At 45.4% G+C, this 143,076-nt stretch overlaps 2 protein-coding genes and 2 long non-coding RNA genes across 21 annotated transcripts; 3 read left to right on the forward strand and 1 right to left on the reverse strand.

Annotated features, from left to right (window-relative positions):
- Nucleotides 1–683: 683 nt before the first annotated feature.
- On the forward strand, nucleotides 684–10,694 carry HNRNPH1 (heterogeneous nuclear ribonucleoprotein H1). 16 transcript variants are annotated; one of them, XM_082723624.1, is made up of 14 exons: nucleotides 684–1,002; nucleotides 2,117–2,245; nucleotides 3,509–3,664; nucleotides 3,876–4,019; nucleotides 5,541–5,679; nucleotides 6,619–6,797; nucleotides 6,880–6,951; nucleotides 7,008–7,141; nucleotides 7,299–7,434; nucleotides 7,837–7,896; nucleotides 7,989–8,078; nucleotides 8,743–8,835; nucleotides 9,303–9,352; nucleotides 9,954–10,694. In XM_082723624.1, the coding sequence occupies exons 2-13, from the start codon at nucleotides 2,149–2,151 to the stop codon at nucleotides 9,350–9,352; spliced, it is 1,350 nt and encodes a 449-aa protein (XP_082579750.1). In that variant the 5' UTR covers nucleotides 684–1,002; nucleotides 2,117–2,148; the 3' UTR covers nucleotides 9,954–10,694. The 16 variants fall into 16 exon arrangements, with proteins under 16 accessions (XP_082579750.1, XP_082579738.1, XP_082579741.1 ...); XM_082723612.1 differs by having other exon boundaries at nucleotides 7,989–8,048; XM_082723623.1 differs by lacking the exon at nucleotides 684–1,002 and adding an exon at nucleotides 1,439–1,633.
- Nucleotides 10,222–78,538, reverse strand: RUFY1 (RUN and FYVE domain containing 1). Of its 3 annotated transcripts, XM_082723566.1 has the most exons (19): nucleotides 77,902–78,538; nucleotides 67,605–67,778; nucleotides 65,026–65,143; nucleotides 61,163–61,264; nucleotides 59,190–59,313; nucleotides 50,180–50,241; nucleotides 47,667–47,732; nucleotides 45,021–45,090; nucleotides 42,563–42,664; nucleotides 41,692–41,808; nucleotides 40,477–40,644; nucleotides 23,138–23,235; nucleotides 21,411–21,530; nucleotides 20,663–20,792; nucleotides 18,532–18,626; nucleotides 16,360–16,408; nucleotides 15,211–15,288; nucleotides 11,996–12,037; nucleotides 10,222–10,852 (listed from the first exon to the last, which is right to left on the reverse strand). In XM_082723566.1, the coding sequence occupies exons 1-18, from the start codon at nucleotides 78,173–78,175 to the stop codon at nucleotides 12,014–12,016; spliced, it is 1,971 nt and encodes a 656-aa protein (XP_082579692.1). In that variant the 5' UTR covers nucleotides 78,176–78,538; the 3' UTR covers nucleotides 10,222–10,852; nucleotides 11,996–12,013. The 3 variants fall into 3 exon arrangements, with proteins under 3 accessions (XP_082579692.1, XP_082579691.1, XP_082579693.1); XM_082723565.1 differs by lacking the exons at nucleotides 10,222–10,852; nucleotides 11,996–12,037 and adding an exon at nucleotides 13,605–14,130; XM_082723567.1 differs by lacking the exons at nucleotides 10,222–10,852; nucleotides 11,996–12,037; nucleotides 40,477–40,644 and adding an exon at nucleotides 13,605–14,130.
- On the forward strand, nucleotides 72,633–74,840 carry LOC309861132. Its single transcript, XR_014309777.1, has 2 exons — nucleotides 72,633–73,827; nucleotides 74,055–74,840. It is a non-coding gene; the product is annotated as an uncharacterized lncRNA (long non-coding RNA).
- Nucleotides 76,970–88,622, forward strand: LOC309861131. Its single transcript, XR_014309776.1, has 3 exons — nucleotides 76,970–77,782; nucleotides 80,377–80,564; nucleotides 88,327–88,622. It is a non-coding gene; the product is annotated as an uncharacterized lncRNA (long non-coding RNA).
- The last annotated feature ends 54,454 nt before the right edge of the window (nucleotides 88,623–143,076 follow it).

The raw sequence follows: 143,076 nt of genomic DNA on the forward strand, positions 1-143,076 counted from the left end.
AACTCTCAACAGCTATGACCTATTAAGAAGATACTTCCGGATGTTAATTATACCTCAATTAAAACAAAAAATTAGAAGAAGAACAAACTTCTGGGAGGTGTCTTTGTGATATCCTGGAGATCTGGGAGGTGTCTTTGTGATATCCTGGAGAGACCATCCAGGAGCAAAAAGTGTTGTCCTTACTTTTGAATCACGCAGAGATCCGTGCTGGACTCTCAGTCTGCTTGGGATTCGGGAGTCCCACATCATGGTGATTTCTTCTAGCTCTGTTTTCATCCGAGGGCAGGCAGCATGATTAGCCCTGCCTGTTCCTTTACAAATAGCTCCTAGTGCTCCTTTGCATTTGGGAGTTAACACCCTTGCCCAGACCTAAATAGCCGGTGAAGAGCTTTTCAAGATCGGGCCCTTCCCTACCTCTGGGATCCTATCTTAGATCACCATCCCATTTTATTCCCCCGACATCATAACTGTTTTCGGACTCCAGACCGTTGCACTTCGGCAGGGACACGCGGCGCCTGGAAGTTTCCATGGCGGCATTCAGAGAGGCCCTCGAGAACTGTCCCACGCTACCTTATTGTTGAGTTGTTTTAGGGGCCGTGTCCATCAGGCCTGAGCGGGAGAGGACAGGCGGGTCGTTTTTCCGCAGTGCTGGTGGGACTCGCGAACCTCACTCATCTTGTGCCACATGCGCACACGAGGAGACCCGGAGTCATCCTCCCAGTGTCTCCGCCCGGGAAACGGACCGGGCGGTACCTAGTTCGACTCGGAAGAGCTGAGCGGGAACCCGCTGCGGCGAGCGGAGTCTGGCGCTCACGAGGCGCAGCGGGACGCGGCATCCGGCCACCCCTTCTCGTGCCAGCGCCCCGCGGCATTTAGGGCCCGCCTACCCCGGGGCGCCGCAGCAGGAGTCGCGGGGTACGAGTTCGTTAGGGCAAAAGCGGGGTACAGGACTGAGGCACGGGGACCCCGCGCGGGTCCGGGCCCCAGGCCCGACGGTGGCAGGTAAGGGGAGTGGGGGCATACGCGGCTCGGACGTGCTCCTGGTGTTACAGGCCCCCCCCCCAAGGAGAGGCCCAAGTGGTCAGGGGCTGGCTCTGCGGAGAAATGGGGTACAGGCGGCGCCAGGGCCGGGAGCGGCTGTCTCTTCAGGTCCGCCCAGAGCGCGGATAATGGGCTAGGGTAAGCGCAGGAACACGTCCTTCTCACCACAACCCAGAGCTGGGGACTGCCTTACATACGACCGCCCCCGGCAATTGATTGCCGCCATTCCCCTCCCCCACTCTGGCGGGTAAGGCGACAGAACGGTTTGAAAGAAGACGCATGCGCCTGAGGCTAAATCCTAAACCGCGGAGGCTCCAAGTTCAATAATCGCGGGTTGGCGCAGGCGCAAAAAGGCCCAGCGGGGTTTATGGAGGTGGGAGGGGAATGAGCCCAAAACGCATGTGCAAAATAGTGCGCTGGCTGGAGAGGCCCGGCTCCTGAAATTACGCATGCGTCTCAGCTCTGTGTGACTCAAGGGGGCGGTGCGGGCACCTAGCTGCGCGTGCGCAGAGCTTGTTCTAAGGGCCTTATTTAGGTTGCGCAGGCGCTTGCTGGCCATTTCTTCTCAGCCACGCCGAAGTCGTGTGTTCAGGTAAGTGTTTGTCGTTCTGTGTTTGCCGGCCAGGGGCCCCCAAGGGTGCCATTTTTGCAAGGATTGCCTGCCCCCAGAACTCTGTAGAGCCTGGGGGGCCCTGGCAAGGTGCGGGCTGCCGCTTGGAGCCAGGAAGAGCAGGCTGAGTAGCGGCGGGGCCGCCGAGGCCTGCAGGCCGCGTCGACTCTATTGTGTGAGATGTCGGAGGAGGCGGAGCGGAAGCGGCCGCCGCCATTTCCTTGCCTCCACGCTGGCGCTAGGCCAGGGCCCCCTCGGCTTGGGGCAGCGGCCCCTGGTGTCTAGAGTGGCCTCGGGGGCCCGGCCGCTGGCCGGAGGGGTGTTGAGTGTTAGTATCGCCGGGGTTCGGGCGTCCGCACGGGCTCGGGTCTTCGTCGGGCTCCGCGGGCGGGCGGGCGGCTGGAGGGCGGGGGCCAGTCTGTTTTGCCCCATTTCCCGGTCTGACGCTCGTCCCCCGGCTTGCAGTTTGTGTGGACGCCAGGACGCCTTAGGAGACGATGATGTTGGGCACCGAAGGCGGAGAGGGATTCGTGGTGAAGGTCCGGGGCTTGCCCTGGTCTTGCTCGGCAGATGAAGTGCAGCGTTTTTTCTCCGGTGAGTTTGAAGCGGAGGCGGGAGTTCGCTGTTGGAGCCGGCCGGCGGGCGGGAGGTAGGGCCGGGGGGGCGGGCGGGTCGGGCTCGGGGCGCCCCCTGGCGGGGCGCGGGCGGCAGACGTTCCCGCTGGGTGGCTCGCGCCTGGCGGTCCGCTGTTACGCAATGGAAATTGCGAAAGCCCCGCCCGCCCGCCCTCCGAGCCCTGTGGGGGGTGGGGGGAGTGCGGCCTCTCCGGCGGATTTTTTGTCCTCTTTGCCTACCCGTAAGCACCCGTCTTCCTACGACTGTCTTTTCTGAAGGATAAATGGGATTTTTCTCCATCTTGGGAAAATTGTCCAGTTAACTGGGCAGATAATGCTAATAACCTTTTGCGAATCCTTAAAGTACAGCAACTTTCCAGTTTCTGTATGTACCGGAAGCGGGGCTTTTGACTTAATTTGAAATGTTACTAATTTCAAAAAATTTTCCTGATCCAGATAGGGTAGTTGTGAAGAGTTCTTGCTCCACTAGTTCTTGATCTGGCTCACAGTTGAGGACACTGCAGCCCAGGGAAGTTCACTTGTCCACGTAGCTTCTTTCCAGTATGCAGGTTTCCTGAATAATTTTTACCAAAATGTCCCTTGTCCACATTGTTAGTGTGAGTTTAGAGTGATACAGCTATATTTGGTAGAAACTTACAGGTTTTGGAAGGACACTTGTAGGATTGACTTACAATCTGAATTTAGCGTTGGTAACAGAAAGCGACGTGTAAAATGAGAACCAGGTACACTGGAAGCCACCTTGCAGTGAGCAAGACTGGGTTTGGCTTCAGCTGTGCAGCTTGAAGCATTTTAGCTTGCTAACATTGATCCCCTTTTAGGTAAGTATGGGCCCTGTTATTTAGATTTGCAGGAGAGATTGTATGTTGCTGCTAGTAAGGTAAAACCATCAAGTGCCCCAGACCAAAACTTGAAACCAGACTCAGAAAATGGCATAAAATGAAATTCAGACTTGGATGTTCAATGGAGAGGACTTGGAGATAACTTTGATAAGAAATTGCGTGAAGAAAATCCAATACAATGGGAAGGTGTCCAGGGAATAAGAACGTTTGGGGGAAGATACGGTTTAAGTACTGGACAGCAGCCCTGGGAGTTGGTACTACAGTCAATCTAGGCATTGTGGTAGCTTGCTTTGTAGCAGGGAAGTAAACAGGCGTTTCATCTGTATCACCCAGAGGTGGTTTTTTAGTTTTAAATTCTGTATTAACGGTTGTTTTTTTTCCAGACTGCAAAATTCAAAATGGGGCTCAAGGTATTCGTTTCATCTACACCAGAGAAGGCAGACCGAGTGGCGAGGCTTTTGTTGAACTTGAATCAGAAGATGAAGTCAAATTGGCCCTGAAAAAAGACAGAGAAACTATGGGACACAGATATGTTGAAGGTTTGATTTATGTTGCCCTAGTAACAGTAAATAAAATATTAAACACATAGAGCTCTATCTTACCCCTTCTGAATTTTAGGTATTTGACCGCATGGAAATGGTCAGCTAAGGGAGTTTATGGCAGCTCTTCCTAGATTATCTAAAGACCCAGGAAGTCTGAACTTTGTTCTCTAACTTTCCAAAATTGACTAATTCTAAGCACCTTTTTCAGTATTCAAGTCAAACAACGTTGAAATGGATTGGGTGTTGAAGCATACTGGTCCAAATAGTCCCGACACGGCCAATGATGGCTTTGTACGGCTTAGAGGACTCCCCTTTGGATGTAGCAAGGAAGAAATTGTTCAGTTCTTCTCAGGTATGTAGTTGTGTTTGATGCTGAGCAGTGAGTTCTGGCTAGCTTCTGGCAACATGTGATTTAATAGACCTTAAAGTCCATTAGCTTAGGTACTTAAACAGGTATGAGTATATGCAGATGAATTAAATGTTTTCTTCTTCCTGGAGACCTTCAAATAATTTAAGCCCATCTTAAAGGTGGAAATTAAGTACTTCCAAAATGCTAACTTTGCTTGTATTTAGTGTTTGTAGTTCAGAGTAGATCTTTGAGGATTGTCCTCAACAGCTTAACTACTTTCCTCACAATGCTGTTCAGCAAGGTACTTCAAGGTAAAGGTAAGATCCCTTAACGTTAGATTAGTATCAGGTTGTACTTCTGGCAAGTGCCTGTGTCTTAAGACACATTGGGTCATGGGCCCAGAAATCTCTAATGGTCTGATTCTCTTTGTGGGAGAAAAAAAACTTTTAGGATTGGTTTAGATAGGGAATTATATGAACTTACTAAAAGTCAGTCTAATGTAGGAGTAGTTTGAATATAGTCTGTATGTATCTGAAATACATTAAGTGTTTTGAAATTATTCTGGGCCTAAAGTATTTGAATGTTTTTATGCTGAAGAGCTGATAAAATTGCATGTTTAGCAGAATGTTAAATCTTATTTTAAGTAACTATATTAATGTGATAAAGTGGAATTAAGAACAAATCCTTTCATGGTTCAGTGTAGTATGTGATAAAATTTTAGATATGTATCAAGTCCTAATATTTTGCCAGAATTTTTGAAATCAAGTCTGTTCTGATTGTTTTTGTCTAAATTGGTGAGAATTGAATGCTATCTGTCAACGTTAAATATGAACATAATTTCATATCTTCTAGGAAAGTGCTTTAAGCCCTTTTTGTAAGCTTGGGAATGTATCCACGGAAAGGATTTTTCATAGACGGAATTTCCAGAAGTGAATCATAACTACTGTTAGAGCATAAGAGTGCATGATTGTGCTGTGTAGATCAGTTGTTTGTTGAAAGTTTAGATTGTATGTTTGTCAATTATATGACTTAAAGCAATGTTTCAATTTGTATATAAAATGTTTAAATGTAATTTTTTTTAAAAGTTGAAGTTCCACTAACTTAAAACATTGAAATATAAAATGAGGTAAAAGGTGTGTTTTAAGTTTAGTAACTGTTGTATTTTAATGCTTGAAACTTGATTAAATTCTTGTGTAATTCTCAACATTATTTTGCATAGATTAGAGTGTTAATCGTTGAATTCTTAATGCATCCTGTGTTTCAAGTGTTTTTTGTTTGTTTTTTTTTTTTTTGTTTTGTTTTGTTTTTACATACTATGCCATGGGGTGTGTTAAGAATTGAGTTATACTTTGTAATAATGGAACTTCATATTACTGCAATGCATATGTAAAGAGTACTTGTTGAAAACATACCATTCGCCTAAAGTTAAAATTCTGGTTTATTTAAAGCTATAAGAAGAATCATTTCTGGGCTTGTGATGTTAATATTGCCCCCCTACTGGGGTTATTTGTCCTTGGGTTGAAGGGTTGGAAATCGTGCCAAATGGGATAACATTGCCGGTGGACTTCCAGGGGAGGAGTACGGGGGAGGCCTTCGTGCAGTTTGCTTCACAGGAAATAGCTGAAAAGGCTCTAAAGAAACACAAGGAAAGAATAGGGCACAGGTGGGGATGGATGGTTGGTTGGATTTGTCACTTTTCTTATGGTAAACAGTTAAATCCATATTCTCTCTGCTTAGAAGGAAGAAATCTATTTTCTAGTCCCAATTAATATTTTGCCACAATTTTCAAATTTTCTGTGTAAAGTCCCATAATGCATTGAGATTAAAGTTTAGGTTTTAAAATTGTCCCCAGTTAATTTGACCTCCCTGACAATATTGCAAGATTCCTAATTCTAAACAGTAGAGTTGAGAGACTATGGCTTTAAACAAATGTTAATGCAAACCTGGCTTTAGCTATAATAACACCCACCCAGTAAATTAATATTACCATAAGAAAATGTGATACTTTCTGATCTTGTTTTTAAAGTTGAAATGCAACAAACTTTTTCTTGCTGTATAAATATTCTGCATATGTATTAATAAGCATAGCTTTCAAGAAATTGTCACAAAAGGTTTTATTCTCTTTGCTTGTGACTATTTTTCATTGAAGCATGCGCTTACCTATGCTGATTCCTACTAAAAGCATAGGCCTGGGGTATTATTGGCGAAAGGAAATGTGTAGTGTGGGCTAGACTGTTGGTGGAGGCTGGCTTTTTAGCCCACTTGCTATACATACGGCCAATGGATTTAAGACCTGAAATGTTGAAAGTTGAGTGGAATTCTTTCCCTCCTAAGACATTTATTTCTAGTACTCCTCTCTACCCCTAAGGTTGGGCTCTCTGCCTCCGAGGAGTGAGTTTTACTCTATGAATTTTACGTTAAATCTTACAATTGAGTGAATTTCTGGTCATTGCCTATGCAAATATAAGAAATCTGGCTTTAAATATTAGTCAGTTTCATGGCTATGACTACATTGTTTTCTTGTGTAACTAAATACTTGTATGAAATGGACTAATGTTCTCTCTCCCTTCCCCTTCCCCTTCCCTCATGAACAATGCTTTAGGTATATCGAAATCTTTAAGAGCAGTCGAGCTGAAGTTAGAACTCACTATGATCCACCACGAAAGCTTATGGCCATGCAGCGGCCAGGTCCCTATGACAGACCTGGAGCTGGCAGAGGGTATAACAGCATTGGCAGGGGAGCTGGCTTTGAACGGATGAGGCGTGGTGCTTATGGTGGAGGTACGTGAGGACATGCAGGCATCATTAGATCTGTTCTCCTGTAACTGTTTTCATTTGGTTGATTGTACTTAATGTCTTTCAGGTTATGGAGGCTATGATGATTATAATGGCTATAATGATGGCTATGGATTTGGGTCGGATAGATTTGGAAGAGGTAAGGTAAGAATTAAATTTCTCAACTGAAGGATGCTTACACTCTCGTCAATCTAGACCTCAATTACTGTTTTTCAGGAATGTCTGATCACAGATATGGGGATGGTGGCTCTACTTTCCAGAGCACAACAGGACATTGTGTACACATGAGGGGATTACCTTACAGAGCTACTGAGAACGACATTTACAATGTAAGTGTAGGATAAATTTACCAGTTGTCTGGTTCAGGATAGCAGTAAAAATGTGGTTCTTAATCTAAATCTAAGTAAGTGAAACAGTAGGTTATAAATTGTGCTTTTTTGTAATGGTAGATCTTTGACTTCGTTCTCTGAAATACCTTGTGTTTAGTTTTTTTCACCGCTCAACCCTGTGAGAGTACATATTGAAATTGGTCCTGATGGCAGAGTAACTGGTGAAGCAGATGTCGAGTTTGCGACTCATGAAGATGCTGTGGCCGCGATGTCAAAAGACAAAGCAAATATGCGTAAGTGTGGTTTTAAGTATCTTGGGGTCTCTCTAACAGATGGTTGAGTGACCAAGGTTTGTGATAAATAGTAAGGATATATGAGAAAAATGCATTCTCCAACAATGGATTAGTTTTTTGGTGTGTGTTGAAAAAGCATGTGGGTTTTAGAAATTAGTGTGATAGTGAAAAGGGGTTTGTGATAACCTGGTCTTTGAAGTATATCCTTAATTGGCAAACTTAAAGCAATTTAGGTGAATGTTTCAGAAGGCTGGTTTTTGAAACCAGTGTAATCAGCTGAGAAGCAGCTAGAATTTTTTTTTTACCAAAAGTATTGAAATTCACATATTGTTTAAGAACTTTAAGTGCTTATCTTCTCTTTCACCAACAAACACTTTCAAACTTTTTTTTTTCTCATTTCAGAACACAGATATGTAGAACTCTTCTTGAATTCTACAGCAGGAGCAAGCGGTGGTGCTTACGGTAGCCAAATGCTAGGAGGCATGGGTTTGTGTAAATATCACTTTAGTGTCTTTTTTTTAAGCTAACCTTGTATGCCTTTTCTCTCATTTCAGAACACAGATATGTAGAACTCTTCTTGAATTCTACAGCAGGAGCAAGCGGTGGTGCTTATGGTAGCCAAATGATGGGAGGCATGGGCTTGTGTAAATATCGTTAGTTTTTTTAAAAACCAAAACGTTTATATCTATATAAGTCGATTATGTAAGTTAAGTTAATTTATATTTTAATGAGTTTAGCATAATTAAGTTAAGCAAAGAGGTTTCAATTTGAATTTTGTGTCTGGCTTATTTAAGTTTTTTCCAGTTAAAACTGTTTAGATAGCTAGTTTAAAGTAGTTTTGGGGGAGGGGACTGCAGAAACTAGTGAATTGTCTTAAGTATGAAGTAGAAGTTTAAAATGAATATTTAGTTAAAAGCACAAGGTCAGTAAAGTTTTGGGCATGGTTAATTGGGCATAATTAGGTATTCAGTGATAGCCTGTGTATGACCTTTCAAATTATGGGGGGAAAACCCCACTAAATCCATTTAAGCAGTATCCTAAGGTGTTCTCAAAATGCCTCTACTTAGAGAATTGTGGATTTAGTCCTGCTGATGTGCATACTGTTGGCCTTTTGGTTTATAAATGTTTGTTTAGTTCATATGGGTAGAAAGGTAGTTTGGTCGTAGGCAATAGGCAGAAGGAGGCAGAGGGTTGTAGTGATATCAGGTCAAGACTGGAAAAATCATAGACTTAGAATTAACAAGCCCGGTACCACCAGGTACCACATTACATATGGAACAAGGTCCTAATGTTCTCTTAACTTAACAGCAAACCAGTCCAGTTACGGCGGCCCAGCCAGTCAGCAGCTGAGTGGTGGTTATGGAGGCGGCTATGGTGGCCAGAGCAGCATGAGTGGATATGGTAAGTGTGTTTTTTTATGTACTTGAAATAAGTTTTAGGGAGGTTTCTTTAGTTTGGGGAATATGCAGGCACCTTTTTGGCGAAACTGGGTTAATGTTTGCTTTTCATCCAAATGTAACTTTTGTTCTTGATAGCTAAATTTTCAGCACCAATCATTGGGAGGGGGAAGTGTTCTATATATTAAAACTAGTCATTGCAACTTGGAATAATGTCGAGCCAGCAAACATCTGCCTCCATTTATTAAAAAATTAAACTGTTGATTTTTTTTTTTTTCTGTCTTTTGATTAGCATTAAATCCATTTTAGATGGAGGGAGACTTTTAAATAGTAGAATGGTGGTTGGGTTTAGGACCGTATTTACTAGTCAGTTTTATCCTAGGATTGCTTTTATTTTTATTTTTTTTTTCAATTGGTCTAAAGAATGGTGATTTTGGTATTATAGTCTTACCCTACAAAATCCTTTTGCAGACCAAGTTTTACAGGAAAACTCCAGTGATTTTCAATCAAACATTGCATAGGTAAATATTTTCTCAAAAAATATAATTTAAATTCCCAATAGCAAATACTGATATGTTGTAATAACACTATTTCTATAGCAGTCAATGGCTCTGACTTAACTCCATGGAGGCTGCCATTTTGGGCACAGTGAGTTGCCTTTAGTCCCAACTTTTGTCGTCTCACTCCCTGCCCACCATCAGTAGGAAAAGCAAGAGACTGCCCCTGTCCTCCCTATTCATATATATGCCATTCGATGGACACATTGTGAATGTTTATGGTAAATTTTTTTTTAAAATGCCTTGCTTAGCTTTAAAAACAACATGAAGTAATTTTGCAATTTTTGAAAAACACTAGTTTTCCTTTAAACTTAATTTTCTATGTTGATCCTGAAGCATCCAGTTAAATGGTAGCACAAGAGTCTGGCAAGTTGGTACTGCAGAGAAAAGGGGTTAATTGAGACTTGTTTGGAGTCGGGAGTCCCCTTTCCCAAACATGCTTCTCGCCACTTGGACAGCAGCCATTTGTACTCGTATACTTTTTAAACTTTTTCTTGGAATGCTATATTTTATTTGGCTGATGATCTGATGATTCTGCTGACTTGTCGCATTGCTCTCTCTGCAGGCAGCCAAGGAGCAGTGAACAGCAGCTACTACAGTAGCGGAAGCCGAGCATCTGTGGGCGTGAACGGAATGGGAGGGATGTCTAGCATGTCCAGTATGAGTGGTGGATGGGGAATGTAACTGATCCTGATCACTGACTCTTGGTCACTGTTTTTTTAAAAGAAACAAAGTTTAACAGTTTTGCAATACAAGCTTGTGATTGATGCTTACTCTAAGTGGAAATCAGGATTGTTTTAAAAGACTTAAGGTTCAGTATTTTTGAACACATCTAGGATGTAACAGCTGAGTAAACTATAAACTGTTAAACAATTTTCAGCTTTTTCTCTAGTTCTATTGTAGGATGTACTTAAGCAGCAAGTGTATTTAGGTTAAAGCAGTTGAATTATGTTAAATGTTGCTCTTCTACATTACATTGAACACTGTTGGGATGCATGTTGAAAGACATGCTTTTTTTTGTAAAACTCAATATAGGAGCTGTGTCTACAATTAAAAGTGAACACATTTGGCATGTTTGTTAATTCTAGTTTCATTTAATAACCTCTAAGGCACGTAAGTTGAATTTTTTTTTTTTTTAAGTTAATGGGGGACTTTGAGACGCAACACCATACGTTAGGATTTTGGTCTTGGTGTTTGTATGAAATTCTGAGGCCTTGATTTAAACCTTTCCTTGTATCGTGATTTCCTTTTAGGTGTATTGCGCTAAGTGAAACTTGTCAAATAAATCTTCCTTTTAAAAACTGCACTTTGTCTGTGCTTCAGTGTCATGTGGACTGTTTCTTGGTGCTCTCTTCCTGCCTGGGGCATAGGTGACAGTGGCCCACATCTCTGGCCGTGGCAGAGAGGCTCGGCAGCCGAGGCTGTTGTGTAGATGTCGGCCGACTCCTCTTCCCTCCGGTGCAACTGAAGGTAAACGTAGGTTTTAGGGGCCCTTGTGGAAGGGCTGTGTGTTTGGCCTGGCTGCACAGGACCTAACCCAAAGTCCTTTTGACTGCTAAGCGCTTGCACAAAACCCAGGGAGAGGTGGCACTATTCTACTGCATGATCTGCATGTCCCCAGAGGCCCGTGGCAGGCATGGCTGAGAAGGGAGTGCCAGAGGCAAGGTGGGGGGAACTCACTAGGTAGGTGATCTTCCCACACCAGTGGCGCCTCTGAAGTTTTGCTTACATGGAGCATGGGGGAGGGTTCTAGGAGCTAGCTTATAAATAGCTTTCAAATGGAGTCTTTTGGTCCTTTTTTTACTAAAAAACAGGTCTACTTCGGGCAGAATTAATTCCTTACAGTGTCTGAGGTAGACTACCAAGTTGCATTTCTGAGCCAAGGACTAGTTTTTTTTTTTTTTAAAGATTCTATTTGTTTATTTGACAGAGATCACAGTAGACAGAGAGAGGGAAGCAGGCTCCCTGCTGAGCAGAAAGCCTGATGCGGGACTCGATCCCAGGACCCTGAGATCATGACCTGAGCCGAAGGCAGTGGCTTAACCCACTGAGCCACCCAGGTGCCCCCCAAGGACTAGTTTTAATTCAGTAATTGAAATCCATTTGTTTTGGTAGACCTCTGAGTAGCTGGCATGAAGCACCTTTAAAAGGTCATCTCCAAAGTCCCTTCAGTAGATGACTAAAGACTGAAGCTTAATAAGCCAAATTAAGGATCTGAATCCGTTTTTCACTTGGATAGTACTCGAAGATTCTCCCCTTTGATCTTGGGTGAGATTTCTACGTGTCTGTACATGGCAGTGTTGCACAAGCATGTGCCACAGGGGCCCTGCAGACCCTGCCCTGCTCCATGGCCTCGGCACGCCTGGGGGCACTACTCTCCTGCGTGGTGGAGGGGAAAGGCCTGCAGTGGGGCGTGGGGTATAGGAGGGTTAGATTTGGCACGTGTCCTGGTTTAGAGCACGCTCCGTTTTGGGAGGCACATCTGAGCGTTTGGTCTTCAGCTGTGTTCTCAACCTAGAACTGCCCCTGGGATTTTGGCAGTGTTGCTCAGGGTCTGTGGAACTGACACATGTTGCATGTTGAGAAGGCCCCAGGAGGTTTCCTTACCTGGGTCCTTCAGCTTCTTTAATATCTGTGTTGAGAAAAGGCCTGTTGATGGAAGAGGAGAAGGGACTGTTAACTAGAGGCGTGGGGAGGAAGACTGAGTGAGAGCAGAACCATGCGGCTTCTGCAGAGTGAGTCTTGGGCCATTCTGGTGCATTGGAACCTCGTGCTCTGTGGACCTGAGAACCTCCTGGGTGCGCTTGCTAGCCGGGACCAGAACCTCCAGATGCTGCTGGAGTTCAGGTTCTCACGTGATCCCTGTCCCTGGGTAATGGCCCTGTGCGTGTCCACTTGAGCAGCACTGCCCCAGGCCATCTGTGGTTCCTCGGTACTCAGAAAGATTGTCAGACCACAGCCTGAGGATTCCAAAGTCCAGGGGCATGTCTGATGTGTGAGGAGAAAAGTTCTGTCTCAAGCAGCTAAATAAATACTTGGTTCCTCGTGGCAGAGGGATACCTGTTGGCCATCTGTTGCTTGTGGGTGGGGAAGGGAGGGGAAAAGAAAACTGGTTATGATACAGGGAAGAGCACTGAGTGCAGTGGTGGAAACATCCCACTTACGGAGTTGAACAGTCTAGGAGTCAGGTGTCTCCTGCTTGCTTTTCTGTGTGCAGATGAGCGCTAAGGCCCAGAGGTGAAGTGACCTGCCTAAGGCTCCCCAGCAAGCTGGAATCCAAATTGGGTGCACTGAAAACAAGGTACTGACTTCTACTGCTAGACCAGCTGGGGGCAGTGCAGCAGCACGTTTAAGCATTTTTGGAAAAGCTGGGTCCTGAATGAGATTTAAAAAGCTGCTTAGAGGGGGGCGCCTGGGTGGCTCAGTGGGTTAAGCCGCTGCCTTCGGCTCAGGTCATGATCCCAGAGTCCTGGGATCGAGTCCCACATAGGGCTCTCTGCTGAGTGGAGAGCCTGCTTTCCTCTCTCTCTCTCTCTGCCTGCCTCTCTGCCTACTTGTGATCTCTTGTCAAATAAATAAATAAAATCTTTAAAAAAAAACAAAACAAAACTGCTTAGAGGAAGTGACGGAAGGGGAGAGGGGGCCTCTGGCAGCTGCTCTTAATGCCATGTTCTTCCTGCTTCGATGGGGAAACCAGCCCAGAAGGAAGATGACTTTGGAGCTGGGCCTACAGATCCTGGGACCTAACCTTCCTGAGCCAGGCGGTGGGTCAAAGCCCACGAAGGGGTGAGGCACTCGGCAGTGAGCAAGGGGAGTTCACCAAGGCTCCACAGACGGACAGACAGACTAGTCTGGACAGCACTATGGCACTAGTTTTGGTTCCTTCACCTGAACATTCAAGACCTGGACCCATCAGGTGGGGGTGAGCATGCATGGAGTCGGTTTCCACAGCTGACCAGTGCCTGTCCCAGCACTGCTTGGAAAAATAGCTGCCTGGCAGGTAGCTTCCCACAGGTATCTCCACCTGGAGTGCGCCAGACGAAGCTCTGTCGTCCTCTGGGTCAGCTTCCTGTGGCTAAAGGAACACCTGAGCCGAGTGGAGGTAAGCTCACTTCCTCTGTGCCTACTGGTGGAGGTAATGGCCTGTCCTGACATGGGGGACATGGGGTGGGTCTGAGGCCTCCTGCAGAGACTGATATTTTCTGCACCAGAGTGAAAAATAAAGGATTTTATTGCAGATCTTGAGATGCATTCACAAGGGTGTGACATGGCCAGACTTGGAAGCAGGGAAGGCACAGTGTGGGGGTGGGGTGGGAAGAGGGGCACGGGGTGCTCACTACACTAGTGCACCTGCTGGAAAACCACTCAACTGTGTGAAAAGTGAAAAATGACAGTAGCAAAATCCTGAAGTTACATGGGAGCCAAAGCTGGTGATGCGGCCAAGGGAGAAGGAAGAGTTTCGATCCAGATGCTCTGGAAGGGTGCATGCCTCCTTGGCAGATCCTGCGAGGAGTGGAGTCCTTCCTGAGATTCCCTCTGGCAGCAGACTTGCCCAACCCTCGTCAGTCCCCGTCAGCTCCCGGGGACCCCTCCTACGCTCAGGAGCCAGTGGAGGAGCAGCGCTGCAGAAGCAGGGTGTGGCAGCTGTCGCAGACGCGCACAGGCCTGGGGTAGGAGGGCAGGGCCAGCTCATTGCTGGAACACGTGTTGCAGAAGATGTGGCCACAGTGGCGGCAGTGGTGCTGAAGGACATAAGACAGGCAGTCAGAGTGGGCCAGGTGCCTCTGTTTGCCTAACACCCTTAGAATCCTTCCCCAAGAAGCTGGGGCCCATTGGTAAGAGGTCCTTGTAGACTTTGGCTCCTCCATGTAGAGTGTGGGTAAAGGATGTGCAGTTAAGGCCCTAAAATGCGTCTTACCCAAACTGCTGCACGAAGAGCCCTGCTTCACTCCCTGTCATCCCTGCCCTTGCTGGAAACTCAAGTTTTCATGGCCAGTGCCTCCTGCTGGGCGAGGCTGGTTTTGTGCAGGCAGTGCAGAAGCCTTAGGCATGGAAGAGACCAGGTGGAGGAAAGCATCCACATAGCTTCTGCCAACTGGCCAGTAGACAACAGGCAGGACCCTGGCCAGGCCACTCAGGTGCGGGGACTGTGAGGCCCCAACCTCCAGAAGCCCTTGGGCACACGCGCCTGATCTCAAGAGGCCGCCTCAGGAGGCGGTTTCCACCTCTGGACCTTCTGTGAGGCACAGGCCAGGATCGTGGAGTCTTCCTTCTTTTCCAGAGAGGCCTGACAAGACGCAGACAGGGAGAATGCACAGCCACATGGTGCGGGGTAGGGTACTTTGTGGGCTGTACAGGTTTCCAATTTTGCTAGGTATCTGTGTCCTGCTCCTGTTCTGCCCAGCTGGTCCATCAATGCCCCAAAGCCGGGTGCAAGACCTCCTGCTCTGGAACCGGAAGGCAGAGGCTGAGGCCCTGGGGACACGGGATCTGCCCAGGTTGCCAGGGAGCTCTAGGTGCCACATGGATGCCTGTCCTGAGACCTGTCAACCACAGGTTCTCTGGATTGTTTTTGCCTAATTTAACCAGGTTTTGGTCCTGTTGCTGACAATGAACCTTCATATTCTGTACGTGAGCAGCTCCAACTCCCAAAGAAATCTGCCCATCCTTGAAAGGACGGACAAGCTGGGAAGCCATCCATGTGGGCCGGCAAACCAGCGAGTGCCATGGTCATGCAGTGGCCCTGGTCCCACGGGAAAGGGGAAGGGGGGAAGGCCTCCCCAGAGGCCGTGTGGGAGCTGGTGCAGGGCCACCCCATGTACCTTCCTCCGGGAGATGGAGAACTCTTTTTCACACTGCTTACAGTGCGTGGCTTCATCATCCTTCAGCCAGGTATGGCCCTGTGGGGGGAAGACCACAACAGAATTCCATTTTCCAGCTTGGCTCTTGACGGCCCCACAGCCATGTTCTGATTGCCCACCATCAGGGTCTTTGAAGGGGCTGGAGCTCTGGTGCTGCAGATCGCATGGGGGGGTGGGCTGGGAGGCCCTGGTCCACATGCTAAGCCCCCACCCCTCAGCACAATGTGGGGAGGTGGGGCCGGAGGCTCTGGAGAGCTTTCTAAAGGACAGGATGGGCCATTTACTCAGCAGGAGAGACTGGGCGCCCAAAGGGGCCAAAGGCCTGATAAGCTTTTCTGGCTCCTTGGCATCTGGTGGCCATGGTGACAGAATGACCTTACAAGCTGTGGCACAAAGCCCGACAGCTTATTCCTGTGGTGCTGCTGGCTGTCGCTGTCTGACACATCTGGGCAGGGCAGGGATGGAAAACATGCTGCTCACAGCAGTTCCGTTCAAGTTTTCCAGATATAAGGCAGGGGAAGTGAGTGCAGCCAAGTTCACGTCCAGGCTGCTGCAAGGGGCTAGGACAGTCCACCATCCCCGACCGGGCGGGTGCTAGGGTCTCCAATCCAGCGGAGAGCGGACTTCCCTGTTGCAGGTGGGCTGTCCCTCCTCTCTGAACTGCCCCCTCCTCTCCTGTTTGCTTCCCCAGCAGGCCAGTCTGGTGCCCGCACCGGGTGACCTAGTCCACATGTTCCTGCTTTCCCTGGGTGGCAGGCATCCTCACGAACGAGCCCCTCACCTGCAGGGAGAGGTCTCATGCTCCCTGCTTAAAAATCCCTGGGTTTCTTCAGCCACTTTTCGCTCCCTTCACTTGGGCACCTGTGACCTAGGCCTACTGTCCCAACTAGGGCCGAGAGGCCGGAATCAGCACCAAGGCTCCCGGCTGGGCCCCGCCGCCGTCAGTGTCACCCGTCCCCGGGTCCCATGGCTCTGAGCTGCATTTTCGGATGCCTCTGGGGCACACCCTTCCCTGACTCTGGAGAACCTGGGCACCCAGGGCATTAGCGTGAGCTCTCTAAGCCGGGGACAGGGGTTCTGAGGCCGACAGGGTTAATAATAGTCCAGTACCTTTAGCGCCTTGTTCACTTCTTTGATGTCTTCCATCTTGAGCTTTGACCTTATCAAAAAAAAAAAAAAAAAAAAAGATAAAGATGATTTATGGCTGTGAGAGGCTCTCGAAATCGGCAAGCCCACTGCCACTGCCTGACTAGCTGGCTTGGGGAGGGTGACCAGGAGCAGGACAGAGCAGCCCTGCACAGGAGCTGTTCCAGAACATGCTTTCTGCCTTTTACCATCCCAGAGTCACCTCATCATGTTGGCTCACGTCTGCTGTGCTCTGAGGTGGAGCCTGTGGACCAAACAGGGTCCCAAGACAGACTGTTGAGCCTGCAAGGTTTAAAAAAGACTTTGAAGTAGTTACAACCATTTAAAAATTGGAAGGGATGCCTGGGTGGCTTTGTTAGGTGTCTGCCTTCGGCTTAGGTCGTGATCCTGAGGTCCTGGGATGGAGCCCCGTGTCAGGCTCCCTGCTCCGTGGAGAGTCTGCTTCTCCCTCTCCCTCTGCTTGTGTTTCCTTCTTGCTGTCAAATAGGTAAATAAAATCTTTAAATATTAGGAGTAATTTCCTAAAAATCAGGTTCCTGGCTTCTCTGGGCCACCATTCCTGTGTGGGACATGTGCCCAAAGGGGCCGCGGGGGCTCCCCTACAGCAGGCACCCGAATCTGCAGGGCTCCCCCCACCCCTTCTGGACTGCGTGCTCCTTCTAGAACAGTCCTGCTCTGACGACAGGCTCACTTGTTCTTGCTCCATTCTTGTTAGGGGAAGAACAATTCCTTACTTGTCCACCTAGAACACAGGCCCAAGCATGGTCTACACTGGCGGAATTAAACCAGAGAAAATGAAAACTTTATGTATTTGCAGTCTGGGTGATGTCAGCCTAAACTGTCACTGGATCAACCGAAGGGTCAAAGTGGCAGGGGTCTGAGACACAGATGAGATTTCCAGGTGAGGACTGGGAAACTGAGCATGGGGGCCTTTGGTCCACCCCAAGCAGCTCAGAGACAGGCCTGCAGCCTGACAGGACTAGAAGCTGCCCGGGGGGAGACACTGGAGGACCCCAGTTGAGATGGCAGCCTGAATGTGCAGGCAGGTACCTGGAGAAGAAAACCTGGGAAGGATCTGGATGCTGCCCAAAGAGAGAAACTGGGCAGCTGCGTCTAGCTGGTGGAGGGATCTGAGGAGAGCCCTGTCCTTCTGTCACCTGGTGTTGGCTTGCAAGATGGAGAGAAGAGAGCAGGAGGCAGGGAGGGACGCACCAAGAAAGCTCACTGGGGATCCCCGCCCACGTCACAGTCCTCAACACAAGCCCAGCCCAGTCTGACTGATATGCATGCTGCTGCATTGTGTTTCTAGCCACTTCTCTGTTGGTCCCCGTGTCTGGACCTCTTCTGGTCACAGGCCCCACGGGACCCCCATCTCTCCAGTCACTGTGTTTGGGGCAGAAGCCAGAACAGACTCTGCTAGGGGCCAGCCACCAGTGAGGGAGCAGCAGACAAGACGGCAGAGGAGGAGGGAGAGACTGAGTCCTGATAGCTTTTTTTGCTTTGAGACAGTCTGAGTTGGATCTCTGTCCCTCTGCAACTACGACTCCTGACTCCTAAGGAGAATAAAGCTCTCCAGTGGCTCTGAAAACACAAGCATCAAACAAATGAGCAAATTCTACAATCTGCAGTGTGACCTATCGGACTGGCCAGAGCAACCTGGCAGGACGGGAACCCCGGGGAGGGCTATCAGGTCAAAGTCGAGACAAGGACCGAGATCTGTACTCCTTCAGCAGCACCCAGCAGGACAGACAGACAGATGCTGCTGGGCACAAATATCCAGAAGGGGAGGTGGTGACTACTTCCACTACAGCAGGTGGAAGCCCCCTCGTCTGACTGTGGGCTCAGCGAGCACCCTGCTGCCGTCCCCCCGACTCGCCTAGGTCCTAGAGGCTGATCTAGTGAACAGGAAGGCTCACTAGAAGGGACTTCCTAATTCATTAGTTCAACTGGCACTGTCTCCAAGGCCTCACTTCCCGGGGGGTGGCCCTTGAACACCTGGCCGGCCTCCTGCCTGACCACAACCCCCCACCACCCCAGAACAGCAGAACTTGGTTGGGCAGGCTGATGTGATTCTGGCCAGGGGCCAGGTCCCGTGGTCATGATGCAGGTGGCAGGGGAGGGGGGCGGGCTTCTTACTGGCTGAGGTGCAGGCCCATTTCCTGGAGGGCTTGTTCCTGCTCCTCGCAAACCTTCTGCAACTCCACCTTCTCGTCCTGGAGATCCCGCAGCTCCTAAAATCAACCAACCAGAGGCCTGACACACTCATGTAATTGCAGCAACAAGCAGGTCAGAATGTTTTTCAAGAGCAAAAAGCAGTTTTTGTTGTGTTAATCTCATTCAAGCCAGGGTTATTTCATGGATTACTTCTCACTAGCATGTTTCTCCAGAATGGGCACCTGCAGAAGGGACAGTGACATGGGACAGGAGAACAGCTACGTGCAAAGCAGTCACCTGCACAGGACGACAAAACCCCTGCCCATCTGAGTTGCTATTAAAAGGCTGTGTAAACAGAGAACAGCTTCAGAACACACACAGAAGAGCCTTATGCAGAAGTGGGGGACACCTGCACAGTGAAGGCTCATTTGAATAAACGTTTTGGAAAGGACTGGTTGAAACTTCTTGAGAATGAATGAACGAGGCTGATGAAGGCCAGGATGTGGGAGCTCATGCACTGAGACCAGGAGCGTGTGTGGGAAGTGAAGCTCGCATGCTGATAAACACTGTAATCTGGGGCCAATGACCCTTGAGAACACAAGCTGGCAAGGGCCCTGACAAAGACCCAGGACAGTGATTTGGGGTTCAGTGCGGATGACGGGTAGCAACAGGGCTTAGGCCTGAGTGGTGGGCGCCATCTCTCCCAACTGCCCCCTAAGCCTTCTGCCCCAGAGCCTGGAGACACAGGAGCACAAGGGCACCCTGACCATGTCACATGTGTCGTTTCTCGTGTGTACTTCAGGGTGGAGGCGGGGTGGGGGGTGTGTGTACAATTCAATTTGTTGACCAAAGTGGAATTTTGAAGTGGAATAAAGAAGGCAAGATGCAGAGCTTTCTAGAAGTCCTCTTCTGCCCTCCATTTTTCCTCCCCTCTCATAGACTGAGAGCTCTTGAGGAATGTCTCCCCTCCCCAGTGGTCTCCACCCCTGGGCCACTGGGCTCCCCCGGGAGGGGCTATTAGACATGTTCCCACACGTCTAATCATGTGGGATCAAAGGCTCTTTGTGCACCCATTCAGACCACACAGCAGTACCCACCACCATGTTCAACACAATGTAATCTCCAAGGAGCCTCCACAGGTGTGTGGATGGCATGCCGGTCCTACCGGGAGAAGCTGCGGAGGCCAGACACACCCAGGGCAGCCCAGGCCTTAGCTGGCTCCCACCAGCACTGTGGGCACCTCCTGCCTTCAGGGGAGACCTTGCAGCCTGCCTGGGTTCCCCGGGAGGCCTAGTTCTGTGAGCAGAAGATGCCACTCTGGGTCCCCAACCCCCTTGCACTCTCTGAAGCTTTGCCACTGGTTCCAAGCCTTGCCTTCCCCAGAGGACTGAGGTGACTCCAGGGAGAGACGAGACTCGGGTCTCGTCTAGGGTAGAGGTAGGCTTTTGGTTTACTTGGCTTCCCAGGGGTGGCCCAGGACCAGGACTGGATGGCTCTGGGGAACCAGGATACCCGACCCTGGGCAGAGTGGCCAAGCCACTCTGAGGGAAGGTGTGGACTGGCACTCGGAAAGCGCTCTTGCTTACTGCTCCCCTCTTGTGAGCCCCCCCACCCCCAGGAGCTGGTGGACTGTCCTAAAATGAACCGGCTCCGCCAGCTTCCTTCTGAGTTCCGGAGCAGATCCAAATCCCTCTGCATGTCTTCGGGGGTCCGCAATCAGTCTGCCCACCCGCCGCGGCAGCTCCCAATGCCTTCCTCCTGTGTCTGCCACGACTCAGCCTCACAGCCCTGCTCTTTGCTCCTTCACCGTGACAGACCCTCATGCTTCCTGCAGTCTGCCTGAGCCGCCCGTTGCTCGCCTCTCCGCACAGCTGGAGAGCTGGTCCCTCGACTCAGTCTCCCTGGCATGGTTCCCGGGCCACTGCCGCCACTGCGGGGTGTCTCCCTGTTTTATTCTCCCCATTGCACTGCTCCCTGAGTGGCTAGTGTGCACACACCATCTGCCTCAAGCAGAGGCCCACAGGGTGGCTTTGGCTGTGCTGAGGGGCCTCCATGTGGCCCGGGGCTCCTGGAGACGCCAGCAGCTCTTTCCCTCTCCCGACAGCTGCCTTACCTTTTTTAATCCTTCCACTTGCTGTAGTTCTGCTCGGAGTAGAGAAGAAGTGTCTTTCTCCTGCTGTAATTCTCGCTGAAGAGCCTGTCTCTGTTCTTTTTCTGATTTCAACTCTTTCTCTAGACTCGAGCTGTTTTCCCAAAATGAACTCGAGTTAGTCTTAGTGGGAGAGGTGTGTGGAAAATGCACAATGTCCAACCCAGTTCTCTGCCCGGGAAATGGGGCATTGACAGGAATCAGAAGTGCCACACATGCACCTAAACCTGTCATGGGAACAGGGAACCCACACACCCTCTTCGGCAGGGCCACCTGCCCCTCCAGAGGGAAGACCAGGACCCCATCAGGGGGAGCAGTGGGCATGCACTCGCTAGCACGTGAGCAGACAAAGGAGAAGGGTCTCAAAACACTAGTACCACAGCAGGGGGATCCTCTACCAAGGTGGAGACCTGAGGGGAGAGACTGCAAAATGTCTTCTACTTTTTCCAACGCAGGGGCGGCTCCCACTGGAGGGCCGGGAGTGGGGGCAGGAGAAAGCTCCCGCACTCCTCTCACCAGCTGAGTGGCCCTGGGACGTTCCCAAACCCCCTGAACCAGCACTCTCACTTAAAAAAGGGGGACACAGGCATTTCTCTTCACGGGGCCTGACACACCCCGATTCCAGCCTCTGTAGGGGTAAGCTCAGGAGGGACCAGGCCTGTGCCCAAAAGTGAGCTGCCCCCTCCGCTCCCCCAGGCCCGGCCCCACCTACCACTGCTCATGCAGCTGGGAGAGCTGCTGCTGCAGCGTGCACGTCCGGCCGCCCAGCTCCTGCTGCAGCTTGTGGCTCCGCTCCTCCGCCCCGCGACGCGCCCTCTCTGAGAGCTGTAACCTGCATCCCAAGAACCAGGTCTGCGTGAGAAAGGAGCTACCCTCGAGGCTGAGGACAGCACACATTCTTGTGGCTGGGGTTTGAAATACACACACAGTAAAACTGTTCCGAGTTTTTAGCGCACGGAGACTCGTGTAACCACCGCAGTGGTCAGGAGCGATCTGGGGATAACAGCGCCAACAGCGCCATTAGCAGGAAAGCTCCCTAGTGCTGCCCTCTGGAGTCACCCCTAAACCCTGGCAACCACTGTGATACTCTCTGATACCATGGCTTTGTCTGTTCAAGAACGTCCTAGTAATGGAATTATGCCTCATAAAACCTCTTGAGCCTGGCTTCTTTCGCTCAGCACGGTCTCTGAGGTCACTCCAGGTTTGTGTTGGTGGCTCATTCCTTCGGATGGCTGAGTTCTACTCCATGGTATACAGTGCCAGGTTGTTCTTCCTTCAGCGATGAAAGACATCCAATTCGCTTCTAGTTTTGGTAATTCAATGAACAGACCTGATCTAAACCTCTGTGTGAACATCAGCCTTCACTCTTCTTGGGCACACACCCAGGAGAGGGGCTGTGGGGTCCTCTGGTAAGGGGATGTCTAGCTTTAAGAGACTGTTCTCCCGGGTGGCTGTACCATTTGGTAGTCCCGTTGGTACTGCAGGGGTGTTCTGGTCACTCTGGAGTCCCATCGGCATTCAGTGCTGTTGCTGAAGAGATACTTAGCTGTTCTAATAGGTGCACAGCAGCACCCACCCTGACTGTAACACGCACGTCCCCTGGAGGGGGATACTGAACGTTTTTGTGTGCTGGTTTGCCATCCGTATGTCCTTTTTGGGGAGGTGTCTGTTCAAGCCTTTTGTCCACTTTTAAACTGGATTGTTTGTTGAGTTCTGAGAGCTCTTTATACCTTCTGGATACAAGTACTTTGTCAGATATGTCATCTGCAAAAGTTTTCTCCCAAACTGTAATAGGTCTTTTTATTCTCTTAACCGTGTCTTTCACAGAACAAAGGTTTCACATTTTGATAAAGTCCAATTTATCAAAAATTTCTCCCATGGACCCTAGGCTTTCATGTCATGTCTAAGATCTCTTTGACTAACCCAAGGCCATAAACATTTTCTCCGACATTTTCTTCTAAAAGTTCGAAATTTTAAGTTTTCCATTTAGACCTATGATGCATTTCCAGTTAATTTTTGTATAAGGCATGAGGTATAGAATGAGATTCATATTTTTTTGCTTATGAATGTCTGACTGTTCCAACATCATTTATTAAAAAGACTTTCCTTGCTCTGCTGAACTGCCTTTGCACCTTTTTAAGAAAATCAGTTGCCATGTTCATGTGAGTCTGTTTTCAGACTCTTGTGATCCACTACTGACTGATGTGGAAATGTGACTGTGATAAGGACCTCACTGTATTGGTATGATCCCACCTACAATATGATACAGGAACCCAAAATTTATTACGGGAATACACACAGCGCTGGGAATCAGCCCCTTTCAGCAAGACTAGGATCCCAAAGGACCATCACCCCAAGCTGTCTGTACTTCTGAGAGAGGTTCCAGGTCCAGAGAATATCCCTACCTTCTAGGGAATATCTGTCAGGGGGACTGATTACCTTTCTTCCATCTGTTTCATGCTGGACATAACTTGGTTGTTTTTTTCTTCGAAAGATGTGATGGCTTCATCCTTCTGCTGTAAACAGCTCTCTGCACTCTGCCAAGGTAAGGAAAAGGGGTCACACTCTGCCACTCCCTCACCGCCTTACCTGCTCAGGATTATGAGCAGGTGTGATTTCACCCTGTACTTTCACAGCACTTTTAGGAGTATTTCATTAGTTGCTGCTCTTCCCCACAGCCCTGGAAGACAAACTGGGTTAAGTGCCCAGTTTTATCAACAGAAAGAAAGGAGCAGAAGGAAGTAGTGAGCTCTCCTCTATGAAAGGTCCATGTTCCTTTTTTTTTTTTTTTAAAGATTTTATTTATTTATTTGACAGAGAGAAATCACAAGTAGATGGAGAGGCAGGCAGAGAGAGAGAGAGGGAAGCAAGCTCCCTGCTGAGCAGAGAGCCCGATGCGGGACTCGATCCCAGGACCCTCAGATCATGACCTGAGCTGAAGGCAGTGGCTTAACCCACTGAGCCACCCAGGCGCCCTTTTTTTTTTTTTTTAAAGATTTTATTTATTTGACACAGAGAGGTAGAAATCATAAGTAGGCAGAGAGACAGGCAGGGGATGGGGGAAGCAGGCTCCCTGCTGAGCAGAGTGCCCGACACAGGGCTCAATCCCAGGACCCTGGGATCATGACCTGAGCCGAAGGCAGAGGCTTAACCCACTGAGCACCCAGATGCCCCTGAGTTCCTTTTCAAAAAGGAACTTCAGAGTGGGATCTGACAGCGTCACTGAGCTGTTCACACATGCCCAGCGCACATGTGAGTTCTCCAGCCGTGGCAGGGGTCGCTAGCCCCCCTTCTCTAGGCAAAGGGAGGGTCAGAGAAAACGCCGGGTAGGGAGACTGGCGCACATGCTGGGGCAGCACGTTCACACTTGCGACAATGTGACTTCTGAATCCAGGTTTTAAGCCCTGCAGGTACTGAGGGACCAGGCAGGACAAAAAGCACCATGTTCCTGTGTGACTACAAGAGACTCTTAAAAGAAAAGGGTACGGAAAGGCTAAAGACAGAAGGAAGTCCTAATAAATTCCCACGAAAACGTATTCTTGGACAGTAACGTGATACAATTAGACATTAAAAACGAAAGAATGACTAAAAACAACTCGTATCTTGTTAACAAAACTAAATGGCATATCACTAAAGCTACTGAGCTAAAAACATAAACCAAAGGAAGGATTATGAAATACTCAGAAGTAAAAGCTAATGAAAACACTATGCAATACTGTATGGTACTGAAGACGCACGTAAGGTGTGTCTTAACTTTCTACACCACTAAGAAAGAAAAACCTGTTACCTGGAATATGTCGGGCATTGACTGTGAGGTGTACCTAGATTTTAGAGATGCGAAGATGTGAAAAATGTGCTTCTTAGATATTTTTGTTAGAATTTGAGGACGACATCTAAATTAGCATCTGTAGGTAATTTTTAACTTTAAGTAGCATTTCTGTTATTTATTTTTATTTTTTAAGTAAACTGTTCCCCCTGGCATGACCCTGAGATCAGGAGTCACATGTTCTACTGAGCCTGCCAGGCATCCCCAAATGACATTTTTTTTTTTTTTAAAGATTTTATTTATTTATTTGACAGAGAGAAATCACAAGTAGATGGAGAGCCAGGCAGAGAGAGAGAGAGAGGGAAGCAGGCTCCCTGCCGAGCAGAGAGACCGATGCGGGACTCGATCCCAGGACCCTGAGATCATGACCTGAGCCGAAGGCAGCGGCCCAACCCACTGAGCCACCCAGGCGCCCCAACCCAAATGACATTTTTTATTTTTAGGGGGGAAGCTAACACAGATGAGCTAAGCATGCATTTCAACAGCCAAAAAGGAACTAGAGAGAAAACCCAAAGAAGGCTCTCCTGGGTGGCTCAGTGGCTGAGCATCTGCCTTTGGCTCAGGTCATGATCCCGGGGTTCTGGGATGGAGTCCTGCTTTGGGCTTCTGGCTCAGCAGGGAGCCTTCTTCTCCCTCTCCCACTCCCCCTGCTTGTGTTCTTTCTCTCACTATATCTCTATCAAATAAATAAATAAAATCTTAAAAAAAAAGAAAACCCAAAGAAATCAGAAAGAATATAATAAAAGGAATGCTGGAAATCAACAGAAGACATGGATCAACAGAGCAGAGTATTAGGGGAAAAAAGGTGGTTCTCTTAATTACTAGAGAAGACACACTTCCGGCAAGAATAAAGATAACAAAATGCAAGTAAGGAAACCTTGCACGAAAGAGTTTTAAAAACATTGTAAAAGAACATTATCAACAACCATGAGCTAAAACATTTGAGAACCTAAACAAGATGCATTTTGGGAAAAATACACCAAATTCTCCTGAGAAGAGAGAATGCACAAGTAGGTCAGTGAGCATTTAATAACCAGAAATGCTCATCAAAGACCCCCTGCTCCCAAAGTCTCAGACCCCAGTGAATCCTATAACATCGGTGGGTTCTCCAAACTTTTTGAGACTAAACCCTTGCTACCTTGTATGAATTACTCCACAGAAAGAGAGCTTTGAGACAGCATGAAAGCTCACAGTGCCAGCCCACCCTTGATTCTGAAGGCAAATAAGGTTAGTAAGAGGAAAGGTAACTAGAAGTCCATCTCAAATATAAACTAATGTATTCTATAAAAATATTAGCTAATAGCATCAAGAGTATATTTAAATATGTCGTAATCAAGTAGGATTCCAGGAATGTTAATCAATATAAACTACAATACAAATATAAGGAAAAAGAAAAAAAGAATATGATTATCAAAGTAGATACAGTGGGGCACCTGGGTGGCTCAGTCAGTTAAGCATCTGCCTTCGGCTTGGGTCATGATTCCAGGGTCTTGCAATCCAGCCCTGCATCGGGCTCCCTGCTCAGTAGGAGTCTGCTTCCCTCTCCCTCTGCCATTCCCCCTGCTTGTGCTCTTTGTCTCAAATAAATAACTAAAATCTTAAAAACAACAACAAAATAGATGCAATATAGGGGAAAAAAGCATTTAATAAATTCAACACTCATTCATGATAAAATTTCTAAGCAAACAAGAAACAGAAGTTATGTTCCTTAACTCGTTGAGGATCACATAGCAAACATGGAGCAAGCACACAGCAAATGGAGAAACTTAGATGCAATTCTTTTAAGAGCAGGACCACAAGTTTGCTCACTGTTTCTGCCACTGTGTAATGTAGTCTTAGAAAGCCTGGCCAATGCGCTAAGGAACAAAAATTGAGGGTAAAGAGATTAAACTCTATTTTCCAATGATGTGATCAATTATACCTAAAGGCAGGAGGATCAAGTGAGGAATTGTCAGCCCCAGTGGTGTGCAAGGCAGCTAACAGAAGATCAGGCCTGCAAACACACAAGCTCTTTTCTATACCAGTCATACCTAACCAGATGATGAAGCCAAAATAAGGCACTGGTCACATGAGCAAGAAGGACTACTACACAGGAACTCACCTGGAGAAAATGTAAGACTCTTACCCAGTAAAAAGGACAAAAAAGAGAAAAAGGAATTATTTGACTAAACGAAGATCCGCCCCATTCTCTTGGATGGAATGACTTTATATGCTATAGAGGTAAACTTTTTCTCAAGTTAACCTATAAATCCAATGTAACCCCCATTTAGGAAATCCATTTGTGTTTTGTTTTAATAAATTTAGCCTGGGACCTCCCACCCGGATCCCAGCCTCTGCTCCTGTCTGGCCTTTCCCCGCTGCTCATATTGCCCCTGTCTGGGGCCTGATCCCAGCTTGGTCCAGCTGGGTTTTTATTTTTAATTAAAAAAAAAAAAAAGATTATTTATTTGACAGACAGAGATCACAAGCAGGCAGAGAGGCAGGTGGGGGAGAAGCAGGCTCCCTGCTGAGCAGAGAGCCCGATGGAGGGTCGATCCCAGGACCCTGGGATCATGAACTGAGCCAAAGGCAGAGGCTTTAACCTACTGAGCCACCCAGGCGCCCGTTTATTTTTAATTTTTATTAAAACTTTTATTTTAGGGGCACCTGGGTGGCTCAGTGGGTTAAAGCCTCTGCCTTCGGCTCAGGTCATGATCCTGGGGTCTGGGAATCGAGCCCCGCATCGGGCTCTCTGCTCAGCAGGGAGCCTGCTTCCTTTCCTCTCTCTCTGCCTCTCTGCCTCCCTGTGATTTCTGTCAGTCAAAATAAATAAAATCTTAAAAAAAAAAAAAACAAAAAACTTTTATTTTAGAGAGAGCAAGCAAAAGTGTGTGTGTGCCAGTGGGGGAGGGGCAGAGGGAGAGAGAGAGAATCCGAAGCAGACTCCCTGCCAAGCATGTGACTTGATCCCCGTGACCCTGAAATCACGACCTGAGCCAAAATCAAGTCAGATGCTCAACCAACTCAACCACCCAGGCTCCCCTCAGCTTGATTTCTAAAAAGAACCTTATGAATTGTTCTAAAAATTTCAACAAGAATAAAGGTTTACAAACAGATAAGTCAATCTTAAAAAGAGGGGACAAAACAGGGGGCAAGGAGGGCAGGCTTGACCTCCGTAATGGGTTGAGTTCCATCCCTCCCAAATCTGAATGTGGAAGGCCTAGTCCCGAGTATCATGCAGTGTGACTGTATTTGGGAAGTGGGCCGCTGCAGACATAATTACTTAAGATGAGGTTAGGGTGGGCCCTTAATACAGTATCACTTGTGTCCTTATGAGAAGAGGAAATGTGGACACAGTCATGCACACGGGGAGCACAGCAAGTGAAGGATTGCCAGCGGTAGCCAGCAACCACTGGGAGCTAGGAGACAGACATGCTACCATCTTCCCCACAACCCTGTGCTGACACCCAGCTGCAGTCGCCTGGCCTCCAGACTTCAAGACAATGAAGCTCTGGCAAGCCACTCAGTCTGTGGTACTTTGTTATAGCTAACTAATAGACTAGACATAAAACACACTACAAAGCTATTGTGATTAGATAACTCAAATAGACGCAGAGAACAGACCTCAGACACAGGTCCACCTTATGGACAAACGATCTAGGATCAAAATGGCACCACATATGAGAGTAAGAAGAGTGCACTAGTTTTGAAGTGGTGAACTAGATGGAGAAAGCCACACCTAGATCCATTGGTAAGGCTGTAAAATAAATTTAACTCTAAACATGGAAAACCTGTGTCAGGTTTATAAAACTAGCATAGAATGTCTTTGCCACCTAAGCTTGAGAAAGGGCTTCTTAAAATCCCCAAACCACAGCCCATAATCTGAAAAGTCAGCACATATGACTACACCAAAAATAAGGACTTAAGGATTCCAGAGAAAAGGGACACCTGGGTGGCTCAGTTGGTTAAGCATCTGCCTTTGGCTCAGGTCATGATCCCAGGGTCCTGGGACGAGTCCTGCATTGGGCTCCTTGCTCAGCAGGGATCCTGCTTCCCTTTCTGCCTGCTACTCTGCCTGCCTGTGTTCTCTTTCTGACAAATAAATAAATAAAATCTTAAAAAAAAAGGATTCCAGAGAAGAGAAGAGATCTACCATAGGTGAACCAGTAAGGGCCCAGTATTCATGGTATACATGTAATTACTGCTATCTCACAAGGACAAGGCAAGACAAAGAGAGGGTCTAAGATGGTGACATTGGAAGAACCTGAACTCTCCTCCTCCACAGACATACCAAACCCACATTTGCACCTGTAGTGACTCTCCCCTAAGAACTGAGGGCAGTCTCCACCCCAGCAGAGGGACCACGCAGAGAGGGATAGGAGAGGTAGAGAGACAGTGAGGATGGGAACCCACCGGGGCTGCTGCATGTGCACAGGATGGGATGGCACTGTGGGGCCTGTGTGCAGATGTGTCTGCCCTTGGGGCATGGGAAGAAGCTGTAGTTTAAAACGGCAACTAGACTGTGGGTGAACTAAACCAAGTGCATTTGCCAGGCGTGGGGGTAGTTGCTGGAATGTTTGCCTGGTAGGGAGGTGCTGGTGATGACCACTGTTGATGGACGCCCTCCACCTTGACAGCACAGACAGGAGCATGGTCTGGCCATTCTAGCCGGCCTGACACCTCAGTGAACCTCAGTTCCCTAGCTTTCATCAGCCCCAGGCATTCCCTTGAGGCAGCCCTCCCATCTGAGTCCACGCAAGCTCCAGCTGTCCCACCAAGGTGGACCCAGTGCAGCACACACTGGGAAACCCTGGATGGTGCCTACTATAGCTCCAGCTGTCTTGCCCACACAGCATGGGTGCAGAGCACCTTGGGACACTCCAGGCCCACACCTGCTTCAGCTCTACACAACCTGCCAGGACACCCGCTACCCACCCCAAGTCTGTGCCCACTTCAGGTATCCCACCAGGCCCTCTACCACATGTGAAGCACCTTGGGACCCCCGGCCTATACCCACATAAGTTCCAGCCATCCCACCAGGGCTTCCACTATGCAGAACACCCTGGGACTCACTAGCCTGCACCCCCTTCTCCAGCTGTTCTGCCAGGAACCCTCTGCTTTATGGAATACCTTGGGACCCCCTGGCCCCTGTCTCCCTCAGCTCCAGACTCCCATGAAGTGCCCTGGGAACCCCAGCATGTGCCTGCTACAGCTCCAGCTGAAGACACCAGGCATATGCAGACTACAGAGGGCACAGTCCTACACAGGCTACTCATTCCTTTAAGACTGGGAGAGGTAGCTGCTCTGCCTAATACACAGAAACAAGCACAGAAAGTCAAGCAAAATGAGGAAACAAAGGAATATATTCCAAATGAAAGAATAAGACAAAATTTATAGAAAGAACTAAATGAAATGAAGGTAAGTGATCCTCCTGAGAAAGAGTTCAAAGTCATGGTCATAAAGATGTTCACTGGACTTGACAAATGAGTGGATGAACTCAGTAAGAACTTCAACAAAGAGAAATTATAGAAAAGAATAAGAGTTGAAGAACATAAGAACTGAAATAAAAAATACACTAGAGAGAGGAAACAGCAGATTAAAGGATGCAGAAGGTCTGGATCAGAGATCTGGAAGACAGATGGAAAATGGAAAGCACCCAAGCTCATTAGCAAAAAGAAAAAAGAATCCCCCCCAAACAAAAAAAATTTTAAAAAAGAGGTTAGGTCAAGGAACATTTGGGACAGCATCAAGCATGCTAACATCCACAGTGTAGATATCCCAGAGGGAAAAGAGGGAGAGAAGGGGGCAGAAAACCCATCTGAAGAAGTAACAGCTGAAAACTTTCCTAACCTAACCTGGGGGAAGGAAGAGAACCCCAAACAAGCTCAAGCAATAGAGGTCCACACCATGATGCATAATAGTTAAAATGGCAAAGATGACAGAGAGCTATCTTAAAAGCAGCAAAAGAAAGGCAAATAGTTACATACAAGGGAAACCACATGAGGCCATCAGTGGATTTTTCAGCAGAAACTGCAGGCCAGAAGGGAGTGGCAGGATGCATCCAAAGCACTGAAAGGCAGAATCCTATACCAAGAGTACTCTATCTGGTGTGAGAGAGAAGGAGTTTTCCAGACAAACTGAAGTGAAAGGAGTTCATCATCCCTAAACCAGTCTCAAAAGAAACCAGTCTCACAAGAAATATTCTTTAGTGGAAAAGAAGAAGCCATAACTACACTAAGACAATTATGAAATGGAAATACTTTACTGGCAAAAGCAAACATAAAATAAAGGCAGGAGATCAATTACTTATAATGCTAGTAAAAAGAGTAAAAGACAAAACAGTACAATTATATTAAAAAGCAGTTAAGGAATACACAAAATAAAAAGATATAAAATATTACATCATATATAAAAAAAGGAGTAAAAATGTAGTACCTTTATTTATATATTTATTTTTAAGGATTTTGCTTATTTCTTTGACACAGAGAGAGAAAGAGCACAAGCAGGGAGAGAGGCAGAGGAAGAGGGAGATGCAGACTCCCCACTAAGCAGGAAGCCCAATGTGGGGCTCAATCCTAGGACCCAGGGATCATGACCTGAGCCAAAGGCAGATGCTGAGCCAACTGAGTCGTCCAGGTGCCCCAAAATGTAGTGCTTTTACAATGTGTTCAAATTTAACAGACCACCAATGTAATATAAACTGTTATATACTCAGAATGTTATACGTGAATCTCATGGTAACCACAAATCAAAAACCTACAACAGATATACATACAGAAAGTAAAAAGAAAGGAACCTAAGCACAACACTACAGAAAGCCATCAATCACAAGGGAAGAGAGCAAGAGAAGGAACAGAGAAGAACTATAAAACAACCAGACAATGAACAAAAAGGCAGTAGGTACACATACGTGTCAATAATTTTATTTTTCATTTTATTTATTTATTTATTTATGTAAGATTTTACTTATTTGAGAGAGAAACAGAGTGCACGTGCATGAGCAGAATGAGGAGTGACGGGCAGGGGGAGAAGCAGATTCCATAGTAGCAGGGATGCCTGACATGGGGCTTGATCTCAGGATCCTGGGATCATGACCTGAGCTGAGGCAGGTGCTTTACCAACTGAGCCAGCCACGCACCCCTTTATTTATTAAGTTTTATTTGTTTGAGAGAGAGGGAGCATGTGTGCATGTATGTGTGTGCAAATGTGCAAACCAGGAGAGGTGGAGGGAGAGACGGAGACTCTGCTGAGCAGGGAGAGTGACTTGGGGCTCCATCTCATGACCCTGAGAACATGGCCTGAGCAGAAATCAAGAGTTGGACACAACCAACTGAGCCACCCAAGTGCCCCATCTGTAGTAACTTTTAAATATTTTATTTGAGGGAGAGAGAACATGTGCTTGAGTGCATGCATGCAAGCAGGGGGGAGGAGTGGAGAGGGAGGGAGAGGGAAAGACTCTCCAGCAGACCCATTACAGGGACTGATCTCATGACCCTGAGATCATGACCTGAACTGAAACCAAGAGCCAGCTGCTCAACTGACTGAACCAGCCAGGCATTCTGTCAGTAGTAACTGTAAATGTTAAATGGCCTAAATGCTCCAATCAAAAGACACAGGGTAGCAGATGGATTAAAAAAACAAAATCCATTTATATGCTGCCTCCAAGAGACTCATTTCAGACCTAAAAACCTACAGACTGAAAGTGAAGGAAGTGAAGGAAGGGACAGGAAAACATTGCAGGCAAATGGAGGCAAACAAAAAACAAAACAAAACTGGGGTAGCAGTACCTATGTCAGACAAAACAGTATTATATAATGATAAAGGGATCAATCCAGCAAAAAAAAGTAACAATTGTAAATATCTGTGCAACAACACCAGAGCACCTAAATACATATGGCAGCTATTAACAGACATTAAGACAGAAACTGACAATGATACAATAGTAGGGGACTGTAACACCCCACTTACATCCAAGCATAAAATCTGTAAGGAAACAGAGGCTTTGAGTGACACAGTGGAGCAGATGGACTTAAGAGATCCACACAGAACATTCCATCCTAAAGCAGAATATGCATTCCCTCCTTGTACACATGGGACGTTTTCCAGGACAGATCACATGTTAGGCCACAAAAGGCATCTCAATAAATTTAAGAAAACTGAAATCTTATCAAGCATCTTTACTCACCACAACAGTATGTAACTTGAAGTCAATTACAAGGGAAAAGAACAACACACACAGAGAAGAAACACAAACATGTGGAAGCTAAACAACATGCTACTAAACAACAAATTGGTCAGCGAAAACGTCGAAGGAGAAATTTTAAAAAGTACCTGGAGACAAGTAAAAAGGGAAACACAATGGTCCAAAATCTCTGGGACACAGCAAGCAGTTGAAGTTTAGTGATACCTCCCTACAGAAAAGAAAAATCTCAAAGAAACAATCTAACCTTATACCTAAAGCAGCTAGAAAAAGAAAAGCAAAAGTCCAGAATCAGTTCAAGGAAGGAAGTAAGAGTAGATATAAATGAAATAGACTTAAAAAACAGTAGAAAAGAACACATGGAAACTGTTGTTTGAAAAGTTAAACAAAACTGATAAACTTTTACTCAGACTCATCAAGAAAAAGAGGACTCTTGGGGCACCTGGGTGGCTCAGTCAGGCTCCCTGCTTGGTGGGGAGGCTGCTTCTCCCTCTCCAGCTCCCCTGTGCTGGTGTTCCCTTCCTGTTATCTCTGTCATATATAAGTAAAATTAAAAAAAAAAAAAAAAAAGAGGGGCGCCTGGGTGACTCAGTAGGTTAAGTATTCTCTGCCTTCGGCTCAGGTCATGATCCTGGGGCCCTGGATGGAGCCCTGTGTCTCAGGATCTCTGCTCAGCGGGGAGCCTGCTCTGCGCCCCTGCCCCACCTACTTGTGATCTCTATCAAATAAATAAAATCTTAAAAAAAAAAAAAAAAAGAAAGAAAGGAAGAAAAAGCAAAAGAGGACTCAAATAAATCTATTCAGAAATGAGAGAGGAAAAGTAACAATCGACACCACAGAAATATGAAGGACTATAGAATATGCTATGAAAAATCATATGCTAATACACTGAACAATCTAAAAGAAAAGGGTAAATTCCCCAAATCCTATGATCTTCCAAGACTGAACCAGGAAGAAATAACCAGTTTCTAGTGGTGAAACTAAATTTGTAATAAAAAAAACTCCCAATGAACAAAAGTCCATGACCACTTGGCTCTACAGGGGAATTCTACCAAATATTTACTTATTTATTTATTTAAGATTTATAGATTTATTTATTTATTTATTTACTTGACAGAGAGAGAGAGGAAGGGAAGCAGGCTCCGTTCTGAGCAGAGAGCCCAATGTGGGACTTGATCCCAGGACTCTGAGATCATGACCTGAGCCGAAGGCAGCGGCTTAACCCACTGAGCCACCCAGGTGCCCTCTACCAAATATTTATTTAAACAGAGTTAATACTTAATCTTCTCAAACTATTCCAAAAAAACAGAAGAGGAAGGAAAACTTTCAAATTCATTCTATGAGGCCAGCAGGACCCTGATACCAAAACCAGAACAAAGGCACTACAGAGAAAACTACAGGTCAACGTCCCTGATGAAGACTGATGCAAGAATCCTCGACAAAATACTGGTGAACTGAATGCAATGATCCAAGAGAAGGATCACTCACCAGAGTCAAATGGTATTTATTCCATGATGCAGAGCTGGCCCAACATCTGCAAATCAATCAACATGATAAAACATATTAAAAAGATGAAGGATAAAAACCGTATGATCATCTTGATAGATGCAGAAAAAATACTTGACAAAATATAACATCCATTCGTGGTAAGAACTCTCAACAAAGTAGGTTCAGAGGGAATGGACCTCAACATCATAAAGGCCATATATGATAGACGCACAGTTAGCATCAGATGCAATGTGGAAACACTGAGAGCTTTTCCTTCATGATCAGGAACAAGACAAGGATGTCCACTCTCCCCACTTTTATTCAACATAGAGCTGGACATCCTAGCCACAGTAATCAGACAACAAAAAGAAATAAAAAGAATCCAAGTTTTTAAGAAAGAAGTAAAATTTTCACTATTTGCAAATACATGATACTTTAGACAGAAAACCTGAAAGACTTTACCAAAAAAATTTTAAAACAGATAAACGAATTCAGTAAGGTTGCGGATACAAAATTAATATACAGAAGTCTGTTGTATTTCTACACACTAATAACAATGTAGCACAAAAGAAAAATTAAGAAAAAAACCAACCCCATTTATAACTGCATCAAAAATAATAAAATATTGGGGTGCCTGGGTGGCTCAGTGGGTTAAAGCCTCTGCCTTCAGCTCAGGTCATGATCTCAGGGTCCTGGGATTGACCCCCACATCGGGCTCTCTGCTTGGCAGGGAGCCTGCTTCCTCTTTTCTCTCTGCCTGCCTCTCTGCTTATTGTGATTTCTGTCAAATAAATAAATAAAATCCTTAAAAAAAACCCAAAAGCGAACAAACAAAAAGCTAAAAATAAATTTTGCCAAGGGGGTGAAAGACCTACCCTGTGAAGACTATCAGGATATGAATGAAAAAAACTGAAGATGACAGAAAGACCATGCTCACAGGCCGGAAGAATTAACATGATATTCGTACAAAAACAGATACCTAGACCGATGAAAAAGGATGAGAGCCCAGAAGTAAACCTAAGCTCATATGGTCAATTAATCTACCACAAGGAGGCAAGAATACACAACGGGGAAAAGACAGTCTCTTCAACAAATGCTGTTGAGAAAACTGGACAGCCACATGGAAAAGAATGAAACTGGACCACTTTCATACACCACACATACAAAAAACTCAATATGGATTAAAGACCTAAATGAGACCCCAAACCATAAAAATCCTAAAAGAAAGCACAGATTGCAATCTCCTGGGACAATGGCCTTAGCAACGTGTTTCTGGCAAGGGAAACAAAAGTAAAAATAAACTATTGGGACAATATCAAACTTAAAAATTTTTGCATACTGAAGGAAACCATCAACAAAATGAAATGGTAACCTCCGGAATGGGAGAAGACATTTGTAAATGACATGTCTGATAAGGGGTTAGTATCCAAAATATACACAGAACTCCTACAATAAACCACAGCAAAAAGTACTCTGATTAAAGATGGACAGAGGACCTGAATAGGCGTTTTCCTATGGAAGACATCCAGATGGCCAACAGACTTGTGAAAAGATGCTCGTCACTCACCAGCAGGGAAATGGAAATCAAAACCACAGTGAGGTGTCGGTGGACACTGGTGACAAAGGCTAGTGTGGGAAAGACAGGAAATAACAAGTGCTGGTAGAAGACATGGTCTCAGTTTGCTGGCCTGGAGGCTGCATTAAGGATCAGTCACAGGTTTCTTCTGGCCTGACTCATGGATTCTTTGATAATAAAGTTCCCTCAGTCATTGTCTTTGGCTTATCTCCCCTCAACCCATGTGACCAGTTTATTGCTTCATTTATTTAACACAGTTCTTGTGCCTGTCTCATTGCACAGTTGGGGGGAATGTACATTGGTGTAGCCACTGTGGAAAATAGACTGGAGGTTCCTTAAAAAAAAAAAAAAGTAAAAATAGAAATATTTTATGATCCAGTAATTTCACTGAAACAAGTGAAAATATGAATTCAAAAAGATATGTGCACCCCTATATTTACTACAGCATTATTTCCAAAGGGCCAAGATATGGAAGCAGCCCAAGTGTCCATCGACAGATGAATGGATAAAGAAGATGTGGGGTATACACACAATGGAGTATTACTTAGCCACAGAAAAGAATGGGATCTTGCCATTTGCAATGACACCGATGGATCTAGAGGGTAACATGCTTAGTGAAATAAGTCACAAGTGAAAGACAAAAACTATCTGATTTCACTTATCTGTGAAATCCAGAACATAAAGCAAACCAGAAAAAGACTCAAGAATAGAGAGAACAAACTAGAGCGGCAGCAGATGGAAGAAATAGGTGAAGGGGATTAGGACGTAAAATTTCCACTTAAAAATTAAGTCAGTCACAGGAATGAAAAATATAGCATAGGTAATAAAGTCAACAATACTGTAATCACATTGTATGGTGACAGATGTATGGTGTCTGCACTTACTGTGATGAGCTCTGTGTAACAGAACTGGATTCACTAATGTTGTACACCTGCAACTAATGCCAACTGTACTTCAATTTAAAAAAGAAAACAAGGATGGTGGGCCTGGGTGGCTCAGTTGGTTAAGCGTCTGCCTTCAGCTGGGGTCATGGTATCAGGGTCCTGGAATCGAGACCTGTATCGGGCTCCCTGCTCAGCGGGGAGTCTGCTTCTCCCTCTCCTGCTGCTTGTGCTTTCTCTAATAAACAAATAAAATCTTAAAAAAAAAAAAAAAAGAGGACAAAAACATGAACAGGCAAGAACAGGAAACACGAAAGGCTAACAAACATACGAAGGGATGTTGCTGACACTCACTAGGCCAACCAGTGCACATAAAACAAGCGCACTCAGAATACAGATGTCAGCAGACAGCACTGAAGGGGGCAGCGTGTGCTGGTGCAGCCCTCCCGGAAAGAGAAGTGGCTGGGCTTTCACAAATCAAGGACACAAAAGGAGGGTCTGTCCAGCAGGTACTCCAGCTTCTGTCTGGCAGAGAGACTCTCCTGAATCCCCGGGGAGGTGCGGGAGGATGTGTAAACCAGCTGCCACGGGGGTGTTTGTGCTGTGTGCTGGTGGAGTGGCAGGAACAGTGTCCCCCACAGGGGAGGGATGACCCCAAACCCCAGGACTAACCATTTCGAAGCCCAAATCAGGTACACCCCCGGCTATGCGGACCTCTGAGGGGGAAAAAAGAAAGAGAAGAGAGCCATTCACAAGACCAAGATGATACACATTTTGGAATGACAAATATCCATACAAAAATAAACACTTTACAACATGAGCCCAGAGGAACAAGGATGGGAGCAGGCATGAGGAGAAAAAAAAAACAAGGGACGTTTTATGACATTGGACCCCACACTGAGGGGCACTCTTGAAGCCCCTGTGCCAAGAGAAGTCCTGTATGTAGCAAGGCAGTCCAGGGCTGGGCACCGTCAGAGCAGGGGTGACAATCATGGCGAACAATAAGCAGAATTACTTGCCCAAGACTGGATTTGGAACCACACCAACCACGCCAGGGCCCCGGGGGCTATGGCTGTAAAGAGCCGGAGTGCTGCTGTGGGGGCCGTGACCGAGGGGGCTGTAGAGTGCAAGGGCAGGGGCCTGGCCAGGTTAGGAAAGCCACCTGCTGCTTCTGCGCCCAGAAGTGAGAGAAACTGGCAAGTGAGCCCCGGAGGGCCCACGGCATCCTGCAGAAGAGGTCGGGGGTGCGGGAAAGCCCTCTGCGGGCTGCTGAGCAGCTGGCTGGCCACTGATGTGAGGGAGTGGGTGGGAGAGGCTGAGGCAGGCACGAGAACTGGGTTTAGTAAATGGGACAGTGAACTGTGGGCACTGACACACAGACCAAGGACAAACACACACACACAATGACCGAGGGGACTGCATTGTCAAATAAAACCAGTCAGGCCTGAAGAACATCTGCAACCGTTTGATCCTTAAGAAAATCTCCAGGTCAGCAAACTGACACCAGGAAGGAGCTGGCCACAACAGCCATGCTCCCACCAGGAAGTCCCCAACCCCAAGAGCCCGCTTCCCAAGGCCACGGGGACGGCAGACCTCTCAGGGACCATGGAAGTCCGCAGACAAGTTCTTCAATCCACAGAAGAAGGGTAGTCAGAGAGGCTAACGCCTCTGGCGCCTTGGCTAGCCTTCATGGCTCCTGCCCAGAGATGTAGTGAGCGCCATGGCCGGCTGGGGTCTGCCTTGCGTGTCCCTCGTTTCCCTTTGCAAACAGGCATTTGGCAAACCTGTTTTGTCTCTCCCATTTTATGCTGGGCAGGATGGGTTAACATGAAAGACAGTTGGTCTTGTGGTTTAAACAGGCCTTATGGGCTCCGTGGAGAGTGCTGCCCAACACGCAGGGGCTGCGGACAATGAGAACTCCGGGACTGAACCGGACTTCCAGGAGATCGGTGGGGCTGATGGGGTAGCGACAACCCCGTCTATTAACCCATATGTTCCCCTTCGTTGGGCTGGCAGCCCAGAAACGCCAGCCCTAGGCTCCTCTCGCCGCCACGCCTGGCCATGCCGCCTCACGTTGCCCTTTGCTGTGGAATCGAACGTAATGTGTTTAACTTCTCTCTCACTGTCTGGGAGGAAATCCTGCCTCTGGAATTTTTGTTTTTCTCTCCCCTTCCACTGGCAAGAATGGCATTGATCAGAGTGGCCTGGGTCCCTGAGGGACTGTGGGGAGGAAAAGTGCTGGTCTGTAATGATCTGTTTTAGGGTCTGCTAAATTATTATGGCAGGATGGCTTCCCCTAACATGCATTAAGATTATGTTTACAGGGGGCGCCTGGGTGGCTCAGTGGGTTAAAGCCTCTGCCTTCGGCTCAGGTCATGGTCTCAGGGTCCTGGGATCGAGCACCGCATCAGGCTCTCTGCTCAGCGGGGAGCCTGCTTCCTCCTCTCTCTCTCTCTCTGCCTGCCTCTCTGACTACTTCTGATCTGTCAAATAAAGAAAAATCTTAAAAAAAAAAAAAAAAAAGATTACGTTTACAGGGCACCTGGGTGGCTCAGTGGGTTAAGCCGCTGCCTTCGGCTCAGGTCATGATCTCAGGGATCTAGCTCCACATCGGGCTTTCTGCTCAGCAGGGAGCCTGCTTCCTCCTTTCTCTCTGCCTGCCTCTCTGCCTGTTTGTGATCTCTCTCTGTCAAATGAATAAATAAAATCTTAAAAAAAAAAAATTACGTTTATAGATGGACCCAAAGCAGAAGAAAACATGAATAAATTAAAAAAGAGAATGTGTTGGGAAGGAAAACAGTGAGGCTATTTTCCACTTTCTCCCTACACTTTAATTTCTAACTGCTGCTATTATGATAATGTCGGTTACACAACAGTTTAAAAACAGCCGGACAAAAGAACACGCGTGTCCGCCCTCACACCATTTCTCACACAGATGCATGACAGCTAAGGAAGAGGAAGTAGGATAGTCTGGGCATTAAAAACAGAAAACAGAATTTCAAAAGAAGAAAAGTTTTGAGAAGGTCTTGGGTGCTGCCATAGCTTCTTGGCAAGAAAGCTTTGCGATTTTTTATTTTAAATATTTTTTCTTCATGATGGAGACTGGGAGAGAGTGCACACAGGAGCAGGGGGAGGGGTAGAGGGAGAAGGAGAAGCAGACTCCCCATTGAGCAGAGAGCCCTGATGGGGAACTCGATCCCAGGACCCTGATTTGAGCCACCCAGGTGCCCAAGGTATGTGACCTCAGATGTTAGCTTCAAACTGTGGCATGACTGTTTCTTTCTGGGCTAGCTCCCCTGGACCACTCCAACATGACAGGAGACATGGCAAGCTGTGCGGCTGGAGACTCCGCAAGATGAGTGTCACAGCCAAGTTTGAAAAGACAATACTAACTTATATCACTCCATACTCCATTTCTCCAACTCCTGGGGGCAGGGAGTTAGTCACTGAAGCAGAGGCCACAGACACTGGGGAGACAGCGAAGGGAACAATAAGTCGAGACTGGGTTTGGATTCAGAAGGCACAGTTGCGTTGTCAGCTCTACTTAGGGGCTGGGCCAGCCCCAGCATGTAATGCAGTCAGGGGGTTCTGCCTCGTTACTTACATTTCCCCCATGTTATACATTTTTCTCGTAGACTGCTGGGAGGCTCAAATAAAATAAGCACAGGAACGTGTGACAGGGCCTAGGGCCTAGGGCCTAGGCCTGCCTCATGTGAGTGCCTCACAGATGTGTCCTCTTTCTCCTGAAGGAAGAATGGGGACAGACTGAGAGGCAGCCTGCAACAAGCAGCAGGAAACCAGGCTGTGGGACACAAAGCTAACTCCCACCTGAACTTTGTGGAACATCTGTAAATTAATCGCTTTGACTTCTTCCAGCTGCTGGCGGAGGGCAACCAGGGTGTCCTGCTTCTCATGGGTGTCCTTTTCGAGCAGCTTCATGGCAATTTCCATTTCTGTCTTCATTCCAATCTGTAACTCCAGTTCTTTTTCTAGTTCCTTAAGAAGGTATTAATAAGGAAAGTATTACTGAAACAGCCGCAGAGATGTGTTTACCTGGGGCTGTGTCCTGGGCAGTGCCAGAAATAAAAAACCGAAGTCAGAATAGGTTAGCAAGATTCAGCAGAGTTTGTCTGGAAAGGACTAGATTAAGTTTTTCCCTTTTTCTCATTGTATAATGAATACTGGCTCTGTGTGTCAGAAAGCTGGTAGGTGGCACTCAGCCTCACACTGCAGCAACCATGTTCTTTAAGCCTGAAGACCAGAACGTGGAGACTGAAAGAATGTCTGCTCAGCAATGTGACACTGCCATATGAGTTTTTGTAATGGGATGCTAGATTATGGCAACAGGGGTGTGACCATATTGAACCAGTTCCATCTTGGATAACTCAGGACACGTCTCCACATTGGTGCAAAGAAGCAAAGAAACAAAGCAGGCCCCAAAGCTGGGTCTAATAAAAAAACACTGGCTGGGGTGCCTGGGTGCCTGGCTGGCACCCTTGCCTCTTGATCTCAGGGTTTAAGTTCAAGCTCTACGATGGGTGTAGAGCCTACTTAACACACACACAAAAAACCAAATCACTGGTCACTGGCATGCAGACTGGGTAGAAAGAAAAAGACCAGATGTTGTGGATGAGGGAGTTGTACTGGCAAAGCAACCATGAATCTGATCTCATGGTGAACTCTGACAAAGGTTTATAGAGATGGAAAAAACTCAGAGCTTAGTAGTAACCCTTTACAAAATTTTTTTTTTTAAAAAGATTTTATTTATTTGACAGGGTGAGAACACAAGCAGGGAGAGTATGAGAGGAAGAGGGAGAAGCAGGCTCCCAGCTGAGCAGGAAGACTGATGAGGGACTCCATCCCAGGACTCTGATATCATGACCTGAACTGAAGGCAAGCACTTAACAGTGAACCACCCAGATGCCCCCCAAAACGCATTTGTTTTTAAAAGTAGATCAGGGAACGTGTTTGAAACACACCAACAAAGAACCTGGCAGGCTACCAGGGAATACCTTCTCAACACACTCTGTCCTGCATACTCACCAAACGGACTTTCTTCTCTTCTTTTAGCTGCTTCCACACATCGCTATACATTTCATCCAGACCTTGCCGAGTTTGCTTGTAAGTTTCCAGCTCAACTTTCGTGTCTTGTTTTGTTATCTGTGGATAACAAAAGGAATGGTTTGTTTATGGAAGTGAGCTAACTACAAACTATTTTAAAATACACCACTGGGATGCCCAGCTGGCTCAGTCCGTAGAGTGTTCATGACCCTTCATCTCAGGGTCATGAGTTCAAAGCCCCACCCTGGGCATGGAGCCTACTTAAACTAAGAGGAAAAAAAAATATTTTTAATGTCACAATTTTTAAAGATGTAGGATAATTTCTATTTTTTAGGCATAATAGAAAAAGGTTAAAAGATATTCCAAAAATACCTTTGAACTTGAAAGACGGAAGCAAGTCACCAGACTTTTGAAAGCTGGATTCGGAAAACAATTTCCATTTAATTTTCTTTAAAGCAGAGCTGTTGTTCTCAGTGGGAAAGGCCCCCATTCAGTGATCTGGAGATGAACCAGATACGGTCTCTCCGTGCTCTCAGGTCATCAGGTAGGACAGCTGCCGGCCAGCAGCTCTGCAGCACAGGAAAGGGGTTCTCTCTATCGCAGGGAGGTGCAAGCATCTGCGGCGTCCGGGGTGGCATCCCACAGTGGCCCCGGGGACCCGCGAGGGGGAGGGCGGACGCAGCGGCACCAAACGCCGCAGCGGTGCACTACGTGCGGCCTGCGTCACTGCCGCGCAGGGGGCTCGAGGTCCATCAGGGACGCATACGCGCGAGCGTGCCTGCGTGCGGCCTACGTGCGTGCGTGCGTCGTGCCCCCCCGCCGCCCCCCCAGTGAGGCCAGCGTCTCGTCTCACCTCCACGCTCTTCTCACTTCTTTCGCGAATTAACTCGTTTTGTTCTCTCAATTGTTGCTGCTCTTCTTGAAGCGAACAGATCCGGTCTGTCGCAGCTGAAAGCTGGTAAAGAAAGATGTTTATGTTTCTCGACATCAGCACTACTCTTACCGCTCAAATTTAAAAGCTGACGTCCGGCACCTTCGCCAGTGACGATGGATTTCCACGTATCTGATACCTTGTTTCTCGTTTCAGTTCTGGGTTTTGGATAGGTAACGCACGGACATAGTTTTGAAAACACGAGAGCAAACTAGTTCAAGGCAAACATTCGCGGACACAAATTGACAGACGCTTGAATGTCCAACCCTGGAGAAGTGGTTTAAGGAATGGCAGTAGGGGCATCAGACGAACACGTAGTTCCTAGAATGTCTGCAGAGGCTTTTAACGACCAGAGAACATACTTAGGGAAGAACAGCGGGAGGGGAAAAACGTGGGTTATGGAGGGTGTTCTCACCTCTAATTAAAAAAAAAAAAAAAAAAAAAAAAAAATCCCCTAGGTGAAAAACGCCTAGGAAAATTTGGGGCCTACATAAACACCAATGATGAAAGTGGTCACAGTAGCTCTCACTTAGCAAAGGGATTGTGGGCTTTTGTTCTGATTCTTGGTTCTTTTCAGTTTTGCCAGCCATTAAGCAAAAGGATATTTGATCCCCGAAGGGAGAGTGAAAACCTTCTCGGGGAGGAATCAGAAGACAGGCCCTGGAGAGCCTCTTCCTGTCCTTGAGTGAGTTCCCATAGTTTAGGGCAAAGTGTATTGGAACAGGATGCCTAGGGAGAGGCAGGCAGAGGCGTGAGCACACCCACCAACCTCTCCTTATCCAGCCTCCCAACACAGCCTGGCGAGAGAAGGGCAGGCTGGGGAAGGGGTAAGAAGAGGGACACTTGGCGGTGCTCTTGGCATCACTCACCAAAGCGGGGGAGGGCCTGAAGCACCCAACTCCTTGCTCGCCTTCCTCAAAAGCATCTAAGTCAAAGAGGTCTAGGAACCCATGACTGGGGCTTCTAACCATGAACTGCTGCACCCAAATAAGGAACTTCATGGCTCTAGGAGGTGCTAGTTGCTACAAGGGGAAGAAGCAGGCAAAAGCCAGATGCTAATTTCCATCCGCTCTCTGAAAACGGAGAGCACACCCTGAAGAGGGACTTTTCTCTAAAGCAGGTTTTCTATTAAAACGGTTGGCCTTTGAAGAAAAAAATAACCCAGTTGTTTAGTTTCAAAAGCTAAAATCAGACCTTCACTGAAAGTATGCCACCTAGCCAGGGACAGCAAAGAATCAATCTGTTTGATCTAAAATCAACTGATGTCTCCACACGCCAAGTGTTGTATTAGGCAAATTTACAGAATACTAATCTAATTTCTACAGCACTGTGAGGTATGGGTTATCATCCAATCTGGAGATGAGAACTGTGAGTCCAAAGACCTGCCTACCTAAACTGAGGCCCAGAGGCCCACCCACCCCAGGGAAACGTGGGTCCTCTAATTCTAAGTGTGGTGAAGCTGCTCCCGGGAAGCCCATCTATGAAGGCCACCTCTGAATTTCCTTCTCTCACACAAATCTGACCTCCTCTCCTTAAAGCTTTTCAGGGCTGGCCCCATGGGAGAGAGCAGTTAGTTTAAAGTGAGACTTAAACTGGGCCCTCCATACAAAAGCATGCTCTGTGTCTCTCTTTTGGCCGTAACCTGCCTCCACACCGAGGTGGGGGGGGGTCACACCTTGGCCCCTATCACAGCCCTCTTCCTCCCCAGGGAGACCTGGTGGGGAGGCCCGAGCAGCCAGGGACCGCTACCTGTGGAAAGCCTCAGAAAGGCTGAGCAACCCCCCTCCTGCTAACAGGAGACAAGATGTGTCCACCAAGGAGACTGCCGGGCAGCTGGCAGCAAGCTTTCTTCCTCGGCCTCAGCCCTCCTTCTTCCTGTCCTTTCATTCTCTCTCTTCCTAGTGAGAAAGCAGAGAAAGACCACACTGTGGGGAGACTGGTTCCATACTCCTGAGAGGCCGAAACACAGAAGGGGTGGGCGAGGGTTACTTTTACCTCATAACGGTCTGTGCCTTCTGGGCAGCAGGGGGACAGACTACATTAGAGGAAGGTGGGTAAAGAGGAAGAGAAAAGCATCTTCACCTTAGGAGCTGGGCTTTCCCAAGGAGGCCTGGTCTTCCCCGGGTGCACTGTGCAGTGGTGAAACCTAAGTCACTTAGAACTGGATCATGATTGGCTGCCTTGGCTATAGGAAGCGCCGGCAGGGCTGAACACAGACATTCTGAGGATGCAGAACTCTGAGAACACTGACCCCCCGTGCAGTTCAACCCGAGCTTAGCAATCCCATTCCGACCAGCGAGAAGCTCTGGTCAGATACACCAACCATACCATCTCTGCACCTCGGGCCACTCTGTTCTAAGAACTTCAGAAAGTTACAAACCTCTTCTTGAAGTTTTGAATTCGTCTTTTCCAAGCCATCTATCTTGCTTTGAAGATCCCCAACTGTGCAGCTAGAGAAAACAACACATTAAGTAACAGTGAGCTTATAAAGGTTGTCTCCCCAGCCTGTGAACAATAACAGATTCCTAGGTTTCCTGTGCAGTGGATGGAAAGCCGAGGGTCTCCAATGAACTGAGACGAGAATTCTAAATATGTATGTATGTGTGTGTGTGTATACATTTACTGAAAAGGCTTCAATGTCTTTCCCCCAAAATATGCTATCCATTTCTTTTTTAGCCAGTTGGAAAGGAAACAGATTTTTTTTTCCCTAACAGGATAGATGGGAACCAAAATGTGCCAGTGGTCATTTATCTAGATCATTATCTGTAACAAGATATTGGTACTCTGGGGTTATAGGATCAAATGAGGTTTTTAAATTGTTTTTATACTTTGCTTCATTTTTCAAATGCTCTAAGTAATCTGTACTACCTTCCTACTGAAAAACATGTCAAACAATAAAAACAATGGCAACAATAACAAGCACAGTAACTTCCTCTCTGGACCATGTGCCAGGCCCTGTTTGTTTTAAGCATTTCAGTTCCATCAACTCATGTGACCCTCCCCATAATTCTGTGAGTAACTCTCACTGTTACCTGTTTCATAGATGATGAAACCATAACTTTACATTGGAAAACTCACTCATGTTTATTCCCCACTGGTGGGGCAGCGGGATCTGAACCTAGGTGGTCTGGCTCTAGGCCCTGCTGCCCCTAACTGGTGCCTTTTGCCACTGAGGCAAGGACAAAGAAACAAACCCCGGGAGACTTGTGAACCAAGGTTCAAGGATTGCGAGGGGTGGGTGGCATGGTGAGAAAATTATACAACGACACAAAGCAGAAAAAGGGAACACAAAAGATATGGAGGTAATTACAAGGTTTTTGTTTTTGTTTTAAGTGGGTGCCACACCCAGGGTGAAACCCAGTGTGGGGCTTGAAGTCAGGACTTGAGATTGAGACTTGATCCAAGATCAGGCATCAGATGCTTAACCAACTGAGCCACACAGGCTCCTTGAGAACTACAAATTTTGAAAGTATACCACTTTCAGTTCTACTCCAACTATCTAACTTAGAAAATGTCACTAAAATTTATACATTTCTTAGAAAATATAGATGACCAAAAGAGAGATATCCTCCAGAAGGAAAAAATCTAAACAACTTAGGAAAAATTGAAAAGCTGAAAAGCAAAGTACTGCCTCAACAAAGGCTTTGAGCTTCACATTTTCTTTCCTTTTTTTTTTAGTAATTCCTACGCCCAACAAAGGGCTTGAACTCAAAACCCTAGGATCGAGAGTCCCATCTTCCACTGACTGAGCCAGCTAGGCATCCCAAGCTTCATGTTTTCAAGGAGCAAAGAATGCTCATGAACCAGAACTAATTCATTTTCTGAAGCTGCTTAACCCTGACACCACAATGGAGAGGAATAAACCGGAGAACGATTAGATCAGTTTACATATTAAAAAATGATTATTAAGTCTATAATTCAGGGTGCGCTTGGGTGGCTCATATGGTTAAATGTCTACCTCCAGCTCAGGTCAGGGCCCCAGGGTCCTGGGATCAAGTCCTGCTCAGCCAGGTGTCCGTTTCTCCCTCTCCCTTTGCCCTTCCCCCTGCTCATGCTCTCTCTCAAATGAAAAAAATCTTTAAAAAGTAAAACAAAATACAACTACAATCAAGTAGGGTTTATCCCTGTGATATAGAAATGGCTCAATATGAAGATTTCTACTAATAAATACATCCCATCAACAGGTTAAGGGATAAAAGTCATGATTGCCTCAATGAAGCAGAGGGCACTCGATAAAATCTGACACCTGTTCCCTATAAAAATGCTCAATAAATAAGAATCTATCAAGAACGTCTCGCAATAGCAGCCAACATACACCTAAGGAGAACCTGGAGCAGTCTCCCCATATGGCAACACTGTGCCAGCTCCTTCAGCTGTCTCACTGGCGCTTGGGGCCAGAGGGGCCACTCCTGTGAAGCGGGGCCAACATGTACCACACACCCTCAGAGGGGATTCAGAGACACAGAGAACAACAGGTCTCCCAAACCCCTGAATCAGAATCTGCCCGCTCCCCACCACCACCACCACCGCCATTGGCTAGTGCTTCAGGAAACACAGCAGCAGCTTTCCAATTAAAATGAAAAAAAAAAAAAAAAAAAAATCAAAGTACAAGACGCCTGCTTTTTGCTACCAAATTATCATCAAAAGTCTAGCCCTGAAGGTTTTTTCAACCCTTTTATCCTGCCCTGGCACCTCAGAGGGATGTGTGCTGATTGCCAGCTGGAACAGGGCTTCCCGTGGCTGTGACTTCCAACCAGGTGGCTGAGGGGTGAGGGGTTGAGATTCAAGGTATAATTTGGTTGCTTTCTACATTGTCTAACCACATAAAACAAAGAACCCAAGAATTCCCAAAGCTCCTTATCGAGAAATCATACTTCCCCACTCTGCGTACATAAGCGTGATAACCTTCTTTCTTGGTTTGGCAAAAGCATCAGTAATGAATATATGGCAGTTCAGAAATGTTCCATGAAACAATTATTGTGTATTGAGACCGAACTGTAACACTGGAGAAAGGAGCGAGTCCTACCTTAAGTGCCGGTTAAGTTCTTCCACGTAATTTTTTTGATCAAGGACATCAGTAATTCTTTCATGCCTTTTAAAAAGAGCATAAAAAGAGAGACATTCCTTTATTTGTGGCTAATACTTTGTAACCATCCCCCAACACGCTGATCACCTTGAAGGAGAACCAAAGTCATCAGGAAACCTAGGGACAGTCAGACCTCCATAATAACGTCTGCCTGCTCCCAATCCCGGAATAAATAGAGAGCAAAGCTGGCCAAGGGTTGGGGTGTGGCAGGGACACCGGCCAGGGTCTTGGGAGATGCACAAACATGAGCAGACCTCTGGCAGACCCCCTCCTTCCCTGGCAGGCTGGGCATCTGGGAAAAGGAGAGAAAGTCATCTGGCACAAGGTGCCCTCCCTCCAGGTGGCCGATGAAGCGGCCCCTGTCATGCTGAAGGGAAAGTGGGTGGCTCAAGAAAGCACACCAGAGCCCTTTTAACACATAAAGCTGACCAGTCTGGCTTAAAAATAAACAAACAAAAAACCCCGCAAACTTCTACATTTTGAAGTTACACTTTCCTCCAAACCCCAGCTTCTTTACATATATATGTATGTTCACACAGGTGCATGTCACAGGTGCTGGATTGTTCAGAATAGTCAGTTGTTTCTTTTACCTGTTCTGCCCTTCACATAGGTGTGCAGGTAACCCGCGTGAATAGTCTGCTGAGCCTATATACATATGGTCCTAATATCCCTGGTGTGTCATACACATAGGTACCTATACATAGGTACCTACGTATAGTTAGGGTATGTAATTGAAACATAAAAATATATTAGGGATTTCTTAGGTTTGTCTACAAACATGATATACGGTTGACCCTTGAATAATGCAAAGGTTAGGGCCCTAACTCTTATATGCAGTTGAAAAACTGCACGTTAACTTCTGACTCCTCAGAAACTTTACTAATAGCCTACTATTGACTGGAAGCCTTACCAATTAGGTAATCAACACGTATTTCAAGTGTTATATATATTATATACTTTAGTCTTACAAAGAAATAAGTTAAAGAAAATCATAAGGTTGGGGGGGCCTGGATGGCACCGCTGGTTAAGCAGCCGATTCTTGGTTTAGGCTCAGGTCTGATCTCAAGTTTGAGAGACCAAGCCCCACGCCAGGCTCTGTGCTCCATGCAGTCTGCTTGAGATTCTCTCTCTCCCTCTCCTTCTGCCCCTCCTCCCCTTCTCTAAAATAAGTAAATAAATCTTAAAAAAAAAAAAGAGAGAGAAAATCAGAAGGAAAACACATTTAAAGTACTGTATTGTATTTATTGCAAAAAAAATCTGTATAAGTAGACTTATGTAGTTTGAACCCGTGTTGTTCAGGGGTCAACTGTATACACCTGTCAGTATCATACTTTTCTCACTCAGGAATACCTTGTGGAAATCCCTTTAAGTCTACTATATCCAGTAGGTGAAATTTGTTCTGTCTGCATAATATATCACAGAGTGGAATATTTTGAATGTTCCATAATTTATTCAATTATCCCCTTACTGATTAATCAGTTTATTTCCATTTCTTTACATTAATTATATAGGTATATATAAATTTATTTTTAAGTAATCTTATACCCAACCTGGGGCTCAAACTTGCAACTCTGAGACCGAGTTGCATGCTCTACTGACTGAGCCAGCCAGATGCCCCAAGAATCTATTTTTGTTTAAGTCTCAACTGGGTGAATCCATGTATCCCTGAAACATTAATGGGGTTCCCACTGACAGATGTGGTGTGCTGCTAGGGCACACGACCGTGAGAACCCTTCTCAGAACACATTTGAAAGATATGTGGTAAAATATTCAAACACAACCCAAAGGCTTACAGAGAAACTACCCCCCATGCCTGCCTCCCAGTCTCTTCCCCGCCAGTCAGCCCATGTTAGCCGGTCCATATGCTACTCTAGAAGAGTCCATGTGCGTGGAAGTACAGCATGTAAATATGGATGTATATTCTTTATCATAACTCAAATGGCAGCATTTTATACACAGTGTTTGCTTTGTTTAGTTCTCTTCTGTCCCAGAAAACCCCCTTTAAAAGAATGTTCTTGTTAACCAGCACGAAGGAGAGCTATGGGTGGCACGAGGAGACATCTGAGACACCAGAATCAAAGAACAAGTCCCAAGGGAACTTATGTCTATATAATAGTACTGTCCCACTTATATTCAAACAAACCATAAGGCAAGTTATACAACCAACAGATATGTCTGCAGCGTTTGGAAAAGCCGTCGGAGGAGACCTGAGCAGGGTCTCCCCACTGAGGGGCAGGCAGGGCAGTGAAGGGGGGATGTGAATGGGCACATTTCACTTGTCTTCTCTATTGTGCAGAGCTCAGTTCCTTGTACGAGGGAATATTACTGTATTACTTCTGTAACTAAGACACCCGATGAGAATGAAAATGGCACACAAAGCCAACGCCAATGTAGCCTTGTCTGCAGAATTTCACGAAACCATGAAGAGCAGCAGCACACAAGGCGTTACTTACTCTTTGCCACCATCAAGCTCCTGCACATCCTTAAGGTAGAGGGAAAAATCAATCACGCCAACCTGAATGACATGAAAAGCACAAGTTTAAATAAGAGAGACTTGTCCCATTCTCCACAAACCTTTTATCTTTAAAATTCAGGATATTTATGTTCCTGTCTCTTTCCTACAAACATCTAGTTGGCCTAACCTGCTCTATAAAAGCAATCGATGGAGCCCACAAACCAAGAGAAAAATAACCCTACCCCCTTCTAGAAGAAAAACATTAAAAAACCAGAATTTGGGGGAGGGGAGTGCATCAGTGTGGCTCAGTCGGTTAGGCAACCGACTCTTGATTTTGGCTCAGGTCATGATCTCAGGGCGGGATCGAGCCCTGCACTGGGCTCCACACTCAGCAGGGAGTCTGCTTGAGAGTCTCTCTCTCTCTCTCTCTCTCTCTTTGCCCCTCCTGCTCTCTAAACAAATAAACACATTTTTATTTATTTATTTATTTATTTGACAGACAGAGATCACAGGTAGGCAGAGAGGCAGGCAGAGAAAGAAGGAGAAGCAGGCTCCCCGCTGAGCAGAGAGCCTGATGTGGGGCTCGATCCCAGGACCCTGAGACCATGACCTGAGCAGAAGGCAGAGGCTTTACCCACTGAGCCACCCAGGAGCCCCAATAAATACATTTTTAAAAAAATCAGAATTTAGGGGTGCCTGGGTGGCTCAGTGGGTTAAGCTGCTGCCTTCGGCTCAGGTCATGATCTCGGGGTCCCGGGATCAAGTCCCGCATCACGCTCTCTGCTCAGCAGGGAGCCTGCTTCCTCCTCTCTCTCTCTCTCTGCCTGTCTCTCTGCCTACTTGTGATCTCTGTCTGTCAAATAAATAAATAAAACCTTTAAAAAAAAATCAGAATTTAAGGGAATTTTCTGAAGTTTTCCTCCCTTGTCAAGGTTAGTTTTTTGTATTTATTCGACAATCAAGTTGCTAACAAAGATCAATAACAATAACAATAAAAAAGAGGCCTGGGTTGCTAGACCAAAGTGGTAGGTAACCTTAATTGATATTCTGCCTCCTTCCGTCCCTAAATTGTGGGTGAAATGGTCCTATTTCATTTTCCAGGGGACATTCTCTGCTGCTGTGGAGAACAAGGGAGGAACCAAACCCCTCCATCTGGATGCTAAGGGCTTTGTCCAGAAATAAAGCACTTGGAGAGAATGAGAGCCTGGTCTGCCACTGTCCACTCCAGTATGAGTAAATGAAACCACTCTTATTTGAAAAATGGGAAAACTAGGTCCATCAGTAGCTACTTTTCATTCATGTAAGAGCCCTATCACAGATCCTTACACAACCGTAACAAAGAACGCCATGGAGGGATGTATAGTGACATGAAGAATGCTTCAGGAGAAAATGTTAAGTCCTAGAGTGATAGGTACAGCATTAACTCTTTATAGTAACACCATTTTTTATTTTGATTTTTAAAGAAGATTTTATTTGAGAGAGAGCGCAAGCACGAATGGGGGAAAGGCAGAGAGAGGGAGAAGCAGACTCCCTGCTGAGCAAGGAGCCTGATGGAATGTGGGGCTTGATCTTAGGATCCTGGGATCATGACCTGAGCTGAAGGCAGACGCTTAACCGACTGAGCCACCGGGGTGCGCCATAACACCATTAAAAAAAAAAAAAAAAGATTTATTTATTTAAGAGAGAGAACACGTGCGCATGGGAGAGAATCTCAAGCAGACTCCGTGCTGAGCACGGAGCCCAAGTAGGGCTTGATTCCATGACCCTGAGATCATGACCTGAGCTGAAACCAGGAGTCAGATGTTCAACCGACTCAGCCACCCAGGCATCCCTATAGTAATACCATTTATGTTAAAGCTAGCGCCATGTGGGAGGGCTTCTATAACTTCTCTGTCATACCTCCTACCAATCTATATTCCCGATGCTTGAACCTGGGCAGCCTCAGTGTCTGTCTTCAGTCAAAAGCGGCAGAAACGTGGCCATGATTTCTGCAGCCACATTAATGAAGGCAACACAAGCTTCTTCCTGGCTCTCCCTATAGGGGTATATACCTCTGAGCTTCCACAGAGGAATTCTGACCACCCTGGAGACCAAGTGGAGAAGACCATATGAGGACAGAGATGCCTGAGAGGGCTCTGCTGTTCCAGTCCCAGCTCACTGAGTCCCTCAGCCCAGAAGACAGACAAGCAAGACAGGAGCCTCAGTGGTTGCTGCCCTGTCACCAACCCGACTGCAATCACAGAGCCCTCAGTCAAGAAGTGCCTACCTCTTTCAGCCCAGTCAACTCCCAGCCGGAGATACAGTGATGACTGCTGGTTACTGGGCTGGGGATTCCTTACCCAGAAATAAGAGCAAGAAAGGATTCACTTTGAAACAAAACCTATGTAAACATAAATGCAGAGAAAAAAGGAGAACTGGTTCTAGAAAGACTTTCCCTTCGGTTTTTACCGTTCTCTGTGGGGATGAGTGAGATTGACAGGGGAAGGGAGAAAGGAGTTTGAATTTTACTTTTCATTTGATATGCTTCTATATAAACTTTTTTCAACAAGCGCACATTTCTTTTGCAATAAAATTAATAATAAAAAGAAATAAAGGCCGCCTAGCTGGCTCAGTGGGCGGAGCAAACAACTCTTGATCTTGGGTTGTGAGTTCAAACCCCATACTGGGTGTAGAGATTACTCAAAAATAAAATTTAAAAAAAACTAAATAAGGGGCGCCTGGGTGGCTCAGTGGGTTAAGCCGCTGCCTTCCGCTCAGGTTGTGGTCTCAGAGTCCTGGGATGGAGCCCCGCATCAGGCTCTCTGCTCAGCAGGGAGCCTGCTTCCTCCTCTCTCTCTGCCTGCCTCTCTGCCTGCTTGTGATCTCTGTCTGTCAAATAAATAAATAAAAATCTTTAAAACAACAACAACAACAACAAAAAATACCCTAAATAATAAAATAAATAAAAAAGAAATACATTTTCAACTGCAAAAAAGCACACACACCCAACAATAGAAAGAAAGAGAGGGATGCTTGGGTGTCTCAGTCGGTTAAAATCTAACTTTGGTTCAGGTCATGATTCCAGGGTCCTGGGATCGAGTCCTGCATCAGGATCCTTGCTCAGCGGGGAGTCTGCTTCTCCCTCTCCCCTTGCTCCTCCCCGCTGCTCATGTTCTCTCTCTCTGTCAAATAAATAAAAGCTTAAAAAATAAAAAAGAAAGAAAGAAGGAAAGGAGAGAGAGTTAACACTCAAATAGACATTAATGGATCAAAAAGCAAATAAAGCCCTTCTCCCAAAGCAAAAGTGATCAATAAAAGCAAGGGCTGATTCTTCAAACTCAACACAATAGACAAATCTCTATCAAGTATGATTGGTATTTACTGGCAAGTACACAATATTGCAAATGAGAAAGTGAGATTTTAAGACGCTATAAAGGAATACTCTCATATAACTAATAGATCTGAATGAAATAAATGACTTTTGGAAAAATATGTGACTAAAAAATCATTTCAAGCCATAGGAAACTAGTACACATACCAAGAGCTAAGTAAAAAATTAAAGTGGTCAAAGAACTATGACCAAGGCGCCTGGGTGGCTCAGTGGGTTAAAGCCTCTGCCTTCGGCTCAGGTTGTGATCTCGGAGTCCTGGGATCGAGTCCCGCATCGGGCTCTCTGCTTGGCAGGGAGCCTGCTTCCTCCTCTCTCTCTGCCTGCTTCTCTGCCTACTTGTGATCTCCGTCTGTCAAATAAATAAATAAAATCTTTAAAAAAACAAAAACAAAAACAAAAAACTATGACCAAAAGAAAAGCATAAAGCTGAAGAGGTACCAGGAAGAAACCTTCAAATAAAAAAAAAAAATTCCTGCTCTAATAAAGTTACAGAAAACAAGAAAAGAACATTAGCCACCTTATTTTATGAGTAACACAATTCTGACACCGTGAAGGGACAAAGACCTGTGAAATCTAGGCGTATGCTAGAAGAATAATGCGCGATGGCCACTTTGGGTTTATTTTAGGAATGCAGAGATAATATCACAACAGGTAATATCACAAACCTATGTATGAATTCCATTATATTTATGGGATAAAAGATAAGATGTTTCAAAAGACGCCCAAAAAAGGGTATGTGATGGCACTGCATGCTCATTTTTAATAAAAACGGGAAATAAATTAGACTGGAACAGTACTTTCTAAACATAAGAGGATCCCTCAGACACCAGCAGCAAGCCTTCACACCTCCTGGTGGCATATGAGAGGCACTGAGCTGAAGAACAGAGCACGGAAATGTACAGAAGCCTCGAGTCACTACACTGTCCACCTGAAACTAATATAATGCTACATGTCTACTAGAATTTAAAAAAAAAAAAAAATTCTACCCTGAGCACAGACACACATATGGAAATTCTTTTTTTTAAGACTTTATTTATTTCACAGAGATCACAAGTAGGCAGAGAGGCAGGCGGAGGGGGGACGCGGAGGGAGCAGGCTCCCTGCCTAACAGAGAGCCCGATGTGGGGCTCGATCCCAGGACGCCAGGATCATGACCTGAGCCGAAGGCAGAGGCTTTAACCCACTGAGCCACCCAGGCACCCTAACATATGGAAATTCTATTTAAAACTAAAAAATGAGGAGTGCCTCAGTGGCTCAGTGGGTTAAAGCCTCTGCCTTCGGCTCAGGTCATGATCCCAGGATCCTGGGATCGAGCCCTGCACTGGGCTCTCTGCTCAGCGGGGAGCCTGCTCCCCTGCTCTCTCTGCCTACTTGTGATCTAATAAATAAATAAAATCTTAAAAAAAAAAAAAACTAAACTAAAAAATGAATGAAACAGCTGACAACTGTCATTTCAGAGAACTTTTCCTAGGTTTCCTCAGACTGTCTCTTAAATGATGGTAATTAACAATAAATAACACTACAGGGAAGGGTAGGTGGTTCGGTCAAGTGTCTGCCTTCAGCTCAAGTTCTGACGTCAGGGTCCTGGGATCCAGCCGCGAGTCAGGCTCCCTGCTCAGTGGGGCATCCTCTCCCTCTGCCCCCCCCCCCCCGTGCTTGTGTTTACTCCCTCTGTCAAATAAATAAATAAAATCTTAAACACAAAAAAGGACTGTTACTGACATAAGATAAAGAGATTCAGAGACTAGGCCTTTGAATTTAGAAATAAACCTCAGTGGATTAGGGATAGTTCACACATAATAAAGGTGAAATCTCAGATTAGTAGAAAAATGTACTTGATACATGATACTGAGAAAACTGGTTTAGTGTTTGTAAATGAAACTCAGACTCCCATTTCACACTATGTCAAAATAAATGACAGGCATTACTTAAATGTAAAAAAATAGTTGATTTTAAAAAGTAGGTTAATTTTTAGATGGGGAAGGACTTTCTAAGCACAATACCTTAGAAGGGATAGAGAAAAAGCCCATTAGGGGTGCCTGGGTGGCTCAGTTGGTTGAGCGACTGCCTTTGGCTCAGGTCACGATCCCAGACTTCCAGGGTCAAATCCCGCATCGGGCTCCCAGGTACTTGGGGAGTCTGCTTCTCCCTCTCACTTTCTCCTCTCTCATGCTCTCTCGCTCTCATTCTCTCTCAAATAAATAAATAAAATCTTTGAAAAAAAGATAGAAAGAAAGAAAGAAAGAAAGAAAGAAAGAAAGAAAGAAAGAAAAAAGAAAAAGTCCATTAAATGTGCCTGCTGGCCCAGTCAGTAGAGCATGTAACTCTTGATCTCAGGGCTCTGAGTTCCAGCCCCATGGTTGGAGCAGAGATTATGTAAAAACAATCTTTGGGGAAAAGAAATAAATTTGACTGCAAAAAAGCCCTTTCTTTCCTTGCAGGGAAAACAGCTGGAAGAAATCAGAAAAAAAATTGAACCAAAATTCTGACAGTTAATATCATTAATCTATAATAAAGTAGAATCTATAATAATTATATTCTTTATTAATCTATAATAAAGTAGAAAAAATGGAAGACTCAGAAAAATGGGAGGAACAGGAAGGGGGAGTCACAAAAATGGAACCACCAATGGCAAATAAAACATGCAAAAAATACTTGACCTCCAGAGTTTTCAAAAAGGTAAATCTGGTGGGGCACCTGGCTAAATCAGATGGTAGAGCATGTGACTCTTGATCCTAAGATCTTGAGTTAAAGCCCCATGTTGGGCATGAAGCCTACTTTAAAAAATAAATAGGGGTGCCTAGGTGGCTCAATTAGTTAAAATTAAATAAATTTTAAAATTAAATAAAAAAAATATTTTATTTGAGAGAGAGCACACATGTATGTACTCACATGAACAGAGGGAATGGTAGAGAGAGAGGGGGAAAAGCAGACTCCTCATTGAATGGAGAGTCCAACACAGGGCTTGATCCCAGGACCCTGAGATCATGACTGAAGGCAGATGCTTAACTGACACCCTTCAACTGACTCTTGATTTCGGCTCAAGTCACGATCTCAGGGTTGTGAGGTCCAGCCCCACATGGGGCTCCACGCTCAGTGGGGAGTCTACTTGAGATTCTCTCCCTCTCCTCCAATGCATGCACACTCTCTCTTTCTAAGATGAATCTTCAAACAAAACAAAACAAAACAAAACAAACCACCAAAACTAAACATGCTTTAAAAAAATGGAAATTTGAGAGGAGCTGTTTTGGTCTGTGAGATTGAAAAAGATCAAGGTGCTCATCAAAACATCGTCACACTGATGTAGGATGTTTACTTTAACACAGAAATTCCATAATTTATCCTAAGGAAATTAATGGACAACAGTGCAAAGAGGCATGAGGATGTTTATAGTACTGTTGTAATACGGAATCAACCTCCGTTAATACAGCCCTGGTTAAATAAATTATGGTACGCTCATCAAATGAATCCAGGCATACATTGTTTTATTACCTTTTGCTTTACTGCACTTCCTAGACACTGCATGTTTACAAGGGCTAGGTCCATGGCAGCCATGTGTTGAATAGGCCTATCAGCACCGTTTTCCGAACAGCATTTTCTCCCCTCTGTGTCACATTTTGGTCATCACCAAAAGTTTGGATTTCAAACTTTTCCTATTACTACATTTGTTATGATGATCTGTGATCATTCATTAGGACTTTCGCTGGAAGCTCAGATGATGGTTAGAATTTTTTTAGCAAGAAAGTAATTTAAAATTAAGATATGGGGCACCTGGATGGCTCAGTCAGTTAAGTGTCTGTCTTCAGCTCAGGTCATGATCCCGGGGTCCTGGTATTGAGCCCTGCTTTGGGCTCCCTGCTCTGCAGGGATTCTGCTTCTTCCTCTTCCTCTGACCTTCTACCCTGCTTGTACTCCCTCAAATAAATAAATAGAATCTTTAAAAAACACTTTACAGGGCGCCTGGGTGGCTCAGTGGGTTAAGCTGCTGCCTTCGGCTCAGGTCATGATCTCAGGGTCCTGGGATCGAGTCCCGCATCGGGCTCTCTGCTCAGCAGGGAGCCTGCTTCCCTCTCTCTCTCTCTGCCTGCCTCTCCATCTACTTGTGATTTCTCTCTGTCAAATAAATAAATAAAATCTTAAAAAAAAAAAACACTTTACATTGACTTTTTGTTTAATTTACTTAGCTTAATTTATTTTTATTATTTATTTACACATTGATTTTTTTTAAAGATATGATGCTATCCCACACTTGATAGGCTACAGTATGGTGTAAACATAACTTTTATATGCACTGGGAAACCAAAGGAGATCATGACTCGCTCTACTGAGATATGTGATTAATTGCAGTGGTCTGGAACACAAGTCACACACAGTCTCTCTAAAGTATGCTTCTACTGTGTAGCCATTTAAATAGCACATATCTCTCCTGACATTGAGAGCCATGTGGGACACAGTGTCAAATAAAAAATTACAAAATGGGTGTGCCTGGAATAATCGTATTTTTTGGTTGAAAGAAAGATCCAAATACCTCTAAAAAAAAAAACCACACACACACACACACACACACACACACACACACACACACACACCTTTATTCATGTGTTGAAAGGATAGGTATCAAAATGTAACATTAAATCATTCAGCTGTCTCTTGAGGACTAGGATTCTGAGGCGCTGGTTCTTTTCAAAAACACTTCTCTGTATTTTTTGAAACATTTCAACATGCAGAAACAAAACCATTGGGGGAAAAATAGGAAGGAGTGGCTTGGGTACGGAGGGATTAGGGGAAGCTTTAGATTCTACAGATCTGAATTTGAACTTGTGGCAGGAAGAAGGCCAGGCAGTGGCCCAGCCATAGCTACATGTGTCTCCCCCACCACTCACTCACTGTCCCTGCCGCTAGGAGTTTAGGCCTCAGTCCTGGTCACCCGCTCCTGGGCAGGTAGAAAGGAGAGCAGTCCTGCTCTGCTCCTTGCTGCCTGCTTTCATTTCATGCCCCCTGCACCTACTCCCTTCTGGTCCACACCCAACCTTGGGGACTTGTCTACTCCATGTTGATGTCTCCACTCTTGGCCATGTCTAATTCATCTCCTGGATTGTTGCTAGATTGCTCTTTTTACTTTATTTTATTTTTTTTTAAAGATTTATTTATTTATTTATTTGACAGAGAGATCACAAGTAGACAGAGAGGCAGGCAGAGAGAGAGAGAAGCAGGCTCCCCGCTGAGCAGAGAGCCCGACATGGGACTCGATCCCAGGACCCCGAGATCATGACCTGAGCCGAAGGCAGCGGCTTAACCCACTGAGCCACCCAGGCGCCCCATAGATTGCTCTTTTTCAAACCCGGGCCTGATTATGCCGGCACACTGCTTAAAAACCTCTAACAGCTTCTCAAAGCTCCAGGGACAAAAGCATGGCCGTTAGCATGGTATGAATGGCCTGAAAACTGAGGCTGGCCTCTAACTTAGTAGGTCTCTGTGCCCTGGCCCAGACCCCACCCCAGCACAACACCCGGCACAGCCCTGGAGCAAACACCCTCTGCCATCTGCCCCCAAGAAGGTTGGCCATGCATACACAGACCTGTGTAAAATCCCAGGCCCAGAGAAGGAATTCCACCAAGAGCCAAGACTCCCATCCTACCTGAGAATCCAAGTCTTCTCCTTTCAAGCAGAGATTGGCATCAAGAACATTGAGTCCCACCAGCAGACCGACAATCACCATCCCTTCTTCCTCCATCATTAATGCTTCGGGCTCATAGAACTCACTGCAACAGATTGACAAAACAGGCGGCCGGCTGGTCAGGAAGGGAGGTTCACCACCCCTTCTCCCCGACCCGCCCTCCCCTTTCACCCCTCAGTGGATGGGCCAGGCTGCCAGCTTCACCAGGTACCCAGCAACTCTCTGGTGCCACTTCTTGTCCCCGCTTCAAGTGCTGCTCTTTTTTCTCTGGCCCCTCTTTTCTTCCTGTGGTTGAGGATGCGCTCCTCCCGCCTCTAGTCCAAGGCTGACTCCTCTGTCTGGACCCCGGACCTCATCCCCCCTATCTCCTCTTGGCTCCCGTGCTTCTAACCATCACTCTGCCCTGCCTGTCCCCACTGGCGCCTTCTTCCACACTGCAGTGTACTACTATGCCAGCAGGAAGCGGGAATCCCACAGCCCCTCACTTCCAAGAATAAAACCCCTCCTTCTTCCCTGTGTCCCACGGAGCCACACTGGCTCGTTTACTTCCTTACCTCCCAGTCGCCTCCGCCCTTTGCAGGGGGACTCCATTCCCCATCTACTACTGCTCCTGGTCACCAAGGATGTGCTCATTTACCCACTGTGTGTGTGTGTGTGTGTGTGTGTGTGTACGCACGAGAACTCAGTGACTTAAGAATTAGGGTATGAAGTCATGCAGATGAAAGGTACAGAACGGGGAATACAGCCAATGGTACTGTCAGAACTTTGTGTGGCGACAGATGGTAGCGCACTTGTGAGCACAACACAATAGTGTAGACTTGTGGAATCACTCTGTTGCATGCCTGAAACTACCTTAACATTATGTATCAACTCTACTTCAATTAAAAAAAGTTAGTTCATCAGAACAAAATCTGCACCTCAAAGTTACTCAGTGTAATTGTACTGAAAGCACAAAGTACATGAAGTATTTGAAATCCCTATTTATCATGTAAAGATATGTGCAATAAGCCATGACTTACAAACAATGAAAAATTCTGAGTGGCAGGCCATACTTTTCAACTCAGTCAGACAAAAAACGCTAACTCTAGGGAGAGTCTCCCCTTCCAAATTCCCAGGTTCTAGGAAAAAATTCCTTTGTGAGGATTATTTGTGCTTACATGTGAGTATCAAAAATGAACCAGTCATCAATTTCAGGGACAGCCAGTTAGTTGTTATTGATGCTAAGAGATAGAAAATTTTATAAGATGATATGGAATCCTAAAATAGGTAACAAAGGTATTCTCTCTTATAAAAGGCAGGTTTTTATACTTTAAAATTGTCCACTGCCTCTAGTTTTAAAAGCATTTTCCCCCTATTATCAATAAATCTAATACATACCGTATCATTTAAGTTTAATAGAGTGGGTTGCCTGCTTCTTAATCTTAGGTATTTCTGAAGAATTATCTTTGAAAAGGCTTTTCCAAATGAAAAGCAGTAGGAATCTTCATTCAAAATGACTTTCAGATACCCAAGTTCAAAAAATGAAATACTCTTTAAAAACTAAGCCACAGGGGACACCTGGTGGCTTAGTCATTAAGCGTCTGCCTTCAGCTCAGATCATGCTTCCAGTGTCCTGGGATCCAGCCCTGCGTCAGGGATCCCTACTTAGCAGGCAACCTGCTCCCACTCCCCCTGCTTATGTTTCCTCTTGCTGTGTCTCTCCCTGTCAAATAAATTAATAAAATCTTTTTAAAAATCTTAAAAAATAAAAAAATTACAATTAAAATCTTAAAAAGAAAAACCCTAAAACCAAGCCACAGGATGTTTATGATGAACAATAACTCAAATAAAAGCGGTGTACATCATATACTCCTGTTTTAATTCCAAATTATTTCCAGAACGATGTTCTAAGTATTTACAGAGCAAAAGACAAGCAAAGACAGGAGGTAAAATACCTTAAAAGATGTTTATTGTCTATGAGCACTTTCAGATAATCTGCCAGTTTCTTCTGCATGAGTGCAAGATACAGCCAGGCTCTGCCTCTTCCCACAGCCGTCCTGGAATTCAGTGAAGCAGCAAACTGTTAAAGCATGACATCAAAAACCCCCAAGTCCCCAATTTAGCTGAAGAGAGACATGTATTCCCGCATGTCCGTGCATGTGAACACAGGGAAGACCGTGGGAATAGCAGCTTTGGGGCCCAGATGCAGCAAAGTCTGGGAAGGCCCAGAAAATAGCTTTCTGCAAACCTCTGGGTACAGTTCGAATTTTGTATCACGGACATGTATTTCTGGTTTGTTTTGAGGAGAGAAAAAAACTCTCAAGCCACAAAAAAAATCCGATTTCTGGAATAAATACAATTAGATAAAACATGGCACAGATTCATAAAATTTCACATGGGGCCAGGAAATAGCTGATTAGTATATTGCATAAACATTTCTTCAAAAGATTAATATATAGGGGTGCCTGGGTGGCTCGGTTGTTAAGCGTCTACCTTCAGCTCAGGTCATGATCCCGGGGTCCTAGAATCGAGCCCTGCATTGGGCTCCCTGCTCTGCTGGGAAGCCTGCTTCTCCCTCTCCCATTCCCTCTGCTTGTGTTCCCTCTCTCACTGTGTGTCTCTGTCAAATAAATAAATAAAATCTTAAAAAAAATTAATATTTGGAACATAGTGTTTGTTGATGTGTTGAAGTCTCACGTCCCTAGGCATTAGCTCAAAGGTGAAACTTTATTTTTAATTGTGGCAAAATACACAGAACATAAAAATTCACCTTCTTACATGTACACTTCACTAGCATTTAGTATGTTCATGCTGTTGTGTAGCCAGTCTCAAAGAGGTAATTTGGGAAAGGCCTGCTCTAAGCATCAGAAGAAACCCAAAAGCCTCCCAGCTGTGGACCTAACACTGCTTGAGGAAAGAAAGATTCTGTTCCAGGCAGAGTGACAGCATCTGTGACCTCCGAGAAAGTAGTCGAGGTGCTCCTGTAATCAGTGTCTGCACCAAAGAGAGCTATGGGGGCCGCTTCCAGGAGTCAGGCCCGTAAGGGTTAATCCAACTCCATCAGTACAAAAGGCTTTGAAGTCCTCGCCTCCCCACTCCCAAATAAATGAGCTTAAATTGGAGTAAAAAGGAAAGGAAGTAAAGAAAAAAAAGATACTGACTGTTGGCAATGATGATGCACCACACTTCCAGCCAGTGATTTGATCAGGGTATCAAAACTCGAGATCTAAGAATGTGTGGTAAGGAAATAATTCAGAATGCACATAAAAATGTATGTGTGGATAAAGTCTGCCACACTCCTCAGATAATGAAAAACTGAAGAAAAGCACAAGGCCCAAAGGGGAGTTAAGAAGATGAGCTCCATAAAGGAATGCTATGTGGCCATTTCAAAAATGATGTTGTGGGGACACATGGGTGGCTCAGTCGATTAAGTGCCTGCCTTCGGCTCGGGTCATGGTCCCAGGGTCCTCGGATCCAGCCCCGCGTTGGGCTCCCTGCTCAGAGGGGGTGTGTTTGTCCTCTGCCTCCCCCTCCACCTTCCCCAACTGGTGCTCTCTCTCAAATAAATAAATAAAAATCTTAAAACAACAACAAACAAATAAACACCACCCATGACTTGAAAACAGTGAAAAACCTTGGGTGACGGGGTCATACTATGTAAGATATTTTCATTTCAATTAGGGGAAACTGAACTTGAGGGAGATTCCTCAGGATACAAACACACCCTGCCAAGTTTCAAACTACGCTTCCACCCCCCAAATTTTAGAACTTTTTAAACTATTTAATGAAATAGGAAAAAAGAAAAGTCCTTCCCAACACCGCCCCTGGTGAGGCTACTTCTCTGGAGGCATCAAGAGAAGGGAACTATTGTGTTTTTCCGTCTCGGGAAGACAGGGGAGGATTTCGGACAGCCTGTCACCTCTTTATAGCCAAAGAGTTAAGAAGGGAACAGAGGTAGTGGGTTTGGCAGACAGTGAGCTCTTTGTTAATACAAGACTTCAGGGGCGCCTGGGTGGCTCAGTGGGTTAAGCCGCTGCCTTCGGCTCAGGTCATGATCTCAGGGTCCTGGGATCGAGTCCCGCATCGGGCTCTCTGCTCAGCAGGGAGCCTGCTTCTCTCTCTCTCTCTGCCTGCCTCTCCATCTACTTGTGATTTCTCTCTGTCAAATAAATAAATTAAAAAAATCTTTAAAAAAAAAAAATACAAGATTTCAAACCTGCCTCTCATGCTGAACTGGAAACAGAGGTCTGAGTGTGGGAGAAGGGACAGCCCCGGTCTGGCAATCTGAACGCACTGGGACTCCGCAGCGGGACTCCATCAACCACCCCCCCCCCCGCCCCCCTGCCCCGGCCTCACTCAGAAGGAGGGAGCTGGATGGAAGGGGTGGGCAGGAGGACCACAGAAGGAGCTGCTGAAACAAGGCAGAAGTGGAAAGCGCCTGAGAGCTCATCAAATAGTATCTGAAAGTTGTCATGGTGCAAAAGGCTTTCATCTTCTGTGGGCTAGGCTCAAGGGCTGAATTAGGGACAGGGACTGAGGCTTCAATTTCACCTTGAGAAGACCGCACGGGGCTCTGCAGCAATGGAAGTCAATGGGACTTAGAGGCTTCCAGAATCCCACAGACCTGTGTTCTCTTCGTGGCTCCACCACTCACTTGCCAAGGAGCCTTGGGCAGGTTACTTAGCTGCTCAACCGTGCTTAACAGCTTTCCTAGAGGCTTTGTTGTGAGGAATTCAAAGAGATCCTGAAATGTCCTTAGCACAATGCCTGGGACATGGCAGGCCCCTGGTAAATGCTGGAGATTATTATCTGAAAACAGAACAGGCTGCCTCCCCAGGAGAAGCATCTGAGGCTGGACAGTGGTATCCCCCTGCAGGAGACTGCACAGTGCTCATTTGAATGGGCCTAGGGATCTCTAGGTCCCCTTTTAAATGTCAACTTCATGATGATGCCTTGTTTTTATTCTGTCAAGTTTTTAAATTTTGAGCCTATGCATGGGGATCCCAAGGGCGAACTCCGATATGGTAAATGATTTGTCTCACCTTTTCACAAATGTCCCATATCCCAGAAGCTAAAATCTGGCCTGAACTATATTCTGAAAACCGCCCAGATGCATCCAAAACTCAGATTCCAGGGGCCTGATGATGACCCTTTTACTTTTGTAACTGCTTCTCAGGTAACAGTATCTTTTCTCCCTCTCTCTCTTTTAAGGTAATCTCTATGCCTAACATGGGGGCTTGAATTCATGACCTGAGATCAAGAGTCGCGTGTTCTCCTAACTGAGCCAGCCAGCTGCCTCATAACACCTTTTCAAACTACATGACCTAAGTGTGACCTACAGGAATCACAGTCCCCATCTTAAAGATAAGGAAACTGAGGCTTAGGGAGGAACAAATCTTGCTCAACATCTTGAGGATAATGAGTAGCAGAGCTGAGACTAAAGTTTAAATGGAGTGTGGCTCATATTACTATTTGTTCTAAATTAGAAAAAGTTTTAGCAGCAAGGAATTGAGAAATGGGTAAATATGAGGGAGCTGGCTTTTTTTTTTTTAAAAAAAAAAACATTAAATCAGGGCACCTGGATGGCTCAGTGGGTTAAAGCCTCTGCCTTCGGGTCATGATTCCAGGGTCCTGGGATCGAGCCCCGCATCGGGCTCTCTGCTTGGCAGCAAGCCTGCTTCCCTTCCTCTCTCTTTGCCTGCCTCTCTGCCTACTTGTGATCTCTGTCTGTCAAATAAATAACAAATAAAATCTTAAAAAAAAAAAAAAAAGAAAAAACAAATAAACATTAAATCAGTGTTAGCTACTTCTCACTCACTTTAATTCTGGCAGGTTTCTGACGCTAGTGGCTATATCCGATGCTTCTGGGCAAAGTTTCTCCACCAGCTCCAAAGGACCGAAGAAAGATTTATTTTGACCAATAAAGCTCTTCTTAACTAAAAGGGAAAACAAAAGTGTTATTCACAAGAGCGGGTTGCAAAATGTCCTCAGGCGCCCACAGTTTCTCTCCCAAAAGCCAAATGGACAATGCAACACAGCTCCACTGCTTAACCCCGATTTAGTCCTGGGGACTCAGAGATGTCAGGTAACAAATGAGCTCTCCCTTCCTCCGGTGACAGGGTTTCTGTGATACCCTGACTATATATGCTTACTCTAAGTATTTATTGCCCATGAAATCAAACAAACAAGCAAATTTAGGGGCGCCTGGGTGGCTCAGTGGGTTAAGCCGCTGCCTTCGGCTCAGGTCATGATCTCGGGCTCCTGGGATCGAGTCCCGCATCGGGCTCTCTGCTCAGCAGGGAGCCTGCTTCCCTCTCTCTCTCTCTGCCTGCCTCTCCATCTACTTGTGATTTCTCTCTGTCAAATGAATAAATAAAATCTTTATAAAAAAAAAAAACAAGCAAATTTATACACACATATACGATATATATATATATACACAGTAGAAATCCTTCCCCTTTCTCCCTTCTACCTGATGTCAACATCAATGCTGGATTTCAAATCATCACCAGCATCCCTCATCTGAATTGCTGCCAATAAGCTGCTAATGGGTCTCCTTGCTCCTAAGAGGGATACCTCGTCACTCTCCACTTCCTCACAATCTCTTCACACACATAGAAGTTCTTCTAAAGGTAGCTCAGTTGGTTAAGTGCCAGCCTTGAGCTCAGGTCATGATCTCAGGGTCCTGGGATCGAGCCCTGTATCGAACTCCCTGCTCAGAGGGGAGCCTGTTTCTCCCTATCCCTCTGCTGCTGCTCCTAATTGTGCTATCAAACAAATTAAATCTTTAAAAAAAAAAAAAAGGAAGTTCTCTTAAAAATGTTAAGTCAGGCCATATTTTTCACTTTGCTTAAAATCCTCCAGATGCACTTACAACACAATCCACCTCCTCACATGACCTGCCAAAGGCTATGACCCAACCTTCTCCTGTCCCCCAATCTATTTCCCTGACCTCATCTCCTCCCATTCTCACTCTGAGCCCACTGGCATCTTCCTCAAACCAATCCTCGTCTCACCCGGGGCTTCTGCCTATCTGTTTCTTCCCCCACTAAGGAATGCTCTTGCCCCAAATCTTGGCACAGCTAACTCTTTCTCCTTTAGGTCTCAGCTCACAGTTCACCTCCCCAGTAAGACCTCACCTCTCACTCTAGCTGAAACGCTTGCTGCTTCCTTGAATTTGTGGCGTTTTGTAATTTCATTTCTGCGTTCATCGTCTGTCTGGTCCCCTAGACCTGTGCGGTCCCCTAGAGTCACTGAGTACTGTGTGCTCTTTTTTTTTTTTTTTGCAGGAGGAAAGTAAAGAATGGATTCAAATTTATGTGACCATCAACTTAAAAAAGACTGCTATATGCAAAAGATGTTATACACAAACCTAATGGTAACCACAAATAAGAAAACCAATATGGATATGCAAAGAATAAAGAGAAGAGAATCCAACTATATCAGTAAAGAAAGCCAATAAGGGGGCGCCTGGGTGGCTCAGTGGGTTAAGCTGCTGCCTTCGGCTCAGGTCATGATCTCGGGGTCCTGGGATCAAGTCCCATGTTGGGCTCTCTGCTCGGCAGGGAGCCTGCTTCCTTCTCTCTCTCTCTCTCTGCCTGCCTCTCTGCCTGCTTGTGATCTCTCTCTTAGTCACTTAGGCATTTGACTCTTGGTTTCTGTTCAGGTCATGATCTTAGCGTCATGAGAGCCAGCCCTACGTTGGGTTCTGCCAGTACTGTGTGCTCTTAAGCACCTGAAATATAGCCAGTGCAACTGAGATGTGGTATAAAACACCTGGTGGGTTTTTAAGCCTTAGTAGAATAAAGAAAAATGTAAAATACTTCATCAATAAGGATTTTAATCACTGACTTTGTTAAAAATCATAATATTTTAGATATACTGGGGTCAATAAAATGTGTTCTAAAATTTTATTTCACCTGTTTCCTTTTCCTTTATTTATTTATTTATTTATTTTATTTTTTATTTAACAAAGATTTTTATTTATTTATTTGACAGACAGAGATCACAAGTAGACAGAGGTCACAAGTAGGCAGAGAGGCAGGCAGAGAGAGAGCTCCCCGATGTGGAGCTCAATCCCAGGACCCTGAGATCATGACCTGAGCAGAAGTCAGAGGCTTTAACCCACTGAGCCATCCAAGCGCCCCGTCCTTTTTTTTTTTTTTTTTTTAACGTGGCTATCAAAACACTAAAATTTGCACAAGTACCTTGCGTGGCATTTCCCCTGGCCAGTGCCGCTCTCCGGGTCGGGTCTGGCGTGCTGGGACCCCCCCCTCCCGAGTCTGTTTTGACCCCGCCGTTACTCCAGCACCCAGAACAAGGCTCGGCACTGATGAATACATGCGGAGCAAACAGCTGGCCCGAACTCCCCCGCCCCGAAGGCCCCCTCAAGCTCACCTTTCAGCCCGTGTTTGAGGCAGTGCTCCATCACTACGAAGAACTGCTGCAGGGGGGCATGGTCCGCATCCAGGCTGCGGCCCAGGCTCAGGGCGGACTGCAGCAAGACTTTGACGCTGAGTTTCATCATGTGCATCAAGTTGGCACGCTCCTCCATCATCTGGCACCTGGAAGCTGTGGGGGCACAAACAGGGACAGCCTGGTCAGTGGACTGAGGGTGGTCCAGGGTGAGGAGGCTGGAAGATCCGCCTGGCGCGGGGCCAGGCGATCAGCTCCGAGCGCGGACGTGTGGTTGGACGGATAAATGGACTTCGTAGTCAACCGGCCTTTGAACCCAGGAGGTCACGGCTGCACCAGTGCACCTGAGCAGCCTGAGCCGCGGGTCAGTCTCGGGAGACCTCTCCCAGGCGGCTCCGCGCGTTGCCAGGGCGACGGCTCTACTAAGACTCGTCGCGATTGGCGTTTTCCACACCTTTTCGACCAATGGAAGGGGGCATACTCCAGGAAGCCCCGCCCCCAAGTGATCCTCCCCTGGACATTCCGATTGGACGGACTCAGTCAGAGGCCACGCCCACGAAGCTCACGGGCGCCATTTTGCGTTCTCGGCGCGGGTGGCCTTGTCCCGAGCCTCCCTAGACGGCTCTCTGAGCTTGTTCCTTTGTCCGACGGTGTCAACCCAAGTGCGTTTGGGAAAGCCTCTGCCCCTGAGCTCCAAACTCAAATTCTCACTGCCTAGCTTTAGCCCACAGTGGGTGGGCAATACGAGTTCGACGCTTTTTTGTGGTATGTGAAACCGCTACAATCAGAACTCAGCTACGTTTCCATTTCAATCCTATTAACGCTGTCTTGGTTTTGAGAGTAAAACGTTTGTGGGTGGGCCGTCGGCATCAGATACCCATGACAAATGTTTGCCACGTGTCCCCCTCATGCCAGAAAGCTGCCAGCCTAGAAATTAAAAATGCATACTCCACGCGATTAACCGCGTCCTGGGAGAAAAAACCACCCCACGCACGCCCCTCCGCACCTGCCCAACATCTAGTCTGAAACATCGGCCGGCCAGATGGTGATGGTGGTGGGGTGGGGATCGTAGTGGCTTTTCATGTTTATTGTCTCCTTGGATTCTGTGAATCCTTGTGATCTGTATATTTTGTATAAATTAATATTGATACTAATCCTTTGCTTACAGCTGTTTGATTTCACGGTCATTGATTAATACAACCATAACGATAGTTTAAAAGAGGGCACACATGGGGGGAGGGGGGGTTAGGAGAAGGGGGGTGGGGTAATGGACATTGGGGAGGGTATGTGCTTTGGTGAGTGCTGTGAAGTGTGGCGATTCACAGACCTGTACCCCTGGGGATAAAAATATATGTTTATAAAAAATAAAATTAAAAAAAAAAAGAGGGCACACATGGAGAGCTGAATCGAGAAGTAATGTATTATGGTGAACTGATAATAAAGGTATTAAGTAAATATTACTGAGACCTGAGACAGCCTGGGACTAAAAATTCTAAAAAATCTCAGACACCCACAAAGACAGCTACTGGGAAAGAAAAGTTGGTGGGAACATTTCATCAGAGGAAAATGGGTTGATTAAAGGGGTGGGGGCGGGGGTGCCTGGGTGGCTCAGTGGGTTAAGCCGCTGCCTTCCGCTCAGGTCATGATCTCAGGGTCCTGGGATCGAGTCCCGCATCGGGCTCTCTGCTCGGCAGGGAGCCTGCTTCCCTCTCTCTCTCTGCCTGCCTCTCCATCTACTTGTGATTTCTCTCTGTCAGATAAATAAATAAAATCTTAAAAAAAAAAAAAGGGGTGGGGGCGGTATAATTATTTTTAAATTTAGAGAGAATCCTATATATTAAATGTATAAATTTGAAAGCATTAATGAGCGGGAGATCGGCATAGAAAAGAAAAATTGTAAAAGCCTCATCACGAGGAGGGAGAAACCCTAAACGGACCAATAAAGACCTGCAATCTGCAAAGATTGACTGCTCAAGAAGCCACCACGCCTAGGTCTGCAAACCACCGCTCCGCTCCTCGGAATGCAGAGCCAGGATCATGCGGAGCCAGGATTTCGCAGCGCCCTGCAAGCCCAAATGTTTGCGGGAGATGCGTTTCCAGCCCCCGATGTTTCACCCTCTGAAACAGGGTTTCAACCAACTCTATTTTCACTTCATTCTGTACTTTCTAATTAAGTTCCTTCCTGCTTATCTCTTACGTCCCCGCAAGAGTCTGCGGGCCAGGCGTCCCCTGATGGGAACCAAACTACCATATGGACTGTTCTGAGCCAGAAAGACTTCGTGTGTGACTGACCCCAAGACAAGGATGGACGCGGCCTTTACTGCCCACCGGCCTGTACTCACCGACCTCTGCCCCCACATTTTCCTTACAGAAATATATTTTCAGCACTTTGTAGCCCACCTTTGAGATGCTACTCCCCCTCACTGCAGTAAATTCGTTTCTTCGCTCACCACCCCTCCTCTCTCCGCCAATGGCTGAACCTGGTCTGTTTGGGACCCCCCCCCCCCCCCCCCCGCCCCCCAAGGTGTTCTTGCATTCCTGCGGCCTGGTTACAGATTCACTCCCTATCCCACATCTTCCTCTTGATGAGCAGAAGGCATGCTGAGGACAGGACACAAGCTCATACCCTGCCCCCAGCAGGCTACCCACCCTCCCCGACACTCCAGGCTGCCCTAAAACTAAGGAAAGGGAAAAACAAATGGTTAACTGATAAAGATCACAGTCCTTTATAGGACAGGGGTCTTGTCGATCAGTTTACCACTGTCCTAGAGATTTACAAGACAAAAGCATCCTGTTACTAACAGCCTAATATCCAGAGACCCAAAGACTCAATTTCCTGGAGCCCTAACATCACCCTCTCCTCCGTGGCAATGTGGGAAACAAAGGCAAAAGGGAATGTAAATAAAATTAAATTTCCTCATTACCCATAGCCCCACTGACAAACACTAGAGGCAGGCACAGTCTAATACTCCTCGGGAAACTCCCAACTGTCTCAACACCAATGCTTTCCTAGAGGGAAAAGCAACCTTAGTTTGACAATAGCAAGGCCTGCAGTATCCCGAGTCTTCTTTAGCATATGGAAGTCCTTTTGGACACCTCCCTTTGTCCTCCCCCCCCCCCCCACATAAGTTTCAAGCCACTCCGCACAGCCCCAGTGCTGCAGCTCTTTCAGCCTACCTGACCTATCCCATGAAAAATCACCTTTTTTGCACCAAAGTCGTCTCAAGAATTCTTCCGTGGCCGTTAGCTCCAGGCCTCACCAACTACGCTACTCAAAACCACATCACACCCACTTGGGGTCCAGGGAGTCCCACACAGCCAAGTGGATATTAAGCCTCCTTTGATGATTCAAGTCACCCAAAACATGAAAGCCTTCCAACCTCTTGTTGCTTTATTGTACTTAGTTAAGGAAAGCTGGTCTTGAGGGAGGAGGACGGTTTCTAGCTCTTTGCTGGCTAGCCTGAATTCAGAAAATTAAACACTTTTTTCTCCCACAGATATATGTAATCAATTAGCCCATCTCAATACTCCTCCCTGAGATGCACCATTAACTTGAAGGATGTGTTCCATAAATTAGATGGGCTCTAATAAATTACAGCTCCATGTTTTTTAAGAAAATGGATTTGAAGTACACATAAACTAAATCCTTTTGTCAAAAAATACTGCGTTGGCAAAGGTATAATGAAATAAGCAACATTCACGTGTCGCCAACTGTTCTGAGTGTTCTGGGTTAAACGGTAGCTACTGAAAGAATTACAAGTATAATTTCCATTTGATAAGTCTTGGTAAAGGCTTTTTGGGGGGAACATTTTGAGGCTGGGAAATTTAATATGATTGGGTAGCATCTTTTTGAAAGTCAGGTGATTTTCATTTGTTTTAAACAAAAATAAAGGAACAAAAAATAATTTTTGACAATAGATCAATGTGACTTGGGGCATATAACTTGGAAGGGATTCAAAAGCTTGACAACGTTACTAAAACAAAACTATCCATTTCTATTTCCTGTTTATATGAACCAGAGTTCTCTATTAAAAAAAAAAAACCAGTTGTGGGAAAATTGGACAGCCACATGCAGAAAAATGAAATTGGACCATTTCCTTACACCACACACGAAAATAGACTCAAAATGGATGAAGGACCTCAATGTGAGAAAGGAATCCATCAAAATCCTTGAGGAGAACACAGGCAGTAACCTCTTCGACCTCAGCCACAGCAACATCTTCCTAGGAACATCGCCAAAGGCAAGGGAAGCAAGGACAAAAATGAACTATTGGGATTTTATCAAGATCAAAAGCTTTTGCACAGCAAAGGAAACAGTTAACAAAACCAAAAGACAACTGACAGAATGGGAGAAGATATTTGCAAAGGACATATCAGATAAGGGCTAGTACCCAAAATCTATAAAGAGCTTATCAAACTCAACACCAAAGAACAAATAATCCAATCAAGAAATGGGAAGAGGACATTTCTGTGAAGAAGACATCTAGATGGACAACAGACACATGAAAAAGTGCTCAACATCACTCCGCATCAGGGATACAAACGAAGTGTTTGTAAAGATACAAATATAGTGATCCAAAGGGGCATGTGCACCCGAATGTTTATAGCAGCAATGTCCACAATAGCCAAACTATGGAAAGAACCTAGATGTCCACCAACAGATGAATGGATAAAGATGTGTGTATATACACAATGGAATACTATGCAGCCATCAAAAGAAATGAAATCTTGCCATTTGCAACAACGTGGATGGAATTAGAGGGTATCATGCTTAGCGAAATAAGTCAAGCAGAGAAAGACAACTATCATATGATCTCCCTGATATGAGGAAGTGGAGATGCAACATGGGGGGTTACTCCTTAAAAAAGTTTATAAGGGGGTAGGAGAAGAATAAATGAAACAAGATGGGATTGGGAGAGAGACAAACCATAAGTGACTCTTAATCTCACAAAACAAACTGAGGGTTGCTGGGGGGAGGGGGGTCGGGAGAAGGAGGGTGGGGTTATGGACATTGGGGAGGGTATTGTGCTATGGTGAGTGCTGTGAAGTGTGTAAACCTGATGATTCACATACCTGTACCCCGGGGGATAAAAATATATGTTTATAAAAAATAAAAAATTAAAAAGAAAAAAAAAACCAAAAAATGGGAATAAAATTGATGCTGAGTCCCATCATATTTTATCTGTGAATCATATATGTTCATCTCTGCATATATGCTAATGAAACAACCAAAGCAGCCCATTAAGAGAAACAATAACAAGAAAAGTTTATAGTATTTATGTATAAAAGTTATATCCTTATGTCAACTTTGTATTTCTTATTTTAATGATAATTCATTCCACAAGAAAACTTTTATAAGAGAGAACTTTAGTTACAAAAAAAGTTTATTGAATTTTACTTTTTTTTTTAAGGAGTAAAAGGGAAAATGTAGAGTTTTCAGGGGCTCCTGGCCGGCTCAGTTGGTAGAGCATGTGACTGGATCTTGGGCTTGGTTTGAGTTGCACGCTGGGTGTAGAGATTACACAAAAGAAAAATCTTTTTTAAAAAAAAGTAAAGTTTTCAGGGGCACCTGGCTGGCTCAGTGGGTTAAAGCCTCTGCCTTCAGCTCAGGTCATGATCCCAGGGTCCTGGGATGGAGCTCCACATGGAGCCCCGCAACGGGCTCTCTGCTTGGCGGGGAGCCTGCTTCCCTTCCTCTCTCTCTCTGCCTGCCTCTCTGCGTACTTGTGATCTCTGTCTGTCAAATAAATAAAATCTTAAAAAAAAAAGTAAAGTTTTCAAGTAACTTATTTATATTTAAGATGGATGGTAGTACTTATCAAATCATTTAGGTATTTATATACCACTTAAAAAATGATGTAATGCTTTTATTTTAAAAAGCTATTATTTACAGTATACCAGAAAACAAACTTTAAAATTATGATGAAGAATTTTATATGTTAACCTTAAAAGCTGATGACTTCTTGTAGGGGGTTATGTGAGCAAAAAACATGAAGACTAGTGTTTTAGGTCACCAGAAGTAGGTGGCAGTGGCTTCTGTTGATGTAGGAAAGACATTGGGGTTCAGAGCCAATGGCCAGGAAAGAATTCCTGATCCATCTTTCATGCAAAATGGTGGTTTTATTAAAACATGGGAACAGGACCCATGGGCACTGGGGTTTTCTACACTTTTAAGTTGGGAGGGGATTAGGGATAGTGTAAGTTTGTAAGGAATTTTATTTTATTTATTTATTTATTTATTTATTTTTTTAAAAGATTTTATTTATTTATTTGAAAGACGGAGATCACAAGTAGGCAGAGAGGCAAGCAGAGAGAGAGAGAGAGGGAAGCAGGCTTCCTGCGGAGCAGGGAGCCCGATGCGGGGCTCGATCCCAGGACCCTGAGATCATGACCCGAGCCAAAGGCAGCAGCCCAAACCACTGAGCCACCCAGGCGCCCCTGTAAGGAATTTTAGAAGCAAGGTTTCCAGGACCTTGAGTGGGCTAGCTGTTTTTGGGAAAAGGTCATTTATTACCATCTAATAAAACCTTAGTCATGAGACCCTTCAGATGTATATCATGGGCTATATGCTTGGGGGGATGATTGCCAACATGTATCTTGGGTGGGGGTGGGGAGCGGGTGGACATAAACGAAGCTTCCAAAGGAATTTTTGTATTATAAAGTAGACTTACAGGACAGGGGGTTGGGTTAAGACGGTCTTTTGTCCTTAGCAGAGTATCAACATTGAGACAGCAGAGTTCCTAGAAGAACGTCACTGGGCCTGTTTCAAGGACTTGTCTATGGGCTTCAGGTAGGAAGGAAATTTAATTTTTCTTTGTTCCCCACATCACTATCACCGTTCCTGGGTACATGGCTGTGTTCTGCAGTCATCCCACACATCCCTCTGCTCCACGACTCACCTGTTCCCATCCATGCTCAATTTAGAGAGCTATGGAATGGATCTTTGAGCCATTCCATCTCTCAAGTTTACTGGCTTTGTGACTTTGGCCAAGCTATTCACCTCTCTAAGCTTCATTAATAATAGTTCAGCATGGGGCACCTAGGTGACATAGTCATTAAGCGTCTGCCTTCGGCTTAGGTCAAGATCCCGGGGTCGTGGGATTGAGTCCCGCATCAGGCTCCCTGATCAGCGGGGAACCTGCTTCTCCCTCTCCTCCCCACTTGCGCTCTCTCTCACATCTCTCTCTCAAATAAACAAGATCTAAAAAAAAAAAAAAAGCCCAGCACATCAGAACACACACAGGACAGCACCAAGTTCTATACTTCCTAAATTGCCAAACAAATGGTCTATCCAGGGATCTCAATCTTGACTGTTGTGCAGGGGCCAGGCCTGGAACAGAAATGAGGGCTATTGTGGGAAGATGAGCTGGAGGGTACCAGGGCCCTATGAATATCCAGGGAGCAACCCTGCTAAGTATCACCCTCTGGTGAGAGGAATGCTGGTCAACAGTGTCCAATGCAGAGTTTTCAGAAGCTGGACGTCTGGATTTCTATGTAAAGCCTGCTCACTAGCTAAAAATAAATAAATAAATAAAATAAAATTGCTTTTTTTTTTTAATGTTATTTTTTAAAAAGATTTTATTTATTTGTCAGATAGAGAGAGAGTATGCTGAGCAAGGGGAGCAGCAGGCAGAGGGAGAAGCAGGCTCTCCGAGGAGCAGGAAGCCTGATGCGGGTCTCGATCCCAGGACCCTGGGATCATGACCTGAGCCAAAAGCAGACACTTAGCCATCTGAGCTGCCTAGGTGTCCCAAAATTTGCTTTAATGCTTTTACACTGTGCAGCATCTACAACGACCAGGAGCATCTTGGTGGCTCAGTTGATTGACCTGCTGCCTTCGGTTCGGGTCATGATCCTGAAGTCCCGGTATCAAGTCCTGAGTTGGGCTCCCAGCTCCACAGGGAGTCTGCTTCTTCCTCTGACCTTCTCCCCTCTCATGTTCACTCTTTCTCTCTCGCAAATAAATTAATAAAGTCTTTAAAAGAAGAAAATTATATAAGATGCAATGACCAGACACAAGCAGCTCACAGCTTGTTGTCACCTCTATATATAGAGGTACAGAGAGTGAGTACACACAGGATGGGGAGTGGGCCATAGGGTTTTTTTTTGTTGTTGTTGTTGGGTTCTCAATTATAGAGGAGTAAGGAGATTCTTGATAAATCTGAGTTTTAGTTTTGAGTAGCCTTTTGGTGTCTTGAAGGGTCTTACAATACAATATTCTCCTCTGTGGACAAGGAGGAAAACTTTAACACTTTCCTGTCAGGAATTTTCACTTAGCATCTCAGGGGCTAACGTGAGTTCAGCAACATAACTGGGAAAACATTACTGTGGTTCATTGTGAAACGAGCTGCACCGGCTGTGGAGGGCCACTTGGACACATGGAGAATAAAGTTTCCCATGGAAGAACAGAGAAAGGCGTAACACATACCCCCTGTCTGATGGGAAGGAAATATATATCTGAATAATTCTAAAATGGGAGAATGCCCTTGGGACGCCTGGGTGGCTCAGTCGTTAAGCATCTGCCTCCAGCTCAGGTCCTGATCCTCCTGGGATTGAGCCCTGCATCGGGCTCCCTTCTCGGTGGGAAGCCCGCTTCTCGCTCTCCCAATCCCCTTGCTTGTGTTCCCTCTCTCACTATATCTCTATCAAATAAATAAAATCTTAAAACAAAACAAAAACCAACGAAGATAACAAGGATAATGTGTACAGCACCTCTGAGTACCCAGGTGACCACCTGGATCAAAGCCTGCACTGATGCATAGCAGGAAGCCAGTGCTGCTACCACCCAGGGTTATTCTGAAGGTTAAATAAATTAATGCAGGCACAGATCTAAGACTAATACCTGGCATCTAGTAAGTCAGCAAATATTTATTATTAATTATTCTGTGCTGGTGCTATTTTAGGCACTAGCATGGCATTTTTCAGTGAACAGCTCACATTATTTGCTTGCTACACAATCTCGGAGGCCTCTACTTCACCCTATGCCTTGACTTTCGGGACTTGCCGCCCATGGCTGGTTCTCAAACACCCACAGGTGTGTGCAAAGGCAGTGAACCAGTGGAAACTAGAATCCCGTGTGAACAGGCTGCCTCACTGCCTGCTAGTCCTACTTGCCACGGCCAGAATCTCAAAACAAGTCCGTGTGTAAACCTTTCTCCACTCACTACTCCACCTTCACCACCGAAATTCTCACAATTCACAATGCTGTGTCAGCGAGGACTTCTAGGCAGCAAAGACACCAGTGGGAGGGAATCAAGAAACCTCAAAGACACATTATGGTTCTTAGCACTACAGTCTTCCATCACCTCTGCCACACAGCACTCTATGAAGACGGAACGGAATTTTTTATTTTTATTTTTTTAAAAAGACGTTATTTATTTGACACACACACACACAGAGACTTCGAGAGAGGTAATACAAGGAGAAGTGGGAGAGGGTGAACCAGGCTTCCCGCGGAGCAGGGAGTCTGATGCAGGGCTGGATCCCAGAAGACTGGGATCATGACCTGAGCCCAAAGGCAGGCAGAAGATTAAGGACTGAGCCACCCAGGCTCCCTGGAATTTTAAATTTTAACATTTGAACATCACATGCGTGTCGTGGCTACTCTATTGGTGAGCACAGCTCTCAATAACTGGCTTTACAGGGCTTTCCAAATCACACTCTTAATATCATCATTTAGTATTTCCATTATTTCCATTCTTCTAACATGCCGAAACTCTATTCCGGGTAACAAGGGCTGAAAAGAACTAGAAGAGCTCACGGGTGAATCAAAACACTACTGCACAGCCTGAGAAACGCGGTGACCGGCGCGCCTCACCAAAAGACTTGGCAGCTCCGCTCGCCTGGAACCACCGCCTCCTGACTTCCACCTCCGAGCTTGCACTCCTGGGTGGGCGGGGACAGCCCAGGCGCGAGCCGACCTGGCATCTGGAGATTCGCGGCAGACAGCGTAACTGCATTCAGTTCTTGAGGGCTTTAAACTCCTACCCTTACTTCAAGTCCCCCACTGGGAGTCAGGACATTGTCTGGGGCACCCAATTACAAGGGTCGGCTAGGGGAACCGCCCCAATCTCAGCCCGTGCAAACCCGCGCATTTACCCTGACTCGGCTTGCACGGCCGGACGTAAAGCGCACGAGTACGGACGCGTGCTAACAGGTTGGTTCTGAGCAACTCGTCTGACAGGCTGCGAAGGTTCGATGCACTCGCCAGTCGGGCTCCCACAGCCAAACGGCCACCTGTCCCGCGGACGCGCGCGGGGCGTGCCCGGCCGCAGCCTACCTGCGCGCGCCGAGCCGTCCGTGCCGCTGTCCGCGCCGCCTAGCCCCGCGGCTGCGCGCAGCGCGCTCCCGCAACTCGCCGACAGGTTGCCGGTGGCCTTTCGCGCCAGGGTCAGGATGGGCGCCGACCAGCCCTCCGGCCCGGTCCGCGGCTTCGCTGCGCTGCGCAGTTCGCCAGGGCTAGGCAGCTGGCTCCGGTCCACGATCTCGAACTCTTCTCCCGGCTCCGGTCCCGGCTCCCGCCCCGCCGGGCAGCCGTCTTCCCCGTCGGCCATGTTGGCCGCGTCACGTGGCCGCGACGGGCGGAGGACTCGGCGCGGGCGGGCGCGCAGGCGGGCGCGCGGGTGGGCGGTGGGTTCGGCGTGGGCGGGAAGAGATTTTTTTTTTTTCCTGTTCGCGAAGTTCTCCCTTCCTCTTCACCACTCTATACCCTCCTTTCTTTAGCCTCCAAAAGGTTCAGGAAAGTCATAACAACAAATTGTAACATAAGACACACCCATATTCCCACCAGTAGGGAAGACTCGTGTCCAGAAAATTACTCTTGGGCTTGCCCCCTTCCCCCCACCGGGGTTGCCCGCAGCCTGGCTTGGAACACAGCCCCCTCGGCTTTAGTTTCGGCGTGACTCAATTTCCTCTTTTTGATTTAATTTCATGATGTGCTTTTTCTACTTCGCCTCTTTCCGGCAGCACGCTTCGGAGCAAGCCCTAGAAGGGCGGCTAAGGGAACTGGGACAGGCGAGGCAGAAATCAGGATTTTTAAAAAAATTTTAATTAGTTTATTTTTTATTTCAAGATTTTATTTAGTTATTTGACAGAGATCACAAGTAGGCAGAGAAGCAGTTGGGGGGGGGGGCAGACTCCCCGCTGAGCAGAGAGCCAGACATGGGGCTGGATCCCAAGACCCTGAGATCAAAACAAACAAACCAACCAAAAAACAAACAAACAAAAAAACCCCTACAGACACGACAGGTTGGCAGGACTGGGAATCAGAAGGTCCGGATTCTATGAATTAGTTAAATGGGGATAATAAGGGAACCTACTTCATGATGAAGTTAGATTTTGCAGGAAGGAGCGCATGGCAGACGTTAGCAACGTGAGGACTGTTACGTCGCCATGGGTCGTTTCCACCCGGCAGGGTCCACTTTGCAGGCAAGCACTGCCCGTCTGTTTCCTCACTTGGAAAAGAACGGAATCTGACTAACTGGAAGCTCACATTTCATTTGCATTGGACACTTCCGTTGCAAAGTGCCACGCAGGGTCCTCATCGAACTAGGAGAACTGTTGTTTGGCTCCCAGAGTGTTTAAATCTTTTTTTTAAGATTTTATTTATTTATTTGACAGACAGAGGTCACAAGTAGGCAGAGAGGCAGGCAGAGAGAGAGAGGAAGCAGGCTTTCCTCTAAGCAGAGAGCCGGATGCGGGGCTCGATTCCAGGACCCCAGGATCAGGACCTGAGCCAAAGGCAAAGGCTTTAACCCACTGAGCCAACCAGGTGCCCCCATAGCGTTCAAATCTTAAAAAAAAAAAAATTGTTGCAGACATTTAGAAATCGGAAGATTTGGTATGAAAATCTGGATTTTGGCCCTCTTGAAAGAGTGGAAGCTTTGGCAACTCAGAGTCTATTCTGTGGTGTCAACAAATTGGTGAAGTGGGCAATGGCGGTCCCTTTAGAAGCTCCCTGGTTCTCCAGGCATTTTTGGTCCAGCTGTCTCCACTCCATTCCCTGTTTATGTACCGTGTGGTCCTTGAAGGCCAGCTGTTTTCTATGGGGAGAGTGGGGTGCAGAGGTAGTAGGGGAGCTGTGGGATGGTGTTTGAGCTGTCACCGTGATGGAGGGGTTTGCTGCCAGTCTCTACTGAAATGCAGTGAGCAGGGGAGTTAGATGCCCTGAAATTACCAAGCAGCAGACCCAGATCTTTCATGACTTTTCAGTGCCAGTGGACATTCTTGTAGGTGAAGAGCTCATTTATAATGGCCAGAGCCTGGATCATATTCCACTTTGCATAGAAATATAAACTCCTTTTAGAAAAATAGTTTAAAAAAATTTTATTAATTTATTTGAGAGAGAGAGAACACAATGGGGAAGGGGCAGAGGGAGAGGGAAAAGTAGCTCCATGTTGAGCAGGGAGCCCGAGGTGGGGCTCTATCTATCCTAAGACCCCAGGATTATGACCTGAGCCAAATGCAGACGCTGACCCGACTGAGCCACCCAGGTGCCCCAGAAAAATAGTTTTAACATTATATCAGACTAGGTTTTGCTGCAGTAACAAAGAACCTCCCAAATCTCAGTGGTTTAATTTATTGGAAGTTTGCTTCTCATCGTCCTCCTCTTGGGGACCCAGGCCATCGCAAGTTCTATCATTTGGAGCAGAATTTTGCATCACCACTAAGTGCCACAACCCTGATGTGACGATGTTCATTTATATACATTTCTTTCTTTCTTTCTTTTTTAATATTGTATTTATTTATTTGTCAGAGAGAGAGAGAACACAAGCGGTGGGTGCAGTTGCAGCGGGCAGAGGAGGAAGCAGGCTCCCTGCTGAGCAGAAAGCCTGATGTGGGATTCGATCCCAGGACCTGGAGATCATGACCTGAGCCAAAGGCAGATGCTTAACCGAATGAGCCATCTAGGCCTCCCCACTTACATACTTTTCACTGGCCAGAGTAAGTACCTGCTCCTTTAACTTAACTTCGAGAGAGTTCAAAAGTTCAATCCTACCAGTGTCTGGAAAGGAGAGCAGGGAATACTGGTGAGCAAAATGACTACCGTAAATGTACTCTGAACCTCCCAGAATGCAGTGACAATGGTTTGTTCAGAACCGAAGAGCTATTATGCATTTCGATTCGCCTACAATATTGTTGCTTTTGGTATTAAGACAATACCTGTGCTGTTTGTCACAGTCATGGGGATTTTAGGTACAAGTGTCTGGCTACCTTATTTCTTTTAGTGTTAGTGGTGACTTATTTACATATTGAAATGCATTTTAGAGACTTATTTCTCCTTTATATGATAGTTAATTTTTTGAACTTTTGGGTGTTTGATAGGTTTATTATCTATGAACAGCTTTCACAGTAGACAGTGTGGCATTATAAAATATGTATTTTCTAAACGGTGTGATGGGCCTAATTGGGTAGGCGACTGAGTTTGCATGTAACTATGTCAAGTCTAGCAACAGACATGACAGTTCTGAATTCTTTCTAATTTTACTGTATATGAGGTCAACTTTGGAGAAAACTTGGTAAGAAAGATCTGTGATTTGGAGCACTCTTGTGTATACTTATTTTCTGTACAAATAGTAGAATTTAAAAGACACCTTACCGTGTTTGTCATTTTCTATAACTTTTCATGTGCTTGAAATATGCCATAATAATTAGGAAGTCCCACCCCCAAATATGTAGTCCAATCCTCCCTCCCTGTATTCTCCCCTCCTCCCCTACATCCTCCCTGTCCTTCTCTCCAATCTTCTTCGGACCCACTTTTCTTTTTCCTTTTAAAGATTTCATTTATTCATTTGACAGAGAGAGAGAGAGCATGAGCGGGGGAGTGTCAGGCAGAGGGAGAAGCAGGCTCCCCAGTGAGCAGGGAGCTCAGTGTGGGGCTCCATCTCAAAACCCTGGGATCATGACCTGAGCCGAAGGCAGATGCTTAACCGACTGAACCACCCAGGCACCCCCGGACCCGTTTTTCTTTTATTTTCTTCTCTTTTTTTAATGTTATTTTTTTTTAAAAAAGATTTTATTTATTTATTTGACAGAAAGAGATCACAAGTAGGCAGAGAGGCAAGCGGGGGTGGGGGGGGGTGGGGAAGCAGGCTTCCTGCTGAGCAGAGAGCCCAATGCTGGACTTGATCCCAGGACTCTGAGACCATGACCTGAGTTGAAGGCAGAGGCTTTACCCACTGAGCCACCCAGGCGCCCCCGGACCTTTTCTATGCCTTGAGTTTCACCTGCTTGTTGCTTCCTCCTGAGTGTGATTCTACCCTCTGCCCATTGCCTGCACATTCTCCTTTCTAATCATAAAAAGGTTTCTCACTACATTTCTCAGACTCGGTCTCTGACTTCTGGCCCTGCCTTTTGCCTGATCGCTGCCCCTGCCTGTGTGACCTCTCGCCTCATTTTGCAGACACTCTCCAGGACAGCTTGTGTCTTGGGACTTTTCCTTCCTCCCTTCTGTTCTAGACACTTTAGCTTGAGAACTTCCAAAGACCCAGCACTGATCCTTTCATCTTCCTGCTTGCAGCTCTCTCCTTGCTTCCCGTTACAGGAGACTTTGTCTCATCTGCACGTCATACTTGCTGATGGCTCATTCTCTCCTTGATGTGCACTTTAAATTGAGTTGGGCAGTATCCCAGATGGGTTTGGTGATTTGCCTGATCCCAGAACAGTATCCAGAGAGGTGGAATCTCAAGGTTTCGTTGGTTTTATATGTTGGCCCAACAGCTGAGAGTCCCTGTATCTCCCATGCACACGTTTCACACTTTGGCATTTCAGAATCTTTAGTATCTGGACATAGTTGGTACTCTGCTTCCAGGAATGGCCAGTTAAAGCCAAATCACTCGGGATACTAGGGTGGCTCAGTCGGTTAAGCATCTGCCTTGGGCTCAGGTCATGATCTCAGGGTCCTGGGATCGAGCCCCGCATTGGACTCCCTGCTTAGCGGGAACCTGTTTCTCCCTCTCTCTCTGCCCGCCGCTCCCCCTGCTTGTGCTCTCTCTCTCCTTCTCTGACAAATAAATACATAAACTCTTAAAAAAAAAAAAAAAGCCAGATCACTCTTCTGAATGATGAGACATGAAGCACACAACATTCTGTAAGGTTGCACCTCCTAAACTTTTTTTTTTTTTTTTGCATACTGACCCGCCTAGAACATGGTAATGATTACTGTATTACACAGCTTTCTGAATGGACAGAAGTAACACTTGGGGAACTTGGCTTCCTCAGACTTTATTAGGTCACCCCAGGGCCAAGAGCATCAGTATCTCTGCACAGCTAATAGTCAAGTAGCCTCACTAGTCAAGAAACTCTGCTCTGGTTTAAGGGAAGTTGAACCCCCCCCCCCCCCCTGCTTTCCAGGCAGGAATATCCTGAAGGCTTTTAAATTTCTGCCAGACTGAAACAACTAAGTAACAAATATCAATGTTTGGCTCCACCTTGTGGTCCAAAGTGGACTTGCGTTTCTAACCGTCCAGGATTTGACAATTTCCTTCCCTCCATCCATCCTCCCATCCATCCATATCCCTTCATATCCATTCTCTCACCCATATAGCCATCACAGCCTACAAGGTCCTGTGTGATCTGACCCCTGCCAATCTTTCTTACCCTATGTCATATCATCTTCTGTAGATTTCTTTCTTTCTTTAAAGATTTTAAAATTTATTTGACAGAGAGAGAGAGCACACAAGCAGGGGGAGTGGCCGGCAGAGGCAGAGGGAGAAGCAGACGGGAGCCAGATGTGGGACTTGATCCCTAGATGCGGGGATCATGACTAGAGCCGGAGGCAGCCACCTAACCGACTGAGCTACCCAGGCAAATCTGTAGATTTGTTAAGTCCCACATGATTTCTTTCTGTTTCTTAAACACACCACATGTATTCTTTTCATATATTTCCCCCTCTTTGCTTGGAATGATTTTCTCCTAGTCTTAGACCAATCAACTTTTCCCCCCCCCAGATATTTATTTATTTGACAGACAGTGGGAGAGAGAGGGAGAACAAGCAGAGGGGAGCAGCAGGCAGAGGCAGAGGGAGAAACAGGCTCCCCCCCACCGCCCCTGAGCAGGGAGCTAGACACTGGACCCTATCCCAAGACCTGGGGATCATGACCTGAGCTGAAAGCAGATGCTTAACCTACTAAGCCGCCCAGGCGCCCTCTGATGGACTTTTTTTTTTTTATATCAACATCTTTCACATTCAAGTTCAATTCAAATTTCCAAAGACACGGTTCCTAACTGCTCTAAAATATGCACCCCTCCCAGCCTCCCGTCCTTGGTCACTTCACCCGGTTTAATTTCCTCCATGGTTCTTACCAGTTCCTGACATTTTCCAGTTCCAGTTTTGTTTAGTATGGTTGCCTCCCCATTCCTGGAATGGAGCTCAGAGGGAAACTTGTCCCTGTGGGTCACCGTTGTATTCTCAGGGCTCAGATCTGCACCCGCGTGTCAGTGACTTTAAACAACAGAGGTTTACTAAGTTTATTTCGTGATCACACCGCACAGCTACCTTCATTGCCAGAGTCCCCCCCCCCCCCTTTCTCCCCACTTAGAGACTGAGCCAGCAGAGCCCCCATCCTGTGGAACTTCTTTATCATCCCAGCAGAGGGAAGGGACAAGGGGAATAGTGATTGCTGCTCCTACAGGCTTCCTCTTGGAAGTCACCCAGACTCTTCTGCTCACATTTTGTTGACCAGAGTGGACATGTGGCCATGCCTCACTGCACGGGGGTGGGACATGCAGCCCTACCATGTGCCTAGGAGAAGAATCAGAACTGCTTTAAGCTCTAATAATCCAACAGCTGGGTTATCGTGAAGTTGGGGCGTTATTTGCCATTTCTTTTGAAAATTGATCACAACGGCCCGGTTCTTCATATATTAAAGAGGCCTGGGTCCTGGTTGTTTGGCTAACATGTCATTCAGTCCTCAAAGCCTTTGGTGTCCTGATTGGGGTAAGAGCCCACGGGCAGGTTGGCTGTGAGGCCAGGAGTCCAGAGATTCATTTATTTGTCAGAGAGAGAGAGGGCACAAGCAAGGGGAGAAGTAGACTCCTTGCCAAGCAAGGAGCCCAACACGACACTCCATCCCAGGACCCCAGGGTCATAACCTGAGCTGAAGGCAGACACTTAACCAACTGAGCCACCCAGGCACCCACTTTTATGTCCTTTAGAAGAGTGTTGAAGTCTCTCCACAGTGGCCGTGTACAAACGGGTTAATCTATAAATAATTTTTATATTTGCATATATGTTTGCCATTGTGTCTGGTATCTTATTTAATTTAAATTAATTTCATGTTGGTTCATGCTAGTGTGCACCAATGTCATTAATTTGGTTGTTTTCACAGGAAATACATCATGTGTATTTAGATTTCTTAAATTTACAGTTGAAAAAGTAAATCCGCATCCCCGAGTTGTTTCAAACATCTGGAAAAATTTTCAAGTAAATACACCCATAAATTGCATACTTAGGATTCCGTTTATAATGACATCCTGGAAAAGGCAAAGCTCTGGGGACAGAGAATAGATCGTTTGCTGACAGGGGTGAGGGGTGGTGGGAAGATTTGGCTAAAAAGGAGAGGTAGGAGGCACAGTTGTGGAGCTAGAGAACTATTTATTTTTTTTTAAAGATTTTATTTATTTATTTGACAGAGAGAGATCATAAGTAAGCAGAAAGGCAGGCAGAGGAAGCAGGCCCCCTGCGGAGTGAAGATTCCCGATGTGGGGATTAAGGCAGAGGCTTTAACCCACTGAGCCACCCAGGTGCCCCTAGAGAACTATTTTATGTCCCAAACATGATGTCGGTTACACAGTCTAATGCGTATTACCAAAACTCACAAAACTGCACACCAAAAGTAGTGAATTATAACTTACTTCATGACTGAAGAGGTTTAGGAAGTACTGAACTGAACAGCATCAAAAAACTTTCCCAGCAGAGCATGGGTGGGTCAGGTCAAGATCCTGGGGTCCTTAGATAAAGCTCATTGTCCCTGCTCAGTGGGGAGCCTGCTTCTACTTCTCTTTCTGCCCCTCCCCCCACTTGTTTTTTTTTTTTTTTCCTCTCTCCCTCTCTCTGTGTCAGAGAAATAAATAAAATCTTAAAAAATTTTTTTCCCAGTAGTGGAAATCAGTATTGATTATTCAGTTAAACTTAGAATTAATGAAGGTAAACTAAAAATAAAAATTTGCTTTCCCAGTCCTGTTGACCACATTTCAAGGGCTGCTAGCCGCTGAGGGCTGGTGGATACTGGGTGCAGTTCAAGAGGACGGCTCCTATAAGAGAACTAATTCTTGCTTGAAAGTCTGGAAGGATTCACATGTACAATAACTGGACCAGGGCCAGGCTTTTTTCTTTTTGTCTAGTCTTGGGTGGGAGGGAGATCTTTGACCACCATTTCAATGAAGACACAGTTATTAATCTAGTCAAATTATCTTTCCTTCTTGTTCAATTTTGGTCTTTTAAGTTTTGTCTGTGAATGTCTCATTTTGTTTAGGTTTAAAAGTTATTAGCATTTTATAATTTATGAGTGTCTTTCATCTTTACTAGTCTTTCCTAGTATGTTTTTAAAATTTTTTTAATTTTTTATTAACACATAATGTATTATGAGCCCCAGGGGTACAGGTCTGTGAATCGCCAGGTTTGCACCCTTCACAGCACTCACCATAGCACATACCCTCCCCAATGTCCATATCCTATTATTATGTTTTTCTCTGTAATTCTCTTTGTTATGTTTCCCTTTCTCATTTCCTTGGTTTTGGTATGTTGTTCTTCTTCCAGTTTTTTTTTTTTTTTAGTTGAATGCTTATTTCATTTATTTTTAATTATTTCTCATTTCTCAATAAGTGTCTGTAGAGATACACATTTTCTTTCAAGTACTGTTAGTTGCACCCACAAATTTTGACATCTCTTCGGTTCAGTTTTAAATATTTCGTAATTTGCTTTCTACTAAGTTATTTAGCAATACATTATTTACTTTCTAAACTTTCTTAGTTTCTCTCCCTCCATCCACCTCCCTCCCCTGGTCCTTTTCTTTTCTTTCTTCTTCTTTTTAAACTATTTTATTTATTTATCGCAGAGAGAGAGAGAGAGAGAGAGCACAAGCAGGGGGAGCGACAGACAGAGGGTAAAGGAGAAGCAGGCTTCCTGCCGAGCAGGGAGACTGATGCGAGGCTCGATCCCAGGACCCTGGGATCATGACCTGAGCCAAAGGCAGATGCTTAGCCAACTGAGCCACCCAGGTGCCCAGGAACCTTTTGTAATTTTAAGTAGGTGTTCAGGGTAGGCTTCTTGGGAAAGTGAGATTTAAGAAAATAAGGTGAGGGATGACATTTTCAGAACCTGGAGAAGGAATGTTCTAGAACAAAGGTCCTCAGAAAGGAGCATGCCCTACGTGTTGGATGAAGAGCAAGGAAGCTGGTGTGACTGGCCCAGAGTGAGTGTGGGGATTCTGACAACTAACAGATATAGACCCTGTAGGGTCTTGAAGATACAGTAAAGACTTTGGTTTTACTCTACCTAAAATGGGAGGCTGTTATAGGGTTTCAGGAATGAAGAATGACTTGATTTGACCTGGTTGTAAAAGGCTCTTTTTCACGAAGCTGCTAGGACGAGATTGTGCAGCTATAGAGTGTGCAGAAATAGATAGGAAAGGTAGAGGCAGGAGCCCTCCTAGGAGGAGAGCTATACTAATAGCTGGGGTCAGGTTGGAGAAAGTGGAAATTGGTCCCTCCGGACAACGGTGGTCTGGTAGAGTTGCCACCAGCCAAAATGAGAAATGCTATGGGGGTAAAATCAAGAATTTGGTTTTGGATCCATTACGTGTGAGATGTTTCACACCTCAGATGGAGTGTTGAGTAAGTAGTTGTGTATTTGAGCCTGGAGTCTAGGGGACAATTTGGCTGGACCTATAAACCTGCGCATTATGAGCATACCCATGGTATCGAAAGCTGTAATACTGGATAAGGTGACTGTATTGGTCAGGAATGGTTAGGGTTCTGTCTCGGTAACAAATAGCCCCCAAATCCCAGTGGCCAGACACATGAAAGCCTATTGCTCAATCATAGGAAGCCTGACGCCAGTCTGGGCTCATGTCCAGGACATCTGTCTTTCATAGAGTGACTCAGGGATCAGGCTGCTTTGGTGTTTTGGTCCCACATGCCAACAAGAAGATTTCTCCATGCTGCTGCAGCAGGAGAAAAGACAGCTGGAGAGTAATGCGGCAGGCAGGCTTTGCTGGGAAGTGACCTGTGTCTTTTGCTCATGGCTCATCAGCAAGAGTCAATCCCATATTGTCTTCCCCTTGCCGGGAAGGGCTGGGAGGAGCTCTGGATGAGCGGTTCCCAGGGGAAAAGAAAGTCATGGAGAAGAGGAGGAGCCAGCAAAGGATCCAAGGAAGGAATGTTTTGGTAGGCAGAAGGAGGACCATGAAATAGTATGAACCCAAAGAGGAAAATGTTACAAGGAGAAAAGAGTGGCCAAGATGGGGCAGTGGGTGGTGACTGAGGACTGGCCATGGGATCTAGGTGAAAATGATCTATAACCTTGGGAAGAGCAATTAGTCAGCTCTGTGTGCAAAAAGTCTGGCTGAAGTGAGGTAAAGAGAGATGGTGAGTGGGGAGGAATGAGAGATGAGTATAAACCAGAAATGGGGTGGATACTGGCAGGGGGAAGTAGGTTTTCTTTCTTTCTTTCTTCTTCTTCTTTTAAAGATTTTATTTATTTTAGAGAGAGTGAAAGCGATCTCAGAGGGAGACGGATCACAGAGGCAGAGGGAGAGGCTGACTCACTGTTGAGCAGAGAACCTGATGCGGGGCTTGATCTAGGACCCCGAGATCACCACCCCAGCTGAAGGCAGACGCCCAACCCACTGAGCCACCCAGGAGCCCCACCAAGAGTGTTCTCATTTGTTCTTCTGGGATGGGAGAGATAACACCCTTTTTATATGCTGTTGAAGAAAATCTTACAGAGTGAGAACCGATGATGTAGGAGAGAGGGAAAGAGTTGTCGAGCTGAGTCTTGAAGAGGAGAGGAGGGACCCACTGGGGATGTCCAGTAGCAGGTGGGAAGTAGAGAAGGTAGACCAGATTATGGGGGAGGGTGGAGGAAGTGGGAAACGGTCTTCTGCACATGGGGTAGTGGACAGAAGAGGGAAGCATGGTGTGGGCTGGGCAGGAAGTGCCTCTGGATGCTCATCAGGCTCACGGTCAGGGACAGAAGTAAGGCCCATGAGGTCCTTGTGGCTTGTGATTTTCCCAGCCCCCTTCTGCGGGAGAGTTGGATTTTACCCAGTTGGGGTTTCAGCAAGAGAGTTCAAAGAAGCAAGGGGGCGAGAATGTAAGGCATGTGCCCGGGATGATAATGGGGATAATGTTAGCTCTTGTTTTTTTTTTTTAATTAATTTTTTGGGAAGATTTTATTTATTTATTTGACAGAGAGAGACACAGCAAGAGAGGGAACACAAGCAGGGGGAGTGGGAGAGGGAGAAGTAGGCCTCCCACCGAGCAGGAAGCCCGATGCGGGGCCTGATTCCAGGACCCCGGGATGGTAACCTGAGCCGAAGACATACGCCTAATGACTGAGCCACCCAGGCACCCCAGCTCTTGTTTTTGACCTTTTGGATCATGAGTTATGTTACTAGCAACATCCAATTATTTTTTTTTTTTTTTACCACCTCTACTGAATTTTATAACCTGACTGTATGCTTGTGTCTATGATGTATAGATGGGTGTGTATAAAATATATAACTGTAATAAAAATAAATACAAATTGACTATAAATATAAAAATATGTAAAAGTGTATAAGTAAATGAAAAAGTTAAAATTGTAATAAAAATTTAGAAAGTAATTTTAATCTTTTTTTTAGAGATTTTATTTGAGAGAGAGGGAGAGAGCGCGCTTGCGCGTGTGCCTGAGTTGGGGGAGGGGCAGACGGAGAAGAAGAAACAGACACCCCCACCCCCACACAGAGTAAGGAGCCCACCACCCAGAGATCACGACCTGAGTTAAAGGCAGATGTTTAACTGACTGAGCCACCCAGGCACCTCTGTAGTGAGAACTCTTATGGAGAGTCAAGAACATAGTACCAAGAAACAATAAGAAAAAACAACGATTTTGGGATGTAGTTGTTTCACGTTTATATCTAATCTGTCTCTAATCTACATGTGTATGTCTGTATGTTTATCTACCCGATCATACCCATCTACATTGGTACATCTATCTCATTCAGGGTTCTCATCACAACTGCTTCTCTCAATGCTATCTTTTGGTTCTTCTCTGAAGTCGGCCCCTCCAGGAGCATGTGTCCCCCTCCCTCAAGGCACAGGATCCTTCACACCAGTGTGGTCCCAGGCTTTCTCAGGGCTCTTCCTGGGCCCAGCCAAGGGAGGACCCTGAGATCTTAGACTCAGGGAGGATAAAAATCCAGCAAGTTTCTAAATGGCTTTTAGGAGCTCACAGCCAAGGGAACATTAGTTTGAAAATCAAGATCTTTTTGACTTGGGTTTGACTCTTGAGGGGCAGATCCTGAAGGACTCTATGTAAATGTTTGTTTGTTTGTTTCTTTTTTTTTCTTTGAAGATTTTATTTATTTGAGAGAGAGAGAAAGAAAGAGAGAATGAACGGGAGTTGGAGGGAGAGGGGCAGAGGCAGAGGGAGGAATAGATCCCCCATTGAGCAGGGAGCCCGATGTGGGACTCCATCCTAGGACCCTGAGACCATGACCTGAGCTGAAGGCAGACGCTTAACCGACTGAGCTACCTAGGCGCTCCTGTCTAAGACTTTTTCTGCATGAGGAACAGAGTGGGGAGGAATGGCGGTTGATGTAGGAGCTGGGAGATGGGCTCGCTGGCTGGAGAACCCCCAGGGCTGGGCTATGGATGTGTTGAGAAGGGCCCTTGGCCTGGAGAGCAGGTGGGCCAGAAGGTCGAAGGACCCCAGGGGCTGCGAAGGGGAGAGCAGCAGCGTGTCCCTGGATCTCTCTCTCTTGAGAACCTCAGAACTCCTCACAGTGTTGACAAAAGCATGCGGAGAGTATCCCCTTCCAGCAGGTGGTCGTGGCTGGGGGTGGGCTGGATTTCAGTGAATGCTGGTGGGCACAGGTGCAGGAGACTAGGAGCAGACTGGGAGCGACATCCCTCTCCCAGAATCCTGGCTCCACCCAAGGAAAAGGGTGAGGATGGGGTAGGATGATGCCGCCCTAAGTGCTGAGTGACCCTGAATGGAGCTTAGTGTTCCTGGGAAGGACTAGATTAAGCTTACAGGAATTGGAATTAGAAGTTAAAATTGAGTGTTGAAAAACAGTTGCATTTCGTGCACGTGCCTTTTCAGATTGAGAACGTGTATGTGTTTGGTCTATACTTGAACGTGAAAATGTCTTGCACGTGGTTGGGCGTCTCGTTGGTGCCCCGTAGGTGACAGTCCATGTCTTTCCAAATCTGCATGTAGCCTAAGCATATGCACACACACCAAGTGTAATGGAGCAGAGTGGATGTTTTATTATTTTTATTCAGAAATCTGTCTGCCTTTTAACATATTGTTTGATCATACCATACTGAGGATTTTTCTAAACTAGAGGCAATCTCAGTACAGGTGATTGAATGCCATGGTGATCAGAAGACCCGAGTCGGAGGGTTGGGCCCACCACTTACGGCTTGTGGAACCTCAGGCCTTCTGCATCTCCAAAAGTCACCCAGACACGTGCACACTCAATGTTAGTAACCATAGTTGCAATAATCAGAGGTGATCACGAGGGGGCACCATGACACTTTTGTTCAGATATTTTTCAGGCTGTTTTTCCAAAGCTGTGATTACACTCTATACTAGCAGTTCTCAAAGTGTGGCCAAAACTATTTTCATAACAACACGACGATGTCATTTGCCTTTTTCATTCTTTCTCCCTTGAGAGTACAGTGGAATTTTCCGGAGACCACATTCCCTGTGACATTGTAGCAGGTTGAAGGATGGAGCGGATCTGAGAATCCAGCGGTCTCACTAAAGCTGGGCATTAAAGAGATTCGCAAGTGCTAGCAGAATGCCACCTTCCTCACTCCGGTGTCCAAAGACACCATTATTTTTCACGGAAAGGCTACTTATGTTAACATGCAGTGGGTTTTTTAACTGCCATTTAAAAATAAATAATTGGGAATCACCTCTGTTTTAATATCTAATACAGTTAGGACTGATAGTTGTAACTCACATAAATAGAAGATTTTTAGGGGATTTGCAATCCTTTTTCAAGAGGCAAATGTGTATGTGTACGAGTGTATGCCTCCAGAATGTCTATGTAAATAGATGTACTAGACTATATGAAGCAAAATGTTTGACCATCGTGGTTCTATATGTGATCATGTGTCCACAGATACATTTCAATGTTTTTATTTATTTACTTATCTTTATTTATTTTTAAAGATTTCATTTATTTATTTGACAGAGAGAGATAGCAAGAGAGGGAACACAAGCAGAAGGAACAGTAGAGGGAGAAGTAGGCTCCCTGCTCTGCAGAGCAGGGAGCCCCTTTTGGGACTCAATCCCAGGACCCAGGGACCCTGGCCGAAAGCAGACACTTAACGACTAAGCCATCCAGTCGCCCTATTTACTTATTTTTTTTTTTTTAAGATTTTATTTATTTATTTGACAGAGAGAGATCACAAGTAGGCAGAGAGGCAGGCAGAGAGAGAGAGAGGAGGAAACAGGCTCCCTGCTGAGCAGAGAGCCCGATGCGGGACTCGATCCCAGGACCCTGAGATCATGACCTGAGCCGAAGGCAGCGGCTTAACCCACTGAGCCACCCAGGCGCCCGTATTTACTTATTTTTAAATTAAGTATTATTTGTTTATTTATCAGAGAGAGTGAGAGCATGAGCATGGGGGAGGGGCAGAGGGAGAAGGAGAAGCAGACTTCCTGCTGAGCAAGGAGCCCCATGTGGGGCTCAATCCTGGGACCCTGAGTTTGTGACTTGAGCTGAAGGCAGATGCTTCACCAACTGAGCCACCCAGGTGCCCCACATTTCAATATTTTTAAATTATAAAGTTATAAAGAACCAACAGGTACTGAGAAGGGAAAAATCACTTGTGATCTTACTGCTAGATTAAAGACAGTTGCTACTGACATTTTGTCGTGTTTTTTCTCAGTTGTGTTTCTGCACCTCTTTCTCCGCTGCTGATGCCTTCTGAATACAAGCGTGGAGTCCCAGGTTGGACCAGCCTGCGGGTCCGAATGCGGTCTTGTGCAGTCTGTATGTGAACTGGGCCACTGTAAGGTACCACGCATTCACCTGCTGGAGTTGCAGCCCAGGCTCCTGCGGCGGGGTTGCCTCTTTCTACTATCCTTTCCAGGGCTTTCCAGGAACTCTACCTGAGTAATCCCAGTTGCCTCTGTGTTGTTACCTTGAGGGCTCTGGCTAAGGTATGTGTCCAGGTGCCCCTCCCCACCATGCGGCAGCCCTCAGTCCTCCCTCCTTGGTCCCTTCTCGCCTCCCTGGGGTATGGAGGGCACCTCTCGTCCCCCTCTCATGCCCTGACCTCTGCTCGCCCTGCCTTCCTGGGTCAAGGCCTCTGTCCCCACCTGCCACCCTACTGACGCTATTTTTAAGCTCTGTGTGGGTCCCCATGGTGTCCACCGCTTTAACACCTGTGGCACGGCCAGTTCTGTTGCAGTGACCCAAGACCTCCGTGTGCATCTCTCTTTTGTGAGAGCGCTGAGGAAGCTTTCGTGGTCCACATTCAGCTCTCAGAATGGACCGTGGAGTTGCATAAGACCCTTGGCGAGCCAAGGTGGGAAGGGAATCCTTGCATAGGGCACCCAGTGTGGGGGCTCTCTGCCCTGCCTCCCCAGGGTCTCCTCCTCCAGGAGGAGCCTCCCAGGTGGGTTTGGGCCAGCCTCCTGCTGCTTTGGTGTCCAGTTGATGCCTCACTGTCCCTGCTGCTCACCTGCCTTCCTTGGCCTCCATCCCCACCATCTGGCGGACAGGTTTGACTGTGTTCGTGCGCCCAGCTGAAGTTCTTCCCCAGGGTGTGGGTGGGCCCTCAGAAAATCTAGAGATGTAGCTAGATCCCACGCTCCAAGAAGAACATTCCAGAATGTCTGTGAGAGCACAGAGCTTGGTCTGCTCAGAGCCCACTGGGTCTTGGGGTTGCCCAGCTCCACAGATTGGCTTATCTGCCCCTCAGCTTAGCTGGACACTGTATCCAATTCCACTGATAGGCATTTTATTTTTTATTTTTTTACTTTTTTTATTTTTAAAGATTTTATTTATTTATTTGACAGACAGAGATCACAAGCAGGCAGAGAGGCAGGCAGAGAGAGAGGAAGAGAAGCAGGCTTCCTGCTCAGCAGAGAGCCTGATGCGGGGCTTGATCCCAGGACCCTGGGATCATGACCTGAGCCGAAGGCAGAGGCTTAACCCACTGAGCCACCCAGGCACCCCGATAGGCATTTAAAAATTGAGGAACAGGGGTTCTTCGGTGGCTTAGTCAGTTAAGCCTCTGACTGTGGCTCAGGTCATGATCCCGGGGTTCTGTGATTGAGTCCCATATCAGGTTCCTTGCTCCTCTCTTCCACTCCCCTCCCTGCTCTCTCTCTTTCTTTCTGTCAAATACATAAATAAAATCTTTTAAAAAATTGAGGTACAGTTCAGCGAAATGCACTGATCTTCAGTGTAGGGTTCAATGATTTTTGACAAATACTTATGTATCTGATACATACACCACGATCTAGATACAGAACATTGTCATCACCGCCAGAAAATTCTATCCTTTCTCTTTCCACTCTATCTGCTCTCCCTTCCCAAGAAACCACTATGCAGAGTTCTCTTCCGGAATATTAAGGTGTGTGTGTGTGTTTTCTTTCTGGTTTTCAACTTCATATTAACATATCTTAAATTATGTACTCTTTTGAATCTGGCTTCTTTGGCTAAAAAACACTTTTTGGAGGTTCTTCCTTGGTTTTGTGCTTATCAGTAAACCATTCCTTTTTAAATTGTTGAGCAGTTATTGTATCAGCTAGCTATCACCACAGTTTTGCTGGCTAACAAATCATCCCCAACTGTCAATAACATACAATTATGACTATTTATTTCCTACTTGTGTGTTTGTAGGTTGGCCGGTGTGGCTCTGCTCCATGCTGGGGTAGGACAGGATCCTCATGTCTTTCATTCTTGTCTGAGGATTGGCAGGGACATGCTCGTCACTGGGTGATGGCAGGGAACTGGGAGAGGGCACCCTTGACCACACAAACACATTTCAGATTTTTGCTTGTATTGTATCTGCTCTATTGGCTGGGTCAAGGGGTGAGAAAGTACATCCTACCCCACAGTGAGGGTGTGGCAAGGATGTGGGTGTAGGGAGGATTGAAGAGTCAGGACCAGTAATTCAGACTCCTACTTCTGCTTTCCATTGTTATAAATTAAAAAGAGGATTCTTTTTCCCTCTTTTTAAAAAAATGAGGTATAATTGACATATCACATTATATCAATTCCAAGTCTATAACATAATCATTTGATATTTGCATACACTGCAAAATAATCAACATGGTGAGTCTGTTAACACCGTTCACCACACATTGTTACAGTTTTCCTCTTATGATGAGAACTTTTAAGAAAAGAAAAAAAAAAGGAAATTTACTCTCTTAGCAACTTTCAAATACATGATACGGTATTATTAACTAGAGTCACATGACGCTGTACCTTACATCCCAGAACTTACTTATTTTATTTTATTTTTTTTTAAAAGATTTTATTTATTTATTTGAGAGAGAATGAGAGAGAGCACGAGAGGGGAGAGGGTCAGAGGGTCAGAGGGAGCAGCAGACTCCCCGATGAGCAGAGAGCCCAACGCTCTCTCCTGGGACTCCAGGATCATAACCTGAGCCAAACGCAGTCACTTAACCAACTGAGCCACCCAGATATCCCAGAACTTACTTATTTTATAACTACAAGTTTGTATCTTTGGACCGCCTTCAACCATTTGGCTAACTGCCCCTGCCCCACCTTCCCTGCCTCTGACAACCACCAGTCTGTTCTCTGTATCTACAGACTCAATTTTAATTTTTTTTTCATTTGTAGATTCCACATATAAGTGAGATCATATGGCATTTATCTTTCTCTGCCGGACTTATTTCATTTAGTGTATGCCCTCAAGGTCCTCCCATGTTGTCCCAAATGACAGGGTTTCATTCTTTCTTTATGGCTGAGTAATATTTCAGTGTGTCTCTCTATAACCACTTTTTCTTTAGCCATTCATTCACTGGTTGTTTCCATATCTTGTTTGTTGTAGATCATGTGCAATGAACACAGGAGGGTACCTATGTCTTTGCAAATCAGTGTTTTTCTTTTCTTCAGATAAGTCCCCCAAAACGTAATTGCTGGATCATATGGTATTTCTATTTCTAAATTTTTGAGGAGTCTCCAAACTGTTTTGCACAGTGGCAGTGCCAATTTACATTCCCCCCGACAGTGCACGAGGGTTCTCTTTTTTCTACCTTCTCACCAACACTTGTTATTTCTTGTCTCAAAGAAATTTCTTTTTTTTTAAAAAAAGATTTTATTTATTTATTTATTTGACAAAGAGAGATCACAAGTAGGCAGAGAGGCAGGCAGAGAGAGAGAGTAAGGGAAGCAGGCTCCCCGCTGAGCAGAGAGCCTGACTCGGGACTTGATCCCAGGACCACGTGATCCGAGACCACGACCTGAGCCAAAGGCAGCGAGCGGCTCAACCCACTGAGCCACCCAGGCGCCCCTCAAAGAAATTTCTTTTTCTTTTTTTTAAGATTTATTTATTTATTTGACAGACAGAGATCACAAGTAGGCAGAGAGGCAGACAGAGAGAGAGGAGGAAGCAGGCTCCCCACTGAGCAGAGAGCCGGATGCGGGCTCGATCCCAGGACCCTGGGATCATGACCTGAGCCGAAAGCAGAGGCTTTAACCCACTGAGCCACCCAGGTGCCCCTCAAAGAAATTTCTTGATTGGATTTGAATGGATGAAAGAGATTGCTGTTTAACTCAATATGTTGACATACGAGGAATTCTTATTTTTCATGTTGCATCAACTCAATAGTCTTTTTAAGAGACCCTGTCAAGGTTCAGCTTTTTCTTCTTGGTTCCTAATCATTTGTGTTCTCTCTTCCACCCCAGGGGGCTCTCTGCGTGCATGACCTGATGTCCTGCGGCTTGGAAGGTGCTGAAGATGATATGTGATAATTGAAAGGGATCTCCAAGATGAGCTCCCACCTTACCCTTGCCCTCGAGTAAATTCAAAGGCAAACATTTATACCTTCATTAACTTAGAAGAGCGAAACTGGCTTTCTTTACTAGTCCAATTATTTAGTGAAGAAGTGTGGTTTAGTAAAAATCTCAAATTAAGTTATTTTCTGAAGTAGGGCACTTCTTATGGGGTGATTTGCAAAAATAATCTGTTCTTGAAGTGGGACAGTAGGGTGTGGACCTTGAGCACGGTTTTGCTTCTTTTCTCCCCTGCTGCTCCCATTATCCCTACCACATTGAGCATGTTTAAGATTTTAATTCCATCCCTCTCTCTCTGCCTGCCTCTCCATCTACTTGTGATTTCTCTCTGTCAAATAAATAAATAAAATCTTTAAAAAAAAAATAAAAAAAATAAAAAAAGGGGCGCCTGGGTGGCTCAGTGGGTTGAGCTGCTGCCTTCGGCTCAGGTCATGATCTCAGGGTCCTGGGATCGAGTCCCGTATCGGGCTCTCTGCTCAGCAGGGAGCCTGCTTCCCTCTCTCTCTGCCTGCCTCTCCATCTACTTGTGATTTCTCTCTGTCAAATAAATAAATAAAATCTTTAAAAAAAAAAGATTTTAATTCCAGACTAAAATGAAACTTAAAAAAAAAACTTATGCATCAACTCTATTTTCCTCCCTGTTATTTCTTGGATCCTCTATCTTCCACTTTCTTGGATCCTCTATCTTCCACTATTCTTAAGGGCAGGTGACAGGTTGTATGAACCTACCCACGCTCAAAAACATCTTTATTTTGATCTTCACTTGAATGCTAGTTTGGCTGGGTATTAGATCCTAGGTTAAACATGTTTTTTGTTTATTTGTTTTCTGTTTTGTTTTGTTTTTGCCTTTCAGAGTGTTAAAGGACTTGCTCTACTATCTTCCAGTGCTCAGGGTTGGCTGATGATAGAGATGTCCAATGTCAAGCTGATTTTCATTCTCTTGTGATAATCTATTTCCTGTCTTGGGAAGTTACTAGGATTTTCCTCTCATCTATGGTAATCCAGACTCTTTCTTTTTAAGATTTTATATATTCATTTGAGAGAAAGAGAGCATGAGCAGAAGGGAGAAACAGAGGGAGAAGCAGAATCCCCAGTGAGCAGGGAGCCTGACATGGGGCTTGATCCTGAGACCCTGAGATCATGACCTGAGCTGAAGGCAGAGACTTAAACAACTGAGCCATCCAGGCATCCCTGGTGTCCCAAACCCTTACCACAATGTGTCTAGATTTCTGAAAATTTATTTCACTTTTCATTCATTGCACTTGGTATTCAGTGAGCCCTATTGGTCTGAAGGCTGGTGTCTTTCTTCAACTCTGAATCCCCACTCACCATCCCATTCTTTCTTTGGGTACTTCTTCACTCTCATTTTATCTGTTTTTCCCCTTTGGAACTTCTGTCATACAGATATTGGAATTTCTGGGCCTATCCTCCATGTCTCATGACTTTCAACTCACAGTTTTTTATTTCTTTGTTGTTTCATACTAAGGCCGAGGGGAATTATTATTATTTTTTTAAGATTTTATTTATTTATTTGACAGACAGAGATCACAAGTAGGTGGAGAGGCAGGCAGAGAGAGAGGAGGAAGCTGGCTCCCCGCTGAGCAGAGAGGACCCAGGACGATCAGGACCTGAGCCAAAGGCAGAGGCTTTAACCCACTGAGCCACCCAGGCACCCCAGGCCGAGGGGAATTCTTTACTTGATTTTCCATGTTATGAATTTCTCCTTAACTGTGTTGGTGTTGACATTCACCCCAACTATTGAGTGTTGGAAGTTAGTCTTTGGTTTTGATTAATTACAATTAATTTTTTATGGATGAAATGTAGTCTTCTATCTCCCCGGAGACAGAAATTATAGTTATTAGAATACCTTTATTTTCTCTATTTATTTCCTTTGGTTGTAATTCTTCTAGGTTGTATTTGATGTTACTCTACCGTGGTGTTGGTTTTCTCAAATGTCGGGTGATTCTTGGCCATCTGCCATCCTTGTATCAAGAAATCCCTGCTGGCTTGCTTATTCGATTGATCATACCTGCTTCTGATAACTATTGGGGTAAGGTGGTGTCTACTCTTCTGAGAGTGTAGAGGTGACCTGTTCTTCGTGGACGATCAGTCGTCACTGGGGTAGTCTCTGCTTTGCCTCTCTGGACAAAGTATTCACACCTTCAGGTTTAGCTTGGGGCAAACACTATGTTTCAATGATGGTGCTCTTATTTTCCCATGCCATTACGAATTTTTTTCCTCTCCTTTTCCTTCTCTTTTCTGCCTTTTCTAATTAAGCAAGAATTTTCTGTTATTTAATGGGATTTTGGTTAGGAGGGAGGTCAAATGGGGGTGCTCAGTCCTCCATCTGGCTCTGATCTGCATTTTTAGCAAAACAACTAAGTTTGGAAGTTTGAAACTAACGACATTAGGGCTGAGAGATTTCTTAATGTAAATATATTTCAGCAGAGTTAATGAAAACTTGGAGTGCTTACAAAGTTGGATATATTACATGTGTGACAAATTATATATAAACCAGATTTCATTTCCTGTTTTTTTTTTTTCAATCAGCAAAGAAAAAATGGCAAGAAAACCAAGTCTTCTGTATTTTAGCTACACATTTTAAGGGATAATGCATATTTAAACATTTTCAGCATTTGCTGTTAAAATGAATAAAACTTTACAATAAAATCCCCCCAAAGCATAAAGTTCCAGCCAGCAATGAGCCCCTCGTTCAGATATGGTCCAGGCTTTGCCTCACAGGGCCCGTCGGCCTGGAGCTGCTGCCGTTAGCAACCACGCTACCATTCTTCTCACTTGCCTCTCATCACTATGGTGATTCTTGTTAAATAAAGTGAACAGTCCTGATCATGTGCCCTGACGCCTTGTCATTTTTTTTTTTTTCCTCTGTGGCTGTCAGTTTCCACAAAACAGCAGCCATCTAGTCAAGAGCTCTTTCCTGAATGCCTACTATGCACTCATTCCTGGAGGCACAAAGATGAAAAGGACAAAATGCTTTCCCTCAAGGACGCTCACTCCAGGGAAGAAAAGGCAAATGATGTAGATTCCGTGGGTCACAGTGGACCCCAGCTTTACGTATTGTGGTAGTTATTGGACTTAAAGATGTTTCATGTTTATGAAGGAATAATCCTTTTCCAACCACTTTTAATTTTTGAATGGGAGGTAAGTTACAGGGTTCAAGAATCAAGAGATAATGAGGAGTTATTCTCATCTGCTGTTTTAACTCGGCTCACACCCTCTGGGTATTAGATTCTTGTTTCTACTTCTAATGTTTCCTTATGCAATCGTATATGAATATGTATTTTAATTTTCCTGTCCTAAAAAGGGTGCCATGCTATGTATGTGCCAATATATCCTGGAGATCTTTTCTTTTTCTTTCTTTCTTCTTTTTAAATGATTTTATTTATTTATTTGACAGAGAGAGACACACAGAGAGAGGGAACACAAGCTGGGGGAGTGGTAGAGGGAGAAGCAGACTTCCCATTGAGCAGGGAGCCTGATGTGGGTCTTGAACCCAGGACCCTGGACTCATGACCTGAGCGGAAGCCAGGCGCTCAACGACTAAGCCGCCCAGGCGCCCCCTGGGAGATCTTTTCATGTAGGCCCACAGAGACATCCTTTGCTGCCTCTCATTGCTCCTTCGAGTCCCCTAGGTGGATGTCATAGGACATTAACCAGCTCCTTATTGAGGTCCTCTTGGGATGTCTCCAATCTTTTGCCATTACAACGAATGCCCCAATGAATAATCTTGTACGTCTTCCATTTGTATGCAGGCTGGGGTGTTTGCAGAATCGATTTCCAGAAGGAAGATTGCTGCCTCAGAGCATAGTGGCATCTATAATTTTGGCAGATTTTTTCAGCTGTCCCCTTGCAGCGGTTAAACCACCTTATCCTTTCCAGCCATGTCTGAGAGCACCTCTTTCTAATCCTCCCTTGTCTTTGGGTCCCAAGGAACCCTACTTGCACCTTCTCCTCGCGGTGTTACCTCTGCTTCCAGGTCTTATCCAGGTTCGCATTAGCACAAGGAAAGCTGCCCCTAAGTAGACAGTGTGTTTTTTTTGCTTCCTGGAGCACCTGGTGAGGAACGGGTGAAGGGAACCCAGACTGTTTAAGGGATGCTGTTGGAGCACCGGGTGGCTGGGGGCCAGGTCCAAGCTGCTGAGCAGTGGGAGGGAAGATAGGGAACAGATTGTGGAGAACTTGGGTGGCTATACACCAAGAGGTTTGGATTTTTCCCGCAGGCCATGGACAGCCGCTGGAGGTTTCCCAGTGGAGGGAGGAGACGGGGCAGGCCATGTCCAGGCAGATGTTAATTTTAGGGGCCTGTGCTGGATGGGGAGGAGACTAGAGGCTAGACTTTTTGATTCTGAGCACAGACCTGCTGTGGTTTGCTGTGGGAATAAATGTGTAATACTGCCGTTTGGCTGTTGTCTGTTGCATCCCACGGACGGACAACGAGCCATGGAGGGGTCATGTCCCTATTATGTGCTCTGCCTGGAAGCCATGAGGGGCCACTTTCCCACTTGGCTTCTCAAGAGCTGTCCTCATCATCACCGTTCAACACACCGTAATTGAAACACTGAGTAACTTCAAGCTCCCCGAGTGGCTGGAGTCTTTGAATTAAGGTTTCTTCTCCCCCAATCTTGTGATATTATCTCCTGCCTTCGAGGGAGAGGCCGGCCACCCCTGGTCCCCGAGTGCCGTGAAAAGCAGATATCAGACCCGAGACAGGAAGACCAGCCTCCTGAGGTTTTGCTTAGCTGTTTTCTACCCACAGAGTGGCCTTGCCAAGCCCCATGGCCTGCCTCCTCAAGGGTGCCGGGAGCCGCGATGCTGTGTGCGGTTTCCATGGCAGTTGGCCGCAGGGACAGGCAGCCAGGTGGCTCGCTGGCTCAGCTCGGTGCTGGCTCACCTGCTTTGCTGTTGGCAGCCGCCCCCTTTGCTCCTCTTGGCTCCTGGAGCTTTCGAATGTCTTTTGTTACCCCCCTTTATGAGTCTCTGTGTGAGAAGACCTTCAAGTTCTGAGCCTATAAAAAGTGTGACTTTGTCTCCAAGTGGATTGAAGAGCAGGAATTCAGAATGCCAGGGTGGAAAAGTACTGGGGACAGCACGTCTCTCTCAGTCTCTCTCTCTCTGAAGCGAACCTAGAACTCGGGGATGAGGCTGAGCTTTGGGCAAAGGGTGGCGGGAGGACCCCTCCATGGTGGAAAGAGAGGCTTGCTCCCCAAAGGACCCTGGGATCGTCCTTACTGATGCGACGGGCACCAGGCTCTTAGAATTCAGGGTCTGCCTGTCTTTGCTTGTCTGATCTCTTTATTTAATTAAGTGCAGGTGACTGTGCCTTGCTGTAGCCCAGAGATGCTGATTTAGTCATTGTCCCTGGTTTTCTAGTGAGGACACGTTATCACAGGATCCCAGGGATTGAGGGCCAGGGGAGGGAAAGGACAGATCTCCAGTGGAGAAGGAAGTCTAACTGGGGAACAAGTTCATCTGTGTTTTTTCTCAGCTGGTGCTGCCTGCTTCAGCAGGCTGGGGCTGGTGTTCCTGTGAGGTTGGGACTGGCCAGCTCCTCAGACAAGGGACCCCATCGGACACCAGGCTCCGGGCTCTGTCCTCTGGGGGATTGTGGAGGACCAGAGATCTCTCTATCGAGTCAATGTTTAGAGGAAACCCCCGGCAGGCACGGAGGCAAAGGCTCAAGGTCAGGGACAAGGACTCCGTCTTGGGAAGGGAAGCTGCTCTAAGCAAATTCTGTCTGCTACGGAGACAGAATTTGTGTCTTCAGACAGACACTATCACGAAGGCATCAGGGATGGGGGCTGTTGGAACCTGGAGCTTGAGGTCACATGTTCTTCTTGGACATCGTGAAGAACCACCAAACAGATTGGAGTATCCCGGACCACTGGGAAACAAACAGAGAGAGACTCCACTCAAACCTGCATGGGAGTCAAAGAAGATTGATTTCCTTTTCTTAAGGGGCGAAATGGTCTTTGTCCTAATCATCTGCAGTTAAGTCATGAACGGAGACAAGGAAATTCCCTTTGGTAAACCCCCAAACTAATTAAACGCGTTGCTTTGGTTTGCATTCTGACTAGGAAAAAGACAAGGGAAGAAGGGAAGCGTGGGTAAATCATTCGTCCTATTAGTTCTTGAGCCAGTGTTTCTGAGCACTTAATTGCTTTTTTTTTGGCCTGGGAGGAGGCTCTGAGGGAAGCTCAGTTTGCTGGTGATTCGAGAAAGCAAGCAGCCAGCCAGGGGCAAGCTGAGGCCCGAGGACCTGGCCTTGCACCGGTGACGTAGCTGGGCAACTGGCAAGGAGGGAAAATTGAAGCCAAGGTTCGGAGGTGAGAAGAGAGGGAAGCCCATTCCAGGCCCAGAACTAGGGATGAAACTGCTGGAGTGAGAGGAGTGAGGAGAGACGGGCAGAGCCCACCAGCCTGGGAGGAGGGGGTGGACGCCATGCTGCCTATGCGGGAGGCCTTTAAACAGGGGAAGGGGGCTTCTCAGAGACCCTGCGGCTGGCGGGTGGGATGGGGAAGACAAAGCTGTCACAGGGACAGGGAGCCCCGTGAGATAGTTGAGCTGAAGCCAGAAGGAGAAGAGGTAGGGACACAGGCTGAAGGGCTGGGTGCAGATTCGAGAGATACCCCTCCCCTCAAGGATGGGTCAGCTGACTGGGAGCAGGAGGGAGGAGACCCGTAGGTTTCTGGTATGGGCAGATGCAAGGCAGACCATGCGGTGCCCCAGGATGAGGACCTGGTGGGAGAGCCCTGGGGGGTGGGCACGATGATGCAGGCACCTTGAGTTTATGAATGGTGTTAGGTAGAATATCAGTCAGGGCCTCCCGGGGAAACAGAATCAGCCTATACATGAAAACAGAGAGAGAGAGAGAGGAGATTGATCTATTTATTGCAAGGCTTACATGATTCTAGGCTGCCCAGGCTGGTCTGAAATCTGCAGGAGAAGCCGTAGGGATGGGCAGGCTGGAAGCATCAGGGAGAAGCTGACCCTGGAGACCATGGGCCGGATTTCTCCTGACTCAGGGAAAGTTGTGCTTTTAAGGCCCGTCCAGATTATTGAGGATGATTTCCCTTCCTTAACATTGACTTGTTGTAGGAATGAATCACGTCTGCAGAATACCCTCAAAGCAACATCTAGACTGGTGGGGGGTTGAATAAACGGATACCACAACTTAGCCAAGTTGACGCATAAAGCTACCCATCCCTAGGGACGCCGGGGTGACTCCGTCTGTGGGGCGTCTGACTTCGGTTCGGGTCCTCACCCCAGGGTCCTGGGATGGAGCCCCTCATCGGGCTCCCTGCTCAGCAGGAGGTCTGCTTCTCCTTCTCCCTCTGCCCCTCCCCCTGTTTGTGCTCATTCTTTCTCAAATAGATAATAAAATCTTAAAAAAAAAACAAAAACAAAAACAAATGGGGTGCCTCAGTGGGTTAAGCCTCTGCCTTCGGCTCAGATCATGATCTCAGGGTCCTGGGATCGAGTCCCGCATCGGGCTCTCTGCTCAGCGGGGAACCCGCTTCTCCCTCTCTCTCTCTGCCTGCCTCTCTGCCTACTTGTGATACCTCTCTATCAAATAAATAAATAAAATTTAAAAAAAAATAACAAACAAAAAATTGACCATCATAGTGGGAAAGTCCCAGAATTGTGAAATATTCAAGTAGTCATGGATGAATTAAGTAGAAAGTGTGTTTTTCCCATCCCAAATTCAACCATGGGTAAAAGTCTCCATTCGAAGAAGGGAGGAGGTCTTGGGCGGGGAATAGGCAGTGGGGGTGCCTAGTGTTTGTGTGGGATGGGAAGCCATGGGTCTCAGGAGTACCTAAGGACAGTGTGAAAGTTGTGGGCACAGAAAGAGAAGGGCAGCTTCTGGGGACGCCACATACAGGGGATAGGACAGACAGGGAATAAGGAGTGAGAAGACAGGTTTTGCCTTTCGGAATCCCTGAGAGCCTGTGCAGGGGCGAGTCCAGGCAAAGCGCCCAGGAAGACAGAAGTGGTCAGCAGCAGAGGGACCGATGACAGGCTTGGTTTGGCTGCTAAAGCAGGAGGAATTGCCTCACCCCTGCCCCCCTTTCCAGTGAGGGCTCTGCCAACAGGAGTCTCAGGGGATATCGAGGAAGGAGAGGTCAAAGCTTCGGCTCTGGAGGCCAGGGGTCCCTGGCACTTTGCTCAGCATGCGCCTTAGTGGGTTTCTGGCTGAGTAGGGTTGTCCTGGAGTCTCAGGACTGGGGGTTGCGTATGGGAAATTGAGGCAAAGAGGCTGGTGCTATGGGAAAAGAACCAAGTAGACCAAGCGCACGGCAAGAGATGTGAGGAGGAAAGATGAGCAGTGAGCTCTTCCCAGACAGCCTTTTCAGACTCTGCTGCATCCTGTGGTATACGAAGGTGGGCTCCCTGCTACTCCTCCATCCCTCCCACCACCCATGACATACCAGACCTCGAGGGGCAATGACACAGACTCTATGGTAACTGCACGCGTGTGTGTGCGTGTTGAGGTCTGTTGTGATTTTCTGGGACCCTTGGGGGTCACCTGGTCCTTTCCCTGCAACAAGGTTCAGAGCTTCCCTTTAAACAGGAACAACATTCTCCCCAACGAGTAACTTGTCTCCTGGACCCGGAATTGCCCGTTTCTGGCTTGTCTTCTGAGGCCAGAGGAACAAGTCTCAAGAAAGCTCTCTTGGGAGCTCTTTATGGAAACAGCCCTCCTGTCTGCCGTCCTCTTTTTTCCGGGGCTCTTCTTTCTTGGTCTCTTTGGCTGCTCTGATGACAGGTTTTAGCCTCCCACTGTTCTGGGCACACTTACCCGAAAGTCCTTATGTGCTATAATAAAGAATTTGTCTGCTTTTGTTCTTGGGTTCCTGGGATGAAGCTTCTAAGTGCTGGGAATTTTCTGAGTGGCAGGAGAGCTGTTGTTCATGGTGGCCCTTGGGCCATTATGCTAACGGGATGACTCAGGAAGACCAACCATGTGATTAGAGGCTTAGGGCTTTGAGCCGGGGGATGTCAGCCCAGACGCACCACCTCAGGATAGAAGAGGGGGTGGAGATTAAGTTTAATCACATGGCCAATGGTCCAAGCAACCATGTCTATGTCATGAAACCTGGATAAAAACTCAGGTGATTCTTGGTTGGTGAATGCCTTTACGTGCAGGGAAGGTGTTTTGTCCTGATGCTTGGGGAGAAGACATGGAAGCTCTTTCCATGTCTGGGAAAGGGTCTTTCCCAGACTTTGCCTTATGTGTCTCTTCATTTGCCTGGGTCTTTTTATAACTTTTTTTTTTTTAAGATTATATTTATTTTTTTGAGAGAGAGAGAGCATAAGCTGGGAGAGCGGCAGGCAGAGGGAGAAGCAGACTATCCGCTGAGCTGGAACCCCTCTCCTCTGCCCTGCCGAGGTGGGGCTTATTCCGGGACCCTAAGATCATGACCTGAGCCAAAGGCAGACGCCTAACTGACTGAGCCACTCAAGCACCCCCTGATTCGTATCCTTTATAATAAAACTATAAGTCTTGTACTTTCCTGAGTTCCATGAGGCACTCGAGTGAATTACTGAAACTAAAGGGATTGTGGGAACTCCCCAATTTGTGACCATATGGCCAGAAGTGCAGGTGGCCTGGGGACCCCTGAACTTGCAGCTTGTGTCTGAAGCCAGAGAAAGCTTGTTGGGGTCTGTGCTTTTACTCGTGGGGTCTGATGGTAGTTCTGGACGGTTAGCATTTGAACTGGACTGCAATATTTTGCATCCTGGTTCAAAAACCCCAGAAAATAAGGTGGTGCTGAGCATGCAAGGGGCAGCATCCTCTGTACTAGGTGAGAAAGCCACGTGAGTGCAGCCTAGGACACCCCACCCCCCCCGCCAGCCAAGTCCCTTACACTGGGAGAGCTTCTTGTACCCTCATTGCCTGAGCTATGGTCAAGACTGAGTTACTTGTTAACAGCAGCCCAGAGCTGTCATAGTGGGGCAGCAGGACAGAAAGGGGAGTGGGGTGGAGTCTAACCAGCAGGTCCTAAAAGGTGAGGGCCCCTCCTCACCTTCAGTGTTGAGGAAACACTGCTGTGAATAGGACTGAAAATCAGTGAGAGGAGGGGAGAGAAGGGCCTGGAGGGGGCTCAGAAGTGGTCCATCTAGAAGGAACCCCTTTGGGAAGAGAATGCATCCCTGGAAGGTAGGTCCAGCAACCTGAGGGGGCACCAGGGGGCCAGGATGCTGAAGGGGTTCAGGGCTTGGGAAAGGACCCTCTTTTTGTCTTACTTTGCTCGTTTATTCTAGTGTCTTAAGGTAGAATGTTAGGTTATTGATTTGAGATCTTTCCTCTTTCTGAATATAGGCATTTGCAGCCATAGATCTCCCTCTAAATACCGTTTTAACTGCTCTCCCATAAGGGTTGGTACATCGTGTCTTCATTTTCAGTCATCTCAGAGTATTTCCTGATTTCCCTTTTGATTCCTTTTTGGACCTGTTGGTCATCTAGGAGTATGTTTAATTTTCATGCATTCGTGAGCTTGGGAGGAGCCCTTCCAGACTGGTGGCTGAGCTCAGTAGGGCCATAGTGGAGGAAACCACCCTTCATAGCCGCAGAAGAGGGAGGCCTGGAGGCATGTCTCGCAACACCACCAATGCCCGGGATTCCCCTGCTAATAGCTGGTTTGAGATCATAGAATACACTTAAAGTATAAGTAACATAATAGGTATAATTGCACATTCATATAGAACACCAGAGGAAAAATCCTGAAAAGAAATAACAGAATTTTTCTGCAGATGAAGAAAATGCATCAGAATTTTTTTTTTTGTGGGGGGTAATTGCACCCTAATCTTCCAACGTAGTAATAATAATGATAATAATAATACCTTAGGTAGTTGAAGGTCTGACGATGACCACAAAGCAGAAATAATTTAGGACCTTGGGATAGAAATAGCCAGACAAGAGGAAGAGATGGATGGATAGTGGGTGGACATTAGGGACTAGGAGAGGTTAGGAAATAGAAGAAAACAAAACAAAACAAAACAAAACAATTTCAGCAATGAACAGGGGCCCCTGACTGGCTCAGTCAGATAAGCATCTGATTCTTGATTTCAGCTCAGGTAATGCTCTCAGGGTCCTGAGATTGAGCCCCATGTTGAACTCTGTGCTCAGCGGGGAGTCTGCGGGAGATTCTCTCCCTCTCCCTCTGCCCCTCCCCCTGCACATATGTGTGTTCTCTCTCTCAAATAAATAAATCTTAAAAAAAATGAATACTAAACTAAAGGAAGCCCAAAAGAGAATGGAGCAGGAAGCACAATAAGACATATAGAGGTTAGAAATGCAAAAAAAAACATGACACAGAAATAAAGGGATGAAATGAATTAAAGATACCAGGATGAACTGTGAAAGACTTTGAAATGGACCCAAAAGATTATTGAGTGTCTTCGATGGAAAACTCGGGAATGTAATGAAAAACTAAGCACCACCTTCTGGATTGTTTTTCCCTGGTCCTGCTCCTTTCACTGTCTTTGTGTTATTTTATAATCTTGTAAACTGCAGGAAACCTATAGAAATTCAAGTGATAAATTTTCTATGAAAATTAATTCTTTCTGATGGAAGGAGCCATTGCCCCCTCCCCCATTGTGGTGGGCAAAATCAAGTGTCCTCCCAAGATATCTGAGTCCTAATTTCTGTAATCTGTGAATACATTACTTCACATGGCAAAAGAGATTGTGCAGCTGTGATTAAATCAAGGGTATTGAGAGGAGGAGATTATCTTGAATTATCTAGGAGGGCCCAATGTAATCATGAGGGTCCCTATGATCAGGAAGGTCAGAATTAGGAAAGGAGCTATGACCACAGAAGTGAGGTTGTAGAAATGCTCAGTCACAGGCAAAAGAATGAGGGCAGCCTCTAGAAATTGAAAAGGGCAGGAGATGGATTCTCCCCTAGCAGTTCCAAGAGGTTCCAACACAGGCCTGCCAACACATTTTAGACTTCTGACTGTTAGAACTCTAAGATAATCTATTTGTTGTCTTAGGCCAGTAAAGTCGTGGTAACTTGTCATAGCAGCAATAGGAAACTGATACATACCCCACCCAAAAAAGTCAATTTCATATCTCTTTGTACATTCATTTTATGTTCAATATAGGTCTCTGTTCTTTGAATTCTCCTTTGAATTGAAATGAATAATGTCTTATTCATTTCATCATTAATCAGTGAGTTAAATAAGATATTTTAAATGTTTATTTTATATTTTTATTAATTAATTTCACTCTTAAAAATTGTTTTTGACAGTGTTGCCATTCAATGGGGGAGGGGACATCTTTGCAATGGTACTATGAAATGGTGCTCAGAAAACTTAATGTTCACATGCAAAAGAATGAAGGTGGACCCTTATCTAGCACCATATGCAAAAATTAAGTCAAAATGGTTAATAGACCTAAATGTAAGAACTAAAATTATAAAACTCTCAGATGAAGCCACAGGGGAAATTTCATGACATTGGATTTAGCAATGATTTTTTTGGATATGACACCAAAGGAACAGAGAACAAAAGAAAAAAAATGGACGAATTAGATTTCCATCAAAATTAAAAACTTGCCTACATCAAAGGATAGTATCAACAAAATGAAAAGGTAGTCCATGGAATGGGAAGAAATATTTGCAAATCCTCTATCTGATAAAGGACTGATGTCCAGAATATATGGAGAACTTCTAAAACCTAATAACAGAAAAATCAAACACAACTCAATTCAAAATTAGGCAAGGGTTTGAATAGACATTTCTCTAAAGAACATAGGTAAATGACCAGTAAGCACATGAAAAGATGTTTAATATCTGTAATCCTAGGGAAATGCAAATAAAAATCACAATGAGGTACCACTTCACATCCATTAGGATGGCTATGATCAAAAGACCAGAAAACAATGTGTTGGAAGGAATGGAACCCTTGTGCATTGCTGGTGGGAATATAAAATGGTGCAGCCACTGTGGAACTCAGTAAGATGGTTCTTCAAAAAATTAAAAATGGAAGTATTATTTGATGCAGCTATTTCCCTTCTGAGTATAAACACAAAGAATCCAAAGCAAGAACTTGAACAGATATAGGTGCACCCATGTTCATAGCAGGATTACTCACAATAGCCAAAAGGTGGGAGGAACCCAAGTGTTCATCAATGGGTGGATGGATCAACAAAACGTGGGTATATTCATACAATGGAATAGTATCAGCTTTAAAAAAGAAGGAAATTCTGATACTTGCTATAACATAGATAAATTGTGAAGCTATGTGTCTGCTTCACTCTGTACACCCAAGCTATATCCTTTTTTTAAATAGATATATTTTTAAAGACTTTATTTTATTTTTTAAAAGATTTTATTTATTTATTTGACAGAGATCACAAGTAGGTGGAGAGGCAGGCAGAGAGAGAGGAGGAAGCAGACTCCCCACAGAGCAGAGAGCCCGATGTGGGGCTCGATCCCAGAACCCTGGGATCATGACCTGAGCCAAAGGCAGAGGCTTTAACCCACCCAGCCACCCAGGCGCTCCAAGCAATTATCTTTTAATAGAAATTGATAGGTAGAGAAAACAGGTAAGGGAGACCCAATAGATACATAATTGGACTCTATAAGGAAGAATCCAAAGGAGTGAGTCAGAATAAACTTCTAAAAAATTATTTACAAAAGCCTCCCTGGAAACACAGATTTTACTCTATACATTGAGAAAGCGCAATGCGTTCCAGGGAAAACTGACGTAGAATGTCAATGCTGATACCTATCTTAGAAAATGATTGGACTTTTTCCTATAGAAAAAGACTTTTTAAAGATAAAGACTCTTGCACAGTTAGGCAAAAATGTTACTTGAGGGAAAGGAAATCAGTTGGCATCACACTTTTCCATCGCTCAAAGTCAACACGAAGTCAGAAGACAGTGGAGTAACAGCCACAAGATTGCCAATAAGAGAAAATGTGAGCCAAGGCTTATCTAGCCAAGTTCAACTGGATGAGGGCTAGAGACAAGTGTTAAACATTCAGTAACCAACCACAGGGTTTCCTTGAGCACTTGCCTAAGAATCTATTCGAGGACGAGTTTCGTGAAGCATGAGATGACAGGAAATTTTGGCTAAAGGTCTGATGGTGAGCACTGGATGGGAATAATTGCAGAGCAAATACTAAGGTCTTCTGTCCTGACATCTTACAAGAAATGAGTGGAAAGGGGAAAGTAGAATTTAAAAAAGCACAGCAGGAATTAAAAAAAAAAAAAGTAGAAAGCAGAGAAAGTTTGCGGGTTGCCCTGTATGCAATGCAGTTAAAGGTATTTGAACATTTTACTTATTTATTTTTTATTTATTTTTAAATTAAGCTTTTTATCTTGATTCAGGTTTAGTTAACATACAGTGTAATATTGGTTTCAGGTGTACAATATAGTGATTCAACATTCTGTATATCACCAGTGCTCCTCTCAAGTGCTTTCCTTAATCCCCATCATCTTTTTACCCATCCCCCACTCCCATTGCCCCCGCTAAGCAGGGAGCCTGATGCAGGGCTCCATCCCAGGATGTGGGGATCATGACCTAAGCCAAAGGCAGTCACTTAACTGACCGAGCCATGCAGGCACTCCAAGAGTTAAAGATATTTTTAAAATGAGCAAACTTAAGCACACGTAAGTCAAAGGTAAACAAAGATAAAGAAAGCATTAGGTGCGCCATGGTAAAGAATAAGAAAATGAATGTCCTAAATTGGGATGTAGAGGACAGGGAGGGAATAGGAAAGAGGGAGCCAGAACCACCCCTTCCCCCTCTCCCAGCGCTGTTCATAGTAGGGAAATAATGAACATTTGAAAAAGGAGAGGGCAATAATATATAATTATTATATATTAATATATATAATACATATATTATATGTATATATATGTATTATATTATACATAATATAATGTATCATAATACATTATATTATGTATAATATACATACATACGTATTTTGTATGTATGTATATTATGTATACATACAAAATAGATATGTATACATAAAATACATATCTATTTTATGTATAGATATAAAGATATATCTATACATATCTATTTTATGTATAGATATATCTTTATCTATAGATATATCTTTACATATCTTTATGTAAAGATACATCTATACATAAAATAGCAGCAACTGTTGGGAAACATGGGTAGCCATTTGGAAAATATAAAGTTGGATTCGTATCTCACAATGCTGAAGAAGATAAGTTTCAAATAGATCAAAGACTTGAATTCAGAAAATGAAATCATAAAATTACTAGAAGATCCCATGGCAAACTTCTTTATGACCTTGAAATGGGGACATCCTTTCCATCAGTCAAAGTGAAAAGCCATAAAGTAGGTCTGATAAAGTTTTATAAAGATTTAACCTATGAGGGGCACCTGGGTGGCTCAGTGGGTTAAGCCACTGCCTTCGGCTCAGGTCATGATCTCAGGGTCCTGGGATCGAGCCCCACATTGGGCTCTTTGCTCAGCGGGGAGCCTACTTCCTCCTCTCTCTCTGCCTGCCTCTCTGCCTGTTTGTGATTTCTCCCTGTCAAATAAATAAATAAAATCTTAAAAAAAAAAAAAAAGATTTAACCTATGAGCACTGTTTATGGCCTGTTAGTCTGGCTGTGGCTAATGGACCCCATTCCAGTTCTCCAGCATCTCCAGTGACATGTGACTGACTGACTCATGAGTCTCTCCTGGGGGGGGGGGTCACAGAGCCAGGGGGAAAGAAAAAGATTTAACATATAATCTTACACATAATTTTAATTTATTTTTTATTGTTTTTTAAATTTAAGTAATCTCTACACTCAACGTGGGGTTTGAACTCACCACCCCAAGATCAAGGATCACAGGCTCCTCCAACCGAGCCAGCCAGGCGCCTCTTATGCATAATTTTAGTAATCAGTAAAATAAAAATACAAACCCTGCCAAAATTAGAACAATAATAAGATAATTTCATGTATGCGTAATAGGTAAGTACATTATATAATAGAACTAAGAAGACACATATTTCATATCAATAAATGTAAATGCGGTAAACTCAGATCAGATCACAAAGTAAAATCTAAGTCTGTGTTGCACACTAGAGACAAATGTAAAACAAAGATTCAGGAAAGTTAAAAATTAAAGAATAAGCAAGGCATAATAGCTAAATGCAAAAAAAAATAGAGATGTACTCTGAATATAGAAAAGATAGAACTTAGATAAAAATTCTTAAATGAGCCAAAGAAGAATATTTTATGATACTGAAGTTTATAATTCTCAACAAAGATATATCTATACATAAAATAGCAGCAACTGTTGGGAAACATGGGTAGCCATTTGGAAAAATATAAAGTTGGATTCATACCTCTCAATGCTGAAGAAGATAAGACTCAAATAGATCAAAGACTTGAATTCAGAAAATGAAATCATAAAATTACTAGAATATCCCATGGCAAACTCCTTTATGATCTTGAAATGGGGACATCCTTTCCATCAGTCAAAGTGAAAAGCCATAAAGTAGGTCTGATAAATTTCATTATACTAAGAATGAAAACATTCTGCTTCTGGAAAGATAGAGGAGATACACTTTTCCCTATTCCTCCTAAGTACCACTAAAACTCCTGGAAAACAAATAAAAGGTAGAGAGATAAGGGCAGAGCGACAAAAGCCTTCAACAAAGCCAGCTGTCTGTGGCCAAAGGACCAGGAGAGAGACAGCCTGCCAAGACAGAAAACTTTTAGACAATAACCACTCTGTGTCACCCAGACTCCACAGGGAAAATGACACCCTCTCATCATCAAAGCCTGTGTGAAGAGCCTAGACTTCCACACTTGCTAATGAGGAACCCCAATCTATGGCTTCATCACTGGGTGGTGTCAGAGAAGGCCAAGCGAGGAGCCTGGACTTGGATCCCAGAGGGGAGAAAACAAAGCAATGCTCCTCCACACCCTGCTGTGTCAGTGGAGACTGTGTGGGATCCCGGACCTCCACCTCCACTCAGCGATAATAGGGCACCCCCTTGCCTCCTTGTTGGGGTGCAGAGGAGACTTGGACAATCAGGAATTTAACCACTGCTCAGCAGGAATGAGACCATCCCCTCAATGCGTCAGTGGCGACCTGTGGGGAGCACTAATAAGGCACCCCTCCTCTTTGGGGCTGGATGGTACCTGCAGAGGCTTAGTTAGGAGCCTGAACTCCCAACCCTAACCAGCAGTATCAAGGAGTCCCTTCCTACCAGGAAGACATATGAGGCTTAAATGTGTATACATCAAATAACAGAACCATAAAATATGCAGAAACTGGGAAAAAAATTGAAAGAAGAGATAGACAAGTCCACAATTCTAGTGGGAGACTTCAACAGCCCTCCTCAACAATAAATAAGACAAATTAGACAGAAAATCATCAATACCAAGATAAAAAAAAAACAACAGTACTAAGATCGACTTGACATGTACACGACATTCCACTCAACAGAGCGGAGCACACGTTCTTCTCAACCACCAACAGATCATACACGAACGTAGACCTCATCAGGTGCCATAAAACAGACCTCAACAAATGTTAAAGAACTGAAATCATACAGAGTGTGTTCTCCAACTATACTGGGCTCAAACTAGAAATCACTAACAGAAATATAACAGGAAATCTCCAAATGCTCAGAAATGAAGCAGTTTTCAACAATCCATGGATGAGAGAAGAGATCTTCCTTCCTCCCTCCCTCCCTTCCTTCCTTCTTTCCTCCCTTCCTCTCTTTCTCTTTCTTTCTTTAAGGAGAGAGTGTGCGAGTGGAGAGCGGCAGAGGGAGAGGGAGAATCTTAAGCAGGCTCCATGCCCAGCACGGAACCCCACATGGGCGCTCGATTTCACATCTCTGAGATCAGGACCTGAGCCAAAATCAAGTCAGGCACTTCACTGACTGATTCACCCAGGCGCCCCAAGAAATCTCAAGGGAAATAAAAAAATACATTGAGAATGAAAATATAACATAAAAATTTATGGAATGCAGTGAAAACCATGCTGAAAAAGCAACTTATAGCACTAAATGTTTAGATTAAAATAGGGGGAATGTCTTAAATCCATAATCAAGTTCTCACTTAAGACCCTAGAAAAAGAAGAGAAAACTAAATGCAAAGCAAGCAGAGGAAGGAAATAATAAAGATAAGATGGGACCCTTACCTCACACCATATATAAAAGTTAACTCAAAATGGACCAAAGAGGGGCGCCTGGGTGGCTCAGTGGGTTAAAGCCTCTGCCTTCGGCTCAGGTCATGATCCTAGGGTCCTGGGATCGAGTCCCACATCGGGCTCTCTGCTCGGCAGGGAGCCTGCTTCCTCCTCTCTCTCTGCCTGCCTCTCTGCCTACTTGTGATCTCTCTCTGTCAAATAAATAAATAAAACTTAAAAAAAAAATAAAAGTGATTTCAGCAAGGCTACAGGATACAAAATCAATTGTATTTCTATATAGTTGTAGTGAACACATGGGCACTGAAATTAAAATTTAATACCATTTATAATTCCTTAAAAAAAGAAATACTTAGATGTAAATCTTAAAAAACATGTGCAGGATTTATGTGCTGAAAACTACACAGTGCTAATGAAAGACATTAAAGAAGATCTAAATAAATGGAACTCGAGTAAAGATATTAGTTCTCTCCAAATTGATATATAGGTTTGGCGGAATCGCTATCAAAATCTTAGCAGATTTCTAAAAACTTTTATTTATTTGTTTGTTTGTTTGTTTATTTATTTTTAAAAGGATTTTATTTATTTATTTGTCAGACAGAGATCACAAGTAGGCAGAGAGGCAGGCAGAGAGAGAGGAAGGGAAGCAGGCTCCCCGCTGAGCAGAGAGCCCAATGCGGGGCTCGATCCCAGGACCCTGGGATCCTGACCTGAGTCGAAGGCAGAGGCTTTAACCCACTGAGCCACCCAGGTGCCCCTATTTATTTATTTTTAATCTTAATTTAAAACAAGATTTTATTTACTTGAGAGAGAGAGAGAGAGCAAGCAGGAGTGGAGGACGGGGGAGGGACAGACAGAGAAAGAAGCAGACTCCCTGCTAAGCAGGGAGCCCGATGAGGGGCTTGATCCTGGGACCTCAAGATCATAACCTGAGCTGAAGGCAGATGCTTAGCCAACTGAGCCACCCAGGCACCCCTCGATTTTATTTTTCTGATGTAATTTTTATACCCATTGTGGAGCTTGAACTCACAACTCCGACATTAAGAATTGTATGCTCTACCGACTGAGCCACTCAGGCACCCCAGATTTTTTTTTTTATAGACAAGATTATCCTTAAATGTACATGGAAAGGAAGAGGAACTATAAGAGCTGAAACAATTTTGAAAAAGAAGAATAAAGTATTCGGTGCTTGTGTGGAGGTGATCAATGGTGGAGGGATCAATGGAACAGAATCCAGAATCCAGAAATAGCCCCAAACAAGTAGGGCCAACTGATTTCTGATAAAGGTGCAAAAGCAATTAAATGAAGAATAGTTTTTTCAACACATGGTGCTAGAATAATTGGACATGCCTATGTTAAAAAACGTTCTTTGACCTAAATCTTATACTTTACATACAAATTAACTCAAGATGGCTTGAAGACTTAATTGTTAGATGTAAAACTATTCATTTTTTAGAAGATAACGTGAGAAAATCTCCAGGACATAGTTTTTGGTAAAGATTTCTTGAACATGCACTAAAAGCACAATCTGTTAAAAAAAATACAACAGATAAATTGGACTTCAACCAAGTTGAAAACTTTGCTTTCTGTAAGAATCTGTTAAGAAAACGAAAGGACAGCTATAGACTGGGATAAAATATTTGTAAAAACCATGTATTTGACAGAGGATTTGTATCTAGAACATATACTCTCAAAGTTCAGCGGTGAGCAATTTAGTTAGGAAATGGGCAAAAGAGATGGGGAGACATTTCACTTAAGAGGATACACAGGTGGCAAGTAAGCACAAGATAAGATGTATTTCCACAGGCAATATGGAAATGCAAATAAAGAAGGTGATGAGATATCACTATGGCCTATCAGAGCAGCTAAAATAAAACAGTGACAAGTCCAGAGACACAGCCGCAAAAATTTTGCTAACTCTAATGTCCAGGAGATTACTATGCATGTTTTCTTTTAGGAGTTTTATGGTTTCAGGTCTCACATTTAGGTCTTTAATCCATTTTGAGTTCATTTTTGTGCATGGTATCAGAAGGTGGTCCAATTTATTCTTTTGCATGTGGCTGTCCAGTTTCCGCAACATCATTTGTTGAAGAGACTTTTTCCCATCGCATATTCTTGCCTCTTTTGTCCGAAATTAATTGATTATACAAATAAGGTTTTATTTCTGGGCTTTCTATTCTGTTCCATTGATCTATGTGTCTATTTTTGTGCCAGTGGGTATAATATATATGTTTTTAAAAAAGGATGCTGTCCTTAGCTTTAGGGATAACCTTAACTCCTGAATGACCTCTTCTTGAGATCTTTATTTTTTAGTTGAGAGACAGTGAGAGCAAGCATGAGTTGGTGGGGTATGGAGAGCAGAAGAAGAGAGAGGAGCAGAGTCCCTGCTGAGCAGGGAGCGCAATGTGGGACTCGATTCCAGAGCCCTGGGATCATGACCTGAGCCAAAGGCAGACGCTTAATCGACTGAGCCCCCCAAGTGCCCAAGATCTTTCATTACAATTGCAAAGTTCCTTTTTCTAAATAAGGTCATAAGCAACGGTTCTGGGGATTAGGAATTGGACCTAGCTTTTTGGAGGCCAATTCCCTGTGGAGATGGAAGACAGATTTGTGGTTGCCAGGGGTCAGTATGGTGGGAAGAGGGCAGTGGGCATGACTACAAAGGAGGAGCTTTAGAGGGAGACATCTGTGGTGACGGATAAGTTCTGATTTGCCTTGGTGGTTACATGAATCTCAACGTGCGATAAAATGACACATATCATACCAATGCCGATTTTCCTGGTGTTGATGTCATCCTGTAGTTACATAAGAGGAGATCCTTGGGAGAATCTGGGTGATGGTCACAAGAGGACCTCTCTATATGCTCCTTGCAACTTCCTGTGAGTCCATAATGGTTTCAAAATAAAAAGCTAAAAACCACTATACATATACACACACACGTAAACAAAGTCCAAAGGCAAAGGATACAGTGACAAAAATATTTCTAACTAATTTCAGAAAGGGAAAAATTGCCTAAAAGAGATTAGATGGCAGATGGTCTTGAGATGGCCACCACTAATTTTTTCCTTCTTTGTACTCCACACCCCTTCTCCCAACCAGGGGTAGAGTCTCTTTCCCATCCATTGAGTCTGGCCTGGCCTGTGATTCTCTATGACTGATAGAACATAGACATGATGTTCTATGACTTCTGAATCTAGTTTTTAAGGGGACTGGCAGCTTCTTGTGTCCTCCTTCCTGACAGGTAACCATCAAGCATGAAAGCTGACTTCCCCTGGCATGACCATACCATGAAAAAGCCCAAGCCAGCCCCTTGAAGGGGCCACACAGAGAGCACCAAGACACATGGTCATGTGAGTGAAGTCTCCTTGGATTGCCCAGCTCAGCCCAGCTGCCAGTTGAATGCAGCCAGGAGAATAAGCCCAGCTGGTTGCAGTCTCAGGACAACTACCCAGCTGAGACCATTCGACCCCAGAATCCAGAGGAACAATAAATCATTGTTTTTTAAGCCACTAAGATTTGGAATGGGTTGTTACAGATCAAGGGTTCTGATCCCTAATTCCAACATGAATGGTTTTCCCACACCACCAAGCAAGCAATTCTCTGACAGCAGCTGGGTGTTCTACAGTTCGACCTGACAAGTGACCTTGTTTCCCTGGAGAGAGCATCAGATCCCACAGGTTAGGGACCTCGTCCTGCAAGATTGTTCTCCCCCCACCATGGGCTGGTGACAGATCCAGGTTATCACCTGTGCTTCTGGTCTACTAGCTATTCATTGGAGATTCTGGCGATCCCCTCTGTGGATGTGTTTAATTTGCTAGAATAGCTCACAAAACCCAGAGAAACACTTACCTAAAACACTGGCTTGTTAGGAAAGGATAGAACTCAGGAACAGCCAGGTGGAAGAGACACAGCGGACAAGGTATGGGGAAGGGGCACGGAGAGTCCGTGAGCTCTCCAGGAGCACCTCTCTTCAAATCTCTATGAGGTCACCAACCCGGAAGTTCTCAGAACCCCATCGTTCTGAGTTTTTAAGGCACGGCTGATTAAGTCGTTGGCCACTGGTGAGATTGTTTTCAATCTCCAACCCCTCTTCCCTTCCTGGAGGTCAGGGGGTGGGACTGAAAGGTCCAACATTCTCACCTCTGGCTGCTTCTCTCTGCAGCCAGCCCCCATCCTTAGGTGGGGGTCCAAAAGCCACCTCATTAACATAACAAAAGACACCTTTGTTATGCTCGCTGATCTCTTAAGAAATTCAGGGACATTTGGGGAATTCTGTGTGCCAGAAATGGGACAAAGACCAAATACATATTATAAATCACAACATTGTCCATAGCAATAGATAACTTAAATAGAGCTTTTTCTTGAAAATGAAAAAGACCAAAAGCTCAGTAGAAAAATGGGCAGAGGAAGTAGTTCATAGAGAAAGGAATGCAGATGGTCCTTAAACTTCAAGGGTTGCTCCACCTCACTCCTAAGAGAGAGCCACATTAAATCACCCAGACACCATTTTTCACAAACCGGTTGGCACCAACCCAGCATTTGAAAGGACATAGTTGTTGTGGCGGTGAGGAATTCGCTCTGGTGGTGGAGAATGCAGAATTAAACAGCCCTACGGAGAGCAGCGTGGCATCGCCTATGAAAAATTCGAATTCATTTCTCTTTTGACCCGGCTGTCCTGCCACTGGGACTCTGTTGTACAGATAGATATGCACAGGTATGACACGGTCTGTGGGTGAGGTTGTACACTATGATATTGTCGTATTGGCAAAAGGACTGGAAAGGAGCCAAGGGCCTGTCAAGAGGGAACCGCTTATGTAAACATGAACCACCACTGTAAAAAGGAAGGAGGATGTGCCGTAGGATATCATAAGTGGAAAAGAAGGTGCAGAATGGTGTGCAAATTATATTTTCTTTCCATAAAGAAATGGTGGAAAACAGGAATAAATATAATATTTCCTGGTATTTGCAGAAAGAAATACAGAAAAAATAAACAGAAAATGCTTATGGATGAGGGGTAGGAGTTAGAATTTTCTGTGTATATTTTGATGCCTATTTTATACCTGTTAATGTCATTTTGACTTTTTAAAAAAAAATTTTTTTTAAGTAGGCTCCACACCCAGTGTGGAGCCCAATGTGGGGCTTGAACTCACAGCCCTGAGATCAAGCTCTGAGCTGAGATCAAGAGTCAGATGCTTTAGTAAGGGGACAAGGGGAATGGGGAATAACTTTGATGGGGATGGGGTTTCTTTTTTGGGAATGGGGATGGGGTTTCTTTCATTTTTTTTTTTTTAAGATTTTATTTATTTATTTGACAGAGAGGGAGAGAGCAAAGTAGGCAGAGTAGCAGGCAGTGGGAGAGAGAGAAGCAGGGTCTCCACTGAGCAGGGAGCCAGATCTGGGACTCAATCCCAGGACCCCAGGATCATGACCTGAGTTGAAGGCAGTCACTTAATGGACTGAGCTACCCAGGTGCCCCAGGGGGGATGGGGTTTCTTTTAAAGATGTTGAACTTGTTTTAAAATTGGATGGTAGTTTGGGACACCTGGGTGGCTCAGTGGGTTAAGCCTCTGCCTTCAGCTCAGGTTGGGATCTCCAGGTCCTGGGACCGAGCCCCGCATCCGGCTCTCTGCTCAGTGGGGAACCTGCTTCTCCCTCTCTCTCTGCCTGCTGCTCTGCCTATTTGTGATCTCTCTCTGTCAAATAAATAAATAAAATCTTAAAAAAAAATTGGATGGTGTGATGGTTGCATGACTGTGTGAATATGCTGAAAACCACTGAACTATGCATGGTAAATGGTGAATTTTATGCACTGTGAATTATATCTCAGTAAAGCTGGAGAAAGGGAAGGTACCCACGAAAGTTCAGGAATGAGAAGACAGCATATGCAAGATACAGCGAAGATGAAAATGATGGCAGGAAAATAATATGGATGAGTTGATGCCCTTCTATTGAAAACGCTCTAAAAACACCTAGAAAATACAATTAAACAGACTGCCTCAAGGAGAAATAGAAAACCTGAATGAATAGTCCGGTAATGTTTAAAGGAACTAAATCATTAGCAAATAATCTTTCATACAGGAAACAATAGACTGAGGTAAGTTTAAAAAATCCTTAAGCTATTCATCTTTTTTTTAAGATTTTATTTCTATTTATTTATTTAAATTTTATTTTTTTTCAGTGTTCCAAAAATCACTGTTTATGCACCACACCCAGTGCTCCATGCAATACGTGCTCTTCTTAATACCCACCACCAGGCTCACCCAACACCTCACCCCCATCAAGATTTTGTTTTTTTAAGTAATCTCTACACCCAGTGTGGGGCTTGAACTCACAACCCTGAGATCAAGGGTTTTGTGCTCCACAGACTGAGCTAGTCAGGTGCCCCTAGAACATCATAGTCTTAAACTGTTCTGCTCATAAAAGAGGAATTACTCTTCAGCACATCTTATAATACTTAAAATAACCAAGATACTAAAACTAGAAACGAAAATGAGGAGAAATATTGATTATGGGCCAATCTGCTTCTGAAGACGGACACAAAACCTTGTAAGTCAAGGATAAGCACCGTGAATCCAAGCGATATGGATAAGAATATCAACAGTTCAGGTCAGAGACTCAATGTTGATTTGACATTGGAAAGTCCACCAGTGGACCCAAAGCATCAACAGGCAGAGGGAGAAAACTACAGATGATATTCTGAATAGTGGCAGAAAAATAGTTAGATACAATTGAAAAGCCACTCATGATGAAAACACACACACACACACACACACACACACACACCTATACTCTTGGCAGATTAGGAGTAAGATAGGGTCTGTACTAACGGGCAGCAGCAAGAGTTACACTTAAGGGTGATGGGCTAGAGGTAATCCTTAGCCAATCAGGAATAAGGCTGGATACCCAGGGCACTGTTTTCATTCAATACGGCCCCAGACATCCCAGACAGTGCAGACAAAAAGAATAAAAGAGATTCTGCTTAGAAAAATGGAGACCAAATAGTAATGATTGGCTGATACCTGATACTGTTTGATATATGATATCATTATATAAACAGAATCCCCCTCCCCAATTACAAACAGAGAAGAGAACTGGAATTAATAAGGTGGTTTAATGAGTTACTGGATATATAATCAATACACAAAAAATCGATAGCGTTTCCGTGTTCCAAAAAACGATAGGAAATCAATTTACTGAAGCAATAAAACATATGGGGTTCCTAGAGTTCAAGCCAGCAAATGTCTTGCCAGGGACTTGTGCATATCATGGTTCCAACAGCCTTGGGTGGCCCCCAAACGCAGGAGTAGAAAGAGAGTAAAACTGGAGATTGGGGCTGGGGGATTTCCCGGCATCAGAATTTCCTGACTGTCAGAATGCTCAGAGTTAAGGAGAATATTAGATAGAGAGCATCCTAAAAGCTGGACTGCTTCATCCTGCTGTCCCTGAGGTATTCAGCTGGGGGGGTTGACCCAACTGGGGCACCTCCGATCACTCCTGCCTGCACACCCTCACCAGACATGCCTGCGGGGCCCCAGGGCAATAGAGATGTGGGCATCCAGCTTGGGATGTTCCCATCTCATGCTTCTGTTTTTTTTTTTTTTTTTGAAGATTTAAAAAATTTATTTGGCAGAGAGACACAGTGAGAGAGGGAATACAGGCAGGCAAGGGGAGTGGGAGAAGGAGAAGCAGGCTTCCCGCCAAGCAGGGAGCCCGATGTGGGGATTGATCCCAGGACCCTGGGATCATGACCTGAGACGAACGCAGATGCTTAAGGGCTGAGCCACCCAGGTGTCCCACGTTTGTACTATTAACAAGACACAATGCCTCAGTGGCCAAATGACAAATGGGACCCAGAGCATGGAGAGGGAAGCACCTTAGGGTTGCATCGCCAACCAAGCATTGCCAACAGTCTCAGGCACCTGTCGCAGGATCCCTGTCCTCTGTGGTTACCTCTTGCTCCGTTCCTGGGCCTGCCCTCCTGTCTCCTTTGTCCTTTGGCTCTGTCCCCCGCAAAAGATGTGTTCTCTGGCCATCTCCTAGAGGAAGCAGAAAGAACCAAGATAATGATTCCTTGAACAGTGTTCCCTGGTGGAGGCTCCTCCTGTTCTCTGAGCCTGCTATGACCACACGCCCATAGTGGGGCTTCCTAACCTCCAGGGGAGAACTCCCTTTGTGCTCCCCGTCCCAGTCCCATCCCTGAGCCCACACTGCCTTCCCTGTATGTGGGGACAGGTCAGGCAGACCCCATCATGGCTGTCTGTGCCAGAGACGAGGGGATCCCAGAAGGGAGGTGGGCGATCTTCCTTGGTTGGTGGGGTACAGGTGAAGGGAGACACCATGAGGAGGGTGATCCTCGCATACGGGCGGCTGGTGAGGGGCATTCTGGTTGAACTGTGGTACCTGGAAAGGCATGACGGGGAAGTATACTTGGGGCTCACATTACAGACACGCTTCAGAACCACCCTGGGCAAGAATGCATGATTCTTGGATCCTGTCTGGGGACCCCCAGACCCGGGGCAGAGATGGTGGCCAGATGCCACCGCTGGCTTGGGGCTGGAGACTCTGCTCACCCAGTTTCCTGATCTTGTATGGCCTGGAGCATTTCTGAGCTGTAGGCTGGGCAGATGCCAACTGGCCCATAACAGTACCCCAAATCATCCAAAGCAAAAAAGGTGGTTTCTCGTTGTCACTGCCTCAGATTTCAGGAGCAGGCAGGAGGCCTTGGGTTGCGATGGCCTTGTCATCCCAAGGACAAGGGAAAGGGGCTGTTCCTCTGGATGCTAATGGATTAATTACAAACCTTGGGAGTTTGGGTGTCTTTGCCCTTCAAACTGAGCCCAATGCAGAACCTCGCATTTTCATTTGATTGGAATTTGTGGCTTAGGATTGCTCCTAGCACCATCCCAGCGAGGATGGCTTAAATGTCAGGATATATTTTTCAGGTACATAAGACACCAAAGATCACAGCTGTCTGGGAGAGTGAATTTTAATTAGCACAGGGATCCCATAAAACCTCCCGAGCCCTGACAAGGCAGCCTGGCTAGGCTTTGTTCAGCCCTGGGTGTTGATTACAGACCCCGATGGCTGGCGATAGCATCCAAAGGACGTCGGGAGAGTGTTAGTGGGAACCGGTTTTAACTTTCAGACCTTATCTGTTTAGTCCCTCCTGCCAAATACCTCTGGAGAAAGAGGGCTACATAAAGGCACTTCATGAATAGCTAATAAGGTGGTGTTCCCTCCAGCCCACCATGTGCTGTTTCCTGAGCAGCTAATTTACCAAGTGTGGGGGGCATGGGCTATGTCCCATGGGAAGGCTTAAGGGGCATTGTGCATAGGTGGAAAGGTGCCCCCTTACCAGTTCTTTCCTTCATGCCTGCTTTCTCCACACCCACTCTCTGCCTCCCAGGCACTGCCTGAGAAAGCCAGGACTACTTCACTTCACTTCTCTTCTCTTCTTTCCTTCCTTCCTCTTTCTTTCTTTCTTTCTTTCTTTCTTTCTTTCTTTCTTTCTTTCTTTCTTTCTTTCTTTCTTTCTCTTTCTTTCTTTCTTTCTTTCTTTCTTTCTTTCTTTCTTTCTTTCTTTCTTTCTTTCTTTCTTTCTTCTTTAAGATATTATTCATTTATTTGTCAGAGAGAGAGAAATACACAGAGACAGACTGAGGGAGAAACAGGCTCCATTTGGAGCAAGGAGCCCAATGTGGGACTTAATCCCAGGGCTTAATCCCAGGACTCTGGGATCATGACCCAAGCCAAAGGCAGCCACTTAACCAACTGAGGCACCCAGGCGTCCCCAAGGACATTTTTCCTCTCCTCCTCCTCCTCCTTCTTCTGCCTCTTCCTCTTCTTCTTTTTTGAAGATTTTGTTTATTTATTTGACAGAGAGAGACAGTGAGAGAGGGAACACAAGCAAGGAGCTTGATGTGAGGTTCGATCCCAGGATTCTGGGATCATGACCTGAGCCAAAGGCAGATGCTTAACGACTGAGCCACCCAGGTGCCCCAAGGACATTCTTCTTTGAAGTCAACACAGACTCATCCAATTTGGTGACAGTCCAGCCAGCCCCACCCTGGTGACCTGGCACTCAGACAGGAATGGTGAGGTCTTGACGTTTGGAAAGCTCACAGCCTGGCATGGAAGCAGGCTGTGACACAGAGTGGCAAGGTGCCCCCAGTGACGGTGTAGTTGAGGCCATTGAGAACATGGAAGAACATGGTGAGGAAGATGATATGGACATTGTAGAAATGAAAGATTGTAAAGGAATAAATATTATTTATTTATTTATTTATTTATTTATTTACATATAATGTATTATTTGCCCCAGGGGTACAGGTCTGTGAATCATCAGGCTTATACATTTCATAGCACTCACCATATCACATACCCTCCCCAGTGTCCATAACCCAACCACCCCATCCCTTCTCCCACACCTCAGCAACCCTCAATTTGTTTCCAGAGATTAAGAATCTCTTATGGTTTGTTTCCCTCCCCAGTCCCATTTTTTTCATTTTTTTCCCTCCCTACTCCCACAAGACCCCCTGCCCTGCCTCTCAGATTCCTCATATCAGAGAGACCATATGATAATTGTCTTTCTCTGACTGACTTATTTCACTTAGCATGATACCCTCTAGTTCTATCCATGTCATTGCAAATGGCAAGATTTCAGGTTTTTTTCTTTCTTCTTCTTCTTTTTTAATGGTTTTCTATTTCTTCCTGGTTCAGTTTTGGTAGTTTATATGTCTCTAGGAATGCATCCATTTGTTCCAGATTATCTAATTTGCTGGCATATAGTGACTCATAATATGTTCTTATAATTGTTTGTATTTCTTTGGTGTTGGTTGTGATCTCTCCTCTTTCATTCATGATTTTATTAATTTGGGTCTTTTCTTTTTTCTTTTTGATAAGTCTAGCCAGGGGATTATCAATCTTATTAATTCTTTCAAAGAACCAGCTCCTAGTTTCATTGATTTGTTCTACTGTTCTTTTGGTTTCTATTTCATGATTTCTGCTCTGATCTTTATTATTTCTCTTCTCCTGCTGGGTTTAGGAGTTCTTTGCTGTTCTTTCTCCAGCTCCTTTAGGTGTAGGGTTAGGTTGTGTACTGGACACTTTTCTTGTTTCTCGAGAAAGGCTTGTATTGCTATATATTTTCCTCTCAGGACTGCCTTTGCTGTGTTCCAAAGATTTTGAACAGTTGTGTTTTCATTTTCACTTGTTTCCATGATTTTTTTTCAATTCTTCTTTAATTTCCTCGTTGACCCATTCATTCTTTAGTAGGATGCTCTTTAGCCTCCATGTATTTGAGTTCTTTCCAACTTTCCTCTTGTGGTTGAGTTCTAGTTTCAGAGCATTGTGGTCTGAAGATATGCGGAGAATGATCCCAATCTTTTGGTACCAGTTGAGACTTGATTTGTGATCTGGGACGTGATCTATTCTGGAGAATGTTCTATGTGCACTACAGAAGAATGTGTATTCTGTTACTTTGGAATGGAATGTTCAGAATTTATCTGTGATGTCCATCTGGTCCAGAGTGTCATTTAAAGCCTTTATTTTGTTGTTGAACTTTTGCTTAGATGATCTGTCCATTTCAGTGAGGGGGGTGTTAAAATCCCCTACTATTATTGTATTATTGTCAATATGTTTCTTTGATTTTGTTATTAATTGGTTTATATAATTGGCTGCTCCCATGTTAGAGGCGTAGATATTTAAAAATGTTAAAAATGTTAAATTTTTCTTGTAGGAAAAATCCTTTAAGTATAATATAGTGTCCTTCCTCATCACTTATAATAGTCTTTGGCTCAAAATCTAATTTATCTGATATAAGGATTGCCACCCCAGCTTTCTTTTGATGTCCTTTAGCATGGGAAATGGTTTTCTACCCCCTCACTTTAAATCTGGAGGTATCTTTGGGTCTAAAGTGAGTTTCCTGCAGGCAGCATATCAATGGGTCTTGTTTTCTTATCCATTCTGATACCTTGTGTCTTATGATTGGGGGATTTAGCCCATTTACATTCAGGGTAATTATTAAAAAATGTGAATTTAGTGCCATATTGCCTGTAAGGTGACTGTTACTGTATACTGTGTCTGTTCCTTTCTGGTCTGTTATTTCAGCCTCTCTCTTCTCTTAGAGGACCCCTTTCAACATTTCCTGTAGAGCTGGTTTGGTGCTTGCAAATTCTTTTTGTTTTTATTTGTCCTGGAAGTTTTTTTTTTTTTTTTAATCTCTCCTTCTATTTTCAATGAAAGCCTAGCTGGGTGTAGTATTCTGGGCTGCATATTTTTCTTTTAGTGCTCTGAATATATTGTGTCAGTCTTTTCTGGCCTGCAAGGTCTCTGTGGATAGATCTGTTGCCAATCTAATATTTCTACCATTGTATGTTACAGACCTCTTGTCCCAAGTTGCTTTCAGGATTTTCTCTTTTTCACTGATACTTGTAAGTTTTACTATTAGATGACAGGGTGTGGAACTAATTTTATTGATTTTAAGGGGGGTTCTCTGTGCCTCCTGGATTTTGATACTTTGATTTTCATACATTTCCCTTTGCCAAATTAGGGAAATGCTCTGCTATAATTTGCTCCAATATACCCTCTCCCCCCCTCTCTCTTTCTTCTCCTTCTTGGATCCCAATTATTCTAATATTGTTTTGTCTTACAGTATCACATCTCTTGAATTCTCCCCTCATAGTCCAGTAGTTGTTTCTTTCTCTTTTTCTCAGCTTCTTTACTCTCCATCATTTGGTTTTCTATATCACTAATTGTCTCTTCTGCCTCAGTTATCCTAGCAGTAAGAGCCTCCATTTATTTATTTATTTATTTATTTATTTATTTATTTAAGAGAGCGAGACAGTGAGAGAGAACATGAGAGAGGAGAAGGTCAGAGGGAGAAGCAGATTCCCCCTGGAGCTGGGAGCCCGATGTGGGACTCAATCCTGGGACTCTGGGATCATGACCTGAGCCGAAGGCAATTGCTTAACCAGCTGAGACACTCAGGCACCCAGAGCCTTCATTTTTTATTGCACCTCATTAAAGCTTTTTTATTTCAACTTGGTTTGATTGTAGATCTTCTATTTCTCCAGAAAGGGATTCTTAATTATCTTTCATGCTTTTTTTTGAGCCTGGCTATCACCTTCATAATTGTCATTCTGCACTCTAGTTTTGACATGTTACTAATGTCCATATTGCTTAGGTCTCTAGCCTTCGGTACTGCCTCTTGTTCTTTTTTTTTTTTTTGGTGAGTTTTTCACCTTGTCATTTTTATCCAGATAAAAATAGATGAATGAGAGGGGCGTCTGAGTGGCTCCATGGGTTAAAGCCTCTTCCTTTGGCTCAGGGTCCTGGGATCATCAGGCTTTCTGGTCAGAGAGGAGCCTGCTTCCTCCTCTCTCTCTGCCTGCCTCTCTGCCTACTTGTGATCTTTGTCTGTCAAATGGATAAATAAAATCTTAAAAAAAATAGATGAATGAGAAAACAAAACACTAAAAGGGTAGCCACGACCCCAGAAAAATATACACTAACCAAATCAGGAGGGGAAGAAGAAAGGAGAAGGGGGAATGGGGGAAAATATAAATATATATATATATATGGTGAATAGAACAGAGCTACACACATGACTTGGGGTGTATCTTGGTCTGTTAGAACAAACTGCCTCCCAAAATTATAAAGAAAGAAAAACTTATATATATATATATATAAATAAGGGTAAACATGATGAAGGGATGTAATGAAGGGATGGAATAATGGAATATGACTGTAAAGATGAAGATTAAAAAAGATTCTAACAAAGGAATTGATAAGATAAGAAGTTGGTTGAAAAAAGAAAATAAAGGGGGAAAGAATATGATCTGGCTGGAGAGTATAACAAAGCCATGTGCTAGATTAAGGGCATATTTTAATCTGTTAGAAAAAAACTGTATCCTAAAATTTTAAAGAAAGAAAAACCTATATGTATACAAAAAATAAGGTTAAATACAATGAAGGATAGAATATAAGAGTGAAAATTAAAAAAGATTTTTAAAAAATGTATTGATAAGATAAAATAGTTAAAAAATGTTAAAATAAGAAATTGGAAAAATTTAAAAAATAGAATAAGAAAAAAATAAAATTAAAAAAATTTAACTTTGAAAGACTAAAGAATCAGGAGGGAAAAGCCCTGAATTCTATGCGCTACATTCCAATAGCTCTAAAGTTCTGTAGTTCTCATTGATGGGTGAACTTGGACTTGGCTGGATGTTCTTGCTGATCTTCTGGGGGAGGGGAGTGCTGCCAGTTATTCTCAAATGTGTTTGCCCGAGGTGGAATTGCCCCACCCTTGCCAGGGGCTGGGCTAAGCAATTTGAACGGGTTTGGACCTTTTGTTCCCTGAGCACTTTTCATAGAGCTCTGGAGGATGGAATGAAGATGGCAGCCTCCCAATCTCCAGCCTGGAGGAGCCGAGAGCTCGGGGCCCCACTCCTCAGTGCACCCTTGGAGAAAAGAGCTCAATCACTCCCATCTCCCTGGTCTCTGGCCTTGCTCCAAGCCCACCCAGCCTGTGACCAAGTGTTTCAGTCTCTGGCACATGGCCCCATTTGGAGTCTCCAAACCCAGCAGATTCCTTCCATTCTTCCAGGGTGGTCTCCCCAGATCTGCTACTTGTGGGTTTCTGCTTGAAGAGCAGTGGCCTGACTCTGCATCAGATCACGGGTTAAGGTAACCCCGAGGTGAGAGCCCCTCTTGACTCCATCTTTGCCGCTGGCTTCCCTGCTCTGAAACCTGGGGGTTCTGCCACACTTGGCACCCCTAGTCTTTCTGTGACCCCATGGGTCCTGAGACCACATTGCCCCCCCCCCAAGGGTTCCACCCCCCACCTAGCCTTTGGAGTGATGTCCCTCAGTGGAGCAGACTTCTAAAAGTTCTGATTTTGTGCTCCGCTGCTCCACTGCTTGCTGGGAGCCGGCCCCTCCCCCTGCAGTCTATCTTCCCGAGTATCGCCTTGGATACACTTCTCCACACGTCCTACCTTCCAGAAAGTTGTCACTCTTCTCTTCCTAGAATTGCTGTTCTTCTTCTCTTTGATCTCCTGTTGAGTTTGTTGGTGTTCAGAACGGTTTGATAACTATCTAGCTGAACATCTGGGACCTGATGATATTTAACTCTCCTACTCCTCTGTCATCTTGCTCCATCCCTATTTTATTATTTTTTAAAAGATTTTATTTTTTTATTATTTGAGAGAGAGTATGAGCAGGGAGAGCAACAGAGGCAGAGGGAGAAGCAGGCTTCCCACTGAGCAGGGAGCCCAATGGCAGGACTGGATTCCAGGAATCATGACTTGAGCTGGAGGCAGAGGCTTCACCGACTGAGCCACTCAGACATCGCTAGTCTTTCTATCATTTTAAGGCCCCATTCCTTTCTGTTGTGCTAATATGCCATTATTAGTGTTATTATCAGAATGTTCAGTAAACCCTGTGTGATAAGCTGAGGCTATGTCTAGTTTTGTAAGGATGTACCAAACATCTCTGTGTTGGGTCCCCGTGGCAGTCAGAACTCTGCGATTGCAAGCAACAGAGATGACCTGAGTAGATGAGGGACATGGGGAGCATCCCGGTCCCAGGCTCTGGCCTTGGGGAGGGTCAGGCTCAATAGGTCTGTGTATGGGAGGGCCTGGCTCATTACACTCTTGCTGGAATCCGGGCCTGTCACACAACCTTCCTTCCCTTTGCTAACTCAGTGGGTGTGAAATGAAACTTTGATGTTGCTTTAATTTTAACAACAAGGGGGGATGACGTCTCCAGGTTTGTCTGCTGTGGCTGTTTCTGCTGTGGCGACCAGCTGTGTGTATTCCTTAGCCTGCTGCCCATGGGATGAGGACCGGGAAGGGGGGTCTGGCCTCCCATTTCTCCAGAACATGGAAAGCCTGTCTCCAACAGTGCAGCAAAGGGCAGCGTGTTTGACTCCCACCTGGAGGCTAGCTCTGTTTCTGCAGGTCGCCCGAAAGGGGCCAAGGAAGCAATAAGTGAAAAATCCCTCACAACTTCTGGAACCAACTCAAAGCACACACCAGCCTGCAGGAACATCAGCAGGACTCGGCCAGACTCAGCGATGTTGTCAGGTTGATGATTCCATTTTTGCAGAAATGCTCCTTGCGGGGGAAGGTCTGGGAGGAGAGCTAATCAAAAGCTTACAAACTCTCTGAAAAGTATGTGTGTAGGAAGAGAGGAGAAGGGAATTTGGGCCTTGTCTGACTTTAGTCTGGCGTCCTTGGATCTGTCTTTTGTGGGGTGTCAGGGCAACCCTGCATCCTCCCTGATTGTTTATTTCCCTCTTGGAAAGAGCTGGGGGCATAACGTGGTGTGCGGTACATGGTGGGGCTTGAGTATATACTCAGGGAGCCCTATGGTGGTTTACCTGGTGTCTCGTAGGACATAGTAGGTCTTCTCCATTAGTTTGTTTGGACAAAAAGCCTTTGGGTTTTAGAAATTCCTGAGTGTGCTTCAGTTTTGTAAAATCTTCACAAGTGGAAAATGACTTAGAAGATGGAAAGAAAATTTTATTTGTTAGTGGTATTTTTTTCTTATTAGAAATTTTAGGATTTTATCTCTGAGAATCCTTTTTTTTTTTTTTTTTTTAAGTAATGCAGGGCTCAATCTCATGACCCTGAGATCATGATCTGAGCTGAGATCAAGAGTCAGATCCATAACCAAATGAGCCACCCCTTCGGAGAGTCCTTGGACTTGGGTCTCCTACAAATTTGAGTGTTGGGGATCCCCTTGCAAGAAGCACCCCGGAGGTTTGGAGAGAAAATAAATTCTCCCCTCACTGTGTCATGGTTCTGTTCTGATTTCTCTTGCAAGTGGGAGCCCCCTTGCCTTCTTGTTTCCCAGAAATTCCTCAACCTATAGGGTCCACCAAGAGCATCAGACTCCTTTTCTCTATTTTGTTGTTGGGGGGCACTTACACATTTGAAAATGCTGTTTTCTCTTGCCATTTCTTAACTCTTTGGAAACTAGGAGGTATGAAATGAATATGCCTCACCATCTTGAATTGGACATTTCTGTTTTAATCATTTATCTTTAAATGTTTGACCCATCAGGACTTCATTTTAACGAAAGGAGTACTGCTCTGCTAGGCATTAATTTTTGTTTGTATTATCTTTAGCTTGTCCCCTTTCCAGGTGTCTCAGTGCCTTTTCTTGAATGATCTGGATTTGCTGACTGATCTGTAAATGTACATCCTACCTGTACTTTGGACTATTTATGACTTTCCTCTTCTGCCTCCCACCCTCTCTCTTGGTAGCGGTATCCCACACAGGTTCCTCACATCCCTGAGAGCCCGTGTTGGTCCTGCTTTGTTACTTTTGCTTTTCAAGAATTTCCTGGGTAAAACTTAATTTCTATTCTGATAGATTGACTCCCCTCATCCCTGCCTCCCCAGCTTTTATGTTATTTTATTTTAAAATGGAAGTGTAGTTGATAGCCAATATTGCATTAGTTTCAGGTGTGCAATAGAGTGATTTGACACCATATTCTATAACGTGTCTATGTTATGCTGTGTTCAGTTTAAGTGTATTCCTGGATTGGGGTCCTTGGACCCAGCAGCTGTAGCAACTAGGCTGGACCTCCAATATAGAAGCCCAGGCAAGGTTTTATTGGAGCAACAGGTACAGCTGAAGGGAGACAAAGGCGTTGCGCTGGCTCCCCAAACAATTGTCAGGGGACGTTTTAAAGGCATTGAGGCAGGAAAGGAGTGACGTATAAGCATGAAGGGCGGGGTGGGGTGGGGAAGCCCAGGAAGTGGGTGCGCAGGCGCAGTATACAGAACATGCTTCTTCATACATCGTATTTCATTTGCATGTGAAATCTCCACCCCTGGGTGTGAGTTTTAGTATTATAATGAGGGGAAAGTCGGTGAAAGTTCAGTGCTGGGGTCCCTCTGGGCATACACTGGGTTGGTCCAGGCTTTGCCAGTCTTTGTAGTAAGCATCTTCCTCTCAGTAAGCCCCATCCCTCTGCATTTCTGCGCAATGTACTACCCAACAGGCATGAGCTATAGCTTCTGTTGTTGCTGTTCTTGTGGTCAGGGTTGAGGGGACCTGAGTCCAGTCCTTGCTGTGTTTCAAGTGTGGCTGCCATCTGTCATCATAGAACAGTATTACATTGATGATGTCCCCTATGCTGTACCTTTCATTCCTGTGACCCATTCATTCTGTAACTGGAAGCCTGCCGCTCCCACTACCCCACCATCCACTTTTCCCATCCCCCACTCCCTTTCCCTCTGACAGCCATCGGTTTAACCCCTGTATTTGTGAGTTTGTGTCTGTGGACCCGCTTTTATTAATTAATTTATTCATTTTATTGTATATATTTTTAGATTTTATTTATTTATTTGAGAGAGAGAGCACAAGTGGGGGAGAAGCACAGGCAGAGGGAGAGGCAGACTTCCCATTGAACAGGGAGCCCCATGTGGGACTTTGTCTGGAGACCCTGAGATCCTGATGTGAACTGGAGGCAGACACTTAACCATCTGAGCCACCCAGACGTCCCTGGGCAGACTTTTAAATATCTTCCTTTCCAAAAACAAAGTGAAGAAAAAATAAAGCAAAATACTACCCTGCACCTGTCTTCAGTTCAGGTCATGATCCCAGAGTCCTGGGATCAAGTCCTGCATGGGGCTCCCTGCTGAGCAGGGAGTCTGCTTCTCCCTCTGCCTGCCACCCCTCCTCCCCCCCTTGTGCTCTATCTCTGTGTCAAATAAATAAATAAAATCTTAAAAAAAAAACAAACCAAACACACTACCCTAAACAAAAAACAACAAACAAACAACCAAAAAAAGGAAAGCACACCCAACCCAACCTGGAGCCTAACCGAATCCTGTTGGGACCTTGACTGGGATTGGGTTAAGCTTCAAGTTACTATGGGGGAGAATGGATATCTGCGTTAGTTTCCTAGGACGGTGCTAACCAATCACTACAAACTATGTGGCTCAGAACAACAGAAATTTATTCCCTTGAAGTCCTGGGGCCCAAAGTCCAACACCAAGATGTCAGCAGGCACTGTCCTTTCTCAAGTCTCTAGAGGAGAATCTGTTCCATGTATTTCTCTTAGTTTTTGGTGGTTACTGGCAATTCCTGGCATTTCTTGACTTGTAGATACATCACTCCAATTTCTGCCTCGACTGTCACATGGTGTTCTTACTGGGTGCATCTCTGTGTCTCTTGCCCTCTTCTTATGAGGACACCAGTTGTTTCATATTAAGGACCCACCCTACTCTAGTATGACTTCATCTTCACTAGCTACAACCGCAACGAACTTATTTCCAAGTAAAGTCACATTCTGAGGTTTTGGGGAGGATGCGAATTTTGGGGGGCTACTCTGGAATCTGATAGAACATCTTTAGAATTTATATCAATATTGTGTTCAAGAATAAGATATGTCCAATCAGTCAAGCCTTCTTTCATGTCAATAATTTCTTTTTCATATAGTTTATTCCCAGCTAAAAAAATTTTGGCTTTTTTTGTGAATGATATAGTTTTTTTTATTGCATAATCTAGCTGGCATTGTTTCTATTTCCTGTAACAAATTATAGGACAGAATTTTTGGATATAAATTTTGGATATAAATTTTATAGCTCACTGAATAGCCTTGCTATGTTTCTTTCTTTTTTTTTTTCTTCAGTCCGTTCTCTTGAGTGTTCTAAGTCTGTAATGGTGTCATATACAAATACCATCAACTCTTATTGAATGTTTAAACTCTGTATTCTGTTCTCATGTCTGATTGCATGGTCTTGCAGTTCTAGAATGATGTTGCATGATGGTGATGTTTGTGACCCTCCTTAGTTTCGACTTAATGGGTTCTGGTTTTGGGGGCTGGTGGAGGGTAAGTCAGGAGAATGCATAGAAAGTCCCATCACAAGTGAGGCCAGAGTCTGCCTAAGGGGATATTTGACATCTTGACTATCTCACATACCTCTTATCTGGATGGAGCCTGGGTTGGTGAGAGGGGAGCTCTGGTATTTTTTGGGGGGGGGGGGCGAGACAGGTCATTCTTCAGGTTCATGCTGTCAGCACTGGGATTGACCAGACTGCCTGGGGGCTGTTATGCATAGGTGTGGACAGCAGCTCATGCCTGCTCAGCATCTGTGGCCCCTACTGATCACAGCTTGTTCTCCATCTGACTCCATGTGGTTCAAGCTGACTCCAGCGTGCCAGGCCTGTATTCCATTCCCTGAACATGACAATTGGCTCGGGGTGGGGGCTTAGGGGATGCTGTTCGCCTGATTTAAGCCAGGCCCTGTAAGGGACTTTAGGGTTATTTAAAGAGTAACTCCCTCGTGGGCTTGAGCAAGGAGGGAGTTGGCCTGAAGTTGTTGGGATCACACAAGAACAGCCTCACTGAGGTTCAAGCCAGTGCTGGCAGGATCTAGCGGTGACAGCCTCAATTTGTTCATCTGAATCCAGTTACATGAGCCAACAAAGAGGTTTTCTTGTTAAGTCATCTTTTTTTTTTTTTTAAAGATTTTATTTATTTATTTGACACAGAGAGAGCATTAGCTGGAGGGTGGGGCAGAGGGAGAAGGAGACGCAGGCTCCCTGCTGAGCAGGGAGCCGGACGTGGGGCTCAATTCCAGGACCCTGAGATCATGACCTGAGCTGAAGTCAGACGCTTCACCACCTGAGCCACCCTGGCGTCCCTTGTTAAGTCATCTTGAGTTGAGTTTGCCACTTTGGACTAGATGACACCCTGTTAATCTGCCTCCTAAGTCAAGCTTGGGGAGTTGGTTAGACCCTGTCTGTACTCACCTGGTGTGCATTACAAAGGAAGTCATGGGACATTTCATATTCACTGACTGAAAGAATATGCATTATATTTAGTACGTAACACCATGTAAAAGTGCTATTTAAGGCACTTGGGACACATCAGAGATCAAAATGACCAATGATCCCTTCTCTAACGGATCTCACGTTTTATTGGGGGAGGGCAGGTAATAAACATTAAACAAGATCAATGAATATATTATTTAATGTGCTAGAATGTGATGAATGCAAGAGAAAGACAAAGGAGAGTAGGAGAAGGGGAATGACGAGGCAGGTTTTGGTATTCAAAGGGGAGGTCAGGTTGAGTCTCATTGAAAAGATACATTCTGGGGACGCCTGGGTGGCTCAGTTGGTTAAGCCGCTGCCTTCGGCTCAGGTCATGATCCCAGCGTCCTGGGATCGAGTCCCACATCGGGCTCCTTGCCCAGCAGGGAGCCTGCTTCTCCCTCTGCCTCTGCCTGCCATTCTGTCTGCCTGTGCTCGCTCTCCGCCCCCCCCCCCCCCGATAAATAAATAAAATCTTAAAAAAAAAAAAGAAAAAAGAAAAGATACATTCTGGGCCAAGGGAGGTGAGGGCTTGGGGTCCATCACTGGGATGTGACCACGCTGGGGACAGAGAGGAGGTGGTAGAGATGGAGAAGCATGGGGGCTTGCTGAGATCATAATTAGGAGCTGGGCTGGGGGAACGTTGGGGTGGGCAGAAATGGGCCTGGGAGAAGGGTAAGAGAGGGTCTGAGAAGATCCCCAGATCTGGGCCATCTGAGAGATGGGGCAGGGAATGGAGCAGGGAATTCCTATCCTGAGGCAAGGCTGAATATGTTGAGTTGTGTCTTGGAGATGTCCGGGAGATCTGGACAGGCCCTGTCTGCACCCTGGTGGTTTTTTCCCTGGCCCCTTGATGACTGTCTATGCCTGACCAGTGTCCATTCATATGCTGGGGTCGCTCAAGCTGCTGGATCTGGGCTAGACATTTGTGTGCCTGACCTCCCCTCTGTCTGGTTCTAAGTGCCCTCCCGGTCTCCCCTGACAGTCCTCTGTCCCTGGTGGCAGGTCTGTCCAGGACCAGCCAGTACCCTTGTGTTTGGCCTTGGATGGGGCCCTGGAGGCCTCAGTTTCCTTCTTGAGTGGCCTGGGCAGGCAAATCCAGAGCACTGGAGCTGAGAGTGCCTAGGGGTAATCCTCCGAGGCGTGGGTGGGGGTAGGGGTTACGCAGGACATTTCCCAGCCTCTCCTCTCTCCTCTCTCCTCTCAGTGAGGACCCCCCAAGTCCACACTCCTGATCGTGTTTGTTGTTCACATTTCTCTGATGGATTTATTTGCCCTCATTTGCATAAAAAATACCACGCTCCCCATTCTAATGAGCAGGCCCATCTGGCAGTACAGGCCTGCTCTCTGCTGAGAGCTGTGCAGGCCAGGAGCTGTTATAATTAGGCTGTTCCCTTCCAGGACGGAGGAAGGACTGTCGGAACAGACTCTTGATGCCGTCCCTGGACCAGGGCTCTCTGCAGGGGGCTCAAGCCGGCACCCTGGGCTGCGGGTTGTTTGTCTGCACACCCATCTGTGCGAGCCGTCTGGGCCCGCCTGCCTTTCCCAGACTGTCCCTGTCTGGGCCAGGGTTTGGTCACCACGGAAGAAGGCATTTCATAGTAAAGACTGCAAAATCACGATGGGAGCAGCCTCATGGCTCATGGTTGAGCTGGTCTCAGACTGGAAAGAGTTGACTCCTGTAATTTTGTGTCACGGAAGGCATCTTCTGGACACTGAGCTCTGGGCAGTGTTTTGTGTTTTGTTCTTCTTTAAGATTTTATTTATTTATTAGAGAGAGAGAACCCAAGCGGGCGGAGGGGCAGGCAGAGGGAGAAGCAGGATCCCCGATGAGCTTGATCCCAGGACCCTGGGATCATGACCTGAGCAGAAGGCTGATGCTTAACTGACTGAGCCACCCAGGTGCCTCCCTCACCCTGGGCAGTGTTTAGCAGGGCAGTATTAGAGGTGGGACTGCCAGCAATGTGCCCCACTCTGCAGTCACTCTGATGATCCCCATGGGCACGCCTCACTCACATTCTGCTTCAGTCCGCAGCGGTGACTGCCCTCTCCTCTGGCAGAGGTGTGGGGAAGAGGTGAGGGGCTCCGGCCCCCAGGGGGAAGCTTGAGGGGATCAAGAAGAACAACAGTGGCTGGGGATGGTGGCGGTGGGCAGAAGTGCCTTTTTTTTTTTTGCTTTCCTATGGGAGCACTTGGGAGAATTCGTAAGTCGAGGGAAAATTCGCTAAGTTCTACATCGGCATCAGGAGAGAGATGGAGGCTGGCATGAATGGGCGTTGCCCAGGGGCTGGCAGGGAGGCAGTGTGTGGGGGACCCCTGGGACTGCAGTCCAGGCTCGAGGAGCAGGATTCTGAAACTGGAAAGCACACGAGGGGTCTCTGGTGACTGGCGAGAGTTAGCGAGTTCCTTTGTCTTTGGGTTTCTTCCAATCTATTTTGATATTGGAATTTTTGAAAAAACGAGGTATCATGTAACAAAGTGCATCTTGATATCCAGCAAATGTTTACATGACTCTTACCAGCAGCCTGTAAGGCTCCTGTATTAATCCTGTTCTTAATTTTCTGTCTCTTATGATGTTTTCACTTCTTCCAACGCTTCGTTGGCTGGAGCATGCCTTTTCTATGCAGACCAGCCAATCCAGAGCCCATGACCCCAGCCACCTCCTTTAGATGACTCTCACACAGCAAGAAATATCTTCTCTGTCCTAAATCACCCCAGAGCCAGTTACCAGACCACTAGGACCCATCCCTAGGGGCCAGAGCCTGCCGAAATTATTCATACTATCTAATTCTAAACTTGCTCAAACCTACCCTCTGCTTCACCCCTTTCTTCCCTCAGAAACCATGATATGGGTTCTGGCAAAGCATCCCCTCACCACTCATCGTCCTCCCCTCCCTCGCCCCCCCATCCTTCTTCTTTTTCTTTTTCTCCTTCTCCTTCTTTTAAAGATTTTTTTTGTTCATTTGTCAGAGACAGAGCATGAGCAGGGGGAGAAATAGGCAGGGGGGAGAAGCAGGCTCCCCACTGAGCAGAGAGCCTGATGTGGAGCTCGATCCCAGGACCCTAAGATCGTGACTGAAACAGAAGGCAGCCGCTTACCCAACTGAGCCACCCAGGCGCTCCTCCCCTCGCTCCTTCTGCCTCCTGACTAACCCTGGTGCTTCTCCATGTGCCCCCCCCCCCCCATGCCCTGGCATACCCCCTTCTCTTGGGAATTCCAAGTAGTAACTTTTATTTCAAAGAAAGCTATCTTTGCATTGGTTACCTTACCATATCTGATTAAAACAAAAGCTCAGGTACATTTTACCATGGCCCCCTTTTCCCTTTCTTAGTCCATATACTCCAAGTCTCAAGAGGTAGCCACTGTTCTGATTTCTATCACAACAAAGTTCTGCCTGTTCTGATTCTCTAATGGACTCATTCAGTATTTTCTGTTTTGTGTCAGGCTTCTTTCACTTGGCATAACGAGATGCGTCCTTGTTGTTAAGAATACTTCTGTCTCTGTCTCTCTCTTTGGGGTAGTGAGTATTCCATTATAGGTATAGACCACAATTTGTTTACCCATTTCTTTATTGATGGGTTTTTGGGTTTTTGATTATTTTACTACTCAACAGCTTTATCCCTCTCCATAACCTGTCTCTTGTCGTTTCACATTTCATTGTCAATAGAGTCTTCTGCAATTAACAAATAAATTGCAGGTATCTTACAAGCTGTGACTGGACTGTCTTGTATTCTGTCTCCTAGAACCCAAGGCTCAGGCTCAGAAGCAAGTGGCAAGCGTCCTCCATCTGTTTCGTGAATAGTTCTCGTGAACCCTCACTCCCTGGAAAGGTGGTGTCCTAGGTGCTAGACTCCCTCCCACAAAAACTGTTGTGTTCCAGCAGTGATGGCGGTGGTAGGCGGAACAGATAGTAAACACACAGGGGAATAAATCATATCATTTCAGGAAATGGTTTGCACTAAGAAGAAAATAAAGTAGGGTGAGGGCATGCAGTGTATGCAGGGGGCAGTTACTATAGGCCAGTTAGTGAGGGCAGGGTGCTCTGAGAAGTCGTTTTTAGAAATAGATTATTTGAATGCAGTGGGGGAGAAGGACTTTTGGGGAAGAGCATTCTAGATAGAAGGAAACAGCATGTGCAATGGCCCTGATGCAGAAATGTACTGTCTTAAGGAGCAACAAGAGACCCAGAGGGGCTGGAGAAGTAGAAGTGAGGGGAAGAGCAGTAAGGATGTGATCTTGTGGCCGTGGGGTAGTAGTTTTTCCACTTGCCTCAGTTTCCTCATCTAAAGAATAAGGGGTAGGGGCACCTACGTGTCTCAGTTGGTTAAGTGTCTGACTCTTGATTTCTGCATAGGTCATAACCTTAGGGTCATGAGATCGAGCCCTGCATCGGGTTCGGCACTGGGTGTGGACTCTGCTTAGGGTTCTCTCACTCCCTCTCCTTTTGTCCCTCCCCATCTCTCTCTCTCTCTTTCTCTGAAAGAATAAAGAATGAAGAATAAGGGATCATAGCAGTTCTTAGAGACTGTCAACTGGATACATGAGGCGATGTAGGGAGATCCCCTGGCACCTTTGCATTCTTAGGAGAGGGAAGCTATGATTCTCAGGCCCTCCTGGTGCTCTGTTCCCAGGGCATTTGCAAGTCTGTTAGATTAGGATGCACTGTAATTATTTCTGTGTCTGGCTCTCCCTCTATACCAGAAGTTGCAAAATGGCACCCATAGTCTGAATCTAGTCCATGCATAGATCGTGTTGCCCAAAAGGTATTTAAAATAAAATTTGTTGCCAACTTTTAAAATTTGGGACAATACATAGAGAAATCTGGGTTTCTGGCTTTTCCTGATCAGTTAGAAGATCTGGCCATGGTGTGCCACCCCCAGGGTTATGTCTGTGCTTTCCATTCTTCCAGGGTCCCACCAACTCCTTCTCCCACAACTGTGCTTCCTGGTCCCTGAAGTTATCTAAGATTCTGAACACCACCGAAGGTCATGAATTCCTTGAGAGCAAAGACCACGTCTTTCTATTACATCTTTGTAACCCTGGAAGGTCTTTCTCTGACATTTACGGGGCTTGGGGCAAGGACATGGACAGAGGCCCAAGAGTTAAGTGTGTAAACTAATAAACAGTTCTTCAAGTGTGGTCTATGGGCCTCTGTGGTTCCCACGATCATTTCAGAGGGTCTATGAAGTCAAAATTATTTTCTTTTCTTTTCAATATTTTATTTATTTATTTGGCAGAGAGGGAGAGAGAGAGAGAGAGAGAGAGAGAATGAGCACACAAACTGGGAGAGCAGCAGGAAGAGAGAGAGAGAGAGACAACTTAAGCAGGAGGAAGGGCAGAGGGACAAGCAGCCTCCCCACTGAGCAGGGATCCCGACGTGGGGCTGGATCCCAGGACCCTGGGATCATGACCTGAACCAAAGGCACACACAGGTACCCCAGAACTGTTTTCCTATTAATAATAAGATATCATTTGCCTTTTTCTTCATGTTGATGTTTGCCCTGGTGGAATGAAACAATGGCGGATAATGTAACTCAAATTTGGAGGCTCCCAAATGTAACTCAATTTGGAGGCTCCCAAATTGTCAATTGTGTTCCTTACATTCTATGCTCCTGGTTAAAAAACCAAAAATCACTGTTACTTAAGAATGTCCTTAAGGAAGCAGTCAAAAGTTTTAATTTTATTGAATCCTGACCCTTGAATGTATGACTTTTTGGTCTTTTGTGTCAGGAGATGGGATGTATATATTCTGTCATAGTTACCTTGAGGAAAATCATCGATTGCTTGAGTTGCAAGCTGAACTAGCCACTTTTTTCGCAGAATACAACTTTTACTTGAAAGATTGACTGACGGGGTGCCTGGGTGGCTCAGTCAGTGAAGCATCTGCCTTTGGCTCAGGTCATGATCCTAGGGTCAGGCTTCCTGCTTAGCGATGTAGGCTTCCTGCTTAGCGAGGAGTCTGTTTCTCCCTCTCTCTCTGCCTGTTGCTCCCCCTGCTTGTGCTCTCTCCCCACCCCTCTCTCTCATAAAAAAGTAAAATCCTAAAAAAAAAAAAGATCAACAGACACACTATGGTGTTCAGATTTGGGTATTTGGAAGACATTCTTTTGAAAATGAACAAAACGAGCCTTTCTCTTCAAGGAAAATAACTGTTGTATTTGTGGTCAATGATTTTTCAAGAAAAAATTTGGATTTTGGGAAACATGTACCAGTTCTTGTGAGTTTAATAGCTTCTCAATGCTTAAAAGACTCTTCTGGTGAGATTAATGATGATATTAATGAGTTCTGATATTGTTTAAAGAAAATTGTCAATATTTGGAATAGTTGCATGACTCAGGGAATCAACACTTTCTGAATGACCATGCATGCATCACGTTTCTGTTGGGAAAGACAGTCTTCCCCTGTGGCTATCTCCCACTCCTACAGGCTGAGGCTCACATTGCTTGCTGTAGAGGCATGCTGTGAGTAATGAAGTCTTTTTTCTCTGACCCAGGAATCTCGAATCTTTTGCCAACATTTTTGAAACAGTAACAAGTGAATCTGTTAGCTTGTCAGTCCTGATGGTTATAAAATCATGCATGGGCAAGAGACCCACTCAAAGTACAAGACAGATGAATGAATTTTAGTGCGAGAGAATTTAAAAAGTTTATCACCATGGTTTCAGAGTTCACTCTACAACCAGCAGGACTAGTACTGAGGGAGGGGATGTGTACGCACCACGCATCCTTGAGAATGAGGAGTGCCTCCTTGACTTTGCACCCTGAGTGCTCACTCACCCTCCCTCTGACCTTGGCAACTGATCTTTAAGCAAGTTACTTGTAGAGTTCTGGTGTAGTATCAAGAATATCCTTTTTTCTCCGAAAAGGCTATTAAAACAGGTCTCTCCTTTCTATTTGCATCTCTGTGGGAGTTCAGAGTTTGTCCTTCTACTTTAACCAAACAACACATCACAGTAGACTGAAGGCAGGAACAGAGATGAGAACCCAGCTGTCTTCGCTTAATCCAGGCATTAGAGAGATCTGCAAAACTGCCAAACAATGGCATGCTTTGCACTACATTTTCTTAGTTTGTCTTGGAAAATATAATTAGCGTTTATAAAAAAATGTGTTGCTTATAGAAGCATGCAAATGAAATTGTTATTTTTTAAATGAATTAATGAATGGGTGTCTTAAAAATGTCTCAGAAATTACAATACAGGAAACATTGATAGATATAACACAGGAACAAAAACTTTTTT

This window comes from Mustela nivalis (assembly GCF_964662115.1).
Source record: "Mustela nivalis genome assembly, chromosome: 3".
Lineage (NCBI taxonomy): Eukaryota > Metazoa > Chordata > Mammalia > Carnivora > Mustelidae > Mustela > Mustela nivalis.

What these genes read in the sequence shown, in the direction of transcription:
- RUFY1 (XM_082723565.1), bottom strand. Translation starts at nt 78,175, where the DNA reads ATGGCCGACGGGGAAGACGGCTGCCCGGCGGGGCGGGAGCCGGGACCG. An exon ending in GACAATAAACATCTTTTAAG is followed by an intron (nt 59,314 to 61,162) that starts GTATTTTACCTC and finishes AATCTGTTGCAG; the next exon opens with TGAGTTCTATGAGCCCGAAG. An exon ending in GAACTTAACCGGCACTTAAG is followed by an intron (nt 45,091 to 47,666) that starts GTAGGACTCGCT and finishes TGTTTTCTCTAG; the next exon opens with CTGCACAGTTGGGGATCTTC.
- HNRNPH1 (XM_082723618.1), top strand. Translation starts at nt 2,149, where the DNA reads ATGATGTTGGGCACCGAAGGCGGAGAGGGATTCGTGGTGAAGGTCCGG. An exon ending in GCGTGGTGCTTATGGTGGAG is followed by an intron (nt 6,798 to 6,879) that starts GTACGTGAGGAC and finishes AATGTCTTTCAG; the next exon opens with GTTATGGAGGCTATGATGAT. An exon ending in AGCAAGCGGTGGTGCTTACG is followed by an intron (nt 7,897 to 7,988) that starts GTAGCCAAATGC and finishes CTCTCATTTCAG; the next exon opens with AACACAGATATGTAGAACTC.